This window comes from Neovison vison, chromosome 14, assembly GCF_020171115.1.
Source record: "Neovison vison isolate M4711 chromosome 14, ASM_NN_V1, whole genome shotgun sequence".
NCBI classification, from domain to species: Eukaryota; Metazoa; Chordata; class Mammalia; order Carnivora; family Mustelidae; genus Neogale; species Neogale vison.
The window spans coordinates 23,905,604-24,032,691 of record NC_058104.1 but is presented as its reverse complement, the minus strand read 5'-3'; the positions used below and the strand labels follow the sequence as shown (position 1 = coordinate 24,032,691).

The window sequence follows — 127,088 nt, the reverse complement described above, 5'->3', positions numbered from 1 at the left end:
CTTCCTTATCCTAGTCTGCCTCGTTACGGGCTGAATGTTTGTACCCCCATCCCGACCCCCAGTTCGGATGTTGAAGCCTGGACTTCCCCTGTGATGGCGTGGGAGGCGGGCCTTGGGAAGGCAATGAGAGTGGTTGTGAGGTCCCAGGGACCTCATGATGGGATTAGTGCCTGTAGAAGAAGAGATTCAGCAGAGCTCCCCTTTTCCTCACAAGGAAAGGCCATGTGGGGACACAGAGAGAAGGAGAAGGGGGCCGTCTCTCAGCCAGCAAGAGAGCCTCACCAGAGCCCACCACAGTGACCCCCTGATCTCAGACGTCCAGCCTCCAGAGCTGTGAGAAATACGTTCCTGGGGGGACGTGGGGGGCTCAGTCGGTCAAGCACCTGACTTCAGTTTAGGTCATAATCTCAGGATCCCGGGATTGAGCTCAGTGGACAGTCTGCTTGTCTCTCTCCCTCTCCCCGTGCTTGTGCGCACCCGCTCTCTCTCTCTCAAATAAATAAATAAATAAAATCTAAAAAAAAAAAAAAAAGTGTCTGTTGTTTACAAGCGCCCCAGTCTGTGGTACTTTCTGGCAGCCTGGGCTGAATGCAAACACCTATAATCCCGTCTTACGTATTTTTCATCTAGACTTTGTCGTTCCATCTCCCCACATTTGATTCAGGCGTGTGTGTGTGTGTGTGTGTGTGTGTGTGTGCGTGCGCGCGCGCACGCGCACGTACATCTTCCATGTCTCCACTCATTGTGTCCTAAATGTGGTCTAGCTTCTTGAACACATACAATGCGGTTATAATGTTTAAAGTGCCCTTCCCTACTAATGATGTCATCCGTGTCAGTGCCGGTTTGGTCTCGATTGATGTCTCCCCCTTCCCCCATCATGGTTCGTATTTCCCTGTGTCTTTGCCTGCCTGGTAATTTTTGTTCGATGCCAGGCATTGCGAATTTTCCCTTATTGAGCACTGGAAGTTTTGTTTGTTTTTTCTCTTTTTTACAAGTATTCTTGATCTTTTCTCTGGGGCAGGGCTAAGTGGCTAGAAACTTCCTTCCTCTTTTGAGATCTGGCTTTTCAGCTTCTCTAGACAGCACCAGCGAGGCCTTGAGTCCAGGACTAATTTTGCCCTAACACCAAGGCAAAAACCCTTCCGAGTATTTGACTCGATGCTGCCCAAAATTATGACATTGTCTACTGTGGTTGGTGGGAGGGAGAGCTATTCCCAACCCCGTGGGAGCTCTGGGGATTTTTCCCACTAACCCTTCGGGATGATTCCTTCCCCTGCCCAGGGCTGTGTCCTCACATGCCAGCACTGGGGATGCTCTGCTGAAGAGGGCCCCTCGCGTCTCTCCAGAGCTCGGCTGTGGCCACACTGGCGTCCTGCCTTCCCAGCTCTGTCTCCTCGACACAAGGGGCTCCCCATCCCTGTGCGTGGCCTGGAAGCTTTGTCCAGGCTGTGAGCTGGGGGTAAGGGTACGACTTGCTTTGTTTGTTTCTCGTCCCTCGGGAATGACTCTCCTTCGTGGCCTGACGTCCAGTGACTTCAAAATCCTTGCTTTATATATTTTAGTGTTTTTGAATTGTTTCAGTTTGAGGGTACAGCCAATCTCTATTATCCAATCTTGGCCAGAAGTGGAAGTCCTATTAGGGTATACGTATGGGAGGTGTATATAATACCCACGAGACTGTCTATGTTATATATATTAGTATATGTGAAATACATACTATGTATATACTAAAATAAAATCATGTGAATGTGTATACTTACAAATATGTTAGTATGGAAGGCTTAGCCAAAAAGTAAAAGCCTCCTTCTGTGCCCCTCACCCCTCAGTTCCACTCGGGTATCCCCTAAGGGTAATCACCCCAATGCTGGTTCCCTTGCATCCTTCTGGAAGTGTTTCTGTGTGTACAAGTTGCATACACATCCGTGTAAGTTACATGTATATCATATGGTGTAACCTGTCTTGTATTTTGCTTTTCTTCACTTATATCTTAGAAGTTGATTCTTATCAGCCAGCACAGGTCCATCTTCTTTTTATGCTGCAGCATACAAAGCCATGAAAAGATGGGTTTTTATTTTAGCCATCCTGTACCGAGGGACAGAAGTTCATTCTGCCTTTTTCGCTGCTGTGATCATTGTAGCAGTGAACACACTTAGCATTCATGGGGGCGCGTATCTGCAGGGAGCTGTCCAGAAAGATTTCTGGGTTATTAGACACCTGCTGGGGCTGGTGCTGTAAGCTCCCAAAAGATACCCTCTTTCAAGTGCAGGGATGGGGGGGATGTGCTTTATTTTAAAATGCAGGTTTTGGTTTTGAACGACACAATCCGACACAGATGCTGAATTGAAAGCAGCTTCTTTCCAGACTTTCTGGTCTCCCCCGCGTGTGTCCCTATTTTGCTGTTTTTCTGAGCACTGCTTGGAGCCACCTCCAGTCCCCTATTTCGGTGGCCAAGCAGGCACAAGTGCAAGACCCCTGCCTACCCGTAGGGGACGCCCAAGGAATGCTTGCTGATTTGATCTGCTCGCGGCAGAAAGTTCTGTGAGACAGTGGCTCCAGCCATCACCTAAAGACGATCTAGATGCTTTTCTTCCTTTTCTTCCGTAGGCTGTTGGGTTTCCCATTACGTTCCCAGATGCAAAGCTGTCCCCTTCACAGCCCGTGGGAGTCAGGCAGCGACCTCAAAACAGCAGGTTTCAGGCAGTGATTGTGGTAGAGTAGTCGGGGCTGAATGTGGTGTCTCCCGTTTGGGGGGCAGAGCTGGCGGACCACGGGGAGCCCCACTGGGGAGGGGGATGTCACTCACGTGACTGTCCCCAACCACTTCCTACAGAGATTCCAGAAAGAGAATGCATTTTCCATCAGCATGCTTTAAAGGAGATTGAAAACAAACCAGAACAAAACTTATGGTGAGAGGTCTCTAAGCAGTGGCTACCTAGGTAGATAATTGTTTTAACACCCTCCTCCCGTCTTCCCTATAACAGGATTTTGAGTAATAGTTTTGTTCCAGGTTAGTTTTGATACAATGGGCAAATACAGAGATTACTTTTCACTTAAAAAAAAAAAAAGATTTTATTTATTTATTTATTTGACAGACAGAGATCACAAGCAGGCAGAGAGGCAGGCAGAGAGAGAGGAGGAAGCAGGTTCCCTGCTGAGCAGAGCACCCGATGCGGGACTCAATCCCAGGACCCTGGGATCATGACCTGAGCTGAAGGCAGAGGCTTTAACCCCCTGAGCCACCCAGGTGCCCCTACTTTTCACTTTTAAGACATAGAAGTCAGCAAGCTTTTCATATGAACAAAAATGCCAACTTGCCAAATAAAAATAATCACACCACAAAGGTCACGCTCTCCACCATTGTCCATTCTGAGCATGAGCGGTCACGCAGAATGATGGAACGGAAGCAACCAGGTTCTGGTTTCTTCCCATCTCGGCTCTCCTCGTATATCTCCAGCCTATTGTCTGAAAACAGGGGTGCCAAGCACCCCAAAGGGTTGGAGATGAAAATCGCAACCAAAGAGAGCACCACTGATTCCCAGACATTAGGAACTTATTGTCAAAATGGAGTGCAGAGAGTCTGCATGTGTTGGGGCTGACCGAACCCCAGGCTAAGAGTACTCTATATGTACTTTACTTAATAGAGAGTAAGCAATAAAAATTGGCTAATTTGAAACTTACATTTTATTAAAACTCAACAGTATCTTATTTTGAAGAATACTTATTTATTTGAGAGAGAGAGAGAACACAAGCAGGGGGGAGGTGGAGAGGGAGAGGGAGAAGCAGGCTCCCCGCTGAGCAGGGAGCCGGTTGCAGGCCTCGATCCCAGGACCCTGGGATCATGACCTGAGCCGCAGGCAGATGCTGAACTGACTGAGACACCCAGGCGCACAAAACTCAACACTGTCTTAGCCAGGATTATCACAGGACCCAGCAGTTCCCATCCCTGCTCTATATTTGAGAGGACTAGAAATTTTGACATGAATGTTTATAGCAGCATGATTCGTAATGGCAAACGTCCATCCACAGACGGATGGACACACAAGCGGTCCATCCCACGATGAAGTATTATTACGCCCTGAAAAGGACTAAAGTACGGACATCAGCTATGATGTGACTGAACCTTGGAAATGCCACTACCCCACCCATGGCGAGGCACTGCTAAGAGTCAAAGTCATACTCCACTTGCTCTTAATACTTTTCACTTGCTGAATTTTTAGAAGTTGATTCCTTGGGTCTTTTGGATTGGGTGCGCTGCTTACCATTCCTTCTTCCGTTGAGCTATCGTCAACTGTTCTCATTGGATGGCTTCTGACGTTCTGTTGCCTCATTGTCTACCCAACCATCCACCCACCCACTCCTCCATTTTTTTAATTCATTCAACAACCCCCACTTGTGCACCTGCTACGTAGTAAGAATCTACCAAGTGCTGTGGGTGCAATGACAAGGAAAATCCAAACAAGGTCCTTTCCCTCCTAGAATTTATTTCAGAGTCGCATTACTTCAAGTATGGTTCCTACATTCATGCACCAGCTGAATGTAAACCTTCCTTTATACCCTTAGATATCGGTCACATTGTTATTTTTGGACATGAGCCTTTTGTTCTTCCAACATACCCCGAATCTTTTGGACCCCTTTCTTGATGTCCCCAGATGTGCTGCCACTTCCTGTGCGTCTCATCTTAAAAGATGTGGTGTCTCATCTTAAAAGAGCTTACAAAGGAAAGCATTGTAGAGGTGGAGGGTGGGCGTCAAGCCCTTCGTTCTAGGTTTGTGGTGGAGATTCAATGAGTACATAGAAAGGATCAGATATATACAAGGTGCTTAATAACATCTTCTCTGCCTTGGTCCTCGATAGCCCCTGTTTTCAGTCGTAGTTAGGGAGAGAATTTCCCTTGACCCTCACACTTCACCTAACAAGGACAACTTATTTGAGGGTTAGGTTCCTCTTTTCCCCAAATCGGAAGGGGGAAGTCTCTGCACATTAAGCACCCCTCTTGTTCTCTACCTTGGGATCACGTTGCTGATCCCACCAGCCAAAGAGGGGTCAAGTTTCTTGATGGTTTAAAACCAGTGGTAGAGAAGGGAGGGTTGAATATTCTTCCCAGCACAGTCAGGCTCTTGATTCAGGAGGCCCGTTCATTCCTTCATTAGTGTGGTGGGTGCTGGGACTTAGTGGTGAGGCGGACAGACATGGTGTCTTCTTCACGATCCCTCCCCTGCCTCCTATACTGAGTTAAGGTGTGTTGAAGCCTGACTTACATACAGCAAAATCCCCCCCCCCCCTTTTAGTGGACAGCTCTGTGGGTTTTGGCATCCATGTAGAGCTGTGTAACCCCGCCACAGTGAAGACAGAGGACCCTACTCTCACGCCCCCCTTGTTTTCCCATGCTCCTTTGCTCCTTTGTAGTCAGTCCACCTCCCTCTACCCCTAGCCCCTGGCAGCCCTTTGTCTGTCTTCTGCCCACATGGATCACAACGTGATCCCAAGGGTCTGTCTTTCCAGAATGCCATCTAAGTGGAATCATACAGGATTTGGTCTTTTGAGTCTAACGACTTCTACTTGGCTTCGTCCATTCAAGATTCCTTTTTTCCTGCTGAGTAGTATTCAGCCCTCGGATGTCTTGGGGACAGAGAGGGAAGGAAGACAACTAACCTTGGCTGGGGCTCCCTGAGCTGACTGAGTCTACCAGAGCGGACTGTGTTGCATTTTCCCCCAGGGGCGGAGTTAGGTGTGAAAGGCCGATTTGATTCTTTTTTTTTTTTTTTTAAAGATTTTATTTATTTATCTTATAGAGAGAGATCACAAGTAGACAGAGAGGCAGGCAGAGAGAGGGAGGGAAGCAGGCTCCCCACTGAGCAGAGAGCCTGATGCGGGACTCGATCCCAGGACCCTGGGATCATGACCTGAGCCGAAGGCAGCGGCCCAACCCACCGAGCCACCCAGGCACCCAGCCGATTTGATTCTTAGGGAAAAGTGGATCAATGCCATTTCTTTCTCCCCCAATTCTGTGGCTTGAGAAACTCACCTTCACTTTGTCTTTTGGCATGGGTTTTAATCGGGGCAATATGGCCCTATCTGGCCCAAAACAAGCCGGGGCCCCAAAAAAGCCCTGCTCCTCCAGGCTTTATGACAACAGTGCCGAGTCATAGAGGTCCGGCCCATCCCTAAGAGAAGATCCTTCCCCGTCCTGCCATGCCTCGGCCCCTCAGAGTTTTGCCCAAGGGCAGCTGATGGGGGAGGATGGAGTTTCTGGGAACCAGTCAGACGGCCAGTTACTGTGGCCCCAAGAAAGCCTGTGGCTTCAGTGCGCTGCCCCCGGCTGTGCCCGCCCCAGTGGTCCAGGAGTGTTACCAGCCGTATTACCTGCCTGGGTACCGCTACCTCAACTCATGGAGACCCAGCCTCTTTTACAAGATCTCCAACGCAGAGACCTGCATGGATGAGGGGGCCACGAGCCGCAGCCCCCTGAGGCCGCCCACCATCCTGCCGGCAGTCCGCTCCGCCCTCTTCTGCCGCTACACCCCTCGCGACTGGGACAGGTCCAACGAGCTGCAGATGCGCGGGGCCGAGGCCTCTCGGCTGTGGGCCAGCCGGCTGACCGGCGACTCCATGCGGCTCATGCAGGACAAGGACCAGCTGACGCGCCAGATGCAGGAGGGGACCAGCCGGAACCTGGGCCAGAGGCTGTCGGACATCGGCTTCTGGAAGTCCGAGCTGGGCTACGAGCTGGAGAGGCTTCTGAAAGAGAACCACAGCTTGGACACGGTCAAGAGGCGGCTGGAGTGTGCTGCCGAGGAGCTCGACTGTCCCCTGCAGGTGAACTGGGGAAGGAAGGGGCGTGGCAGCGGCCAGGAGGGCAGCCCTGGGCGCTCTGCTCCTCCCCAGTGAAGGTCAAGGCCCTGGGAACTTCGCACCATGGTCCGTTGTCAGTTCCTGCAGCCCAGGATTATCCCAGTCAGATCAGGTTTCCTCAGCCCTAATCGGTTTTCCTTTTCTCTTTGGGGTTGCATCCAAACTGCAGAGGTTTTGTCCAGACCTTCTGCACGTCCCTGTGTGCGTGTGTGGGCGCGTGCACGCGGGCTGCTGAGTAAAGGATAGACTTAAAAGAATTGCTCTATTTTTCTCCATGGCCCCTTAACACCTGCTAATGTGCTCTCTAACTTGCACATCTATTTAGTTATCATTTTGCTCCCTGAGCTAGAATCTAAGTGCCGCAAGGGTGGGGATTTTTGTCTACTGTCGCCAGCGTCTTCCAGACTGATCTGCAGCTGTGCTGGGCAGCCTGTCTGTGTCGGCCCTCCGGGAGCCGCGTCTATGCCGACCGCCTGCCGTCCGGCCCGGTGTCTTGAATGTCTTCCCAGCCTAGCACAGTGCGTGGCACGCAGGATGCTCTCAGTAAATGTTTGCTGAGTAGATGAGTCCGTATCTGAATGTGGACATTCTCAACGCTCCTTGGTCTCCCATTGTATCCCGGATCAGTTAGGTTTGACTTTGGTGGCACGTAAGGGACCCCTGTTACGTGCAGCTCAGCCAAGGCTCAGCCAAGTCATGAGGAAAATTCCAGAAGGAAACAGAGCGGACGACTGCAGCCTTCACCCGATGCCGGAGGGGGGACCCAGGCGCCCGTCTTTCTGCTCTGCCGTCCTCAGCTTGTGGCTTTTGTCCTACTGCTCGTGGGGAGATTTCCTATCTCCTGTTGCAGGCTCTTACTTGCAAGGAACATTTTGATCTTCTCATTTGAGGCAGGAAGATAGGGGCCGGGCAAAGGGCCCCGTGTCCCCACTGTGTCAGGGTATGTCAGTTTCCTGGAAGGGAACATCCTGTGTTTCCATTCTTAGCCCATTGCTAAAACTCTCTCAGGCTCTGTGGCAGCAGAGGAGTCTGGGCGAGTGAGTGGTTTTCCTGGGGTCCCGGAGGGGGCCTCGGGTATGGAACTGGCTTATCTGCCTTGCGCCGTGGGAGCTGATCTGGGTCACACGGACGAGGTTAGGCTGCCCCGCTGGAGCAGGTGGGGACTTGGGACCTCCTCCCTGGATGCCACCGGCAGCTGTCTCTGTGCCATGTCCCTGGTGTGGGGACATCTAGAGGAGAGGTCCCGCCTCCAGATCCCTCAGGAGACATGGCACGGGTTCCCCCCTACCACATTATGGGGACGTCTGCTGTGATCCTCGGCCCCCAGGTTTCTCCCCTGAGAGGAGAGTGGGCAGGGAGACCGGAGACAACACTCGAAACCTATTGCAGTCCTTTCCTGCTCGCCTCGCTCCGCCAGCCTACCTGGGAAACCCGGCTCTGCCTGCTCACTGGCGGCTTCTCTGGCCCCCCACATGGCTTGGGGGGACCAGAGGTCTCTCTGCCCCCCTTCTTCCTGTCTGCAGGGCTGCCCCCCTTCTCCCTGCCCTCCCCACTCCTACCCTCCTCCCACACATCTTCCAACCCTGGTGAGGGGGGGGAGTTGGTATTTTAAATATTAAACTGGATCTCCATGCTCCCTCACTAAAACCCCCCTCAGTGCACCCTGTTAACATCCAAATTTTCCTTGTCCCCAGCTCCAGCTCCTGCACAGCCCAGGCCCCTCTCAAGGCTCCAGCTTCCCCTTCTCCAGCTCCAGGGGTTTCCTGTCGGCTCCTCCTCCTTCTCTCTCTCAGGGCCTTTGCACCTGCTGTCCCTCTTCCTGGCACCTTGTTCCCATTCATCTCTGCTGCTTCCGATAATTCAGGTCTTGGTCTCTCGCCTCCTTAGGGAGGTTCTTCCTGGCCAAGCCCCCACCGGTTGCTTCCCCCCTTCCACCTGCCACACCCTTACTCTTTGCATCCCTTTGCACCCAAGTCCTGCTCACAGTCAGAAACGATTGCTTCTCTTTGTGTGTTTATTTGTGCGTGTTCTCGCCCGTCTCTTAGATCCCCGTTAGCTCGGGGACCCTCTGATCAGTTAACTGTGGTATCCCTAGCACCCCTCCCAGCACCAAGATGGGGGCGCTCCCCTGCTGCTTTCTCCCTTCTGCTGCTCTTTGTGCCGTCGCAGGCCCGTGGCCCAATCACGTGCCTTTCTCAGCTTCTCGTTTCAGGAGCTCCCCTGAGCGGACACTTCTCCCTGTCCTCTGTTCCACGCTGCTCACGGCCCCCTGACAAGGTGCATGGCTGTGTGACAGGGTCACCTGAGTCTCACTTGGCCCTGGGCACTTTCCGAAGCCCCCCCCACTCCATTTACAGATCTCCAAAAAGGCGTTTTCACATATATTCATAAGAAATATTCGTTGACCCTATCTGGAGTGTTTCACACGTGTCCGGCCGACTTAATCCACGCAGCAAACCTATGCAGTATGCCCCAGTATTCTACCCATCGGCAGTCTTGGCATTCCAGGGTCCCCAGGGAGGCAAAAGGGGAGGAGGAAGCCCACCCACGGGCACAGTGAGGAGGCCACACGGGCGCCATCCAGGTTGCCTGGGAGATAAAGCCGAGGTGGATGGGAGTCGCCTGCGGTCAGACTGTGCCTACAGGCGCAGGGAAAACATGCTATTTCCCACTGCTCCCTACAGGTGGCTCTGGAGTGTCTGTACCATAGAGAGAAAAGGATCGGGATCGACTTGGTCCATGACAATGTGGAGAAAAACCTTATCCGGGTAAGAGACCTCCTGGGTCTGCCGAGCCCCCTGGGGGTGGTGGTGGGGGGTGGCAGCTGGTCACAGAGGTTTCTGAGCTCCTCCAAGGAGCAGAAGCCACGTGTCACCCCATGCAGAGTCAGGGCTTGGAAAGCATTGTGGGGGGGGCTACACTACGTGGAGAACAGGGAGAAGGGAAGTCGTGGGACCCTCAGCATCTCACCGTAATATGCATAATAACAACAATAAAAGTCAGTGTTCATGGAGCGCCTAGTGTACGTCACGCACTGTACCATTTCACACCCGTTATTGAATATAGCGATAACACAGTCTACAGATGAGCTCTTGGCACATAGTAGGGGCTCAGTTTTCTTTTAATCGGGAAGTGTACAATTTAGGAAGAAAATAAGATGGGGAATGTGGAGCCCCCGCCGCTGACCCTTACCTGTCCGTCCTGGGGATGGGGGGTTGGGTGGAGATGAGGCAGGAGATGGACTCCCACCCTGACATTGCACAGGGCGGGGGCGGGGGGAGGAGGGGTTCAAGAATGGGCGGTGAGAGGTAGGGGTAGGGTCACTCACCTGGGAGGCCAGGTGTGGTGACTTTCTAAGGAGCATGGCTCTTTTTGACCTTTTTCATTACAGGAAGTAGATTTGCTAAAATGTTGCCAAGAACAGATGAGAAAACTAGCTCAAAGAATTGATATCCAGATGCGGTAAGAGCTGCTTTCTCTCCCCTTTCTCGGGGTCTGATTTGGGTCTCCCCAGTTTCCGGGGGGCAAGCAGATGGGCTGTCCGTCTCTTGGCGGTTCTTTCGGTCAGTGGTGTGCCAGCAAGTGCTAACAACCAGCTCTCAGGGGAAGAAAATGAAATCTTATTTGCAGCATCAGCCGAGGTCAATGGTGATCTTGTTTTCCCGGGGCACACCGGGGCACACCGTCGGTCTTTGTGACCCAGCCCTTCCCTGGCTACTCTCATTCGCACACAGGGCCTCAGCAAAAGCCATGGGCCTCACTGATTTTCCTCTGAGGCTGGGGCTTCCCTGTGGGAGTTCCGACCTTGGAGAGATGGCAGAGAACAGCTGACATCAGGCATCAAAGGGAGGGGCCAGCGCATCTCCAGAGAGGGGCTGGTGGATGCCTTGAGCCCAGTCTTCAAAAGCAATCAGCTTTTTGTTCTTGGAAGATGACCTAACCGGTATCAGGACAAGCCAAGAGGCTCCCTGCCTAATTAGAGGGAGGACCGAGTTTTATGGGGCTTGAGGCCCCTAGCTAAGCCCTTGGCCCTCACATCCCCTGGAGATAGCCTTCCCTCCAGAGGCTGGGGCTGGCCATGGCCTTTAGCTCTCACAGGGCACGCTGCTCTACGGGTTCTCCTCCTTTCCTCAGACCCAGAGAGCGAGAGGAGGGCTGGTCACCTAGCCCCAGCTGCCCCTTTTAGCTGCATAGGGCCTATGGGTAACCTGGAGGGGATGCTGTGGGGGGGTCAGGCAGCTCGCAGATAGGCTTTGGCGGCTGGCCGTTCCCCAGGAGGAGCCGTCAGTCTCCCGCCCTCCCAACACCCACAGAGCAGCTCCTCACTTCCCCTGAGGACTGGGCCCAGGGACGGGATCACCCAGGGCCATGCTGAAAAGCTCCCTGAAGGTCTAAGGGTAAGGTCAAGGCCGGCCGCAGGGGTGGAGGTGTTGGAAGGGGCGCACACAGCAGTGGCGTGGGGACAGGTGAAATACCGAACGCAGTGGTGACTTGTGTCATGGATGTGCCTCTGACCTGATTGCTGACAAGTCCACCTCCCACTTGGACTGTGTGCCTCCTGTTTGTCTATAAGTTAATTTGCTTAAAAGACAAAACAAAACAAAAAACCTTATATACTTGCATTTAAAAAGAACATTTTAACAAAGGAAGTGCTTTGGGCGGGCAAATGTCTTCACTGTGTTTTTCTTGCCCTTATTTTTATGATCACCTATTTTGGGCAAGAAAGAGAGGTTTTCCATTTGTGGTCGACACGGGGCTATGGCAGAATGTGGTGTGGGGGTGACGGAGGGCTGGGGTTTGGGAACTAGGACAGTTTGAGCCACCAGAGTGAACAGAGTCCCAGCCCAGAAACTGGGGAGCTGCACCCTGGAGGGGAAATCATCCCAAGACGGGACTGGGGACCGCTTGGGTAACCCCGGCCATGAAGCAAGATGTGGGAGAGTAAGGAAAACCAGAAGGATGGAGAGGCACAGACACGGAGCAAGAGGAAAAGCAAGGGACATGGGGTGGCCAGGGGTGGAGGCAGCCAAGGCAGGGAGGGTGGGGGGAGAGAACGAGAGCAGGTGGACAGGCGTCCCTCCCCTTTGCAGGACAGATGCCGAGCCATGCTCAGTAGACGCTGTTTGACCTTGGGCAGTGGCCCGCTTGTCTGACGGTGCCCATCGTCTTGCAGGAAGCAGCTCCTGTTGCCAGGGCTCCCTGATAAACTTGGAACCGGCCACAGCCTCAGTGGCAGAGCCTCAGTGTGCCCTTGCCCCCGGGGGGAGCTCCACTGCTGACCCAGTCTGGTGGCCTCCCTGGTGCTAGGCTGTTGACTCATGGTTTTCTGGGTGACGCCTCAGGCCTGCGTCTGGGCAGAGCTGTGTCCCTACCTCACCAGGAGCACCAGCAAAGCAGAAAATGCTGGGCAGAAGCCATAACAGGGCTTTTCCTCACAGGCCCACAGCGAGGCGAGCCTTGGCACTGGCTGGGCTTTATGTCATGGGCCAAGGAGGGGAGACAGGGGCTGCACCCTCTTTGTCCAGGCTCATTAACAAGGGCCAGGAAGCTGCACCAGCCAACCAGGGATGCTGAGGCCCTGGGTCCGCTCTAATGCTCTGACCTGTTTCTTTTCTACAGTCTGGTCTTCATGGTCCAGTTCATTAGGCAGGTCAGGACCCCATTTCTCCAGGGCTCTGCCAATTCAGAAGGCCCCAGGGGCCTCAGGATGTGTCCTCCTGTTCCAACATGACTTCCTGAGCATTCCCATAGGTGGGGGTCCACCACCAGGATCTACTTCTCTTGCTTCTGGCCTGTTTGAAATCCATCACCAACATCCAGTACTCATAGCAGAAAAAAAAAAAAGGCGGCAAAATGATGAACAGAGACAGAAAGGGGAGAGGGACAGAGAAAGAGACAGGAAGTCCCTAAGACAGAGAGAAACCAAGAAAGATGAGGCAGAAAGAGAGAAAGACACACACACACACACACATCCATGTGACATATGCACCCCTCACTTTAGTTGGTGCGTCTGGACATCAGCTGGCGTAGCGAAGGTCCTTCGAAGGTCCTTCCCTTCTTTATTCCCTGTCACCTCGAAGCACTTCAAGATCACATTCCCAGTCGATGCTCATATATCTTTAACACTGACTAATCTTGTTTCAATCAAGACAGAGACAGGAAAGTTCAGGCTTGGAACCTTCTGGAGACAACAGATTCTAGCTGGGATTCTGTTAGCGTTTAATTAGTATTTATGGGTGAGGTGACCTTTTAACGGAAGTTGCTACTGATGATCCTTTAGAGACCGCGATGTAGATTTTCCCTTTAAAATACACTTATTTATATTTTAAAGGTGATTTTCAAAAAATAGTAAGTAACTTACAGTGCCGGTACTTTGAGAATATGGCAGGAATCATGAAAGTGGTTCTCCAGGGTCTGGAGTTCGGCACATGGTGGCTTTTAAGTCTAAGCTTTCCAGCCAAGATTCCAGCCCTGCAGGCGCCAAGCACTGTCCCTGTCCACTGTCCTCTGCTCACCTCTGCTCTGCCCCGACTCCGCCCAGTCTCTGATTCCATCGATCCTGACTCTTCAATCCTTGGTTCCACCCAGACCCTGACTCCGCCCAGTCCCTGATTCCACCTATCCCTGACTGGCCATTCCTGACTCTTCAATCCCTGGCTCCGCCCAGTCCCTGGCTCCGCCCAGCCCCTGATTCTGTCCAGTTCTTGGCTCCACCTAGCTCCTGACTGCGTCCAATCCCCGACTCTGCCCAGGGCATGTTTCAGTACCAGGCTCTGTCCAAAGTAGAATTCACGTCTTCTAAAGCTGGTCAGCCAAGTACAGCTGGAGCACCAAATCTGGCCCCCCACCTGTTTCTATAAAGATTTATTGGGACATAGCCATGCCCATTCACTTACATATTATCCAAGACTGTTTTCCTGCATAGTCGAGTAGTTGCAACAGAGACCCTATGACCCACAAAGCCCAAAGTATTTAGTATTTGACCCTTTATGATAAATGTTTGCCTACTCCTGTTTTGAATGACAACAGATCTGCTTGGATTGGGGGGAAGGGGAAGTGTGGGGAGGTCGTGGGTATGTAGTGGGGGCATCAAATTGGGAAGAAGACAGAGAAGCTACTGGGGGGTAGACAGAGCACCCTCGGGGGAGTCCAGAGACTTGGCTTTGAGCATGGCTCTGCCCCTCCCTCCTGCATGACCTTGTGCGAGGGACTCCGGGTAGGTGCACCATCACCAGGCAAATCCTTGCACCACACAGGGATAACCGAGACGCTCAGCACGCTCTGGAGAGGGACCTCGAGGACAAAACCTCGGCCCAGTTTATCGACGAGAAGTGCTTTAACCTAAGGAACACGTCAGACTGCATCAGCTTCTTTCACGGCATGGAGAAAGTCGATGGCACGTGAGTACTGGGCTCTTGGTCCCCATCTCTGGCCAAGCCTGATGGGAGTGAGGGCTTGGGTCTGTTCCTGCCAAGGAGCCATGAAGCCATCATGCACCAGTCAAGTAAGAAACAAAGTGGCTGAGTGAGGGGTCCTCCGTTGCAAGCCACGGAATCCAATTCTAGCTAACTTAAGACAAGACGGAACTTACTGGAAGGCTGTGGGGGAGCCACAGACTTCAGGAGAAGGCTGGAGGGGAAGGTTCTGGCAGCCTGAATGAGCCAGGAAGTGGGAGCTAATCATCTATAGTGTCAGAGCACGGGTGTCTCTTCATTTTGCCCCATTTTGCCCAAGATGAAAATTCCAGCAAGAAGGTACAAGAGGTCGGCTTAGGGAGGGTCATGCAGCCACCGCTGTGGGGCCAAGGCAGGCGGGGCACCTGGATGGGCAATTCTGCTAAACAAATCCACAACAGAATGACTGTAACCAGAAGGAGGAGGGATCCAAGCTCAGCTGGGAGAGCCAACTGGTGGCCGTCAGAGCCGGTAGTGGTTTAAAAGTGGATGCTGGAGCCAGGCTGCCTGGCTTCCCGTTCAGCCTCTACACTCATGCTTGGGGCAAAGTACTTAATCTCTCTGTTACCCCCCACCCCCCACCGCCTCGTCTGTACTGGAATAAAAATAGTGCCCACCTCCCAGAGTTGCTATGATATAAGGAGGTAGGCGTGTGGGGCGCAGAGCACAGAGCCTAGTGTGGGGGCATGACAGCAGCTGAGATGTGTTGAGTGCTTGCTGTGTGACCTCATTTGCTTGTCACAGTGGCTCCGAGGTGGGTGCCTTCTGTGTGCCTGGCTCTGTCATGGACATGTCCCTGTTTCTGGAATTTCAGGCAGAAGGAAGGCATGCTTTCCCAATCCGCAGGCAGTGCAAGGTCCAGGATAATGAGGGCCGGACAGAGCGGTGCTCTGGGTACAGGGAGAGGGTGGTTTCTATCCTGGTCAGTTTTTAAAAAAAGTCGGGGGGTGGGGGTGCCTGGGTGGCTCAGTCAATTACGTGTCTGCCTTTGGTTCAGAGCATGATCTCAGGGTCCCAGGATCGAGTTCGGCATCAGGGTCCCTGCTCAGCCCGGAACCTGCTAGTCCTTCTGCCTGCTGCTTCCCCTGCTTGTGCTCTCTCTTTCTCTCTCTCTCTCTCTGACAAATAAATAAAATCTAAAAAAAACAAAAAACAAAAAACAAAAGAACAACAACAACAAAAAAACCCAGAAAACTTTTAGCACAATATAATTGTGCTTTGCACGTAGTAGGTGTGCAGGAAGTGTTTGTTGAATAAGCGAACACATGAAAAGAGGAAAGGAGGGAGGGAAGAGAGAGAAGAAAGGAATTTCATGGTGATCTCCTTGGCCCAAGCCCAGGGCTGCCTCCAACTTGTGGGGCCCCTCCTCTTTCCTGACAAGGCGACACCCCTGGCCCCTGGCTACATAACCAGGACTTCGGGGGCCGCAGCTGCTCATCTGGAGTGGAAGTCTGGAGGGTTCCCTTCCCAAACGGATGTCTCCCTGAAAACTTGCAGCCAGGGGCTGGAGAGAGTCAGGACAGGCTGTCAAATTCCCCCGTCCAGGCACTCGAGCTGGGGAGCAAGTGCTGGGGTGTGTGACTGATCGCTCACCAGACGTGCTAGCCCAGGGCTCTGGACTGGACATTTTCTTAAAGCAGGGCCATGTCTAGGCAGGTGAAAGGACCCTTGGGAGACTGAACTGCAGGAGTCTGCTCACCCAAGTTCTTGTTGCCGTGGGTCAGCTGATGGTGTGACCCCTGGCACAGCAGGTGCCCTTTACCTGATGCTGGCTGAGTGCTGTAGGCACCGCACTTTGCAAACAGCTTCCTAAACCCTTACTAAGTGCTCTCTGTTGCCAGATGCCAAGATAGGGTTTCACATTGAGTCCCTAAATAACCCTGGGGTGTCGACACCATTATTATCCCCATTTTACGATGGGGAGACTAAGGCTCAGAGAGTGGAAGCGCCTGAACCAAGCTCACACAGCTGATGGCAGAGCCACAGTCTGAGCCCATGCTGGACACAGAGCCTGTGTGTTTTATCTTGGCCCCTTCTTTAGAGGACACATGGCCCCCAAAGCACATCCCCCCTACGGAGGCACACCACTTTCCAGTGGACAAGCTGCCTCTTGCTCATTCCCCCAGCCCAGGGAGAGTGTGACAGAGCAGGTTCTTTTCTCTGGGGAGGACAGCTGTCTGCTCCAGGGGAGGTTGGAGCCTTAGAGGTTGCCGCTCCTGACCTTGACGGTGCCCTTTAAGCAGCAGGAGGCACACTCCTGAGTCAGGTGCAGTCTCTCTCTGCTGTCCTTGGTGCTTCCCCCTTCCTGGATGGATGGTGAGTAACTGTGTGACCTTGGCAAAGATGCTTCACCTCTCTGAGCCTCGAGTATTTGTTGGTTGAAAGATCTGATTCAGATCTTTCCTCTCCCATCTCCAGAAGCCCGAGACCCCCATTACTGCTTGATTTTTGAATTCCTGCCAAAGACAGACAAGCCAACCACATATGATGTGTTCTTTTTAAAAATTTCTAGTCATCATGCAATCTAAGTGTGCTTTAAAATGTCTGAAAAGAGACTTCTATTTCAGAAAACTGAATCCCCCTTTTTTTCCCCCACTGCCTGAGAAGAAAGATGTTTTATTTAAGAACTGGAGATTTCCCAGCTAGAAGAGACCTTAAAAAGTTACCCAGGAACTGAAGCCAGCTCAGGGAAATGCATGTCCCTCCTTCTCAGAGGCTCCCCAGAGGAGAAGACCCCCCCTACCCTACCCCAGGCCATACATCAATTGTGTGGTGCAAAGGGTTACACCCTTGGCCAGGAAGACCATCTTTCCATCTGGTTCCCACTGGGGTTCAACCAAGGCAAGGGGCGCCCATGGGAGGCGGACGGCAGGAGGAGAAGGAGGTTGGGGGTTTCTTCTTGGCCCTCCTCTGGCCCTCAGTGGTGACAGCTTTGCGTTTCTACTAATCCTGGAGCTCCTCAGCACCCTCTGATCCTTTTTCTTTCCTTTTAGGACCCTGATAAGCACATAAAGCCTGCACTCCATCAGCCCGTCCTTCCCGGGCTAAAGTTCCTCCTAGCGCATATACCGTGTGTAAATATCTTCTTTCTTTGACGTCCGTCTTCCTCTGCCGGAAGCTTAGCCCGGTGAGGACAGGGCTGTTGATGTTCTTGGGCCTGGCTCCATCCCGATGCCCGGAACAATGCTTGGCATGTGGTAGGTGTTCAGAGAACATTCGTTGAATGAGGAATTCGGGGCCATTAGCCTGACCACGTGCTCATTTCTGAACTGAAGGGGGCTCTGTGGCCAGCACAGAACCCCAGTGCCTGCTTTGCAGCCTGTCTGTGTGATTTTGGTGGTGGTAGTGAGAGAGCTTTTCAAAAGACCATTTTCTCCCCTACAACTCACCAAGCACCCTTTGGAAGATCAGCACTTGCCAGGATGCTGTTGCTTGCCCTATAAAATGGGGTGGGGGTTGGGTTAGCCCAGTGGTCCCCAGTGGGGGGCTGTTGTTCCCCGTCTCCCAGGGAACATTTGGCAATGTCTAGAGACATCTTTGGATTGTCATGACTGGAGGGACGGTACTGCTGGCATCTAGCAGGCAGAGGGGCGCTGCTCAACTTCCTTCAGGGTCCGGGGTGACCCCCCCCAACAGAGAATGGTCCCGACCCAGATGTCAAGAGTGCCCAGGGTGAGACTCTGGATTGGGGATCCTCCAAGGCCTTCCCTCCACCACCCGATTCCTGTCTTGTGTTAAGCTCATCCCTGTGCCTCCTGCAGGATCTCCGTGCCCGAGACCTGGGCCAAGTTCAGCAATGACAACATCAGGCACTCGCAGAACATGCGGGCCAACTCCATCCGGCTGCGCGAGGAGGCCGAGAACCTCTTCGAGATCTTGTCGGACCAGATGTGGAAGCAGTTTACCCAGACCAACCTGGCCTTCAGCGCCCGCATCTCCGAGGTGACGGACGCCAAGAATAAGCTGCAGACGCAGCTGGCGAAGGTAAGAGAGATGCGCGCGGGGGGACCACTGCCCGCTGGGCTGAGTCCTCACCCGCCTCCCGGTGGTCTCAGCTGGGCAAGCTGCCCGCGCGCCCCTGATGCTGACCCGGTCCTACCATCCCAGATCCAGGAGCCTGTCCTCCGGGAAAGGGGAAGGGGCCGTGGGTGTCACAGGGGAAGTACAGCATCTGGGGTAGATCCTTCCCCCTCCCCTGATGATGGAAGTTGGAGCTCAGCTTGGCTGTCAGCACGGGCCCCCAAGAGGCTGATGGCTCCCGGGGTCCTGCACTCCATACAAGGGCCTTGTGGTGGAATGTGACAAGTGAATTTGGGTGCCATTATCAGAGCGCCAGGAAATGGGCCTGAGCAACTCTCTGTCCATGTCAGCATCTTTGGAGATGGAGCCCTTTTGACCTTCGAAGGTTTCCACAGCATCAGGGGGGAAGGATTGCCTGATTTTGTCCCTATCTCCTGCTACTGCATATTCCCCGTCCTTTCTGCTGCTCCTATGCAAAGGCAACATACAGTCTCCCACCATTGGGGGTGGGGGGCTCTCTGCATGGAATTTATCCTCCCTGCTCTGCCTACGCTCACTGAGCCTGATGCTTGCGGGCCACCGGGAATGAAAGGAGGGGCCATGCAAACAATCCCCGGGTCCCTGTCCTCAGGGGACTTGCATTCTGGTGGAGGCTTTGACGTGTGCACACAGGAAGGACTTAGGGATGATAGTCTGATTGGGGAGTGGTGGCAGGGGATGAGCCTTGAACCTGCATTCAGAAAACAGAGTTCTAGACACAAAGATATGCTATGTATATGCCGGGGAGTTAGTGGGCTGCGAGCAAGGTTCAGTGGCAGTAAGACAGGGGCGGTGTAAGCCTCCCCCGACATATGCCACCCTATAGCCTCAGGTAAGGAGGGGGCCGAGGAAATGGAAGCTTCTAGGATGAGGGAAGAGCAAGGAGATGCATCAGGGCTTCTCACAGGGACCTCACACCTGGTGGCATCAAGGGCAGGTCACCAGGGAGGATGGTGGGAAGGGTATTCCTGAGGGTGGCCAGTACACAACAGACGTGTGTGGGATGGGGTGGGAGCAGGGGGCAGGCTCAGGTCATACAGGTCCTGGTAGGTCCTGGCAAAGAGTCCGGATTTTATGCTGAGAACCCAGAGAGACTTAGAAGGGTTTTAAGCGGAAGGCGTGCAGATCCACTCTTCATCCTTAGGTGGCTTTCTTTCCCTCCTGGGTGGAACAGGGTTGCAGAGCTCCAGAGTGGACACGGGGAGAGTGGGTAAGAGGCTCTAGAAGGCGTCGGGTGAGAAGGATGGCTGGCTGGGCCACGGTGGTGGCGTCAGATGCGAGGGGAAAGGGAGAGATGTGAAACATCTCGAGAAGGCAGAGCTGGCAGATGGCGCTTCCCTCCCTCTTCTACTGAACATTTTCCTATTAATCTTCCCAAAATGGAGTTAAGAAACTTGTTCTGCAAAGGGCCAGGTTCCATTTTCAGCTCTGCAGGCCATTCGGCTTCTGTCAAAACAACTCAGTTCTGCTCATGTAGACGGCCGTAGACAGTACGCACACAGATGAGCACGGCTGTGTGCCAATAAAACTTTATGTACAAAAATCATCAGTGGGCCGAACGTGGGCCGCAGGTTGCAGTTTGCTGACTACAAATGCAGGTTTACGTAGTTTATCATTGCTCCTTCCACACCATAGCGTGTGGTTGGGAGCACGGACAGAGTATGGCTGCCTGGGTGGGAATCCCTGGCTTTCCCTGGGTGGGAATCCCAGGGAATCCCAGGATTCCCTGGCTCACCATCTCTGCAACCCTGGACAGTTTTCCCTAACCTCTCGGTGCCTGAGTTTCCTCATCTGTAGAATGGGGATAATAATGGTTCTGCCCTCAAGGATGCCAGAAGGATTATCTGAACCACAGCCCTCTGTCTAGAGTGAGCACTTTGTCGACGGTTATGATTTAATGGATTCGGTGGGTTTACTCGTCCGTGTCCCTCCAGGACATCGATCCTGATTCAGCTGTATAACCCCCCTGCTTCGTAGAGCGCCTGGCACATAGTCAACACCCCTTAAATCTCTGTTCAGTGAATGAGAGGAATCTACAATGTTGAGTTTCCTGTTGATATATTTTTTTAAAGATTTTATTTATTTATTTGACAGACAGAGATCACAAGTAGGCAGAGAGGCAGGCAGAGAGAGAGAGGGGGAAGCAGGCTCCCTGCAGAGCAGAGAGCCCGATGCGGGACTCGATCCCAGGACTCTGGGATCATGACCTGAGCTGAAGGCAGAGGCTTAACCCACTCAGCCACCCAGGCGACCCTCCTGTTGATATTTTTTAAAGGAATTATCCGTGAATGAGTTAATGCTTTTAATTTCAAGCCTTTTCTCTCTTTCTTTTCTTTCCTTCCTTCCCTCCATCCCTTCCTTCCTTCCTTCTGGGGAAAAAGAAATGTGCTCTTATTGTGGCAAAATAAGCATAGCAAAAAAATGTACCATTGTCTTAGTCTGTTGTGGCTGCTCTAACAAAAATGCCATAAATTGGTGGCTTATAGACAATCGACATTTGCCTCTTGTAAGCTAAGTATCAGGATGAAGCCATGGGCACATTCGGTGTCTGGGGCAGGCCCGTTTCTTGGTCATCGAGAAGACGTTGTCTTCTCGCTGTGTCCTCACGTGGCACAGCGGGGAGGGAGCTCTCCGCAGTCTTTCTTATCCAGGCACTAATCCCATTCAAAGTGAGCCTGCTGGTGACCTCATCACAGCTCCAAGACCCTACCTCCTCTTACTGGTACAGCGCGGATTAGGTTTCAACATGAATTCTGGGAGACACACACACATTCAGTGCAAAGCAGCCACTGCAAAGTGTGTATAGGTCACTAGTGTAAGGTACTTAACACTGTTGTGCAGCCGTGACCACGATCTGTCTCCAGAACGTTTCCCCATCTTCCCAAGCTGAAAAGAACTCCTGTGTTTAATTAACCCCATGCCCACTAAACCACTTCCCAGTCCCCTGTCCCCCTGGGAGCCGCCACCGTCCTCACTGTCCCTTACGAACTGACCCCTGCGGGTCACACTTCCACAAGAGTGGAATCCTACACTAACTGTCCTTTTGTGACGGGCTGATTTCTCTGAGCGCAGCGTCTCCAAAGTTCCTCCACGTAGCAGGTCACGTCACAATGTCCTTCCTTTGCAAGGCCGGACAGTATCGTATCAGATATGGGCGCTGTGTGTTCCTTCCTCCCCAGGGGGAACGTGGGATGGCTTTTTGGTTATTGCGCAAGCATTTTCTCTCTCTCTTTTAAAGATTGTATTTATTTGAGAGAGGGAGAGGGAGAAGCAGGCTCCCCACTGAGCATAGAGCTGCTACAGGGCTCCATCCCAGGACCCTGAGATCATGACCTGAGCCGCACCGTCAGACGCTTAACTGACTGAGCCACCCAGGCGCCCCAGAGGAAGAGCGAGCATTTTCTTTTGAGGCATTTCATATTGTGGATCAAATGCAGTGCCTTGTTACGTTTCGTGGCACGAGATCGGAGGCCTGGAGATGACTCGGGAAGCTCCTTTGGTAGGTCTCGGCAGCTGGGTCTTTCATCCATGAAACAGGGATCGAGACCTAATGGACGGCGTTACTTAGAGTTGATCAACGCTTGTGTTTTTGCAGCATCCTTAGCGCCGTGCTTGGCGAATGGTAAACATTTAAGAAAGGGTCACTGAGCATTCATATTCTTATCAATAAGGAGAAAAAGGATCTTTTGGGTGGCGATGGGGAGCAAAGCCCTTTCCCTGAATTTCTCCAGGGAAGCTTGGAATTATTACTAACCGTCTCATCGCTGCTGATGAGAGAGTCTTTGCAACTGTGTGGGTTTTTATCAATATTCCTTATGTAATGACCAGCTGCCTTGCAAATAAGCCAGCTCCCATTTGAAACACCCCAAACCCCAGCCCGACACCAGCGACCACACTCCCTGAGCGAGGACTCGTCTTCTGGTTGGTGACGAGGCCACATCATGTTTTTCTGAGACAATAAAAGAAGTCGACGGAACGAAAATAAATACATAACAACCCTTTCACCTTTCCATGGGTTGTGTCAGCCTGAAGAATTGGAAATGCTCCCTTTAAAAATGTTAACTGTTAGTTGTTGAGCTCAGCCTCATTCCCCTTGGCAAGAAGCATTCCTGGAGAATTCTAGGCCTCTGTCCTCACTGTGCTGCAAAGGAAGTGTTGCCCAGATGGTCATATGAATCCACTTCGAAAGGCCGGGTCTACACAGTTCCCCATGCAGACTTCGAATCCAGCAGGGGTTTGGAGGTACACAGAAAGCTTTGGATGTTCACTATGATCCTCGGGCTCCATCTCCAAGGCCACACCCCAAACCCTGGAACTTGGCTTGACCTTGTCCATGCCCTTGATCCTTGTACTCTGGAGCCTGGGGTGTGTCCCGGTCACATCGACCTCTGCAAGAGGAGAGGCTGGTGACTTCTCTGGGCTCAAGCCGTTAATGACCTGAGAGCAGGCTGCTGTCTTTGAGAACCAGTGTCTCCTGAGAGCTCCCTGCCTCCCCCCACCCCCACAGGACTCCAGAACTGCAGAAGTCCCCACCTGTAACCAGTGACCCAGTTGAATGAGCCTTGTAGGGGGTGGACTCTTAAGGTGGGGGAAAGGCGTGAAGGGGGAGGTATGGGGACACCACTACAGAGTAGTGTTTCTCCTGAAGTGTGGGAGCCAGGCCCCGGCCAAGGCAAGTGACAGTGGGTGGTCTGCAAGGAAGAAAGTGTGTCTGCCTTCAGTCCTGTTTCAGTCCTTGAAATGATCTCCAGGGGAAGCCCTGTTCCCAGGCTAGAATACCTTCTTCTCCTCTTTTAAACGGAGAGTGCCAGCCTCAGGCTAAGAACTTGGGACAGATGGCAGCATCTAGCCAGAGTTTAAATAACACCAATTTACGTGCATCTCATTTCACATATTTTTACGGTTGTTTGCACTTAAGGCCAATGATGCGCATTTTCCACCAATCAGAGCGATCACAAAGTTCTGCTTGTAGGGCAAAATCGGCTTTGACAGACATCTGGGTGAGCAGCTGTCTTCTTCCCGTCTCCCTCCCTCCCTCTCTCCTCCCCTCTTCCAGACTCAGAGTATTGGGGGAACCAAATCCTTCCAGAAGGCAAACCTCAGGCATCCGATCTAATCCGAGCTGCCCACTGCATTTTGTTTCCAAGCTTCCAAGCCGAGCCGGGTCATCCCTCCTGCGATACATCGGGCCAGCTTACCCCATCACCTGGGTCGGCCCCGAATGTGGCAAAGCAGACGCCCCTCTGGGGTTTCTGCCACCCCTCGGTCATGTGAGCTCTTGAGTCAAAATCCCATTTTCCCAGTTTGGACGTGAATGTGGTTGGAGCAAACGAGGATACCAGGAGCTGGGGGTGGGCAGGGAGGAGATGCGGTCAGGATACGCCAGAAGTACAGCCTCAGTCAGGCTGTCTGAGAGACAAGCTGGATTCTCGACTTCCTCTCAGCTGCTCTCTCCTTGCACGTGGTGTGGACTTTCTTGCAGTTAGAGGCAGCAAACAGGAGCCAGGTTTCCCCTGAGGATTTCCACCCTGCCTCCTGCTGCACCATTTTCCTCTGTGACTCTGGGCTCCAGATGCTTCTAGATGCTTCCACTAGCTTCCAGGGGATCTGACTTCCAGGTGCTCAATCCCAGACATCAGGGCCCACTTGGACGCCTCTCCTCCTCTCCCACACCCTAAGTCTGCTCCATCAGTAAATCCGGTCGGTTCTACTTTCAGAATCTCATTGCTCCCCACTGCTTCCTCTGCCTCCACCCTGGCTGGGTGTCCACCATCTCTTGCCTGGATCACCGCTGTGGCCTCCCTGCTGCTCTGTTTGCTTTTGATAGTACCCATGAATTTGCTGGCAGCTAGATAAGAGGGCATTTGATTTACAGGGAACAAAAGCTCAACTGCTTTAGATCCTTCTGAAAGCCTTGAGAGCTTGGCCCAAAGGTGCAGGTGATGAGGTCTCTCTGGGTAGCACCAGCCCGTGTCCCTGGGTCCCCATCTTCACCTGGACTGGGCCTGTTTGCACCATTGCTGTCTGGAGAACTCAGCAAAGTTCCTCACCTTTGCAAACCCAACGCCTCACAAAATGCACGGTGCACCAGGCATCAGGTAAATGCTGGCTGCATGGTTTAAATCCAAAGAAAAACACCAGTAGCCAGTGGGATGAACTTGGCTTGCCTATTCTCTGGCCCCTCACATTTTCCTCTGAACAGCTTTATTTATCCTTGACATGTCATTAGGTGCCTGTTTTCCAAGTGTACTTTAAAAGTGACATGTCCACATGTTTGTATGCACTCTTATAGAAGGTTATTTCATTTTGTTTTAATATTTTGGCCAAAAAAAAATGGAGATTTTACAGAAAAGTTCAGATTTCCAGAATCTCTAGAGAAATGGGTGGCTCCAGCTGTTCTGAGCTCAGGTTTCTATGGGGGAGCGGCAGGCAGGAGCTGAATGGGCACCACGTTTCTTTGGACAGGGCCTGGGCCTTCCAGTTTGCCTGGGTCCCTAGGACCCCTGTCATGGACCACCACACTCATTTGCATTCTTTGCCTGGGTTCCAGTAGGCTCGTGCATTAGACACGTTTTTCTCCATGTGTCAGAGGAAATGCAGGAAAGCAGATGTAGAAAGCAGTCAGGCCTGGGAAGAGTTTAACAGAACACAGAGGGACTATGAGTTTTAGCCTTGAAAGCCTTCGCTTTGGGGTTTTGCTTTCCAAGTGGTCATTAACACCAGCAGAGCATCCTTTCCCTGGGAGGCGGCGCCAGGGCAGGAAGTCACAGTGTCTGCCGGGCAAGGGCCCAAAGCCCGCGATCTGAGCGCCCCAGCTCCTACTGCCAGCCCCTCTGTTTGTCCAGGGAGGTCTGGAACCTATTGTGGAGCGAGAAATACTTTCGTGCTTCACAAGCAGCCGGATCCCATCCAGCACCAGTACCCGCCGCCAAGCTACTGACGGCTCTTTCTAAAACTGGCCCAGCCCAGGGGAAGTGGAGGCCGCCCGCCTGCCCCTGTGGCCATGGGCAGTCTGGTGAGGGGGGTGGGCAGGGGCCAGGCCTTCTACATGGTTGCTGCTTGGCGAGAAAGTTCCCTTTCTAAGTGCTCACCATCAAGCTTTCGGAGAGCGTCAAGACTGGAAGTGATGTTACTTTGCCTTTAACATCTTTCTATCTGGCAGCAAAGCATCGAGTCTCAGGCAGGCTTCATACCTCTAAAGACAAAAGAAAAGAACTTAGTGAGACTTACCTTCCCCCCCCATTTTCTCTCTTGTTGTGGTTCCCTCTATTAATGGCGAGGGTGATTCGTTATCTACTTGCGGCAATAAAACAAAGATCCCCTTTTAAATACATGTGTCAAAGGCTGAAAAGAGAGTTGATTTGAAGAAAAATAGGAAATCATTGTCCAGCTGGTATGCGGGTATGGCATCTCAGGGTGGCATGCGGTGGGTCTCTGCCTGATACTCACCTTTGTGCCAAGAGGAATCAAAGGCTCACCCGTGTCACGTGGGCATAGGTCTCCTTGCTGTACCTGGGCCACATGTGCGGACAGCTCTGAGGGCAGGGTGTTGGGGAGATGGACAGCGTCACCAATTATCTGTCCGCAGTGACACCAAACAAATGGGAGAGAAACTGCAGGAATTTGGAAGAGCGAGCCGAGGTCCAGAGCTGGGAAGGTAGCCAGCAAACGCAGAAGTTGGAGGGAGCGAACAGGAGATGGGGTAGGGAAGGGGAGAGGGCCAGCAAGGCTCAGCTCGGGGCGGGCAATACAAGAGGGGCGGGCTCGGACTCACTTTGCGGCCCCACCACCCGGGCTCTGGGAAGCTCTTCCGTCGCTCCTCCCACCCACGAGCTTCAGCCCGGTGTCAGCCAATCATATGCTTTGACTGGAAGCCGAGGGTGGGGCAGTCGCTGGGACTGGTAGCAGCTGGGACAGGAAGACTGTAAGATGCCGCCTGGCAGAGGCAGAGGGTTGCCTTGGCCTCACCTGGGTCCCAGCAGTTTCCTAATTTCTTCCAGGTTGTGGCTCATCCACTTCTGGGTCCTTGGCTGTTTGCCCATTCGGGGCCCCCAGCTTCGTGTACACCCCCAGTCGTTGCATCTGCTGTCTTGTCTCGGTCCAGATTCCCCTTGCATCCCCGCGTTCTTTGTCCCCCCCACGAGTGAGACCCATGGTGCAGGGCAGATAGCTGTGTTCAATTCTGACTCTAGCACTTCTTGGCTGCGTGGCCGAGGCCAGCTTGCTTCACCTCTGTGTGCCTTGGTTTTCCCCCTCTGCAGAATGGGGGCAGTAACAGTGGGAGATATTTGTGAGGACAGCAACAGCTTCATGAATATCGGTTGTAAAGATGGTAAAAAGCCGAGGTCTCATCTCCGAGCTGGAGTGGGGAGCAAGCAAGGGGGCGAAAAGAAGAAGGGCGTCTGCAGTCGGAAGACCAGGGATGAATGTTGGCAGAACTGAGGGATCTCGGGAAAAAAACGAATTCCTCCGAATCTCCATGTCTTAATGCATAAGGCAGGAATAATCCTGCCGGCTGTGAGATCAGAGGGGAAGGTGCTGCTGAGCAGTTCTCGAACTGGGCTACACCCTGGGATCACCCAGATGCCTGGGTATCGCCTCTAGGAATTCTGATTTAAGTGCTTGAGGTGTGGCCTGGGCATCCAACCTTTTAAACTCCCTGATCCCAGAGGTTCTGAGTTCAGTGCTTCTCTGAGTGTGGTCCTTGGACCAACAGCACCAGCATCACCCAGTAGCATGTTTGAAATGTAAATTCTTGGGCTCCATTCCAGCCCTTCTGAATCAGAAACTGCAGGGCGCATCGGTCTGCGTTTTGACAAGTCCTCCAGGTGTGTCTCCCAGGTGTAGGCATGCAACAAATGTTTAATTCCCTCCCTCCCTGAAACAGATACTCAGTTAGATCATTTAGGTACTGGACTCTGACTGAGGATAAGACATGAAGGAGACAAGATCTCTGCCCTCAAGGAGGCTTATGTTCTAATGCGGGAGACTAGTTCGAAAAAAGAAACACAACGAAAAATTGCCATACGCGTTAAGGAGAAGCCCAAAGACCTGACCTAGTGGATTACCATGGATTTTCACACTCAGTCAAGTGTCCCCTCCGGCAGAGAGCCTCCACCAGTTTCCAAACCCCTCCAGGACTTGCAGGACCCCCGACCTCAGACAGCCTCTCAGCAGCTCGTGCTTGCATTGGCTGGCACTGTGTGAAGACAGCTGGCCACCTCTGGACAGCAATGACTGGGAGCCGGGCTTAGTCAACATCTAGCCTCCTCCTCACCTGGAGCGAATTTCCTCCTCGGTGGCATTTGCCAAAGTCTGGAGATGTTTTGATCGTCACAACTAGGGGGGCAGGGAGCTACTCTCAGATAGTGGGGAGAACCCAGGCCTGCTGCTTAACACCCCCCCAAGGTGCAGAACACCCCCGCATCAACAAAGCGTCTGTCTCCACATGTCAGGGTGCCGAGTTTGGGACACCCGTACTGGAGGTTTCCCGACCTGAGTTTCTGGTGAGGTCGCCCGGAGCACTCCTGTCCCCTGTCTCCTTGCTTCTGGGCTTGGCTGCACTTGAAAACCTTCCACCATTTGACCAGCGAAAGGATTCCAAGCTGCCTTCTCCCTTCCTGAGCTGGGAAGACTCAGACACCTCCTTGAGCCAGACACCTCCTTGGAAACCCCTTGGCTTCGCGCACTTTGGAAAACAATGAATTCGCAAGCTTGCACAAAGCATCCACAAGCCAAAGGCCGGCTGGAACGGCTAAATCCATTTTCCCCTCCACATCAAAAATTATTTCCTGGCCTCAGAAGCTTTCTCTGCTGTCACAAGACAAGACGCAGGCAGATAGTTTTACATGGCAAACAATCCCGCCAGACCCATTCCCCGCTCCCAAAGCCTCTGGGTGGATTTCTGCTCCAGCCAGGAACATCGGCGCACTTTTCCGCTGAGTGCGATGTTGGTTTCGGGGGAGGCCGGCCTGGCAGTTGCCTTTCACACCTCATACATGGCCAGAGCCCATTTCCAGCGGGGGCCTCACCCTTTCCCCACACAGGGGGCTGGGGTGGGTGGGTGGCCGGGTGGGGTTGGCCCTCCGCAGGTCCCCTGCAAGGCTGACGGTGGCTGGTGGCAGTCTGGGTCTCATCAGCCATGGGATTGCAAGCAGAAGGAGAAAGAAAAGGTTCACCCTAAAGACCAAGCTGAGCCAGTGTTCTCAGTACCCTTCTTGTGTTACATCCTCTTTCCCTCCTGCAGCCTTCTAGAAGGTGCCTCCTGATTTTAGGGGCTGGGCAGGCAGAGGTCTGTGAAATCCTGCCTCTTCCTCACTTGGCATGCTTCCATCTGTTACCAGTGGGACCTTGTGTTACCCGGTGACCTTGTCCCTTGTCCTTGTCCCTTCCATGTCTCTCCCTCCCACCTTGCCTCTCCATCGCTCCCTGCCCTCCTGCTTCCCACCTTTGTCCCTACTGTCCATCCGCCCCCCAAAAGGCAGCCAGAGAGATCTGCCTCAAACTACAAACCTTAGCCCATTCTCCCACCTTAAAACTGTAATGTGCGTGTGATCACCTGAGAGTTTTGTTAAACTGCAGATTCCCTTGGTAGGTCTGGGACGGGACCTGAGACCCTGCATTTCTAATAACACACTCGGAGTCCAGGGATGCTGGTCCACAGGCTGCATTCCGAGTAGGAAGGCAGCAGAGAAGTTCTCCGAATGCCGGAGAACTCAGAGGAGCAGCAGCCTTGCATGACATGGGCTGGTTAGGGTAATCAGGACTTGACTGTGATGGGTTACAGCAAGGGTCTCCAACTTGCTGCCCCAGGGCTCATTTTTGTACGTAAAGTTTTACTGAAACACAGGATCCCTCCCCTACCTCTATGCGTTTACATATTATCTGTGGCTCCTTTTGCACTGAAGTGCCTGCATGGTTGTGACGGTAACCCAGATGGCCCAGAAAGTCTGAAATATCCACCGCACAGACCCTTAGAGAAAAGTCTGTCCACTGTCCAGAGCATCTTTAAGATGGCCATGTCCCAGGACCACCCCTCCCCCACCCCAACCACCAACGTCTGGAGGGGGTTGACTGGAAGACTGAAACACAAAATCACGCACACCAGACCCATCCCTTTGCCTGACAGGTCTTGGGCTGGGTCCCAGGGACGTGGCCCTGGGCATGCAGGGAGACAGGCAATGGTTTGAGGGGTAGAGCGCATCGCCTGGTCCGGGAGACCATGCAGAACCCTAGCCAGTGAGGGGAGCATGGGCCCTGTTCCCCATGTAAGGAGATCGCCCAAGCGGCCCAGGACTCTGAATGGGGGTGTGGGTTCACAGCTGGTTTGTGTTAGGGTTTGGATGGGAACCTGGGTCTCCTGACTTCCCGCCCAGGGCTCCTACCTCCAAGACAACCCGCATGGAGGCCCAGTGGCTAGGCATCTGCCTGGAGGGGGGTTGTTTAACAAAACAAATCTTGGTCGTGGGGGGTGCTGGGAGGATGTGGGCTGCCATCTGTCTGGGGCTGGCTTCCTCTCCGAGTCACATTCCAGAGGCTGGGGAAGAGGACGTTCCTTCTCCCTCGCACAGGCCACCTTGACCCCTTACATCCAAATAAGTGGGTTGATGGAGGTGAAGTCTGAGCCCTGGAGTGGATGTCTGAGGGAATTTACATTGCCTGGGAAGACAAATTCTGTCAAACAATTCTGTTTCCTATTGTCTTACAGTAAAAGGGGGGAAAAAAAAGACCAATAATCCCAAAGGAAAAATCTAACAGCTTGAACATTACAGGATGGGGGTTGGGGATGGAGCGGGGGTGCAGGACAGTCCCGTGGCGTGTGCCAGGGACTGGACTAAGCACGTCACAGTCATGATCTCATTAATGCTCACAAGCACCTTATGGGTGGGTTATTGTTTTGCTGGGACTCCCCGCAGATGCCCCAGTCTCCCAGCCTTGACTGGCAGGCAGCCGGCAGCAGCTGCTCCCAGAGCCCAGAGCTGGGGCCTGGGGAGCGGTGAGCCCTCCGCAGTCACCACCTCCTTCCCATCCAGCTTCTGGGCCCAAGCTGCCGAGGCTCCTCCCATGGGGTGACCCCCTGGGCCAATCCCGCAGCGACCCGCCCAGCCTCGTGTGAGCCAGGCTGAGCCCTGCCCCGGGAGCCTGGGAGCCTCTTTCCCCCTACTTCTTGGGCTCTGTGGGAGCAGAAAGGCTAACACCCCAGGGCCTGCGGGAGAGGGCATGCTTCTGGAGCTCAGGGCAGAACTCAGAGCTCAGGGACCCGGGAGAGAGGAGAGAGGGAGAGAGAAAGTGAAAGAGAGACAGAGTGCTTTTCCTGGCCTGGGAAAGATGGGGAAGGGGCTTGATGACTTTTGTGTGGCTCTTTCCAGGGTGCATTTGTAGAAGAAATGCACACACACGTGTGCATATACTTGCTCTGGGAAGTGCGGGTTGTGGCACCCGTGCTCTTCACGTGGCTCCAGAGATGTGCGTGTCTCCCAGCTCCGCATGTGCGCCGGGCAGTGGAGGGGCTTGTCCCAGGCCGGCCACCAGTCACCCGGCCTCCGCTCTGTGCAGTGCCAGTGATTACCGTCCTCATTTCACTGGAAAGGCTCAGAGAGCCTAGGACACTTGCTAAAGGTCAACCAGCTTGGGCTAGGCTTTAGACAGACTCAGGCAGGCCAGTGCCAACCTCTGTCCTCTTTTTAACCTGACACCCCGTGGTGTGTGTTAGTCCATGGTGGGGGCTCAAAGTGTTCTTTGAGCACCAGCGAAAGCCCCCCACAAAGTGTCTGGCACCCAGTAAGTGCTATTCCAAGAGTTGGATGTTGTTTATTATTATTATTATTATTATTATTATTATTATTACTGTTATGTTCTGGTCGTTGATTAGTATAGGCACTGGAGATTCAGCAGTGAGCAAAACAAATCTCCTTCTTCTCTTGGAGCTTACTTTCTGGTTGGGGGAGATGAGGAAGTTAATGAATAAAACACATAGTATGTCCGCTGGTGTAAGGACTACAGAGAATATTAAGCAGGGGTTTGGGCAGTTGGGAGCACTGGCCAGTTCGTGGATTGCAGTTTTAAAGGAGATGGTCAGAGAAGGCCTTCTGGGCATTCTAGCCACATCCTGAAGGAGGGGAAAGAATGAGCCATGTGGATGTCTGGGGAAGGAGCATCCAAGCAGAGGGGACTGTGCAAAGGCCCTGTGGTAGGCATGTGTTGGGTTTGATGTGGGTGTGTGAATACACCATCTCCGGAAGCAGGTGGGTGGGTGAGTGGGTAGATGACTGCAAAATGAGGTGGGGGTATTTGGGACACTCATTTTGTGTGTGTGTGTGTGTATATGTGTGTGGCACACATGCACACGCACACATATGTATGCATATAACAGGTGCCTTGAGTCTGAGGGATCCTGAGCCTGAAGGGTATTCAGCTTGCCCAGACCTTCCCACCTTGGAAGCCTGCCTGTCCTCTCAGCTTCCTCCCTGCCTTCCTTCCTCCCTGGGGTCTGGATGTCCCCCCGGCCATGGTGGGAGGAGGGCACAGCTCTGGGCTGGGGCACTGCAATACCAGGTTTGCAAAGTTATTGGCATCAGATTCAACCCTTGATGAGGCAGCTACTCCTTCCCCAGACTCCTTTCTGGAAGCCCAAGCCTGCATGCACAGCTCAAACAAAAACAAAAACAAAAACAAAAACAAAAAACGAAAACATCTTCCACCTGTTTGGTCAGTGTTGGGGATGAACTGAGTCCCTTTACCTTACTTGGAGCTTCCTGCCAGGACAGCCAGCCTTGATTTACAACACCAAGTCCCTGACTGTGGTCATTAACCCATTTCCTTCCCTTGGAGACTCTGAATGTTGGTTTGTCTCTGAATCACGTGCCCCAGTGGTTCTTGACCGTGGCTGCACTTTTGAATTACTCAGGGGGCTCCTGAAACCTCTTGATACCCAGACCCAGAACCCAGATACCCAGAAACCAGAACCTCTGGGGGAGGGGCCCTGGCATCTGTATTTTTAAAAAACCCTCCTGGTAATTCTAACACGCAGCCAAATTCAGGGCAACCAGGTGGTTCAGTCAGTGGCTCAGCCAACCCTTGATCTTAGCTGAGGTCTTAATCTCAGGGTCGTGAGTTCAAGCCCGGCATTGGGCTCCATGCTGGCTGTGAAGATTACTTAAAAAAAGAAAAAATAATAATAATTAACATGCAATTGAAGAAACAATACCCTTTCCTATCAGATGGTATCTTTAATTGGCTTTCTCTCATTTTTTAAAAAAAAGAAGAAGAAACTAAAGATATTTTAAAAGGAAGCTTAAATCTGGTAGGGTTGTGGGAACGTTTTCCTTTTTTGACCCCAGTGAAGAGAGAGGATTTTATCATACTCCTCACTTCTTGGCACATCCTGTTTGCAAAAAGCCCTTTGCTTACTTCTCGTTTCCTTCCTTTTATCCCTGTACTTGACATGCGCTCCCTTTCTCCAGTAGATGAATTTCCAGCGGTGACCATTCTAATTGTTAAGCATGATCTCTCGGTTGAGATGTCTTCTTACTAAATGTATACGGCTGTTGTAGGTGTGGGGATTTTTAAAATTTTCTCTAAAAGGGATTGTGTAATACAGTTAAGACCTAGTGTTGGTCCTACCCACGCATAATCCTTTGCCCTAATGGGCCCCAAGGGTCCACTGCAGTGCCCATTTGCTTTCTACTACTCGTTCTTCTCCATGGTCAAGGGCATCCCTTGCCAGCTCACTGCCCATTACAAGTGACACTGCACTCAGCGTCCTTGACCCGTGGATACTCCTGGTAGTCTTGGAACGCGACAGTGTATACCCAGGAGCGGGTGTACTGGGATATGTGGGGCACCCTCTCAGACTCCGATCTCTTCTTCTAGGGGACATTATGGAATTTGGGGTCCAGGGACCCGGCTAGCCCTTAGAGCCTATGTTGGCACCAAACAAACCCTTAGCTTCCTCCTGAGCATGAAGGTCAAGGATGCTGGTCTCCAGCTCCTGTCCCTGGTCAGTCCACTGGGTCTCTGCCTCCTGCCCTTGGGTTGCAATCCTCAAACTTCTGGAGGCTGTGTCATTGCACACGGGGCTCCTGGGGCTGCACAGGCTGGCAGGACTGGGGTGGGTGGCAGGGACTGTCCCCAAGACAGAATGAATGTGTGTGTGTGTATGTGTGTAGCTTTTTTCTCCCTTCTAACGAAAAGGACCCTGGCTGCGAGTGACAGAGGCTAGACACGAGGCTATGCGGGACAGTTTTGACAGAGTGCACTCACCTGGGCAGATTTGCTTTGGGCGTGAGTCATCAGTCGGTTCTAGAATGCCAGAATGCTCTGGAAAACCCCTACTGTTCTGGAAAATCCGCATGCAGGCCTGCTCAAGAAATGCCAACGGGAGACAGGAGGTGGTGACTTGGAGAAACAAACCCCAGTCAGTCCCAGCACCCACAGCCCTTCCCCCATCACCACCAGATGCCAGGCCTGAGGGGCCAGGAGGCAGGGGACTTCACACGGGTGCCTTACCCTTTGCATCCTCATTTGGGCTGTGATGGCCCGCCCAGCTCCCCGGCTCCCTTCCATTCTCTCACCTGCTGTATCTGTACCCGGGAAACAGTGTGATACAGGGTTTCCCCAATCTGGTCACCCCCAGGGCCACCTTCCCAGTTTTACCATGCCGACGAGCCACCTGGGCTAGTATTGACTTTTTATTTCGGTGTAACGTGGGTCCCTGAAAAAATGCTTAAAATCCCATTCATTTAAGATGTGTTTATGTCCCCGGTATCAATGGAGAACCAACAGCTAGACTACTCTTAGTAGTCTAAGCTGTAGTCTAAGCTCCCCTTAACTGGGGAGTAGCTAGAAGGACACACAGAAGGAAAGCAGAGCAAAGCTGTTGAAACGTAGCTTCAGCCTGTTGGCCCACAGAAGCCTCTGGATTCTTTCACACCTGGCACCCCTTCCTGGACGTGGTTAGCAGGCTTGAAAAGTAACTGATGAATTTCCCTCCTCCTGGAACTGCTGTTCCTGGCGGGACTGTGTCCTGGTCCCTCCACCGCGCTCACGAGAGGTCTCCCCCAGAACGGAGAACCCACCCACGCATGGTCCCGCTCCCCCACCAATGTCTTCTACACGAAAGACATCCCATAAGTTTTTTGGTTTTGTTTTTGTTTTTAACCAAGAGGGAGGCAGGAACTTGAATGTGTGTGATGCCGAAGAAAGCACTTGTGGTTGTACGAAGCAACTTGTCGGTGCCTAGTGAGAAATGTGTGTTACGTGTAAGAAATGTGTGTTGCACAAGGAGCAGGTGAACGAGTGAACTCTCCGCCAGAACGTACACTCCACCGGGATGGGGTTTTTCCATCTATTGTGGTCACTTCTGCGTCCACCTCATAGGTGCTCCGTGAACATTTTGGAAGGGCAACGCGGGAATCCATGAAACCGTGAAACAGTGAGTGAACGAAGAAGTGATCGGGCACCTAAACAAGAGTCAGCACTATCCCTAGACCCAAGAGCCAGGCCTTTTGTCAAGTTGCAGGCCCCCACGTTGCAAGCCCTGAGCTGGGGACCAGCGGGTGAAGAGAGCAGACGGGAAAGCAAAAGCAGCACAGCCTCAGAGCGCTGGCCCCTGGCCGGTGATCTCTCAAGGCTCCTGTAGCGGCAGAGGGGAGCGTGCTGGGAGCTGCCTTCACGGCTGGGGCAGGGCTAGCAGGTCCCACCTGCAGCCGAACCCTCCGTGATGTGTGTCCTCCCTACCCCATCGCGCCAACAGGCTGCAGACACGTAGATGGTAGAGGGAGGGGCTGTTTTCTCACAGGGCCGTGTGATGCCAAGAAGCGTTTTTCCTCTCTAGAAAGCTGAATTTTTCTTCTATACAAGGCTGGGGTGGTACCTCCTGAGATTTGCATATCTGTGACAGCCCCCCGCCCCAACACACAAGGGCACATTTCTAAGGAAAAGGCCCACTTCTAAGAGAGCTATCCACGCTCCCTCGCCCCCCCTGCCCACCAGCACTGGAGTGTTTACATGGAAGTTCTGGTGCTGAGCACGGAACATTCTTCTGGGATAATGTTTAACCGACACATGGTTGGCGGCGTCACTCTGGTCCTGGGTGGCTCAGTGAGGACCACGAGAGAGGGCCAGCCTTCCACCTCATGGGCTTTGAAGGAGGCTGAGCAGTCCCCCTGCCCCCTCCCGTGGCCCTGCTGCCCGTCTCAACGCCAGTAGGGAAAAGGCCTCCTGTTGTTATTCTGAAATAGAAAAATGCTCTCTTTCTAGACTTTTTTTTTTTTTTTTTCCCCTAAGCTAATAGGGAAGCCAGGTTTTTAAAGCACTTTCTTGGTGCCCATAGTATAGGGGCTCAACGCAGCTAAAATAGTCATCCCGGTACCTGTTAGGATCTGTGAATATCTCCTAGCCCAAGAACATATGAAAAACATGAATCTAATGTCCTGGAAGGTGGGGCCTGGGTCTCATACTTGCAATCCCTGCCCTATTCAGGAGCCCTGGCATTTTTGTGTGCAAGCAGTTTTCCCTGATACCGAAATTTGGAGACGGACCCAACCATATAAAGTTTTGGGCACACTGTTTCCAAACTTCAGTGTGGATAAGGACCGTGGAAGGGCTAGCCAAACATCTAGACCTCCAGCTCCCACTGTGATTCACTCCCTCATTCGTTCATATGTTCATTCATTCATTCGATGACTCTTTATTGAGATCCATGAGTAGAGCTGATAGATTTAGCAAATAAAAATGCAGGATGCCCAGTTAAACCTGAATTTCAGAGCAAAAACAGATCATTTTGTTGGTGTTGGTGTGTCATTTGCAGTAGCCGACCCACATTCACGTAAAAGGCCTTGTTGTCGATCGGAAACTCACATTAAGATTCATTAAGAGAATCTTGTGTCTTATCCGGCAGCCCTCAGTCTGTGCCCAGCACTGGTCCTGCCGATGGGGATGCCGCGTGGACAAAGCAAGGCCCCCCCAGCTTCTCGGAGTGCACGTGCCTATGAGGGAGGTGGACCAACAGCGAGCAAAGGAGGGATGCTGGAAGTCCAAGTGGGCAGGGGTCCATGTCCAGGCTTGTCAGGAAGGGAGCACATAGGACCTCGTCATTGGGTCCTGCCAAGTCTGAAAGCGGTGTGAGCGACCCACAGAGAGTCCCCTGGAAGGAGAGGGTCGTGAAGACTAGAACTGCTCACGGTGCTGGTAGGGACGGGAGTGGACGTGTCAGTCACGGTGAGGGGGCGTGCGTGGAGTACTCTGGGTTCCGGCGTACTTGTGGTCAGCCGAGCGCAAGATCGGGTTCCTTCTGTTCCCGTACGGCGCCAGCGCGGCTGGTCTCCGTTCGTCCTCTCGTGCTTTCCTTTTTTTATTACGGAAAACTTCAAACACACAGAAGGAGAGAGAATCCTCTAAAAGGTCCTCATGGACCCAGCACGAATATCACCATTTTGCCAATCTTTTCTCGTAATGACCTTTTCCTGATTTTCGCTTTATTTTCTATTGAAGTATAAAACTCTTGCAGTGGAGTATACAGCTTGATGAATTTGGATAAATATTTTTCTGCCTGTGTTTCCACGTAGGGAGCCTCCATATCAATCAAGATACAGAGCATTCCCGGTCCCCGGCAGGCTCTCTCCTGTCCTTTCCTGGGATTTGCACTCCCATCAATTGTAGGGCATTATATTGGGGGAAATATTTCTACACAGAAGTAGAAAATTTTGAGTCTCTCTCTCCCGTGTTCTCCCTTTCTCCCACCCGCTTCCTTCCTTCTAGTTTATTTACTGACCTAGTTGCTAGAAAGGTAAATTTTGGATTACAAAGATCTAGAACAACCTAGATTAATTCAGATTCAAGTGGATTCAATTACAAGCTTTTTGGATTGTTTTGGACGATTGTGTTCATCTTTTTTTTTTTTTAAGATTTTATTTATTTTTTGACAGACAGAGATCACAAGTAGGCAGAGAGGCAGGCAGAGAAAGAGAGAGAAGCAGGCTCCCTACCGAGCAGAGAGCCCGATGTGGGGCTCCATCCCAGGACCCTGGGATCATGACCTGAGCCGAAGGCAGAGGCTTAATCCACTGAGCCACCCAGGCGCCCCGACTGTGTTAATCTTAAAGGCCTTTCTCCCTCTCCCTCCATCCCTCCCACTGAACACTCATTGGCGGACTCCAGTGGACTCTGGAGATTGGAAACGCAGCAACCCCACATTCACAGGGTCCTCAAGCTGCTTTCCCGGGTTGTCTGAGGAAGAACGCAGCCCCCTGCCATGGGCGTTCTAGGTTGGGGAAGGAGTCATTTAAGCACCCAGCCCAGAGCTGGCTGCTTCCATGACACACCCCTGCATGCTCCCCACAGACGCTTCAGGAGATCTTCCAGGCGGAGAATACCATCATGCTTCTGGAAAGGTCCATCATGGCCAAGGAGTGCCCACTGAAGGTGGCGCAGACACGGCTGGAGTGCCGAACCTGGCGGCCCAATGTGGAGCTCTGCAGGGACATCCCACAGTTCAAGTGAGTGGGGGAGACCAGGACGGGGATGGGTGGGTCTCCAGAGCGCCCCAGAAACCTAGGTCTGAAAAATAGACTGCTCCCTCACCACTGCCGATCAGGACAGGTAGCCCCACAACTCAGCAGGACACGGGGCAAGGTCTGGAGTTCCAGGGTCCCCTCCATATCCTCCCCCACCTTGAGTTCTGGGCGTCCTCCAGCTTTCCCCTGGAAAACTAAGGAGAGGAAGCCTCTCAGGCCAGAGACATGGTCTGCGTCCCAGGGTTGCTTCCCCGACCCCTGCGCACCCAGGAGAGAGGCGCCAGCTCCCACCCCGCCTTGGTCTCCATCTCCGTCTTGGAAAGTTCTCCGTGAACGCCGGAGGAGGAGGGCTGCTTCTGTGCACAAAGGGGCTCCTCACTGAAGAGGGGGTAAAAGGCTCATGTAGCCCCAGAGCTGGGGTTTGTGAGCTTGGGTTTGGGTTTTGGAATGCATTGAGGGCCAGGCAGAGAAGGAACGGGCTATCAGACATGGAAATCTGTGTGACCAGGGGCAGGCCCCTCGGTTGTGTGGGCCCTCCATGCTGGGGCTCCGTACCAGCTCCCCGTTGCAGCCCGATAAATGCTCACGAGTCAGTGGCTTGTCCTTGTCCTGAGCTGGATGTGTGGGGATGTGAGAAGAGCCGGAGAAGTAAAGAGAGGGAGGAAGAATATTCGGAGAGAAAATGGCTCCAGGTGACACACAGCCTCGTTACTACCAGATAATCACTCAGGAAACGGAAAAGCTGGCTGTGTGTGTTGGCAGGGAATGGGCAGGGAAAGTGACCCCAGGCTTTGATCTTGGAGGCCTGGCTACCTGCTCCTTGGCCTGCTGCTGGTCTGGAAGTTCTTCACCCCTAGAGGGGGGGCAGTGTCCAGGTCCCACCCCAGCTAGGCTGCAAGGGGTCCAGCTCCCTACGGAGGGTTGGGGGAAGCTCTCCCAGTCCTCCTGCACCCGTTCCTGCTTCTCAGATGCTCAGGTTGGATCCCAGCGCCCTCTGGGTCCGACGGCTTTCTGATAACCCATCCCAGGGAACTTACACGGAACAGGGCTTTCGGGGACCAGATTTGTCCTGGAGGTCCTACTGCTCTAGGACAAGCTCCCTGCCTCCTTGTGCACCAGCTGTGCTGCTGAAGAGGGTAAATGGGGAGCATGGATGGGTCATGTTTGGCTCAGGGGCCCAGGCAGTGTGCACGTGTGTCTCTGTGTGTGTCTGTGTGTATGTGCACGCGCATACGTGTGTGTGTGTGCATGAATGTGTTGGGAACTGAGCAGACAAGAGTCTGCCTTCTCCCAACAACTGAGCTGCCCCGTCTGTTCATTACTTCCTCACTCCTCCATCCTTCCTTTACCACCGTGGGGCCTTCTTTCCTGTTCCTTCTACAGGTAACCCCTCCCCCTCTCTCATGGGTCAGGTCCCATCCATGCCCATACCTGAAAATGAACACCCATTTAAATTCACATATAAATTAATTAACAGAGACAAATGTTAAAGCTCAGCTCCTTACATCCACAAACCACATTTCAAGCAGGCAGTCATAGGCTGCCTTACTGGACAGCATGGAACATTTCCGCAGCTGTGCAAAGTTCTGTTGGACAGCTCTGGGCTAGAGCCCCAAGGAGCTAAGAGGTTCCAAGCTGTTCTGTGACCTCTCTCTAGTTCAGACCTGCCATGGGGAAGCCCGCCCTGATATCTAAATCAAGACCTTCCAGTAGCCTGAGCCGAGAAGTGGGACCCCACACAGAGCCCTGCCAGCGAGCTGCCATCACAGCTCATGGAGCGGATTCATTCCCTAGGCCTGCTGTAACAGGAATCTGAGTATCTGTTTGAAGTTCTCATGGCTAGGTACCTGGGAGCGGAATTGCTGGGTCACATGGCTAAGTCTACATTTAACTTACTGAGGAACCACCAGATTGTTTCCTTACACACCCTGTTCCTTCCTTTGAGCTTCCTTTGTGCTCAGGGCCGCTCCCCTGTCTGCCCGTTCTACCTCTGTCTCCCCTGACAGCTGAGCCTTTTCTTGCTTGCTCACGGTGGTCCCCGGTGCCTGGCACCTCGTAGAAGTGTCATCATTGCTGACTCGCTCCGTGAACCACACCTTCCCCTCTGCTCTGGCCGCAGGCTCGTGAACGAGGTGTTCACCATTGACGACACCTTGCAGACCCTCAAGCTGAGGCTGCGGGAGACGCAGGACACGCTGCAGCTGCTGGTGATGACCAAGAGCCGGCTGGAGCACGAGCTGGCCATCAAGGCCAACACGCTGTGCATCGACAAGGACAAGTGCATGAGCATGCGCAAGAGCTTCCCGTGCGTGCCGCGCCTGGTGGGCTGCTCCTGAGCCGCGGTGGCCGGCCCCTGTGTCCAGCCCCACGCCTGTTCCGGGTGCCCAGCATAAAAATGAAAAAGGCAGGAATACAAAATAAAGTGTCATTTTCTCCCTTTCCTCCTATCATGGAAAAACAAAAACCAAATTATATAAATACGTATATTAAGAGCCAAAATAAACGTGCCCAAAGCAAAGATCCCGGAGCTCATTCCTTGCTGCAGAACCAGCCTGGCGGCAGATCCCGGACCAGATACCGATTTCTTGGGGACAGGGCATTGTGAGGTTCTCGGCATCCCCAGAAAATGGAAGGGGGCACATTTTTGTGAAACCTGCTCGTCCATTTAGGAGCACATTATAGACCATGGGATCCAAAGATGGGACGCCAGAACTGAGAGTCTGGAGCCCAGCTGTCCCCCAGGAGCTGTGTGGCCTTGGACAGACTCCCGACCTGAGCCCCCTCATCTGTGAAAGGAGGTCAGTCCCAGGGAGAGGCGACAGTCCGGCTGTGTGGGGCGGGGTAAAAAGCTAGGATTTGAAGCCAGGAGTCCTGGGTTTGAATCCCGGTGTGGCTTTGTGGGGTGTTTCTGAAATTGCCAAGGGAGGAAAAGGAGATGAAATTAGTTCTGTGGGTGGGGCAGGGGGAGGCAGGTGAGGGTGGAGGAAAAGCTCTATGAGGATGTGACATTGCTTGAAAACATTAAACATAGAATTCCTTCATGATGCAGCAATTGTATTCCTATGTGTATAACCAGGAGTGTTGAAAACAGATACTCAAAAAAAAAAAAAGAAAAAAGAAAAAAACAGTGGTACATGGACATTCACAGCAGTGTGCTAATAAACACAATAGCTAAAAAAGGGAAAACAACCCAAATGTCCATCAGTGAATGGAAAAACAAGACACAGCCTGTCCTTGCAATAGAATTTTATTCCGCGTAAAAGAAACACCTGCTTCAACATGGGTGGACCATGAAGACATCACACTAAGTGAAAGGATCTAGACCCAGAAGGCCTCATTCCCTGTGATTCCGTTTATATGCATTGTCCAGAATGGGCAAACCCCCGAGCTGGCAGATTGCTGGGCCTTTACATGGTCAATTTTTATGTCACGTGACATTCACCTCAATTAAACCAGAGAAGGAAAAGTCACGAAGGTTAAGGAGGTGAAGGCAGAAGAGGGTGGAAAAGCGGCCTGAATAAAGCCAGGGAGCTAGGGTCCCGGATGCAGAAGCCCTTGCAGAGGCGTGTGAATCATCTCGAAATAGTTTCAACTTTTTGTCTGGAAGGCCCGCGTTTCCCAGGCTTCACTATTCCCATCCGTGCTTCCTAGAGTTTACTGTGCATGCGCGGAGCTCCCCCAGCCCTTGTTAACTTGCGGATTCTGAGTCCGGAGGGCTGAGCGGGAGCCTGAGGGTCTGAAGTTCTGAAAAGCTCCCAGATGCAGCTCACAGTCCAGGGACCTCGCTGGGAGTAGTAGTAACACCCCGACAGTCTGCCCTAAGCTACTACCGCCTTTACTGTTACTCCATCTTTCAGACCTTTGCACTTAAAAACAATTACAGATTTATTTCAAAGGCAAATTTGTAGCATGACTGCAGACCTTATCTACGCCCAGGGCCGAACGAAGCAAAATGTTGCTAATGTCTGGTTAGGAAGAGCTGTCTGCCCAAGGTGATGTTGGCTGAAGGTTTCTGTCCTTTTGTTCAGAAGGGAGATCAGCAAATCCTGCAGAGGTGTTAGAGACCGTCTACCGTCCAGCATCCCCGCGGAGGCTGCCCTTGAGGTAAGCTTGCTTGAAAGAGGACAGAGGGTCCGTTTTTGTACAAATGAGTTTCAATCCTGTTTCAGTCCTTGAATGCAGGAATCTAGGCGTGTCTGCCGGCCGTGGTGGGGGGCGGGGATCTTTAAACGTGGGGATGCGAAATGACCACATTGGTGTTTTGAAAAATAATTCCTCCATGCAGAGGAGTCAGGAGGAGAGAGAAGCTGGAGGGAGGGAGTGGGGTGGAGAACCCATCTGTTAGAGTTTGAGGCAGAAGGACACGTGCCTCGTTTGTGGGGCCGAAGCTGCAGTCCGTAGAGTGTGGCTTATAGGAGGCCAACGGTCAGGATGGGACAGAGGAGGGCCCTCCCCGGCAGCATGAGGGGGTAGTAGAGGCAGGGAGAAGTCACAACTAGCCTTTTATACTAAGAGTCCAGATCAGCACCCGAGGGATGTCCTGGTATAAATATCAGAAAGGCACGTGGGAATGTGGCATTGGAGCTCAAGAAGGAGGCTAGCCGAGGGTGGGCTTGGAGGCCGGGAGGTCTCAGGAAGAGGTGGGCTGGCACAGGGAGATCCCAAAAGTGAGAGAGAGGGGGGCGCTGCTGGAGTGCCGGCAGGGGACCGAGGGGCCCAGAGAGCACAGCGTCGGGCAGGCAGGGTCCAGGGGAAGCAGTGTCCTGGAGATCACAGACAGATGCAAACGTGGGGATGTTCCAAAGAATAAAGCAAACGCTCTAGAAGCAGGTGTTCTCAATATCCGGCTGGCCAGGACACCCAAGAGCACGCTGTTTGGGAAAGCAAATTGGCCACGTGCGTCAAGACCCTTAGATGTATCCACGCCCTTCCAGTTAGGAATGTCTTCCTCCAGACTCTCTTTAGGAAACGATCCCAAATGCAGACCCAGCTGTGTGCGCTAGAGTTTATTTTTCGTAAGAGACCTCTGAGCGCCGGGTCCAGCAGCAGGAACAGAGCGGCTAAGCAAAGCACGGCACAGCCGAGTCCTGGGATACCGAGCAGCCGCGAGACTGGTGCCAAGTGCTTGAATGCCGGGGGAATGTGCTTGTAAGGCCGAAAGCCAGGAGACAAAACTGTGTTCTTAACTGGTCCACGATTGCGTCAAAAGCGCACAGGAAAAAAGATTGTATTGAAACACGCTGGCCTGCTCACAGTCGATGGTAAGCAAGCGCTGGTGACTTGTTTATAGGATGAATTATCTGCCGTGAACATGTGTTCCTTTATTAATCGGGAGGAAGTGCTTTTGTAAATAGACCGTAGTTTGCAGTAGTTTGGGATTTATAGAAAAGTCTCAAAGAGGACGCGCGCAGTTCCTGTGTGCCCGTCGCCTGCCTGGCCCTGATGTCTGCATCTTCCCGAAGTGGTCCTTACGGTGCGTTTGCCAAAACTAAGACATGAACGTCAGCGCGTTGATGTTAACAAACTCCGGGGTGTGTTTCCGTGGCTCAGCCTTCTTCCGTCCTAAGATCCGACCCAGGGTAGCACACGGTGTTTAGTGGTTAATTCTTGCTTTCTGACAGTTTCTCAGGCGGTCCCTGTTTTCTGTGACCTTGATGGTTTTGAAGAGTTCCTGTGTTTGTTGGGATTTGAAGGGGTTCGTCAAATGTCTCTGAGTTGGGGTTTGTGTGATGTTTTTCTCATGATTAGTCTGGGGTTACGGGTTTGGGCGGGGGGAGGCCCCTGAGGTGAAGTGCACTTCTCGTCCCCTCGTATCAGAGCATTGGTGACATCCCCGTGGTGGGTGTTGACCCTGGTGATGGTGACCGATCCCTTGGGGAAGGTCGTGTCTGCCAGGCATTCCCCACCCTATGTTCCTGCTTTTTCCTTTCCATGCTCTGGAAGTAAGTCACTAAGTCTAGCCCACACACGTTCAAGAGCAGAGGGAGTAAGGTCCCCATCTTGGAGGGAGAGTATTTCTATATATTTTTCGTAATTCTTCCCTAAGTATGTCCCTTGTCCCTTATTCATTCTATCATTTATTTGCACGGCTGCACTCATGGGCGTTTACTTTAGGCTTTGAGTTATCATCGAATACTGCAGTATTTACTCTGTCCCTCCAATTGTTTGGCCATTGGAGCTCTCTTCCAGGTTGGTTCCTTCGACCCTTTGACACAACCCCCCTCTTCTGTCTTCTGAGCACTTCCTCGCTTTCCAACCCTATAAGATGCTCCAGGCTCCTCTTGATTTTTTTTTTTTTTCCCCTTGCTCCATCTCTCAAATCAGCCATTTCTCCAAGGAGCCCTGGTTTGGTTTTTGTTTGTTTTAGTTGTTGGGTTGGTTTTGGTTGTTTTTGATTTGCTTTGTTTTGTTTTGAGACTAATAATTAGAAGCCAAGGTCTGGTAATGGGCATCAGCTATACTCAAAGAAAAAAAGTTGGGAGGGGGGGCCTGGTTGGCTCAGTTGGTTAGTGTCTGCCGTCTGCTCAGGTTGTGATCCTGAGGTCCTGGGATGGAGCCTCGGGGTGGGGCTCCTTACTTGGTGGGGAGGCTGCTTCTCCTTCTGCCTCTCTCCCTGTCTCTCATGAATAAATAAATAAAATCTTAAAAAAAAAAAGAGACAAATTAAAAAAAGAAAAAAGGAAACCAAGGTCTGGGTGCTGGGTGTGCTGATTGTTAAGAAATTTTTTTAAGTTTCTCTGGTGACAAAATCCGCTTAACATAAAATTGACCATCACAGCCACTTTGAAATGTACATCTACGGGGAATGGGTGCATTAGGGACGCTGTGCAACCTTTACCACCACGTCTCTGTGTAACTTTTCATTTTATAAAGCTGAACCTCTGCACCCATTACACACCCGCCGCTCCCCCGACCCCGACTGCCGCCTTTCTCCTTTCTGCCGGTATGATTGTGACCACTCTACATCATCCATGTGAAATCCTGAGACATTTGTCTTTTTTGACGGCTTATTTCTCTTAGCATCGTGTCCTCCAGGGTCAACCGTGTTGTAGCATCTGTCAGAGTTTCCTTCCTTTTCAAGGCTGAATGGTAATCTGCTGTATGGGTCTTACTACGATTCGTTTCCGCATTCCTCTGTCAGTGGACACTTGGGTGGCTTCCATGTTTTAGCTGCTGGGATGATGCCACAGTGAACATGGGTGTACAGCCATCTCTCTGAGACCCTGCTGTCAACGCTCTGGGGTGTATACCCAGAAGAGGAATTGCAGGTCTTTTGGTAATTCCATTGTTAACCGTTTGAGCAACTGCCTTGCTCTTCCCCCCCAAGCGTTCCCATTTCCTTACATCCTGGTTAACACTTGGTCTCTTCTTGGCTTTTGACAATAGCTGTCCTCATGGCCACAACGGGGCATCTCACTGTAGTTTTGATCTGCGTCTCCCTAATAATGAGTGATGCTGGGCGGGCTCATTGGAAAGAAAATTTTGTAGTAAGAGGTAAAGAAGGGCTACCAGGTTTGGTGCCCAGGAGGCTTTGGGCGAACTGCCAGAAGTGATTGGGGCAGGAGGTGAAGCGAAGGGAATGGGGATGCCCTGAGATTCTGGTCATCTTTGTACCCTCAGCCCCTGAACACAGAGGGTGTCCCATAGATATTCTATTGAGCAGATGATAAATGCTCAAATAAGCATATATGAATGCATCTATACCCATCATGGACTGGTGGGTTGTTTCTGAGTTTAAGGAGAAAAAGAGGAGGGTGGTTGTGTTTGGATGTGGGGAACGTAAGCCTTCCCATCCATCTGCTGTTTACAACCCAAGAGGCCAGTGATGTGGGATCCCAGAGTGGCCCTCAGAAGCTGGCACGCTGGCCAGCCGTACAGGGTGTCTCCCCACTGTAGCCCAGGCAGGAAATCCCAGAGACGAGTGCTGGCTCCCTGCCAGGCCTAAGAACAAATTGGGAGTACTTGGAGGCTCTCCCAGTTGACTTGCATTCCCTGTCCGCTCAGAAGAGATACTGCCCAGCTGGGCTCCAGGGGACGTACCACTCCCTAAACAGGGTTGTGTGTGTATGTGTGTGTGTGTGTGTGTGTGTGTGTGCAAGCATGTGCTCACACTTCTAGCCTTTTCCTGCCTCCATGGCCTGACCCAGCATTTTAGCATTTTTCAGAAGGCCAGGCAAGTGCCAGAAACCCAGCAGACTTTGGAGGCAAAGAGAGAAGCCACGAGAAAGGACATGGGACTGAAGACGTAGGAACTGACAGGGTTGATAGGCATAAGACCTAAGTCTCAATCTGTTGGAAGCCTTCAAAAATGTATTGAATTCATTACTAGCATTTCAATAACAAATTCTGCATTATGATTTTGTTTGTTTGTTTGTTTCTCTTAAAGCTGGGCTTATCTGACTACTCCACACCCACATTCCCCTGGTGTAGCTCATCCACTGAGCTCAGAGCATTGATTTTGCCACAGTCCCCACTATGCCCTATTGCCTCACACCAGTCTGGCTTCTCCCCCATATCTTGCCTGCTGACCACTTAGGCAACTGGTTTATCCCTCTACGTCAAATCTCCCTGAAAAAGCCTGTGACTCAACCTACAAAACTGAGGCTCAGGGTCTAGAGAAAGATAAGGGACTTCAAACATGGGTGACACGACCACAGAGGAAGCCAATTTAGGTTAGGGAGCAAGGTGCCTGACACCTGCCCGTTGACTTCCTGCGACACCCTGCTTCCCCACTGTGTGCATTTTTTATCAGTTATTATTGTACCAGACACCCACAGAGACTCTCCTTGAAGTCCACTTCCCAGTGGGGACGTGTTTCGAGGAGGAGCATGGGGTCTAAGATGTAGAGGCTGGAGCTGTAGAAGGCCAGGACCCTTCGACCTTGGACGCTATTGTGTGTATTCTCTTTCCCAGTCCCGCTTCAGTCATTCCGCAAAACTGAGCCCAGGAAAGTAGAGTAAACCCTCAGTAGTAATGCCCTAGGTATGCAGAAGTCCTGGGGGTTTTTCATGTTCTGGTTAACAAAGGTGATCCCAAAGGCCCCTTTTTGATTTTAAGCTTCAGAATCACAGGAAGTTGTTTGCATGAATGGATGGAGCTGCTGAGGGCCTCGGGAAGGATACTTTCAACCCCTCATTTTTGAGAAGAGAAAGCCCCATCCAGAGAGGCACAGTGACTTGCTTCCTGTCACACAGCCCGACCTCTCCGTTCTCTCCAGCGCCTTCTTTTACTCCCGTTCCCTGCAGCCAGCTCTGCCTCCCCCACTTCTCCACGGGGATTGCCCAGCCTTTGCTTGCACCCCCAAGTCATGCTCCAAGCCAGGCCCTTCCCACGATGTGTTTGACCATCCCACACCTCCGCCCTTCACCCCTGCATTTCCCTTATGGCTTCCCGCGTACCGTCTCCCCCAGCCCCAGTGAAGGCTGTGGCCAGTTACAGACCGCCTGTATTTAAGGAGGACAACAAGATTAGTTTTTCTTTTTTTAAGATTTTATTTATTTATTTGAGAGAGAGGGGGAGAGAGGGAGCGGGGTGGGGGAGGGAAAAGAGAGAGAGAGAGAGAAGTGGCCTCGTTGCTGAGCACAGAGCCAGGTCGGAGCAGGCAGGGGCTTCATCCCAGGACCCTGAGATCATGACCTGAGCCACCCAGGTGCCCCAACGTGATCAGTTTTAACATATGTTTTCACCCAAGAAACCAAAGCCATGGCCAAGATCGCGAATGAACCCATCACCCTGAGAGGTTTCCTGTGCCCCCACCTTGGTTATACCCCTGTCCCCGGACTGGCTGATTACTGATTTGTTTCTGTCACTGGAGATGAGCTGTGGGTTCTAGGATTTTGTGTAGATGGAATCATACACTGTGTTCTCTCTCTCTCTCTTTTTCCTCTTTTGCACTCCCCATAATTGTTTTCTGATTTGTCGGTGTTGTGAGCGTCTGTAGCTGGTTCCTCTTTACTACTGAGTCATCCACTGTCTCTCTCCTTGCGGTTCTGGTAAAACCCAGTGCTCCATAAGCCAGTGGGACCCGCCTTCCCTAAGCACAGGGGATCCCATCCTCGCCCGTCCTCATGCCCAGCATGCCCTCCATCAGGATCACTGGGGAGGCCAGGGCCGGGGCGGAGCAGCTCCTTGAGTCTACGTGAGCATCAGGACATGGGCAGAAGAGACACACAGTACATCTCCAACAGCATCTAAACAACCGTTTACGTGTCAGCAGACTCTGCTGTGTTCGACCGATACATTTATTGAACCGTCATCCGCTTCCGTTGTTACAGATTTTTCTCCACAAATCCTGCAAACAAGGACTATCTGTCATGGGTGGCAGGAAGGAGGCCTCTTAATTGTTTCAAAGGGGCGGTGCTGTGATGTCCTGGCTAAAAGCTGGGCTTTCCAGGTGGATCCGGATTCTAATGCGGACTCCACTCTCCATTAGCTGTGCTGCTCTTGGGAGAGCCGCTTGACCTTTCTGTTTTCTCATCCGTAAAATGGGTCCAATAAGACTCTTCCATTGTTGTTGCCTAAACACCCTTTTATGGCTGACCGTTAAGACGAAGCATAACTCTGCGCATGAAGGGTATTCAGTACTATTTTTAAAAAATATTTTATTTATTTATCTGACAGACAGAGATCACAAGTAGGCAGAAAGGCAGGCAGAGAGAGAGAGGAAGAGAAGAAGACTCCCCGCTGAGCAGAGAGTCTGATGTGGGACTCGATCCCAGGACCCTGAGATCATGACCAGAGCTGAAGGCAGAGGCTAAACCCACTGAGCCACCCAGGCGCCCCCGGTACTATTTTTCCAAAAGCAGCTCACATTTACAGAGCACTGCTCTGTGCTAGACAGTTTGTCAACGTGCTGTCCCATGTGACCCTTACGCAGCCCCGGAACACAGGTACTGTTGACACGTCATTTTGTGGTCGTGGAAACAGAGGCACAGAGAGGTTAAGAAACTTGCCCACAGTCACACAGAGAATAACTGGCTGAGACGGGCCTTAAGCCTTAAGATGTCAGGGTGTGAACTGCTGACCACAGCCTTCCAAATGAAGGAAAGCTATGCCGAGGGGGCCCACGAGTCTGGGACAGTTCTGGCAAGGCCACTGGCAAAGGCCAGCCCCACAGGAACAGAATGTCCCACCAGCCTTTCTGGCCCAGCAGTTGCCCTGGGGGAAGAGCCCTGCTGATGTATAGCAGAAATAATAAGACTTGGAAATCATTTTCTGCGTGCGGATGAGATGCGGGGTACTTGACCCTGTATCCCAAGGAATCCCACACTCATCCTTTGGAGTAGCTGCCGTTTCTGTCCCCATTTTACAGAAGAGGAAACTGAGGCAGAGAGCAGCTAGGTCGCTCACCCACAGGGACACAGGATGAACTGGCACTGGCACCCAGGTGGCTCCCCAGTGGTGCTCCCCACCCCTACCTACACACACACACACACACACACACACACACACACACACGTCAACCAGCATCAGGCAGCAAGACGCTGGGAGGGAGGCGGCTGCATTTTTGGCCTTGTCCAGAAATGTCAGTGCGTCACCATCATACAAAGTCCTGGCTGTTTGCTCCTGTCATTCCCGGGGCCCTCCTGACAAGTGTCCCCTCACGAAGACTGAGGGCGGAGGGGCAGGAATGGGAGGCAGGTTCAAAGCATGCAATTAAAATTCCTAAGGAACTATGTGGAGTCCTTCTATTCCTCCCCTAAAAACACATACAACATTCTTGATCTCTGTATGGGGCTGGGGGCTGGACTTGAAGCCTCTCTCTGCACCTCCTTGGGTCCCATGTGACTGCAGACAGGCTCCCTGGGAGGAAGGAATTTGGTGTCCCAGAGACAACTGGTCCCTCCCTCCTCCCTACCCAACTATGCTGCTTGGGATTCCTGGCGCTCCTCTGGGGGCAGGCATGGCTGTGGGCACCCATGAGGAGCAGAGCCCAGGGCCCTGGGGACATCCAGGGGGCTGCTGGCCGGGCTCCCCCTGTGCCACTACCACCTGTGCCTGGTGGGTTTGAACCTGGCAGTGGGGGAGGGGAGAGGGAGTGTCTGGCCCCCGGGGCTGTTGGCCGTCTGAGAAGATGAGGGAGACCCATCAGCCCAGGATATGAGTCAGAGAACTGGGCTTCCCAAGAAGTGTGTGGCCTCCTGTCCTGATAAGGGGTCATCCTGTGCTCGCTTCGGCAGCACATATACTGATAAGGGGTATCCTGATGGGGAACTGAGAAGCAGGCAGGGAAGCCTCGCGCCTTAGCAGGGCAGGGCTGCAAGCAGGTGCTCTTTCTTAGTTTTGCCTTGCCCTTCCCGACCTTGGGGGGAAGCAAGGGGAGTGTGACTGCTCCAGGACACAGGCATCCTTTGGAGCCGATGAAAAGGTTCTGGAACCAGCAGGGGTGGTGGGTGCATGACACGGCCAATGTGCAAAATGCCAGGGAATTGTGCACTTCCGGGGATTTCGGGTTTTGTGAGTTTCACCTCAGCTTTAAAGAGCGAGAGAAGGAGAATCAGTTATGGCCACTCCTTCCCTCCAACCTCATTTTCGTAAGAAAATGTCTGTGTGAACCCTGGAACATTTCCACTAGATACAAGAAAACATGTTGACGGAAACTTGGACAGTGTCTTGACATCTCATGGAATGAATTGCTGCGCATATGTAGATATAAGGAGGCCCTGGGTCTCGGCGGGCTGCCAGGACAGGGTCCCCTTGCACAGGAACCTTGGGCCTCCTGACACCTTGCTCCTGGCTTGCCTTACCTGGTCCCTGCCCCGCCTCCAGTCACCTGCCCAGGTGCCCTGGGCTTCTGTCTCCTGTCACTCCTTTTCCCCTTTCACCTTCTTTGTGAGTCAGCATGAGGGTTAAAAGTACTCACTTCAAGGGGCGTCTGAAGCCCCCTTCCCTGGATTTAAGTCTGGACTCTCCAGCTCACGCTCTGGGTGACCATGGGCAACTCTCTTCAGTAGGCTGGGACTTGATGTCCTCATCTGTAAAATGGGGACAGTGTTGCCATTGTTTCTACGCACAGGGGCTCAGCCAGGGTTATTGGATTTTAGGTCTGTGAATTGCGGGCCACAGAGACTGGCATACGGTAGGGGCTGGCTAACTGGTCCTGCTTACCCAGTATCAATTAGGGACCCCCTGTCACCACTTAGAGAGCAGCAAGTGTTGGGGGGATGGGCTGGGATGGAGCTTCACTTCAGAGGCCTTGCTAGCACAGGACTCTCTGATGTAGCAAATGGTGGAGTAAGTTTGGTGAGAGGCCCTGGGTGCTATCCCTGGGACAGGAGGATGGGGAGAGGGTTTGAAGTCCCCAGGAAGGGATTGGAGAGAAACCCCAGCCCACTTAGCTGTACCCAGAAATGGCTCCCAGAATGGAGGTCATTCCTCCCTTCCCTCCCCCTCTAACTGGCCTAGGATCCTTACATTTAATCAGAGGAGTAAAGATGCAGAGGAGGCTGTGGAGGCGCCCCTCCCCTCCGTTATGGGGTTGAGGGGGGAGGGCACCTGGTAAGAATGAAGGTAGAGGGGCTCCTGGGTGGCTCAATGGGTTGGGCGGCTGCCTTTGGCTCAGGTCATGATCCCAGGGGCCTGGGATTGAGTCCCACATCAGCGTCCCTGCTCAGCAGATAACCTGCTTCTCCCTTTCCCTCTGTCTCCCAGCTTGTGTTCTCAGTCTCTCTGTCAAATAAATGAAATAAGATCTTCAAAAAAAAAAAAAAAAGCAGCAGCAGCAGCAGAAAAATTAAGGCAGAGGTTTGGCCCCGCCCCATCATGGCCATATGTAAATAAGGCCCAGTCTGTGGCCCCGCCCCAGGAGTTGCGCCACGCCCCCCAGTCCCTTCATGAACAGGAGGTAACAGCCTGCTCCGTGCCAACCACCCTTGGCAGCCCATTTCCCGTGGGCACTGCCCACCTTCCCCGACTGCCTCCTCCTACCCACCAGCTTCTGCAGGACTGAGGAGGGGCTGCAGACCCCCCAGCTCCTGGCTGCCAGCCACACCGCAGGGCGGGATGGTGTGGGAGAAGGGGCTCAGTCAGGTAGGTACACAGATGAGAAGGAGCGTGCCCTGCAGGGCTGAGTGTCTGCTCTTCTCTGTTCCTTCCGCTTGCGGCCTGTTAGCATCTTGGCAGGTGACCCTAGGGGGCAGAGGAGGTGGGTGAAATGGGGACTGGCTCTGGCACTGGCTTCTGAGGGCAAGGGGAGCCAGAGGTGGGTCTTGGCAGTGGGACTGGAAAACAAATTCGTCCCTCCAGAGCTTCGGAGGTGGGCTCCGAAGGTGGGAGCAAAAACCAAGTCCAAAGCTTCCAGTCTGCCAAGGCTGGCCTGCAGGCTTCCTGGGCTCCCCCTCCTCCTTCTGCAAAGGCCCCACAGAAGGAGGAGAATTGTGAGGGAAGCCTGATTTCGCCAGTCTGGCTGTGGAGCTCAGCAAGCATATCCGCTGAAGTCATTCAAGCACCAAGCATGTCAGCCCCTCTTGCACAAAACATTTCCAGAGCTCCCCAGTGCCCACAGGGTGCCTGCTCCACCTCTCTGGCTCCTCCATCCTCTTGTGCTCCAGCCACACTGGCCTCCCACTCTTGCCCACAGGGCCTTTGCACATGCTGTTCCCTCTTTCGGCACCTACCTCTCAGTTGACTCACCAGGACAGCCTTACCTGCCCTGCATTGGGTGCTCTTCAGCTTCCTTCCCTTCCCTGTGTTTAGCTCTGTTTAGAGTTCTCATTCCTTGGGGGAACAATAATGAGAATCGTGGGAAGTACTTTTTTAAAAATGCAGATACCCTGGCCCTTCCCCAGCCTTGGCATCAGAACCTGGCAGGGTGCAGTCTCTGGTGCCCCTCAGGTGATTCTGTCCAACACCGTGGGTGGTCGTGGTCCGCACCCCTGCTCAGCTCCCAGGGCCAGGAGCCAGGCACCATCTTTCTCTTTATTCTTGCAAGCCTACCTCCAGCACAGCGTCTGGCCGGTGATAGGCCTCCAGTAATATCTGTGACGTGAGTGGATGGCTACAGAATGAATGAAATTAGTTCCAGTGATGAACTTCAATTCAATTTCAAGTGTACTTGTTACCGAGCCTACACAAGACTAGCTCACTAGAGGAATCCCAAATGGATTGATGGGCCCCCTGGGAATTTGAGCTGTGTGTGTGTGTGTGTGTGTGTGTGTGTGTGTGTATATGAGAGAGCGGGAATGAACAGGACATGAATAAATCCTAGCTAGGGTCTGAGATCAAGGCAGGTTTTCAAAGGGGATCCTGCCTGTGTTGTGAGCCCTAGCAGAGGTCAGAGACATCCTGGAGGCCATCCCAAGGTAGCTAAGTGAGGGGCTCATTTCCCCCAAACCCACCCCAACACAGGGTGGAGGCAGAGGAAATGTGGACACCTGTGGGGAAGTGAGGAAACAGGCCAGGGGAGCAACAACTCTAACAGTAACAACCATTTAGGTATGCATTTTTGGCATCCCTATAATGCCAGGCTCTGTTCCGAAATGATACAAGTTCACTCTTGCAACCCAGTAGCTGCTTGGGCAGAGACAGCACCTTCATTTCCTGCGCTGCACTCGCTTCCTCTCCCTTCCGTCCTCCTCACCTCTGCCAGGTGTTAAGCTCTGAAGTAGGGCAGCTCTTTCCCGATTCAGAGCTCAGACTGCCTCTTCCGCCTGCCAGTCTCTCGGGAAGGGCTTACACGGCCCACAGAGCCCTCGGTGCAGGGTTCTGGAAACATCACCACGGCCCCAGAATGGGGTACCCTCCTTTGGATGCAGAAATGTAGGGATGAGGGGGAGGAAGGGGTACAGCAGAGGGAGCCAGCCCTGCCCTGGCTTTCCTCTGTCTTGGCTTCCCACCCTGCAGCGGGCACCCACGGGACAGCTGCTTGCATTTCAGTATTTTGAGCTTGGCAGGATGCCTGTGAGGTTCATTTCTGAGGGGGCAGAGAATGGAAAGAGGCGGAGGAGCAAGAGGCTTTCCCAGTGCCCTGCCCAGGCTGGGAAGGATGGTATCTTCCAGATCAAAACCCAGCTGGCTGGTGCCCAGGCCTGCAGGGAGTCCCTCCCCACTGGGGCAGCAGGGGAGGGATGGGTATGCAAAGCAGGGGTAGTGTGGGGGAGGCAGGCTTTGGGGGGTGGTTGCCCTGCAGTCGCTGAGCCTGGAGGGGTTACTCTCAGACCCCACCCCCCCCCGCACCCAGACTGAAGGGCTGTGTTTCTGAGCTGGGTGGGCCCTGCTGACACTGAAGGCTTGTTTGCCTCCTGCCCACACTCGCTGGGAATCGCCTTAGGCTGGGCACCCAGGACTGCTGCTTACGCCAGTGCCTGGGCCAGGAGACACCCCCCCCCCTTCCAGATCTGCATCCCCCTGCCACTCTGAGAGTGCCCCAAAGGGCAAGGACCCCTGGGTGGTGACCTTTGGGACAGGGTAGAGATGGACTACAGCGAGCTGAGCCCCTGGACTTTGCCAGACCTGGTAAACAGAGCTCTCAGAGGTAAAACAAAACAAAACAAAACAAACAAAAAAACACCTCTGGTCTCTGCCAACCCCAAGCCCCTGGAGTGGGGAGGAGGGTCAGGAGTGTATGGACCAGGGGTTCCCAGCCCACCCCTGAGCAAGGCTCCCAGAAACAGTCTTAGCCCCTTCCTTTCCCTTAAAAAACCTGGCCTTCAGCTCTGGTGGATCCAGAAGGGAGGCCCCCTTCGAAATCCTGGGTCACTCTGGGATTTTGAAAGAAAGCTGGCAGCAAAGCATTGCTTTTGGAAGAGGCGCTGGGGTTTTGTCTGGGCTGGGATTGCATGGGTCTGGAGGGGTGAATTGTGTTCCCAGCCAGGAGGTCAGTGTATTCCTGCTGTGATGGGGAAGAGCAGCCTGGGCCAGCAGAGGGGAGAAGGGCACCGTGCTTGGCGTCCTAGACTCTGACTTTACCCTTTTGATTTGTGCAACCTCACTAGGCTCTGAGTTTCACAAGGGCCCTGTGCTCCATTTTATGTTCTGTCCATGCACATTCTCGAAATGCTTAGTTTGAACCAGGGGCACTACATTTTCAGCTCTCCCTGGACACTGAAATTTATGTGGCTGATCCTGGTCTTAAAACTCTAGGAAACAGCGGTGGGTGTAGAGTTTCCATTTAGGGGATGCTTTTCAGTGAAAGACTGATTGGAAGTGAGAGCTGGATAAGTCCTAAGACTGCTCTTGGATAATAATAGTGATGCTGCTGAAGACACTATAGTCCTATAGTGCTTACTCTAGGCCAGTCATTGTCCTAATGGCTTTTTATGAATTAACTCATTTCATCCTTGCAACACCTCTGTGTGACGAGAACCACTCCTATCCCCATTTCGCAGCAGAGAAAATGGAGTCTTGGCGAGGTCGAGGAAGCGGCTGGGTCAGTCCTGGGCAACTTGGCTTCCCAGCTCCTCACCTCCCATCCCCATTTATTGGTATTTAAAGGGGATTTCTTGTAGACAGCATACAATTGGGTCTTGTTTTTTATCCACTCTGACACTCCAACGATCTCTGTTTCCTCACTGATGTATTTAGACCATTTACATTTAATATAATGGTACAGTGGGATTAATCTTTATCATGTCTGCAAAGGTACTTAGAGCACTTGTTCTATCTTAAAAAACAAACAAACAAACAAACAAAAACTTCCCCTCCTTTTCTGCCTTTTCTGTTTTCAATTGTTTTATGTGATTCCATTTTTTCCCTCCTCTCCTGGTATATCAATTATACTCACTTAAAAATATTTTTAGGGATGCCTGGGTGGCTCACTCAGTTAACCATCTGACTCTTGATTTTGGCTTAGGCCATGACCTCGGGGTCGTGGGATCGAACCCCCCACCTAGAGCTCTGTGCTCAGCAAGGAGTCTGCTTGAGATTCTCTCTCTCCCTCTCCCTCTGTTCCTCCTCATGCTTGCTCTCTCTCTAAAATAAATGAGCCTTCTAAAAAAATTTCTTTTAGTGGCTGCCCTAGAGATTTTGCAATATACACTGACAGCTAATCTCCGTCCACTTTCTGTTGCTTCATGGAGGCTTCCCACGTTCTCCCTCCCTCCCTTACAACATGGCTGCCTCTCAGGTCCCTTCCCAGGTGCTCCAGTCACCCAACACGTTGCTCCTGTTCCCCGCCATTTATGGTGGTCATTTGACTTGCAGAGCCTCACAAGACCTGGGCAGTCCTCAGCCTCATTTTGAAGGGGCGTCAACAAAGGTGCGAAATATTTAACAAGCTGCCAGGCCCGCTGCCAGCAAGGGGCAATGCTGAGCTTTGACCCTGGGTGTCCTCCCTCTGTGTAGCAAGCAGCCTGATTTTGTTGAGTTGATAACGTTCCATGTTGCCCAACAGGGCAAAGTTCTCTAAAGAGACTTTTATTCTAATTTTATATGGTGTTTTTGGTTCCTATTCTCATTTTATATGGTGTTTTTGGTTCATGATAATCAGTGTATGATTATCATGAAGGACGGTTGCCTTGGAGAAGTCAATGGAGATGGGGAACCACCAAGAGAATTTGGATTCTGGCCTCCTGTGTTAAGGACTCCTGGACGTCCTGTTCCCCTGTAGGATTAGAGGGCGGGGCTCGCAGTGCCCGCCTCTGTGGCCTGATGCGCTTTGGGCTGGGACACCCTATGCAGAAACATGGGCTTCTGCTCCCCAAGGTCAACATGCTGGCCTGTGTTGCAGAACCTCTCTGCAGAAGAGTTTGATCTCTGGGTTTCCAGCCTAGGCTGTTCCCTAGTGGCCGAGGGGTTGCCCTTGGAGGGAAGCCAGAAGAGGCGTTCTGGGGACCCTGCCTGCAGGAGCTTGACTTCCTGAGCCAGCCCAGACAGCACCATTCTCAGGAGTGGGCAGGAAGGAGCCACCTTCTGTTTGTAAATGGTGACCATGCCCTGCTGTCACCCTTCCTTCTTCCTGCCCTCTGCAAGATTTACCCCCTTGAACAGGAAGATGGGACCTGGCCCAGGGTCCTGAGGCAGGAGTGGGCAAGAGAGTCTCCAACCCTCACCAATCCCACTGGGCTGATTTTTCCAGGCTGGTGGGGAATCCCCCTGCAGAGGCATCTGGAGTCAGATCTGAGAATTCCTGGGGCAGATACAACCCTACCTGATCTTGGAGGGGGAAACCTGGCTAGAACAGAGGGGACCTGAGGACCTCCCCTCAAAATAGTTATACTGCCGGGGCTCTGGGGCACCCAGTGACAGGCTAAGAGTTTCCACACTGTGCTAGGCATGTTTTTGATGACCCGCATCCATTCTTCCTTGTGTCTCCAGCATCCCAGTTTCCCTTTGAGGAACGACCCCCCTTCCCCCACTTTCTCAAGTGTCCTTTACCCAAGTGGGTCAGACTTGGCCTGTTAGCATAATCCGTTCCTGGCCACCGCATTGGGTCAATCGTCCATTGACTGAGAGTCAGCCCTGGGACTTTTGCTGGAACTACCTAGAGAAGACATCTGTTTGCTGAGCTTGTTGAGCTGATCAGATATAACTTTGGAGCTGCTGACAGCTGACTTGCCTGCCAACAGAGGGAAAACACAGCCCAAAGATGATTTTTTTTAAATGGCATTTCATAAAGAAAAAAAAAGATGAATTATTCACTAAATGGGACAATTGGCTACACATTTAGGGGAAAATTAAGTCAGATCCCTTCCTCATATCACAAACAGAAATAGTTCCAGTTGCATGAAAGAAAAAAGGATTGAGAAGTGGATGTAGTAGATGAAAATGCAGGCTACTTTCTGATAAATTTGGGAATGGGCAAAATCTTAGATTTCCCTGGATTTCTGTGACAATCCTAAAGCCTCCCTCCACCCCCGCACAGGAAACTATTCGCAGATGGGGTGCATAAGAACAGAAATCTATGTAGCCAAAGAGATCACAGAAAAAGTCAAAAGGCTGATCGCGATTGGAAGAAAATATTTGCAGTATTGCAAGGGACAGATAGACGTAGATGCCCCTAATGCCAAGTCTCAAAACCAAACTGGGCAAAGGACATGAACAGGCAAGTTATGGAAGAATGGTCAGACGGATCATTGTTCATGACAAGAAGCTCTGATTCAAAGGGGTTCCTCAGGGAAGGGATTGGAAATGATGTTGTGCGTGAACTCTTTTTTTTTTTTTTTAAGATTTTATTTATTTATTTGACAGAGAGAGATCACAAGTAGACGGAGAGGCAGGCAGAGAGAGAGAGATAGAGGGAAGCAGGCTCCCTGCTGAGCAGAGAACCCGATGCGGGACTTGATCCCAGGACCCTGAGATCATGACCTGAGCCGAAGGCAGTGGGTTAACCCACTGAGCCACCCAGGCGCCCAGACTCTTAAAGGAAGGGAAAATATTTAGACTGGAAGGAAGCAGGTTAGAGTAGCACTGTCCAATAAAATATAACTTAGCCAGATGCGTAGAGATTTTAAATTTTCTAATAGCCACTAACAACAACAACAACAACAAAGAGAAACAGGTGTGATCATTTTTTTTAAAAGATTTTATTTATTTATTTGACAGAGAGAGATCACGAGTAGGCAGAGAGGCAGGCAGAGAGAGAGAGGAGGAAGCAGGCTCCCTGCTGAGCAGAGAACCTGATGTGGGACTCGATCCCAGGACCCTGAGATCCCGACCTGAGCCGAAGGCAGCGGCTTAACCCACTGAGCCACCCAGGCGCCCCAGGTGTGATCATTTTTAATGACATAATTTACTTATTCCAAATGGTGTCATTTCAGCACGTTATCAACATAAAAACTACTTATTGGTTTTTGGTACTACATCTTGGAAATCTGGCGTGTATATTGGGTTTATGGCATGCTCGGGCCAGCCATGTTTCAGGTGCTCTACTGTGGTAGATGGTGGCAGCGTCCACACTGGGCAGCCCAGGGTTCCTGACAAAGTGAATGGATCACAGACCTGGACCATGTCCTGGCTTTCTCATTTGTGAACTATGCGACCTTTCTGATGTTCCATGTCTTCCTTTGGAAAATGGTGCTATTGGGCTGTGTGGGTTTTAAATGGAATTCACAGAAGGCATCTGGCTTACTGGCTGGCACGGAGTTAAGAGCATAACAGTTTATTTGTAGCTCCTCATTGTCACCAAATAGCCAATCAGCCTGTATGCACAGTGAACAGAAAAAAAACCAGGGGCAGCATGTTCGATTTCAAAGCAACCTAAGGAGTCCACGTCCAGTCCTATGAGTGCCTTCCCCGTGTGACCTTGGAGCACCGGAAGAGCTAGTGCGGTGGGGGGAAAGTGCTTCTGTGTAAAATAAAACATCAGATTTCCAAGACTCGGTGTGAAAAACAGAATGTAAAACATCACACTACTTTTTTTAAAGCGTCGATTGCAGCAACATGATTCTTCTCACATTGTAGTTCTGTTGTGTGGTGTTGATTTAGGACTCTGCAACAGTGGGATAGAATGCTTTGTTGGTAGTGAGTTCTCCATCCTGAGAGGGCTTCAAGCGGAGGATGCATGATGGGGAATTGGGGGTGGCGTAGGATGACACAGAGCTAGGGACTTGTGGGTTTCTTGAGCTCCTGGCCATAGAGGGGTTCCTGGGGCCACAGTCCAGTGCATGCTGACAGGCCATGACCGTGACTGTCCACCTGCAGGTGACCTAGAAGGCTGCCCTCCCTCCCGCCCAGCAGGACCCAGCTCTTCCACATAGGAGTCCAGTATGACATAATGTTGGCTCAGGGGGCAGCGGCTAGCCAGAGAAAGGATGGAGCCATACCTGCCTTCTGTGTCCTTGTGGCTTAGAGCAGCTCAGGGTCAGCTCTGTGAGGTCTCCCTTCTCCCCTGCCCCCCAGTGTCTTAAGGGAGCCCCCCCCCAACCATTGCTCTCTGCTCAGCCCTGGATCCTGGGCAGAGCTCCCAAATGGGGGAAGTTCTTGGCTGCCTGGAGACATGGAGAGGCCCTTGGAGGAAGTATCTCAGCAGATGCAAAGCTGGGACCATGTCCCCCGCCCCAGTGGCCAGACAGCTTCCTCCTTGAAGCCCGAGGCCCAGTGTTCACCAGTTGGCCCAGGGCAAGCAGGGCCACCCAGAACCAGAGTAAATTTTGTTTAATGTCAACACCCACCAAGCAGCAGGGTGGTATGGCCGGAGCTCAGCCCAGAGGCTCTGCTCTAGCCCCAGAGGCTCTCTTGTTACCAGGAGACCTTGGGCAGGTCCCTTACCCCCTCTTGGCCTCAGTCTCCTCATTCACCAGAGAAGGTAAGGGGACACCCAAGTGGCCTTTCCAGTTCTTTAACCCGGGGATCCTCCAATTGACCCACATCGGTTCCTCAGCTCCTCCCTGGGCATCCTCTGTGCCTGTGTCCGAATCTCCTCTTCTGTAAGGACTCCAGGCATCTTGGATGAGGACCCAATCCCATGACCTCATTCTAACTTACTCACTCCTTCAAAGACCCTGTCTCCAAATACGGTCCCAGGTTGAGGTGCTGGGGCCTGAGATTTCCGCAGATGAATTTGAGAGGGGAGCACAGTTAGGCTTAAAACACCCCTCAGAGGCAGGGAGAGCCCCTTTCCCCTGCAGAGATTCTCAGATAATCTTTGTTCACAGTCATGGTTGGAGTGCGGGCGGAGGGGGGTGGGTGGGAAGGAGGAGACTCAGGGGCAGGGAATGGAAAGTGTCCCTTCGGGGTTCTTCAGCCCCACCCTGACACTAACTCCCCCCTCCCCCGCCCTCTGTGATACTGACAGCTTAGTCAGGGGAAATGGCCAAGAGAACAAAAATTGCCTCCTCATCATAGAAGAGTGTTGGCCCTAGTGGGGAGGGTCAGGAAGGCTTCCTGGAGGAGGTGCTGTAAGGAACACAGGAATCCCAGCCAGGTGAGACCTGTTGGGGAAGAGCTTTTTGAGCAGACGAAGGGAACAGCAGGTACAAACTGGTGTGTGTGTGCCAGAGAGTGTCTTATGAAGGAGGCTCCAGCGTCAAGTTCAAAGCCAGGGGACACAAGTGGCACGAGAGAGGAGGGGGCACCCAGGAAAGTCCTGAATGCTGAGGAATGTGGACTTCACCTGAGAGCTCTAGGAGGTATTGAATGAGATCAGGCAAGGGAGCAGACTGACAAACTGACCAGTGGTCTCCTTGGGGTGGGGGTGTAGTTGGCTGGCCCGGAGCCTGAGCTCTCACTCCCCCTTCCTCCACCTCTGCCAGCCCTCCTGTCCCCACCACACCTCTCACTCGCTCACAGCCCTTTCTTCTTTTACCTCTGGGAAGCCAGGGACCCCTCTCCTCCACTGTTGAGCCGGGACCACCCGGAACCATTCAGCATCCCTACTGTTGGTCTTCAGCAGTACGTTTGCAAACACAGCTTTTGGGCAGAGTCTGGAAAGGATGTCTTCTCTCTCCTTACAAGACTGCATGCGCCTTGCTGAGGTTCCCACACACTGGTAGCGGAGGGGTCAGGAGGATCTCCACTGGCGGAGCCTCCAGAGGGAGGGGAAAATCCAAGGACTCCAAGTGGGCTAAACTGGGCAGGTCCTGTGTTTGACACAGAATGTCCCCACTCCAAGCTGCTTTGGCTACTAATAACAACAATAACAGAGCAAATATTTACCAAGGGCTTACTTTGTGAACACTTCATGAAATTAATTTCCTTCATCTTAATGGCAGCCCTGTGAGGCAGGGACCTTTATTATCTCTGTTTTACAGATGAGGGAAGAGAGGCATAGAAGGGCTGGGTCCCCGATGCAGGGTCAGCGGTTAAACCGCTCCCATAAGGAAGGGAGACTTTGGCTGAGTATAAACAAGGAAAGCTACCTATCTATGGCTTGGAAATTGGTTATACTATTAATTTCAGGCCAGATGCTTCATGAAAATGATAGGTCACAAACTGGCTTCTCCAGTTTTTTTGAGTTTTACATGCAAAGCGCTGACTTTTAGAAATTAGATGCAATCTTTGAATCAGGAGGTTTATAGAAAAGTCCGGCTCCTGGCTCCCTCTTGGAAAATCGGAAGTGCTGGTGCCCTGAGCCCACATTCCCACACGGCAGCAGCTGTCCGGGTGGGACGGCTGTAAGTTCCAAGACTCTATGTTCTAATGGGCACTCCCCTGTTCCCCACACAGGGGGATTCCCTCACTGGTAGTCCTGGGACAGATGCTCTGAAAAGCATTGCTTTAGTCCCCAGGTGCTCAGAATAACGGGGTGGTATGCTAGCAAGCAGCTCTGGACTGGGGAGTCTAAAGGCTCAGTTTTTCTCCTCGGTCCCAAGTGACCACAGGCAAACCCATCTCCAGCTCACCCAGCGTGACGTCTTCCAACACCAGGACGGTTGGTGCATGGGACTTTTCTTCCCAGAGCATGTAGTCCAGACTCCCATACCTGCATTTTGGGACCTAAAGGACACCTCAGCCCCTCCCCTTCCACACCCTCTCCACCTGCCCTCCCTCCCACAGGCAGCTGAATCTGCCAGGTGCATGTGGAACTTGTTTGCCTGTTTGTTGTACAGGTTTGGATGAAACAGACTTGGTGCAGGGGGATGGGTTTTAAGAGAAGGAACCCGTGCACAGCTTCTTACAACACAAAGGGCTGGTGTTTGATCACGTACCAAGGCGTGCTGATAAACAGTCAGACTTACCAGCCTGCCCCATGGGCCGCTGGGTGATCATGCACACAAGCGTGGAAAAGGAATGTCCCATCCACCACAGACAAAACACACTCCATTTGCAACAAGGAATCGGGGCTGCAAGGTCCACTATACGGGCCACAAGCTGGAGGTGGCCACTGAGTGCCTGAAGTACAGCTAGTGTGAATTTGAAGACTTAGTTAAAAAAAAGAGAGAGAGATGTAATATATCTTGATATGTTGCATGTCAGTTGCATGCTGCAATGATACTACTTGGGATCTAGGAGGTTACAGAAAATATATTATTAAATTTAATCTCACCATGTTTTTACCATGGCTACTAGAAAATAGAAAATTGTAGATATGATTGCTGTTTCCTTTTTTATTGGACAGCATCCCCATTGTTTCCTTCCCAGAGGGAATCCAAATCCAATCCAAATCCCTTAATGCAAACTTTCCTAACTGTATCCTAGCCATCTTCAAATTATGCACATCCTGAGAGGCAGGGGTGGGTGACTCGTCTTCAGGTACCTGCAGAGCCCCCATCAGAAGAATACCAAGAATACCATTGGCACGCTTCCTCTCCCCCAGTGCCCTCTGTGCTGTTCCTAACTATTAGTTTTTAAAAAGGAACTGTATGAGTCTCCCAGGGCTGCTGTAACAAATGACTACAACGTGGGCGTGGGGGCTGCTGAAAAGGGCAACAGTGTATTGTTCTCTCTCATTCTGGGGGCCCTAAGTCAGAAATGAAGTTGTGGGTAGAGCAGTTTCCTCCAGGCTCTGGAGAGAGTCTGTTCCCAATTTCTGCGGGCAGCCAGCAGTCCTCGGCGTCCCTTGGCCTGCACTGTGTCACCCCATCATCTGCTCTTGCTACCCCATGGTCTTCTCCGCGGTGTGTGTATCTATGATTCCTTTCCCAGTGTGAACTCTTTTTTTTTTTTTTTTTTTGAGAGAGAGACGAGAGCAAGTTGGAGGTTGGGGGCAGGGAGGAAAGAGAGAGAATCTTAAGCAGGCTCCATGCCCAGTGCAGAGCCCCAACTTGGGGCTCAATCCCCCGACCCTGAACTCATGACCTGAGCTGAGATCAAATGTCCAATGCTTAACACACTGAGCCATCCAGGTACCCCTAGGGTGAACCCTTCTGAATTATTAACTAATGACATTTACAAAGACCCTGTTTCCTTTTTGTTTCCAGTTTTTATTGAAATTCTAGTTAGCTAACATATAGTGTAGTATTGATTTCAGGAGTAGATGTAGTGATTCATCACTCCCGAGTAACACCCAGGGCTCATCACAAGTGCCCTCCCTTAATCCCCATCACCCATTAGCCCATCGCCCACCCACCTCCCTCCATCAACCCTCAGCATGTTCTCTATAGTCACAGTCTCTTACGGGTTGCTTCCCTCTCTTTGTTCCCCCATTCCCTTATGTTCGTTTTGTTTCTTAAGTTGTACATATGAATGAAATCATATGGTATTTGTCTTTCTCGGACTGGTTTCGCTTAGAATAACACCCTCTAACTCCATCCATCTTGCTGCATATGGCAAGATTGTATCTCTTTGATGGCTGAGTCATAGTCCAGGGGGTGTGTCTGCCACTTTGTCTTGATTCATTTATCTGTCAATGGATACTTGGATACTGTCAGTGGATACTGTTTCCAAAACTTGGCCCTTGTAGGTGATGCTGCAATAAACACAGGGGTGTATGTATCCCTTTGAATCACTATGTTTGTATCCTTTGGGTAAATACCCAGTAGTGCAATTGCTGGGTCTTAGGGTAGTTGTATTTTTAACTTCCCGAGAACCTCCATGCTGTTTTCCACAGTGCCTGCACCAGTTTGCGTTCCCACCAACAGTGCAGGAGGGTTCCCTTTTGTCCGCACCCTCGCCAACACCTGTTGTTTCTGGTTTGTTAATTTGAGCCATTCTGATGAGGTGGTGTCTCATGGTGGTTTTGATCTGTATTTTTGAGACCCTGTTTCCTAATGTAATATTGTGAGGCTCCAGGTAGACGTGAATTTAGGGGGGATGCTGGCCAGCTCGGGACAGGGACCTCCATGCGTAGGGCAAGGGAGGTCTTCAAGGTGACCTGTTGTGGTGAATAAAAGAAGCAGAAGGGGAAAGCAGCAGTGTGGGCATAGCCCCTGATGTGGGTTTCCGTCAGTTGTTTCAATGACTATTAGGTCATTTCAGGATGCCTGGGAGGCCAGCCCTGCCCCAGAGTGACTGTGTGGGAGCGACTGCCTGTGAGTAGAAGGTTGGGGACACAGATGCAGGACCACAAGACAAGAGGTTCTAAGCAATGCGCCCTGCAAGCCCCCCATGGCTTGCTTGCTGCCCCAGGGAAATGACCATGGGTGTGGGAACCCCGTGCAAGGACTGACTGAGCCCCTACCTTGCTAGGACCCTGAGATCCCAATCCTACTCCAGACGGTGGTTTCTGGGGCAGGGAACTGTGTCCCTGGGTCAGGAAACTCAGCACCTCTCCCTTGCCACTGAACTCCTCTCCATGGGGATGGGGGGCTATTCCCAGCTGTAGGACGCCCCCCCCCAACCTTGCAGAAAACAGGTCTTATTTCAATGCTGGATTCAGAGAATGGGGTCCTTCAGCTTATGGCCATATGTGTACCCCTGCCCTGGAGTTCTTGGCCTTCCGGGGGAGGGGGGTCAGGGAGAACCAACCTACCTGTGAGGACGGTGTGCCTCGGGACACAGGCATAGCACACTGTCTCCAAACCGTGAAGCTGGACACACCCCAGATACGAGGGACATACTCAGGTTGCTCAACTAGCTCCTTCTGGGGTACTTAATCCTGGTACCTGCCCTGGGAAGCGGGCACTGTTATTGGTTGCAAGTTATATGGGCGGGCATTGTTATATGGTTGCAAATAACAGAATGCACTCTGGCTAATTTAAGCAAAAAAGGTGTTTTGTTTTGTTTTTTAAAGATTTGTTTATTTAACAGAGGGAGAGAGCACGTGTGCATGGGGTAGGCGGCAGAGGGAGAGGGGGGTGAGAATCTCCAACAGACTCTGCACTAAGTGTGGAGCCCGACTTGGGGCTCGATCCCACGACCCTGAGATCACTGCCTGAGCCGAAACTGAGTCTGCCGCTTAACTGACTGAACCACCCAAGCGCCCCCAGAAAAGGTTCTCCTTAAAAAGTATTAGGTAGCTCCACGAACTCAGGGATGGGGAGACAAACTAGGTTTACATAGTACACGGCAAAACATAACATCGGGGAGGACCCTTTAACAAACACACAACCCCGGCACTCCACTTTACAGATGAGGAGATGGCAGCACAGGGAAGTTGAGTAACTTGCCCAAGGCCACACAGCTAAAATGGTGGAGGTCAGATTCCAATGCAGCTAGCAATTAGAGCTGAGCTCACACGCAGGTGGGCGGTTTGGGACAGGTGAGAGGTCGTGTCACGTGGAGACCTGTGAGATCCAAGACACAGAAGGAGAGGGCAGAGCTTGAAGGAAGAGCTGTTACTCTTTGTTTCCTACTGGAGAGAAGAGGAGCTGGGAGCCCAGGCAGGGAACTGTGAGGACCCACCGAACTCCCGCCGGCAGCTCCATCCGACCTGGCTGTTCCATTCCAAGGCCCAGAGTGGCCTGCGTCTGGGTGGGGGACTCTAACATTGCAGACCATGAGGGGTCTGGGGGCTGCGTGCGTGGCCTGCTCCTGTCGCCCGGCCCCATGTTCTCCCTGCAGACCCCAGCCGGCCTCTTGGAGCAGGACGTTCTGGAGTCAGGTTGACTTTGATGGTAAACAGAGACATTCCAAACCTGGAGGAATTGGAACAATGCAGCCGCCATGCACTGAGAGGCTCCGGAGGTGACTCCGGGCGGGGCCGGGTTCCATCCAGGCCTGGCTGCAGACCTCCCGCAGGCCTGGGCAAAGCCTCTGAGAGCGCCTACTGTGTGCGAGATGGGGGTAGGAGAGAGGCATTCCTGTGCTCCCTGCCCAGAAACCGTGGCAGCCAGCCCGCGGGGTGCAGGTTCAGCCCCCTCTGGAAGGAGTGGGGACAGTTTCGATCTCACCTCTCCTCTGAGAGCCCAGGGAGGGGTAGGGCGGGGTGATCTCAGGTGCCATCTCTGTGTGCACACCGGGCAGGGACACAGGGACCGTGTTTCACCCCACCCTTCCAGGGGGACCCGACACCAGGCAGGCTGAAGCCAGCTGTCCCCAGGCTGGGCCTAGAGACGCCACTGTGAGGCCCTCCGACCCTGCTTTCCAGTTGTTAGTATGCATTCCTCTCCGACTGGAATCTGAGCCAGAAGGTGCTTGACAAACAACTCTAGAGAAGTTTGGCCCGTAGTTGGGTAACTCTGCTGCTCCCTCCCCTGCGGAAGCTTCTCCCGAGACAAAGACCCATCTGGGTTGGGGGAGCCCCCTCTCCACCAGGCTGCCTCCCCAGTCCCGCCTTCTGGGGTTTTCTCCTGGCTCCTTCCTGTCTGGGTCACAGACTGTGTGAACCTTAGGGCCTTCCCTCCCCGGTTCCCGGTCCTCTGGTGTCCCCAGCTTCTGGGCAGGCATCTGGGGCCTTGGAGCAGGCAGCACCCACACACTTGTGCAGTCGTCTATCGTCTGTATGCCCAGACAGCGCGTGGCCCATCTGCACATTTCACGAAGCTGAGCACCAAAGGGGGAGTCAGCTTCCGAAATCTGGGGAGCTGTTCTCCATCGCTGTGACTTGCAGGCATGTGGCGAGTTTTGTTGTTTTTCTTGTATGTTATGGAATGGGTTTGTGGTGCCTGGACCTCCCCGCAACAAGCAGACTGGTCCTTCACCGAAAATGGCTCGTTAAGCCCCAAGCTCTGAGGATTGCTGAGCAGGAATGTTTGCCCTGGGAGCTGTCAGGGCCACAGGCTGCCTACCTTCCTTCCCTTAGTTTCTGAGCTTAGATCTCTGGGAGCATCAGGGACCTGCCAGAGCTTCCCTGAGGGGCGAGGAGTAGGTCTGGTCTGGTGGACATCTGGGGATGGCTTGGGGGTGCAGTATATGAAGGCGGGACAATATGCTACCCACAGAAGGTGGTGGGGTTTTAGACAGCTTAACAAGGCACAGGAGGGCATCCTGGGAATGCTCAGGGAAAGAAAGAAGGACAAAGAGGTGGAGAGAAAGAAGAAACTTCCCAAAGGGGCCTGGGCCCTGCCCAAGTTCAAGGTCAGCCTTGCTGTCTCTTTGCTCCCCTGCTGGAGGAGCCCAGCTGCTCTACCTCCCAAGTGCCAGAGGAGGCAGGAGGCGAGGTCCTGCCCTGTAGGGAGCTTACATTCCCAGGGGCCCCAGATCTCACCCCAGGCATGGGGTGGGGTCTCTGGAATGGGATTGGTCCCTGGCTGGCATCCAAACCCCTGCCCACACCATCCCCTCCTGCCCGCAGACCACAGCATTCATGCTCCGAGCCAGGCACCCACGTGAGCTCTGAGACGTGCTGACCCCGGGGGAGGGCCCCCCGCAGGAGTGGGGGCGCCATGGCATGTCTCTGCGCGGGGCCCTGGCTGGGCTCCATGTCCACCTGTTGGTGCCCGTCCCCTTGGCTGCTCCGTCTGCCTGGCCTCTGGCAACAGGCCTCCGGCTCCATCCTCCTTCTGACTGCTTGGAACGTCCCTCTTTCCCAGATGCATTGGGGAAAGCCTGGTTTCTGGGGGCTGGGGTTCAGCCAGGCCTCCACGGCTGCTCCTTCAGCCGTAGCCAGCGTCTTGGGTTTCTAGGGCGGCAGAGCAAATCCCCGCACACTTCGCGGCGGGAAGCAACACGCATTTATGGGCTGCACATTCTTCAGGTCAGAAAGCCAGGTTCTCTGCTTTGGCCCTTAGGGGTCTGGACTCAGGGTGCCGCCTCTCATATGGGGGCCCTGGAGGAGAATCTTTTTCCACTCCTGCTTGTTCGCCCACAGAATGTCATTCCTGGCAGTGGCTGTCCGGTCCCCATCTCCTTGCTGGCTGTCGGCAGGCACCCTCGGCTCCTCCTCACCCGGCGCCCGTTTCCCAAAGCAGCAGTGGCAAACCAGGTCCTCCACGGCCCGCCTGAGTCTGAGCTCCCCTTCTGCTGCCAGCGGGGGGAGACTTCTTGCCTTCCAAGGGCTCGTGGGACTTACTTAGGCTCATCTGGATAGTGGCCCCTTGAATGAACTCCAAGGAAATGGCCATGTGAGGTGACAGACCCCCCAGTGGTTCCCCCATATCTAAAGGAAGGGCTTCCCCCAGAGTGAGGGTTCCTGGGGTCCACTCTGTTAATTCTGCCAACCTGGGCAAGCCGCTGGTCCCAGGAGTGCCGCATAGATGTTCTCGGAGACCTCCCCCATCCGGGTGCAGGGCGCAAACTAGCCTGAGAAACTGGAGTCTTGGTTTGGAGCTCTGCCTTTGCCACTAGTGGGCTGTGTGACCTTGGCCCAGTCACCTTTCTTTGGGCCTCAGTCTTCCTGTCTGGACACCTGGGAGATGGGCCCATCAGAGGGGCTCTACTGTGGCTTCCTTTTGGAATTATCTGGGGTGGGGGGCTTTAAAAAATATGGTGTTTGCACCCTTGCTCAGGGACCCTGGCCTAAGGGGCCCGGGGAAGGGCCCAGACATGGGTTTCTTTAAAACAAAACAAAACAAAGCAAACCACCGAGGAGATTGGGCTGGTCCAAGTTTGAGAAGCACAGTATTGAAACTTTCTGACGCAGAGGTTCTCAACTTTGGTTACACATTAGGGTAGTTTGGGGAGTTTTTTCTGTGTGGGGGGTGTGTGTGTGTGGAGATTTTTCTTAAAAGACCCAAGCCCGGGCCCTACCCTGGAGCCGCACTGAGTTGGGTGGAGGTAGGGTCCTCTTTAAAATCTCTCTGGGGTTTGCCAACGTGCGTTCCATATCCGTAGACCGTAGTTGCCATATCCGGTCCTTTTCTCCATTCTGCCGGGTGGGATGCGGACAGGAAAATGACAGATTGCAGAAAGAGGCAGGGCAGGGAGGGTTCACCTGCCCTCTGGGTCAGCCCGAAGGATCCTTCCATGGGACTGGGATATTTCCCCAGAGCCCACTTCACAGAACTGGGGATTAAGAGCCATCATGTCCATCATCACTTAGCTCAGTGGCTCTGAGCCCCCTGGGGCCAACCGGAGCACGTGCCTCCTGCCTCTCGGAGTCCCACAGCCACAACCCCCGGAAGTCCTCCTGATTTCTCCCCTGGAATCTCAGCCTTCAAGCTCCCAGTTCAGTCCTAGAAACAGGTCCCAGCCCTATTTTCAACGTGGCCACTGCCTGCCTCCTTCTGCACCATTTCCTTCCAAACAATCGGCTTCCCCTTTGGGAAGGTTATCAGAGCACAGCCCAGGGTGGGCAGGGCCGGATTTCTGCCCCGGGCACTCCCCGGAGGTGGGAAGGAACAGAGGATGGGGCCACGGCTGGACTGACTGACCTGGATCCATCACGCCCCTGTTTAAACTTTCCCTGGGCTTCCTGCTGCCCAGAAGAGAAATCCAAACTCCTGCTACAGGCCATGAGAGCTGCTTCATGTGGCTCCAACCTCTCTGATTTCTCCCCTCACTCTTGCAAATTGCCTGTACAATAGCCTCCTTTTCCTCACTCAGCTCCTTCCTGCCCCAGGACCTTGGGACTTACCACTTATTTCTTCTACATGAAGTACTCTTCCTGTGGCTGGTCTTTCTTCTGTTCTAGCCTTCCCAGAGCAGATCACCCTTCCTGAAATACCACCCTGTCTGTCACCCTGTTTTATTTCTTCCCAACATTTATCGCTATTAAAAATGTCTTATTTATTAACTTAAGTTTTTTTCTTCATGGTCTTTCTCTACCCCTAGAAAGTAAACTCCTCAAGGGCAGGGACCTTGTCTGGCCTTTTTGTTTTGAGTTTCTGGGTCTGGCAAATGCTCAGTAGGTTTCAGCTGAATAAATGAACAAGAGAAATTGACAGAGTTTCAAAGCACGGAGTGTAGGCAAGGTACGGTAGGGGTTTGTAGAATGCACGTACTTCCCAAATGCAGTACGTGCCAGGGGGTGTTCTAAGGGGAGACTTACTCTTGCAACTACCTTGTGAAGTCATTGAATACTACGAAGTTGTAGTATTCACATTTTACAGATGAGAAAATGAAGACACAGAGAGGTTAGTGACCTGGCCAAGGCCACACAGCTGGTCAAACCCTGGTGCAGCAAGCTCCCCATGTTGTCTGTGGGGAGGCAGGAGGTAGGATGCAAACCGCTGAGCTGGCTTGGTTGCACAGGCAGAGGAAATCCAGTCCATTATACTGTGGCCACTCCCACACAGCCACAATAAGGCTGCAGAGGGCAGGGGGTAGGGGAACAAGGGGGGTTCTCTTGCAAACCCTGAAAGGAGGAGGAGCAGAATCCCACGATGGGGTAAATCAGCAGCCCCGACTGCTTTCTGCCACCCCAGACTCAGTTTCCCCATTACCAGAGTGCAAAGGAGATGGGCATTCCTCTCTCTTATGTGATTCTAGTGACAAATGAGTGTCCCCAATAAGTGTCACCCAGACTCCAGGGTGGGGGCTGGGGCGATGACGGGGAGTGGGTCTCAGATGGCAGGGAAAGGCATGAGGGTCTAGGTCAGAGAACTTGGAGGTGGGGTGGAGTGCACGCCTTTAATTTCTGCTTACATGGTGTTGGGCCCCTCCCTCTGCTCGCAGCACCCCATTCTCTTCTGGGAACTACCCCTAGGCCATCCCATGCAGAACTGGCTGAACCAGGGCAAGGGAAGGGAGGGGGCTGTCCAACAAGGTGCCACTCGTGGCCACATGACCCTATCGGAGCCAGTCAAATCTCCTCTCCAAATAGGAATTTCAGTTTGGGGAAACAGAGGAGGGAAGGAAGAAGGCAATGCCCACTTCCAGACTCCTTCCATGGTGCCCACTGGGGCAGCAGTGGAGCCCCCTGCTATGCTCACAAGCCTCGGAAATCCCTTCCCAACCCTCTGACCTCATTTTCCAGCCCTTTGCTCATCACTCAGCACAGTCAGGCTACCCTGGCTCTTTTTTACTCCTCAGGCAGGGCAAACTCCCCACCCTAGGACATTTGCACTTGCTGTTCTCTCCATTGGGAACATTCCATTCCAGATCTTCTTTCCAACTGCTGGCCTCTTTTTGTCACTTCAGCCTTCACGGAAGGGGTCTTCAGAGAGCCCTTCTGAGATGACCCAGCCAGGCCCCTGCCCCACCTGGCTGGCCGGTGTCCTACCATATCCTTTAGTTGTATTTGCTTTATGGTGCACAATGATGGCTTGGGTCCTTTGGCCGACTTATTTGTTGGGTTCTTTCTGTCTGCCTTCCCTCACTGGACATAAACCCCGTGAGAGCCCTTCTCTGTGTGTCTCACCTCCCCCAGCATGGTTGAGCCCCTGGCAGGTGGTTGGTGCTCAAGAAATCACGTTTGAATGAAGGAATGGGGCAATGGGGTTAAGCCTGACCCTGGGGAATCCTTGCAGGGAGTACTTCAGAAGAGCTCATGAGGGAATCCTTTGTCCTTTTTCCAGAGGGGAAAACTGACCCTTAGGGAGAGGAGAGGAGGCCATTATCAAGGACTCACCTGGCCTTCCTTCACCGTGCAAGCAGGACTGCCCCAACTTTGGGGTCACTTCCTATGGTCATGAGCCAAGTCCCCCAGGGGCAGAGAATCCCTGACCTTCAGCCTCCCTTTCCCCTCTCCCCAAGCTTCCAGGAAGGAGTCTTTGGGTCTCTTCTTTGTGAGAAACACCAAGCCCTCTGGTGTGGACAGAGGAGCCCTAGAACCCTGTGAGGGTGGGAGCAAGGCGGCAGGCGAGCTGGGTCCTGCTATACAGCCATCCAAACGGATCCGGCTGGCATGTGGGTGGTGTGGTCCGACCGGTTGGGTGAGTGCGAGGTGTGGGCTGGCGACGGTGCCCGCCAGGGAACTGTGACACCCCCATCCTGGAGACGGAGAGGCACGCTGGGAAGACAGCTGACCTCCCGGTGTATCTCCAGCTCCTCAGCACTGGCTCTGGTGTGGGATCATCGCCACAAGAGACCGGAGTCTCCCCGGCATCCTTTCAGGATGATCACCCAAACAGGGCTTCCCAAGAGCGTCTCATCTGGGTACAAGGCGAGGAGGAAGCATTCTGGGCTGGAATGGAGTGGCCCGGAGCATAGAGATTGGCTCTAGATAAGTCGATGAAGGAAGAGGCAGTCAGGAGAGAAGCCTCAGTGGGGGAAATAAGATAGTTGAGAGTTTGGAGCCCCAAAGACCTTTGAATCTTGGCTCTGCCACCTATTTAATGAACCTGTGTGAGCCTCGGGGTCCTCGTTTGTAGAATGGGGGTCACAGTGCCCACTTCTTCATGGTGGGGTGAGGACTACATGGCTAGGACAGGTAAGGTGCTTAGCACTCAGTACTCGCTCAATAAAATTAGCATGAAGAGGCGCTTAGGGGTGAACTACTGAGCACAGTCTTGCTCCCATAACTCTTGCTTTTTCTCCTGGCAAATTTTACTTTCCCTGCCTGGAATATGTAGGAAAGGGCCCCACCCTTCTGGACTCTTCCAAGTCCGTAATCTGTCCCGTCACTTTGGAATACTCATGGGTAATGGCTCTAGCTAAGGTGTTAATGGCGGATTGTAGCTAATGGGGTAATGGCATAATGAGGTTCCCTGTCTAGGAATATTTACATATTAATCAGTGACAACTGGAGAAGCCAAAGGAACGTTCTCCACAGAGTCCAGGGTGGGAGTGGGGTTAAGACTGGAGAAGTTTGGCCCAAAGGGACTTCCTAGGTTCTTCTACATCTCCTGGGAGCACTAGTATCCAGCCCTGGGGGTATTGGATGGGCGGGCGCTCATACATCTGGCCAGAGGAAAGTGGGGAGACAGTAAAGCTTCCTATAACATTTCTTTGGGGATCCCAGTGATATCCTGCGTGAGGGCTACACAGGGACAGGATCAAAAAGGCTATGCCAGGAAAAGGTCTGGGGTTGCATGTAGGAAGAGACCCTGAGAGTCCCTCTCTTTCTGAGTCCTTGTTCCTAATTACTTGGATTTATTCTAGAACAAGTTTCCCTGAATCCATTCCTCGGAGTATCACCTTCAACCTCACTGCCATTTCTGTACCTCTGACCTATGCAGTCATTTGAGAGCTTGTTAAACTTTGGGGGTCAAATGCAGTCCCATGGCTGCTTTGGTAACTGGTTTTATTGGGATGTCCACTCATCCAGGATTGGCCTCAGAGCTGTGAGCCTGAGACACAGATCCTGTGAGGTCTGGGATCCCAGGGCCGAAAATATTCAGCATCTGGTCCTTGCCAGAAAAAGTTTGCCAACTCTTGATTTTGCTTCATTAAAAAAAAAAAAAAAATCAACATGTGTTTTTGACTTAAATAGACTTAACTTTAAAATGAAACTTTTGGGGTGCCTGGGCAGCTCAGTCAGTTAAGTGTCTGATTCTTGATTTCAGCTCAGGTCATGATCTCGGGTCATAGGATTTGAGCCCCGTGTTGGGTTCCACACTGTGCGTGGAGCCTGCTTAAGATTCTCTCTCTCCCTCTCCCTCTGTGCCTACCCTTCTCCTGCTATTGCTCTTTCTAAAAAAAGAAAAAGAAAGAAAAACTTTTATCACTGCTATGAATTGAAAATCAGCCTCCCTACCTGTGAATGCAAGGACACTGGAGAAAATAAATATAATGAAAGCAAAAGAATATTTTTTATTTCTACCTAGTTGCTCTTTCCTAACTAAAATTTTTTTTTCGCTGTTTGTCATTGTTTCAATTTTTTTTATTGAAGTTTAATTGATGTAGGATATCCTGTTAGTTTCAGGTGGACATCATAGTGCTTCAGTATTGGTATACATTATGAAATAAGTCTAGTTACCATCTGTTGCCAAAGATACTACAAAGTTACTGTGTTCTGTATGTTACATCCACAAGACTTATTTATTTTATAAGTGGAAGTTTGTACCTCTTAATCCCCTTTGCCTGTTTTGTCCCCGCCGTTCTCCCCCTTCTAACCAAATTTTGAGTTGTGACCTGAGCACTCTTTCTTTAGAAGGATAAGATTCTTTCAGTCATTCAGCAGGTCATTATTGAGCACCAGCTGTATGCCAGGCATTAAAGGGCTCTTGCCCTTTTGGGACTTGCTCGGTGCCTAGTGCTGTCCTAGGCATTTCATCTGTGCGCATTTGTTAGACTCTATAGCCCTATGAGGTATGTACCATCATCCCCTTTATCAGATAGGTAAACTGAGACACAGAGAGGCTGAGAAATCTGTGAAAGTTACACAACTAAAGAGGGTGTTAGGGGCTGGATTGTGGTCCCCACAACTCATACAATGTAGTCCTAACCCCCAGTACCCCACAATGTGCCTCTATTTGAAGATAAGGTCTTTAGAAAGGTAGTTAACATTAAAACGAGGCTGTTAGGGTGGTTCCTATTCCAATCTGATGGGCATTCTCTTAAGAGGAGATGGAGGCACAGACACACACACAGGGACGATGATGTCAAGACTCAGGAAGAAGATGGCCATCAACAAGCCAAAGAGAGAGGCCTCAGGAAACACCAACCCTGCTGACACCTTGATCTTGGACCTCCAGCCTCCAGAACGGTGAGGTGGTCAATTTCTGTTGTTCAAGCGACACAGTCTGTAGTAGTTGGGGTGGCCCGAGCTGACTCACACGGAGGTGCAGAGCCCAGGTGTAACCAAGCTCCATCTGTAGGTGCTGAAGGCATCCTAGCACCCAACTGAGATTCTCTCCTTGTGGTTATCAGAGAGACTGAAGAGGACTTTGAAAGAGAATAGCATTCTTACTCCATAACTTAATGGTATTTATTCTATGCCTATGTATTGCCTGAAACCATCTCCCTGACTGCCAGAGTACGTGCTTCTTGCTTTGGGGACTATAAAGCTGATCAGTTAGGACCAGCTTGAGTCCATGACAGCCCATGGGCCCAGGATGCCCAGAGGTCAGCTCTCCTAGACTCTCAAGCATCTTGAGACTCCTCAGGTCAATGCTTGGCTCTACTGATTTGCTTGAACTTTTTTTTTTTTTTTAAGACTTCATTTACTTATTTGAGAGAGAGAGAGAGAGAGTGGGGTCGGGGGGTTACAAAGGAAGAAGGAGAGAGAAACTCTTAAGCAGACTCTGTGCTGAGCATGGAGCCAGAAGTGGGGCTTGATCCCACAACCCTGAGATCACAAACTGATTCCAGCTCACTGAGTGATCCTGGGCAAGCCTTGGGCATCCATTCTAGAATCTTCCAACTCCTTCTCCGAGGATCAGCTACCTTTCCAAGATTAAAAGACAGCTCTTCAGAGTGTCTGTCCTTTCTTTGGAAGAACACTGACCTTACCCTCTGACCACTGGTCTGTCTTTACTTCCTTAATACCAGCTGCCACAACTTATAATTATATGTTTGTTTCTTCACTTGTTTATCTCAGGGTTCCATCACCAAACTGTACCCTCCACTGGGTCAGGAACCATGTCATTTTCACTGACCTGTGTGTTTCATTCATCTCTCAGCACCCAGCACAGAGCCTGGCCCTCAGTAGGCCCTCAGTAAGCGGTTGTTGGATGAAGAAATGAGGATAGCAATGCTTCTGAAATTTAACACCCATGTGATTCCCCTGGAAAGTTTTTTTTAAATGCAGATTCTGATTCCCTGAGTGGGTAGGGCCTGAGCATTTTTCAAGGGTTCTCAAGGGATGCTGCTGGTCTGTAGATCATGCCTTGGGGAGTGATGTCATAGGTAAAGTCTCTCTCTCCTACCACCCCCTGTCCCCTTTCTCATTGCTCAACTTCTGAGGAGAGGCGTCTGGTGTTTCAGAAGCAAGGAAGGGGCTCCTGAAGCCCAAGAAAGCATTCATAAGGTAGGAGGAGAAATTTCAAGGAGCTCAGAACTAACAAAGCTTCATAGGCATACCTGAGAATGGCATAGCTCACTTTCAGAGGTATCCAGTGTACCTGATCTTGAAGTCTGAACAGAGATGGTCCCACTCTGGGTCTCTCCCTGCAAGGTGATAGGTTAAGCCCCGCCTCACCAGGTTGCCTCCCTTCTCAATGCAAAGCTCACTATATCCAGCCACCAGCGTAAAGCACCTGGCCTGGCTGTCCCAGGGATGGGTCCTCCACACTGCCATGGCAACAATATCTGGTCTCCACCCTACCCGTGGACCCAACCAGCGCCCTCTCTGGACACAGAAAGGTACAGCAGTAGGACAAGGTAGTTCCGTTGAACCAATGGGGTTCCCTAGGGGCTCACATTGGTGGGAAGGTAAGGTGGCCCTCCACCAGCCAAGAGGGTAACTCACCACACATCCCTAGTGTTAAATTGGATGCTCCGGGACTTTGACCATGTTTGTTTAAAGGACTAATACAGTGTTAAAACGTGGTCCACAGCACTGGTATCAGAGTCACTTTGTGGTTGGGGAGCTGGGAAGGATCTTGCAAAATATGCAGACACACTCCACCCCAGACCTCCTGTTCCAGTGCCTTTGGAAGCAGGGCCCAGGAATTTCCATGGTTCATAGGCTCCCCAGATGATTCATAGGTGCTTTCGCCTTTCAAAGTCTCTGGGCTCATATATTTGTCTCCTCCTCAGTCTGTATACATGATTTTTATTTCCTTTTGTGTCAGCTCTATTGTTGCGTCTTTGATCGTAAGCCCATAAGCCACCTAACCCCTTTGGAAGTCAGAGAGTAGAGTAAATACACCAGCCTTTATACGCGACTAGGTGTCCTAGGGAGTCACCCTGCCCCTTTGATGCTCCTCTTGCCAGCGAACCCGCCATCCCAGTGCAGCCCACATAGAAGCAACCCAGTGAACCCTTCCCTATTACACATCAAGCCAACTGGTCCCCTGAGACCAGCCCGTCTTTGCAGTCCATATTGGCACCAGCAAATACTCCAGTGAGCCAAACCATGTCCTACACGCTCAGCCATTTCTTCTGAGCCCTAGACTCTTCAGGCTTCTCTATGATGATATTTGCCTTACACATGTCCCCAAAGGGATATCCGAGTCCCCTCTGGCTCATTCTCCTAGACCCAGAGCTATTCTAAAGTGTGAGTGCAGTCTTTCATTCCACGTCCCTATCCTTTCTCACCTCATAATGTCTTTTCTTGAGCCCATGCTGGCTCCTTCCACACAGCAGTCAGGCCGACCATGTCATTGCTTTTTTTGTGTTAGTTTCAAGCAACTGTATTGAAGAAAAATACCTCATTTACTAGCAGAGTTATTGGCTGATCATTCCCCATTGGGAACTTGCCTCATTGATTCGATGCTGTATTAGACAGCGTATTGGAAGATAGATTAGCTAAGGGCACCAAGCCTCCTCTAACAATTTACATGAAAATTTCAGAATATCTTGAGACTTTATTTTAGAATACAAAGGGTGTTTGACTTCTAATTTCCGTTCTCTGTGGAGCAAGAACAGGCCTTCCATTTATGGACATGCATAAAATACTTCACTGTTCTGTGCATGCTATAAATTCAATACTAATTCTCGAGCCACATCAGATTATGACTACAAAGTATATCATGTAGCCCCAAATCTCCAATGCAGAAGGCTTAAACCAGAGTGGGTACCACTAGAATAACTCCTTCCTTCAATGTGACACACACGAACACCCATCTCCCCCCCCACACACAGAACAGGGAGGACGAGCCCCTTCACTTCTTTCCACCACAGCTGGAATGAAGCCCCCAGTCCTACCTTAGCCCCACTGCTTTCCACAACCTCAACCTTGCTTCCCCCTTTCTAGCCACGCTGGCTTCTTTCAGATCCTCCCACCCAACCACAGTGCCTTTGAACTTGTTGCTTCCTCTCCCTGGGGCCCTCTCCCTTCTCTTTTGCCAAGCCAACTCCTGGGTCTCTTCAGATCTCAGGTCAAAGCTCTGGCACTACTTCCTCAAGGAAGCCCTCCCTGATAACCCTGCCTAGGTCAAATCCCCTTCCTGCAGGCTCTCTGAGCACTGTCTACCCCTTCCTTCATCACATGCTTGTCACGCCAGCAGTTCACATTTAGTTGAGTGATTACTTAGTTCATCAACTCAGTATAGTTACGGTGACTGTGCACCCCAGGCTTCCTGGGACAGTTTTGATCAATTTATGATTATTGTCCCATTGAAATTATTAATAGCACCCTCTTTGCTCTCCAAAGTGTCTTATTTTGGATGGTAAGTCACATGGCCGTCCCCGTGGTAGCCACCCCACCAGACTGTGTGCTCCATGAGGACCAGACCTTTGCTTGTTTCTGCTCATCACTGTGCTCCCAGCACCTGGCTCCAGATAACCAGACAGATCCTGCATGGCTATTTGTGGCTTACCCTTGAGAATGATACAGCATCGCTTCCACCATATTCAGTTGGTAGACTGGATGCCCATCAGTGAGCCCACGCTCTCAATGGACCTGAGTATCAGAGAAATTGCAAAGACGTTTTAAAACTACCACCTATCTGCAAGGATTTGAATTTTGTTAATTTATTCATCAAATATTTCTTGGTTCCAGGGTTCCTGCCTCTTGTCACATAGTTTGGGCAAGGCACAAGGCTTCCTACTGAGAGGCAGGTCCTCCCAGCCACGTGCCTGGCTTGGGGTTGTGTCTGCTTAGAGAAAGGGGCGTGTTTTGGTTTGGTTTTTCCTTTGCACAAAGGTGACATCTTTGTGCCAAGCTGTCTGCACCAAAAGGATGCCTTTTTCTAAGTCATTGGTTCAGAAGAAGAGGCTTTTTCAAATTTTCATAAAGGCGCTGTAAAGACCAACAGAAACCCAGATTCATCCCCCACTATGTGTCAGACGATCACAAAAGCCCTGGGCAAAATAGAGATTTCCTAAGGAGCTTGAGTTCTGTTGGGGGAATGAAGACAATGAGTGCAAATTGTGCATAGACAAAAATTTAAAAAAAAAAAAATCACAGACTGTAAACAGGGTTATGGGGGAAAACCCATCTGCTGACCCCCTACTCTGGGCTGTTTGCTGGAGGCAGAGGCCAGAGTCTGGAGATGAAGCTGCTTTCCCAGGGCCACCAGCACTCAGGGTATGTCCTGCAGCTGAGGGACCAAAAAGAGCAAACAGAAATGGGCTGTGTCCAAAAAATTTGAATCCCACATAAGGAGGGAATTCCCAGGCTGTTCAGAGTGTAAGTTCAAGCTCCAGAGTTTCGGTACCTTCCTGTCCAGAGTACGGGAATGGACAAGATTTTCTACGTCTCCTCCCTCCTCAGTTGTCATTCTTTGAATCTGGGACTAGAGCACCATGAGTGGTGTGTGTGTGTGTGTGTGTGTGTGTGTGTGTGTGAGAGAGAGAGAGAGACTTCCACTGGAAAGAGAAGACATCCTTACTTCCCCATAACCAAAGCCCATACCTGAGTCATGAGACTGGGGTTGCCTGGTGGGGCAGAGGGGTACTTAGCTTGGGGGAATGTTTCCGTGGGCTTACAGCTTAAGTGACAACTGCCCCCCCCAACATACATACACACGCAGACACAGACACAAAGATATCCAGGAATCTTAGGAAGAAATACAACACAAAACCTGTATCCTGTCAAGCAGCGTAATGAAGAGAACAGATCAGTGTTGGTTAGAAAGTTCCATGAGACCACGTGTTCTTTGATTCGCTTATTCAACACAGTATTCCCAGGGCCTCAAGCGGTGTCTGGCGCATGGGACATTCACACCTTGTGTATACTTGAAATGAGTGATTGGGAAAATATTATTTCCACGAGCCATTGTTTGGTAGGAAGGAGGGAAGGAAAGGTTTTGTATTTTTTTTTTAATTAAAAATATTTAGAGGGGCACCTGGGTGGCTCAGTGGGTTAAAGTCTCTGCCTTCGGCTCAGGTCATGATCTCAGGGTCCTGGGATCGAGCCCCGCATCGGGCTCTCTGCTCGGCGGGGAGCCTGCTTCCCCCTCTCTCTATGCCTGACTCTCTGCCTGCTTGTGATCTCTCTCTCTCTCTCAATCTGTGTCAAATAAATAAATAAATAAAAATTAAAATTAAAAAAAATTTAGAAAAACACCAAGGATGCTCTCGTACCCTAAAGAATAACATTTATGACCGTGCTTAAGATCCCAGGAAAACTAGGGCGCCTGGGTGGCTCAGTGGGTTAAGCCGCTGCCTTCGGCTCAGGTCATGATCTCAGGGTCCTGGGATAGAGTCCCACATCGGGCTCTCTGCTCAGCAGGGAGCCTGCTTCCCTCTCTCTCTGCCAGCCTCTCTGCTTACCTGTGATCTCTCTCTGTCAAATAAATAAATAAAATATTTAAAAAAAAAAAAAAAAGATCCCAGGAAAACTAGAGCACACCCTGCGACGCTATTAACAACTGGTGCTCTTATCTCCTTTGCCTTTTCTGTTTTAAACTGGACTCCATTGTTGCAGAAGATGGTCCAGGAGAGCCAGCCTTGGCATGTGGCGAGACACTGAATGGCTTTCTTCTGTGACGTGCCAAGAACATCCCACGGGACTACCTGGGCTCCGGATGTTTGGGTGGTGATGATGCTAGCGGGGGGGAGAGCAATCCCCCCCCCCGCCACTTCCTGTTAAGCTTTCTGGTTGTACTTTGGGGATATTCAAATGTGGGGGGGCTCCCACACTCTGGCCCTCTGGTGCCAAACCTCCTGGGGGAAACTGGGGCCAACAGTGAAGCAGCCAGAGGCTTTGGGGCTGAGTGCCAGACACTGCCTTCGTGGGGAAAACCCAGACCCAACCCCTATAGGTGTGTTGTGCTCACTGAACATTTGCATTCATGAAACACGTGGTGTCTTGAAAAGACATGAAAGCCCATTATGATACGGTTATGGGCCGTATCTCCAGAGGTTTGGAAATGCCGCGATGCCCCCTCTGACTTTGACCATAGTCGAATCTCTCTGTCCGAAGGGAAAGGGGCAATATTTGTACCGCGACTCGCAGGAGGTTTTATGGCTGGGAAGAGCAATGAGATCCAGAGCTCGGAGCTGTCATTGGAGGCCTCAGGCATGGGGCGGGTGTGGGGAGCAGGCTCTTGTTTCTCTGCTGGAAACCATTCTCTCCACCCCGCCCTTGCCTGGTCTGTGGAGGTGGGCGACAAGGAGGAAATGGGCTCTCAAGAGAGTGTATTTCTCAGATCCCACTCCAGGAACTCAGGTCCCCTGGGTCTTTGTAGAGCAGCACTAGTGGCTTTCCCAGCTGTCTCTCTCATGGTAAGATGGGCAGCCGGCTGATCTCAGCCTAGAAGGGCTGATGGCAGGGTATTTGGTTAGCGAAGGTTGTGGGGAGGTCTTGGCCCAACAGTAGTGGCCTGCCGCCTTCATGCTTGGAATTTTCCCTGGGTCTGAGGTCCTGCTTCTGGAAGAGGGGCCAAGAGAAAATGTAGCTTGTGAGCTCTATGGTCGTGCTTGCTGCTTTCTGACCTCCAGAGGTGTATAGAGCTGTAAGCCAAGGTCAAAGATAAGAGTTGGACCCTGGGAGACGAAGTGATTTGCCAGGATAACATGGCCAGTGGGAGATTTTTTTTTTTTTTTTTTCCTGCTTGGCTCTGTGACTTGCTTTGCACATGAAATGTGAGCATGCAGATGGTTTTATTAGGCAGTGTGTGCTTTGTCCCCATATCTTCCCACCTCTCTGAGACCAGCAATGGTCCCCATAGTGGTTGCTCCATCAGCCTGCTGCTGGAAGTCAAGATGATACAGGCACATGGGCCCAATCAACCCGTAATGCACATAGAGGATACAGCACTACCTCTGTTGCAAGCCAGAGATCATGGGGTCATTTGTTACCATGGCATCTCCCAGCCTATCCTGACCGATACAAAGATCACAACCAGAACCCTGTCCCTCCACATCCGAGGTGGCGGATATTAAGTCTTTTCTTCGCGTGTTAGTTATCTATTCCAGCCTGACAAATTATCCCCAAGCATAGAAGCCTAAAGCCACACGTGTGTATTAACTCAGAGTCTCTCTGTGGGTTAGGGATCGGGCATGACTTAACCGGGTTCTTTGCCCCAGAGTTTCTCAGAAGGTTTCCGTCAGGGTGTTGGCCAGATTTGGGGTCTCACCTGGAGGGTCAGCTGGGGAAGGGTCTTCTTCCAGGTACCCGTGGTTGTTGGCAGCACTCTGGTCCTCAGGGGCTGGGGAGCTGAAGGCCTCAATTCCTAGCTGGCTGTTGGCCAGAGCCGTCCTCGGTTTTTTAGCCCATGGGCCTCTCTAACGTGCTCCTTGCTTCATGGAAGCACGCGAGCATAGAAGGCAAGAGACGGTCTGCTAGCAGGACAGAAGTCACAGTTCTTCTAACCTACTCACAGAAGTGACATCCATTGTGTTTGTCTTATGAAGCCACGTGTGTGTCCCGCCGGCTCTCCAGGGGAGGGGGTTACACAAGGGGTTTGAGCTCCCGGGGGAGGCCGGATCCTGTGGGGCTGCCCTAGCGGCCTATCCACCAGTTTGTTTTTGAAGGAAATATTGATTGATTGGGAGTTAGAGACCCCACCCCCACCCCGCGCCGGCCATCTGTCAAATTTAAACAGGCCCGCCAACCAAAAGCAGATTTCGATGGTCAGATCACATTCGTGTTTGATCCATTCCCATCCTAACTTTCTGGATTGAGGTCATTTTCTTTCAGGTCTCGATCCTTCTTGACAAAAGCCCACACGTTCTCCATGACCTACCCTGCTGCAGCCCCTAGTCCTTCCCTGTAAGAACAGAGTCAACAGAAGTGGTAGAACCTTAAAACCTTCCAGCCAGAAAGGACACACCAGAGATGACAGAGTTCACAGGAGACCTTGTCTCCTCTACCCCGACCCCCAACCTCCAGCCTTTTCTTATGCAGTTACTGCTATGAACCGACCAACCATGAGGCTTCGACGACGCACACAACAGCAGACAGGCGTTTCTCATTCATGTGTCTGCAGCTTGGCTGGAGGAGCTCTGTGTCCAGGATGGAAGTTCTGCAGGTCATTGAGGGGAGCTCTGCTCCCCAAATCTTTCATTTTTCTGGGAATAGCGGGCCTCCTGGATGTATATTCTGCTTATGGAAAGGGCAGGAACATAAGAAGGCAAGCCCTGGTGCCTAAGCACATTCCCAGCCTTTGCCTGCATGTCCTGTCTGCTGAGAATCCCTTTGGCCAAAGCCTGTCAATGGTGTAGCTCAAGGTCAAGTGGGGGGGATGTATGCTCTGCTGGTTGTGAGGCTGGGGAAGTCAATGCAGCAGACGCTTATTCCCCTCCCCATCCCTCCCTGTACCGCATTGAGGTTTCAAGGTTATGGAAGCACCTGGAATGGAAACGCAAGTGGGTAAAGGCAGGTCTCTGCCTCGAGTCTCACTGGAGAGAAAGGACTGTATTTAGAGAAACCGAACAATGTGGCACAGGCAACAGGTGATCACAGGCAGGCTAGGTGGGGCTCTGGAGTGGCTTTGGGAACAATAGAGAGGAGCAGTGGATCCACTCCTTTCTCTGGGTCCTGGAGAGGCTCTCTGGTGTCTGGCCAGGTTCTTCCCACCGCGAGGCACGCCCTAATGGGCGCGCGCAGGGGAGGTGGTTTGGATGATAACGATATGGGGTGGAGGCACCTCCTACCTTTGAATCAAAGTGAGAGCCAGTTTCCCTTTCCTGGTGATCTTACAACGATTCTGAGAACAAGGGGAGTCTCCTTCTGGGCTAGCGAGTCCCCGATACCTCCCAGGCTGGCTGATAGATCCCAGGTTCACGGACCCTTTCAGGCTACAAGATTTGGCTAGGATATACTAACATTGTTTTTTTGGGGGGGGGGAGGGGGGACGGTAATGTTTATGTCTGTTAAGCTTGTCCTCTCTGGTGAATGGCACGGGTGTCCTGTTTACTGGGATGTTATAGGGCTTCCTTTTGAAATAAATATAGCTAAATAAACAGAGTTGATTTAAAGAAAAAAAAATAAGTGAATGCTTGTTCACGCGCCATGTCTGATAGGGCAACAGGGCAGGAATGACGGCTTGGCCATGGTTAGTGTTTGGTAAATAGTGATGTGGTGGGAACAGAAGAGTGGGGCTTGCCCCTGTCCCTTTGGGTTCAAATCCACCCTCCACGTGTCCCATGGGGCTCTTGGCAAGTGCTTTAAGTAGCTTCTCTCCTTCAGTTTCTTCATGTGTTATATCGAAGGTAATGTTTGCAAAGTGATAGGACACAGTAAACACTCCCCAGAGGGTAGAAACACACCTGCCCCAGTCCTTACCTGGACTGTCCATTCTGGAAGAGGCTTCTGAGTTCCCTCTGTCCTCCAGGGGGCCATGGGACAGCAGGTTGCGCTGCCCCTGCTGGTGCATGGGCCCCTGACCTGAGCCTCTTCTGCAACAGCCAGACCCCATTCCCCTTCCCTTTTATTTTTTTTTATTTTTTTCTTAAGATTTTATTTATTTATTTGACAGACAGAGATCACAAGTAGGCAGAGAAGCAGGCAGATAGAGAGGAAGGGAAGCAGGCTCCCTGCTAAGCAGAGAGCCCCATGTGGGACTCGATCCCAGGATCCTGAGATCATGACCTGAGCCGAAGGCAGAGGCTTAACCCACTGAGCCACCCAGGCGCCCTCCCCTTCCCTTTTAAAGGCAGGGTCTCAGTTCAGATGACTGTCTTTCCGGCCCTGCTCCAGCCCTCCAGAAAGTCCCCTGCCTGGGGGATGGCGGCCTTGAGCAGCCAGTAAGTTCCAGAATTCACAGAGAGATAACAGATCAGCCACTGGAGCAGCTGGGGAACCTCAGAACCTTGGGGGATGGGGTGGCCCTTTAGAGGGGGACCCGGATATCCTAAGGATCTCTAATTTTCACCCAGGGAGACTTTTCCCATGCAGAGCTTCCCAACAGGATTGAAAAAAGAGAGGCATCAGACTATTTATTTTTAAAGATTTTAATTATTTGTCTGAGAGAGTAGAGAGCACAAGCAGGGACAGAGGCAGGGTGAGGGAGAAGCAGGCTCCCTCCAGAGCAAGGAGCCAAAAGCAGGGCTCGATCCCAGGAGTCAGGACCTGAGCGGAAGGCAGCTGCCCAGCCATCTGAGCCACCCCTGTGTCCTGCACCAGCCAGTTTAAACATGGCATTCCAGCCCCACCAGCTAGTGCACAATGAATTAGTTACTTCCTAAAGGTGTTTCTGATTCTCTCTTCTGTAGCACCATCTTCTGCCTTGTATTTTGGGGTGTATCCATATAGCATTAACCTGTTAAATTAAAAGCTTAAAATACACTGTCCCGTTGTGGCCCGGTTTTGGAATTTCTTCACTTTTTCCATATACTGACCGCTGCCTCCACGGATGGGGCTTCGGTCCCTCTGGCCTCCTTCCCCATCCTTCCCGCCCCCCGCCCCAAGAACCTCCAGAGCACATGAATCCTCTCGGTTTCCAAATGGAGAAACTGAGGCGGGACACGTGAAAGACAGGATCACGAAGAAGAGCGCCCGAGAAGGGGTCTGAAGCAGGGAGTCGGATTCCAGAACCCTACTTCTTCACCCTTACGGGAAGGAAGGGAAGAGAAGAAAGGGGGAGCCTTGGGACCAGGGAGGGGAGGGAGTGGAAACCCGTCAACGAGGGCGCGGGGGAGAGACTCCTGGCTCCAAGCAGCGGCGCTTTTCTCCCTCTTTCCCCAACCCCGCGACAGACTCCGCCCCAAACTTGGCGCGAGGAAAGCGGGGAGGCGGCAAGGGGGGACCGGGGGCGCTCCCGGGGCTGCGGCCTTTCCCGCCAGCGTCCCCCTCCCGCCTGCCGCCGTCCCTCCCCCTCGGCTCTCCCTGCCCCTGACATCACGCCCCGGGAGGCGGGATCCGGGAAGGAGGGGACTCGGGGAGGAGGCTCCGCGCCACGGCGAGGGAGGAGGGAGAGCGCGCAGTCCCAGCCCAGAGCTTCAAAACAGCCCGGTGGCCGCGCGTCGCGCCCCAGCCCGTCCGTCCGTCCAGCCACCAGCGCCCGGTGAGTGGGGTTCGCCCTCCTCGCGTGGCGCGCGCAGGGCGCGGGGCGCGGGGGCCACGTCGGGGGGCTGCGAGCAGCGTGCGCCCTGGGGAGCGGGCCGCGAACCCCCGCACCCACGGAGCGAGGTCTCTGCCTTTGGGGGGGAGGGGGTAGGGAGGAGCCGAGGCCCATCCGTACCGAAAACCCGCCGGTTCTCCGCCAGACGACCAGGGCGCGGACGTCCCCCCACCACTGCGCCGAGTTCGCCCCGGACCCCGAATTCCACCTCCCTACCCCCGGACTGCTTCCTGCGCCTTTTGCGCCGAGGCGGGCGGGAAAAAAGTTTCGGGAGGAGTCAGGGCGGCTCCCCTCGCCCCCGCCAGCCGCGCTCCGAGGGCTCTGGGAGTCCAGGGCAGTCCGGCGTCGCGGGAAGGTCCTGGGCACCTCGACGCAGGGTCCCCGGCCTCACGGAGCAGACGGGACCGGTGGGTCCCCTCCTCGGCCCCGTCGGCGGCTCCGTTGCGCCCCCCAGCGATGAGGAGCAACTTCCTTAGGTCTGGAGCGCTGGAGGAGCCTGTGGGCGCCGCTGGGATGACTGATTCTCGCCCCCCACTCTGGTTGGGGTTGGGGGGTGTTTGAAGACCCCACACGTGGATTCCAGAGAAAGGGGAGGCCAGAGCTCGTGTATAGAGGGACTATACACTCTCCAAATCCAGGGTCCTAAACTTCACCCCAGGGAGATCCTAATTTGGGGCTGGCAGGGGAACATAACCAGGGGCCAGTGGAGGGTACTTGGATAGGACAGACACCCCGCAGGGCAAAGAACCCAACACCTTATTTTGGAATGAGGCAGACAGCCCAGTTTCAGGTTTGGGAAAAGCTTCACTACATCCTCCCAAAGATGTGGGGGTGGGGGGCGGTGGATCTTTACCCTTGGCTGTGTCTGCTGTGGAGAGACCAGCCTGAAAAGGGATGGACAGAAGTGAAGGGTTTGAAAAACCTGCAGCCCAGATCCTGTGTGATCCCGCGGATGGCACTGAGGAGGGCACATTCGTAGGGACAGAAACAGAAACTACAGGTTACCAGGGCCTGGGGCAGGGGGTGGGGAGTTGCTTACTTGGTCTGGAGTTTTTGTTGGGTGAGAACATTTGGGATGTAGAGAGAGATGATGGTTACGTGACATTTTCGATGTATTTAATGTACATGAAATCTACAATTACAGGTGGTTAAATGATTGATAGGTTATGTATATTATACCACAATTAAAATAAAAAAAAGAAGTCTCCAGTGCCCTCCCTGCTTCCATCTGAATTAGTGAGGAGTCCCAGAGGTACTGACTGCTGCAGGTCACCTCTGCCCAGAATTTGGCCTCAGTATAAGGAAGTGGAAGGAGGCTGAGGAGGGGGCAGGAGCCCGGGTTCCCCCAGGAGCCGAGAAGGGACCAAGATGATAACCAAAGCGAATGGAGCATTTGCAGGGCCCCTGGCAGTGTGCAGGGCGCCCACACTCTCCCCTTCTGGAAGCCTCACCCAGCTGCCTCCATCCCCACTCCCAGGTGGCAGGTGGGGAGAGCCAGGCCAGAGACATGAAGTCAGTTTCTCAGGATCACTGAGCCAGTAAGTACCAAGAGCCAGACTTTGAACCCACCCCCATCAGCCTCTCCCCAAGCCTTCCCTTTATCCACCTGGCAGTGCCCTGGTGGGCTTCCTGGAATGCGGGGGAGAAACTTCTGGAGAAACCAGGGCCCAGATGCCCAGGGGGGGCCTTGGCAGATGCCAAGCCCACAGCGGAGGGAGGGGCATGGGGGTGGCAGGAAGGAGCCAAACCTGTTTTCCCACTGAGGGATTTGTGATCCTCGGCCTCCACCCCTGCCAGGAATTGGGGAGTGGGAGTGAGAGTCTGAGAGCCGGCCACATAGCCTGGAGCCCCCTCTGCCCCCAAAGCGGGGAAACTGAGATCCATGTAAGACCTGGAGACGGGTGTTGGTGGTGGAAGGCACAGAGGTGGCCAGCCTGGTGGGGACGCTCTGGGGCGGCTGCTGCAGCACCCCGCCCAGGCTGGGGGAGAGGTGGCACCATGTCTGGCTGGCGTGGTCCCGCGTCCGTGGCACAGCTCACGAGGGGCAAGCAGGGCCCCCGGCATGTGACTGTAAGCGCAGGACATATCCGCTTGGTCACCGCACCCCGCACACACGCGTGTTTTATAAGGCCCTTTCTTCCTGGAGTGGGAGCAAAAGTTTTGCCTAGGTTTCCTTTCTCTGCCTTGCCTGTGCTATTCCAGGCGGAAGCTCAACCCACGTGTGTGTGCGCCCAGACTCTCCATTTTACGGCAACAGGTGATTCAAAGGTTGACTCGACCGGCCGATTTTCATCCCTGGGGACTCTCCTGTCCGGCTCTGCCGCCTTCCGGGTGGATGGGGAGCCCAGCAGAGGCCAGCCCTATGCCACAGTAAACTCGGCCAGACACGACCAGGAGGGGAAGTCTGTCGAGACAAAAATACAGAAATGCCCTTCCAGGCCAGATGGGATGGCGTTGGATTGTGGCCACTGTCCAGCTCCGTGGACAGCTGGGACCTCTGACACAGGCCACGGAGAGCTGCAGAGCAGGGTGGTGGCAGCCATCCCTCAAAGGGGTGACAAAGGGAGGTTGGGGTCCCAGGCGCTGGGACTGGGGAGCAGAACCCTCCTGGAAGAGGCAGGTGAAAGACCGTGACGAGCCTCCTGGGAGGAAAAAGTGGCTCTGGACGCATGACAGGGCTTAGGAAACTAGGCAGTTGGCATCAGCAGCTGGAATTGGGGACAGGAGGCAGCTGGTGCTGTGGACAGACTAGAGGCCTGACTCTTGGAGGTTGGCTTCAGCTCGTCTGGGGAAAGGATGGGGGTGGGGTTCCCAGGGGTGGCGGGAAGATGAGGCTTCCCTCTTTGCCCCAGGAGGGATGGAGTCTGGCTTCCTGCAGGAGTTACCCAAAGAGGGCAAAGAGTGGAGTCGTGTTCAGACGCATCTGGCTTTCGTTAGGGACAGGCCAAGGGGGGAGTCTAAAAATATCAGAGCCCAAGCTGCCACCCAGGGAGAGAAAGTGCTGCGCTAGTAACCTGATACCCGGGGTGGGGGCTGAGGGGGTGTCTCTGACGCAGGAGAACCAGCGGAGCTCTGTTCCAGTCACTTGGGCTCTTCCAGGCAGCCAAGCCTTGGGCGGAGGCCTGGGGTGAGGCCTGGCGGTGAGAGCTCTCTGCATCCAGGCCAGCCATGGGCTAAGATCGGGGGGATTTCAAGGGCATGAGAACCTTAGGAAGTCCCAGTCTGACAATGAGAGACCCACAGTGGTGGGGGGGGTGTCACCGAAGATCACCCAGGAGGTTGGCAGTAGAACCGGGACTATATCTGGATCTAGGGACTCAGTGTCCAGGAGCCCATTGGCTTAGGACTGGTTCTTGGGGTTCCAGGCCAGGTCCCCAGGGTCAGGGTCCCACTTGGGATGCTGGGTTTCCACGCTTACGTACTAATGGGAGCAAGGGGGGCAGGAAGCCGTGCTTAGGCAGTGGGTCACTTCCCACTGGGCACTGGGTCACTCTCGGGCACAGCTGCAGACTCTGGAGATGTTGGCCCATCCTGGGGTAGGATGTAGCGAGGAGGGGGACTGGGGGCGAACCGGCTAAATGAGTCCCTCCCTCTTTCCCATTTGAAGACACTGTTGGTTTTGTTCACGCAGTATCTCATCTACCTAATGAGTCGTCATTAACTAGAATAACTGAATTGCTCTGGCCCTCACCATCCTTGGGAAGCAGGGCTTCTGTTGACCTAAAAGGGAACTGAGGGTGTAGAGGTGGCCCTGGCCCACACTTCCGCCCCCTGTGGACGGGTTGGATGACCTCAGCTTCTAGAAGCTTCCTTGCACTCCTAGGTGTAGAGCTGGGGGAAGGGTCACCAGCGTGACATTCAGCATCAAGGTGATCTGGAGAAATACACACGTGACTTCATCAGCTGTCGCTATGGAGGATGGAGGGATGGACAGTTCCGTCCTTCAGTGCAGACTCCCGTAGAGAAGGCACTTTGAGGACTTCCTGTTCTGACGCTTCTGATCACCAGCTTATGTGGCAAACGGTCTCCCCTTAAAAATAAAAATAATAATAATTAATTTTAAAAATTTGCAGTGGAGGGCGCCTGGGTGGCTCAGTGGGTTAAAGCCTCTGCCTTCGTCTCAGGTCATGATCCCAGAGTCCTGGGATCGAGCCCCGCATTGGGTTCTCTGCTCAGCAGGGATCCTGCTTTCCTCCTCTCTCTCTGCCTGCCTCTCTGCCTACTTGTGATCAATTAATGTCTTTTTCTCAGTTGGTATTTTGAAAAAAACATAAACCATGCCCAGACCCATAATATCCCAGATACTTTTGGGTAGAGTGAAACTAAAGTGGATGCTTTCAACTTTAAAAGTTTTTTTTTTAATCCTTTTTTTTTTTTTTAAGTAGGCTCCATGCCCAGTGCGGAGCCCAACACAGGGCTTGAACTCATGACCCTGAGATCAAGACCTGAGCTGAGATCAAGAGTCAGACTCTCAACCGACTGAACCGCCCAGGCGTCCCAACTTTAAAACCCTTTAAGTAATCGGGGGATTTCATGAATCAGCGCGGTGACCCGGGGCAAAAATCTCAGGTCTGGAGTGACAGACATTTCGGAGTCAGCATAAGGGAAGGAACAGTTCACACTTAAGACAATGCGTCCGATCCAGGAGCAGCTGTAAGCTCTTTGCCCAAGCTTCTTCTCTGCAGAGACACCCCTGTGCTCCGCTCCTAGCCCCTCAGCTTCCCAGAGAGTCTCTCCATCTTTAGTGAGGGTCATTTTGCTGCTGGGATGACCTTGGACGTTGTTCTAGGTATTGGAGAAGTTGGTGCATTGATGAAGACAGAAGCGGTTTGCTTGATCTCGGGGAAGGCTGAGGGAGAGGCTGGCTAGCCCGCTTTCATCTCGATGGGTGTTATTGAACAGCTCTGTGCAGGGAGCAAAGGGAGATCTCCCTCTCTTTAAAGGAGGCTGCCTTCTAGTGAGGGGACGATGAGGGCAAGGATACGCGTGCCGGGAGCCAGGTCGAGAGATGAGGTTACAGGGAAGCCCGTGGTCGCACGGCAGGCGAGGCTTTCCTGCAGCCCGTAGGACCGGAGATGCGCCAGTCGCGATGGCTGGCGGTGGGTGTGCAGCCGGGCACAGAGAAGAGAGGCAGAAGATGCTGGCAGGGGCGTCCACAGTGCAGGGCACGCGGAGGGAGGAACAGCAGTGGAAGGCAGGCACAGAGGGACTCCAGTCTCATCCACGCCACAGAGACTAGACTCAAGAGCTTCCTCCGTACCTGAAATTCAAGAATAGTAAAATGTTCTTCCCTGAATTCCGCAAGCGGCTTGCGTTCTGCAGCTTTGGGGGAGGAGAGCTTTAGGGGAGCTGGGGGGTGGCCTGCTGGAGGCTCTGCGGACAGAGCGCGGGGTTGGGGCTGGGCAGTCAGCTGGGGGCTGAGGTCATGGGGACTTAGCCCTCGAGGTGCCCTCCAGCCCCCAGGGAGCGTGCCCTTGGGACATCCGCTGTGAACGCCACGTGGGTGGGATGGGTTTCCTGTCCGGGAGCTGGGAGCAGCAGAGGGCCATTCTGAGAATGCCAGCGAGGTGTCCAGGACACCGTGGGGGCTGGGAGTCGGGAGCTGAGACGGGCATTCAGAGACACACAAGGACCCAGGTCTGGACCTGTGTTTTCGGCTGGAATTTGAGGGTAGGAGAAAATGACTTCGATGCTGCCAGTGTTGTCCGGAGCAAGAATAATAATTAGCAGCGCTGTTATTAAAGGATCTGCAGGGTGCAAAGCAGTCTCCTGGGCCGTGGGCTTTATAGCCTTTATCTTGTTTAAAATGAACAACAACCTATGAGGTAGGGACTGTCATTATTCCCGTTTATAGATAGAAGAGTGGAGCCTTAACATTTTTGCTTAAAACCACCAGTGGCCGTGTCTGGCTTTGAATCCAAGCCTCATGGACCCCACAGACCATGTTACAATTGATGTATCCCGTCTCTTCCCTCTCTGTACAGCATCTTGAAATAATCCCGGCCTTTGGGGCCAGGAAAGCTCCTTTGTTACGGATGTTCTGCTGGGTGTCTGGGAGGTAGGCGCTCCTCCTCCAAGATTAGCCATCTATGCCACCAGGGTCCCGGGCACGGGCTTGCTGCCCCCTCCCCCCCAACCTGTCTCATGGAGGACAGACCCCTCTGTCTTAAGGGAGGCGACAGCTGGTGGATGCAGGGACCGCCATCTGTTGCGTTCACCGGGTACCCCCGGCATCCAGCCCAGAGCTAAGTACGCAGTAGGGACCTGGTAAGCTCTGTCCCATGAGAGAGAGAGGCACCTGGCATCTTGGGCTCCCTGTATCTCAGACGGCCCCGGGGGAGGAGTCCCAGAAGGAGGGCCCCCTGGGTGGGCGGGGAGCCAGCTCGAGGCTGCAGGGAGTGAGAAGGGAGGGCAGAGATTTGGGTGGGTGTGAGGGGTAACTGGGGCCGGGCAGCTGTTCTCTCTCCCTCTTGCAGCTGGCTTTGCCTGGAGCCGGGTCAGGCCTGGGTGGCACGGTCAGCGTCCATTTATATCGATGTGACACGGGGTCACATTCTTCCAGGCTAGAGCCCGAAAGAGGCTTCATCACCGCCACGCCCAGAGTGTGGTCTGCACACCCACGGGCCTCTGGCAACGGTTTCTACAAGCACATGAGCAGGCGTTCAAAACTGGGGTGTGCTCACATTCATTTTAAAGTGGATTACTGGAATGTCAGTCCCTGGGCAAGGGGTACTGATTTCCCTTTTATGGAGTAATACCCATTTAAAGATTCAATCAATTTAAGCTAATGGTTGTAAAGACAGTGATGGGCCACGTGGAGTACAGGGGTTGACACACGGGGCAGGAACGAGAGCGGCGGTGTCCTTGCACCGTGGGTACCCATGCACGTGCCCTTTGCTCCGTGGTAGGCACCCCCCCCCACCCTGATGCCATGAGCTTTGGCTGCTGACGATACACAGCTTCCCTTGCTCCGGAGAATTTCAAGAACCCCCACCCCCACCCCTCTGGAGGCACCCAGAAGGTCATGCTCCTGGCCTCAGGGCTGGTGGACCGTACCCCAGGGCATCCCCCCAGCTGTGTCCCGGAGCTTGGTCTGAGCCCCGGCCCAGCCTGTCCCACGTGGGCTGCTCCCATCTCTTGGGCATTGCGAATAGCGTGGCTGTCAACATTCACGTCCCCGTCTGGGCATGGGTTTTCCCTTCTTTTGGGTGAATCCCTGGGAGTGGAATTGCGGGGTCCCATGGTAACCGTAGTTGCATGAAGAGCCACCAGACTGTCATGCACAGTGGCACCAAGTGGCTTCATCTTGTCTTGTCCCTGCCGGCTGGCCCCCCCTTGGGAGCCTGTGCTGGTGAGGCTCCTATCCATCTCCAGCAGGTTCCCCGGGGGCTGGGGCCCCTTAGACCCATCGAAGGCTCTGGAACCAGCTGGTCCAGCTGAGTGGGTGGGGGTGTGTGTGTATGGAAGGAAGCGGGGGGGCGCATGCTCTGCCGTCCCCTAGGTAGGGGCTACCCGAGCATTTCTGTGTGACTTCGGGTGGCTCTGGACACAACGTTCAATGGCATTGAAGCACTTTGTGAGAACGTGGTCCCCTTTTCAGTTCTCTTTCAACGGTTCTGATTCCACCGCAAGCACATCTTAGCTGGGGCTGACATGTTTCGTGCCCTTCCAACCTCATGTGCCTTCTTCAACCAGACAGAGGGGGTCTCCCGCTCAGCCCTTTGACAGACAGCAGCATCGAAGCCAGAACTTGTGGGCTTTTGTGGGGGGCGGGGGGAGAGGTATTAATTTCCACAGTCAATCTCTATCTGTGGCAAATGATGCTGATTTTCCGCTTCAGCTTTTAAAAACACACTTATTTCTGTTAGAGAGTGGGTTTATTTAAGGACCAATAGACGGTAGAATCCCACTGCCCACCTCGAGAAGGGGACGGGGAAATGAAGTCCCACCTCGAGAAGGGGACAGGCAAATGAAGTCTCGGAAAAGCTTGTTCTGAATTATAGGGCCCAGTAATCAGATGCGGGGTCGGGAAGCAGTGAGGTCCCCAGTCCCGGGACATGTGCGGATGGGAACTGGACGCTGGGAGAAGAACGCAGGAGGGGGCAGGCGGAGGCTGCGTGATGACCCAGCACCTTTGCACTAAGACTGCGTGAGTTCGCGATTCTCATCGCATGGGGTCAGTTTCCCAATTCCACGGCTCAACGGTGTCATAGCTGCAGACGCCACGTCATCAAAGGTGCCCCAGTCAGAAGGGCAAGGGATTTGGGGGATGGCTTTTCCTTCACAGCCCATCCTCCGCCCCCCGTCACCAGGCATCCTGGCTGGGAAATGGTACTCTGCCATTCCAAGTTCATGGCCATGGCTCACTCCCCAATTGGCTCAGCATCTACCCTGATCTTGAGTCTTTCATGGAGGGACTCTCTTCCTGTCCTTCTCCCTCTCCTGACCCCCCCAGTTAAGGGGCCTGGCCTGCCAGCTCTCAAGTTAGTGAATCTGTATGGGTGGGGAACCGAGATGGGGAGATGCAGTGCTGGTCAGGGTTTTCCAAGAAACAGAACGAATTCAGGACGTGTGTCTGGAGAGAGAGTTATTTTAAGGAATTGGCTTACATCGTTATAGAGGTTGGTGAGTGCAAAGTCTGCACAGTGGACTGGTGGGCTGGAGACCTGGGGAAGAGCTGATGCCGCAGCTCGAGTCTGAAGGCCATCTATGGACTGAATGCCTTCTTGCTTGGAGAAAGTCAGCCTTTCTGTTCTATTCACGCCTTCACCTGATGGGATGAGGCCCACCGTGGGAGGGAGGATAATCTGCTTTTCTCAAAGCCCACCAGTTTAGACGTCAATCCCTTGCAAAGAACACCGTCACACAAATACGGTGGCTCAACATGGTGGACACACCCAACTGACGATCACAGCTGCTTTAGGGAAAACAGACGCATAGCATGACATAAAATAGAACCCCTTTAAAATCATCCCCTTTTGAGTTGCCTCCCCGCCGTCCAAGGAGAAAGTCTCAGTGCTGTGCTGGCCTGTCTTTAACACTTTCCAAACACATGTGACATCTTATTTCAGCAAGAAGAGACAGCTGGCCTTGGTCATGAGTTTTCAGCGGCCACTGTTTCTAGCTGGGCATCTGATCACGTTGTTTTGTTTTCATGGTAGTTCTTTTTCCCGGCACCCTCGATGAATGGCAGGCAAGGCTGACTTTCCATGTGAGTCTTGATCCTGCGTCTCCTTTTATAAAGATGTGAGCTTAAAAGGTGAGGGATCCTGTTGGAGCAAGGGTGGTATGGGGATACTCCCTGGGATTCTGAAGGCGGGAAGAGGAGTGATGGATTTGGGGAAATGGACCTAAGCCTGGTGAGTTGGGATGGTGCCCGAAATATCCCCTATTGGTCTAAGGTTCCTCCAGCCTGGTGAAGTTGTAGGAAGTGATTTCTGGTCCCAGACTTGCCAGCAGAATGCACTTACGGAAAGGACAGCTCCTGGTCACTTCGGAGAGATGACAAGGCTGTGATCATGAACGCCACTGATCCCCCAGGGATTGCTTGAAAGGCACTGATACAGACTGTTCTGTGAAGGAGAACACAGCCCCAGCCTAATGGCTGTGAGGACGGGTGACGCCCTGTGTTTGACACCTGCTTCATCCCTGGCCACCGAATCCAAATCCGCCTCACCCCCAGGCTGACACGTGAGCCCGCAGGGACACCACCAACCCTCTCTGGGCTGGGGTGTGGGTTTGCTGGGTGGCGTAATTACAGGGAGCTCCTCAGATGACAGCAGCCAGCAGGGAGATCTTTAACTGAGGGCTCAGGCACGGTCATTGGCAGAATGGCGGCTATTAGCTCTTCTGCAAAAGCTGCCCGAACTAGCAGATATTCAACAAATATTTGCTGAGTAGCCTTGGGCTCTGGGCGTAGGAACACGGGTAAGGCCTGATCTCTGTCCTTGAGAATGGAATCTGTTAAAGCGCTGTACCGGTTAGCTGTTGCCGTGTGACAAGCCACTCTGAAACATACTAGCTTAAAACAGAAAATGCTGATTTAGTTCACAATTCTGCAGGCGGGCTATGCGGGCTGGGCCTAGCTGGGCTCCCTCACGTGTCTGGGGTCTGCTGACGGTCGGCCCGGGGCTGGCTGGTCCAGTGTGGTCTTTGCCAGAAAGGCTCCTCTGGGCTCTGTGCAGTCTCGTACCCTCTAGCAGGCCGGGCCAGGCTTGAACCTGCGGTCACTGAGCAGAGAGATTGGAAGCGTGTGACGCCTCTTGGCTTCAAGTCATTTCCACTGCCTTTTATTGATAGAAGAACTGATGAGGGCAGCCAGGGTTCAGTGGGTGGGGAAATAGATTCCACCCCCCCTTTTGGGGGGGATTAAGATTTATTTACTCATTTAAGAGAGAGAGAGCTTGAGCAGGAGGAGCAGAGGGAGAGGGAGAGAGAATGTGGGAGCACGACACAGGGCTCCATCCCATGACCCCGAGCTCGCCACTGGAGCCAAAACCCGAGAGTTGGATACTCCAACTGACTGTGCCCCCCAGGCACCCCTGGATTCTCCTTCTTAAAGGGAGGGTTCGGTTTGCAAAAATTTTTTAAAAATCTTTTGTGCTCGTGAACCTGAGGGATGTCGGTCGGCATTCTTCTTTTCTTGTGATGTCTTGCCTGCTTCTGGAATCAGGGTCGTGCCGGCCTCGTAGAATGAGAGCGTGTGTGGGGGTGTGGTGGGGGAGAACCCGCCCCTTCGATTTTATGGAGGTGTTTTTTGTATAGAGTTGGTATTATTCTTCCTTGAATGTTTGTCAGGATTCACCAGTGAAGCCATCTGGGCCTGGAGTTTTATCTTTGGGAAGGGGCTCCCGGCCCTCGATAAGTATCTCTTTCTCCTTCCAGTACTAAACTGGAGAGAAACGTCTAGCTCTGTTTCTGCTTCTGAGCTCTCCAGCTTCTTGAAATCTGGCCCAATGAGCTGTCCCTTGGACACATATTTATTGGGCACCGTTTACAAACTGGGGACTGTTCCGACTCCTGGGAGGACCGTCTGTGCACCATACACGGGGTCGGTGGCAAGGGAAGCGAGAACACGCAGGTAAACAATGACAGCGACAGCGTAGCATCAGGCCAGGACAGGTGCATGGGAGAAGAGTAGAGAAAGGCTTCAGTTCACGTCAGTAAGATTCTCACCAGCAAGTTTGCTCAATGCCTTCTTCTCTGATTTCTCCTTTCGGGGCTTCCGCTTCTGCGTCCCACTGTCTCCCCATCTGGTGCCCCCCCTCCCCAGTCTTCTTCCCGGTACAACTGCATACCCCACCTGCACGCCCGTGACGGGGGGCTCTGCTGGCCGCTCCTGTTCTCGCTGGAGGGAAGGTCCTGTCCATATTCCCATTGCCGGGGCACATTTCCACATTGTTACCAGACTCGGCTCTCCCAGTGGGCCGTCGCCCTCACCCTTGCCCGGAAAATGTGTTCCTCCTGCTCCAACCTACGCACGCAGGGGAACCAGCATCCACTGCGCTCATGCCGGGGTCCCCAATCCCCAAACCCAGTGCCAGGCTTTGTGACTCCTCTGGAGAGCTCCTGCTCTTGTATCTCACCAAGGACCTGCCCCTTTCCTGCCTGCTTCTCCTCCTCCTCCTTTTTTTTTTTTTTTTTAAGATTTTATTTATTTATTTGTCAGAGAGGGTGCACAAGGAGGGGAAGAGGCAGAGGGAGAAGTAGGCTCCCCGCTGAGCAAGAAGCCTGATGTGGGACTCGATCCCAGGACCCTGGGATCACAACCTGAGCTGAAGGCAGATGCTGAGCCGACTGAGCCACCCAGGCGCCCCCTTTGCCTCCTCCTAACCCATCTTCTGACCGTGGAATGCGTTTCTTCCCGAGGCAGGTCTCACTATGTTCCTCCTCAAGAGCCTTCTGCCCCTCCCTGCCGGCCCCAGGACAATGTGCAAGCTTCCAAGGCCTGTGACGCTTCTGGCCCAGCCCCAGGCCGTGCCCTGCACACACCCCGCTCACCCTTGTGCTGCGCAGCCTCTGAGCACACCCGTCCCCATGGCTCTCCTGCCAAACCGCCCGTGCTCCCGCCCTCCCCTTGGAGACCCAGCTCAGATGTCACTTCCTCCATGAAGACTCGGATGCTGTCCCCGCGGGGCTGCTCCCGCTTCCTCTGTGTTCTCACAGCACGCCTGGCATCATGTCATGTCGGCTTATGTACCCACCCGCCCTGGTGTTCTTCACTGACCCGGCCGCACCCAGGGGACATGGGCCTGCCTGACTCTTCTGTACATCACAGGGGCCCGGGACATGGTGGGTTCTCAATACGTGCTTGTTGTGGGAGTCATCGCTCCATTTTAAAAACAGTGAGTGGAAGGCTGGGGTTGGAGCCCGGTTCTGCCACCTGCTAATTTCACGATCTGGGCAAATCCTCCAAGTTCAACTTCTAGGCTGCAAAGGGGATCATACCCCTTGCCCACCCTTCTGACGGGGGGCTGTCACCTCACTGACACGTGTTGACCCTGCGTGCTGTGAAGAGAGGTGCTTTTAGCCTGGGGAACTCTGGGTGACCTGTGCCTCACTTTGTAGGGCCTAGAGTAAAGCTATGCAGTGCTGGCCAGCATCCAGAGCCACCTGTGGCCCCGGGATCTTGGACCCATCTGATCAGACCTTAAAGGACTGGGACCCCAGGACAGAAAAGAAATTCAGATTTCAGGTGGGCAACGTGGTAGTTTCTCTAGTGACAGATTGCCTGGGTTCAAGTCCCAGATTGAGCCTTTACTAGTGGTGTGACCTTGGGGATGTTGCATAACCTCTCTGAGCCTTTTCTTCACCTATTCAAGGAGGCTCATTGTAGCGCGGACATCACAGTGTTTTGGTGAGGAATGAGTAGGAGCTTTGGAGGCACTGAATGTTGGCTGCTGTGCTGCTGTGGTCATGATTATTCCAGTAGATGGAAAGACTCGGGCCTGCACAGGCAGGGTCAGCCTCAGTGGTTTCTGCCCCGGAGCGTTGCTAAATCCCAGCGTCCCGCCTGTTGCCCTTTCTGCCGCCAGCCCAGCGTTGGCGCTGTGCCCAGAAACCCCAGCCACAGTGAGCGCAAAGCTGGGCCGCCCAGGGCAAAGGGGCTTCCGCCAGCCTGAGGGCATCTGGGACGCCTGGATATCCCAGTATGGCTGGTGTCCAGATACCAGGCCAGGAGGCCGAGCTGACCTCTGCCTTCCTGAAAACCAAGGCCAAAGCTGCTGCCCCTCGGAGCACCGTGGGTGGTGGGAGGAGCCTGGCTCCCTGCCAGCCAGCCCAGGGGGAGCACCTCCAGCTCTGCAGCGGGCCTCCTGGCCTCCCCCCGGGGTTCAACCCGGAGCCTCCTCAGCCTTTCAAGCCAGAGCTGTGGGTGGAGTGCTTCTGGGTCGAGGGAACGACCCTGGACCTCCAGACGCCAGACTTCTCAGGTCTGTTTTGACAAGTTCCACCCCTCCGGATTGTCCCCCTGCTTACAATTCCGGGAACGGGCTCCAGCTCAGCCTGAGAATGGGCCGTGGTTTAAATTGTAGGAAGAACTCCCGAGGGTGGGAGTGGAAGCGGGTGGGCCGCGTGGTTGTCCCCGCCGGAGGCTGGCCGGTGGGCTCTGTGGTTCCCTAGCACGGAATCCAGCAAGGGCTAGAGCCCCTTCCTTTGAGCCTCAGAGGCCAGGGCTGCAGTGGGGAGCGGTGTTTTTACAGAGGGAAGGAGAGGAGGGTTCCTTCCTCTGCCCTGGGCAGGCCCCATAACCTCCTTGTCACCCGTGAGACCTCATGGTGATGTCCCACCATCAGCAGCACACCAGGTATCGCTCCTGGGCAGGGAGGGTCGGTGAGTCACCAGCAAGGGCTTGTCCCCACCTGGAACTAGACATGCATAGTGTGCACACACACGCACACACAGACACACACACACACACACACACACACACAACGTCAGGCAAACATCGAGCGAGGCAAAGCAGGACAGAATCTCTCCCTGGAGCCAACAAGGAGATGCCAATTTTTGGCGGGTCCTGTTTGGTCCCTGAGGTCTGGACATTTCGGGAAGTGCTGTCCCTCATCCCGTCCACCATCCAAACTTAAAACTCACCGAGCTGCAGATATTCTCTTCTGTGCACGGAATTCCCAGAGTCCCACCGTCACCTCCCGGTGCTTCCCCGCCCCCTGTCCCCCAGCTTCAGGTCCCCCAGAGGGGACTGGCCCACAGAGACCCATTCGCTGCTCTTCCTCTGCCCGTTCCTGATTCTTTTTCCTTTTGAAAAAAAAAAAAATTTCTTTTGCACCTTAAGTTCTCTCGTGTCCTGCGTTCGCTATTATTTTATGTGATTATTTTTGTGGGTATTTTCTAGAATGGAGAGCATGTAGGCCTTCAGTCTCAAGACACTGTCTCGTGGTTCTCCCAATGCATCTTTTATTTTTATTTTTTTTAAAGATTTTATTTATTTATTTGACAGACAGAGATCACAAGTAGGCAGAGAGGCAGGCAGAGAGGAGGAAGCAGGCTCCCCGCTGAGCAGAGAGCCCGATGCGGAGCTCGATCCCAGAACCCCGGGATCATGACCCGAGCCGAAGGCAGAGGCTTTAACCCACTGAGCCACCCAGGTGCCCCCCAGTGGATCTTTTAAATCGAGGCTGAGGGGTCTGCGAGCCCCACCTGAGTTTCCGGGTGGAAACGGGCTGTGTTGGGATAAATGTAGCAAACAGAGCTGAGTCCGTGTCCTTTCTGAATGAATCCTTTCAGTGATCAAGGAAAAGCTCTCTCCAGGATCCAGACCCATCTCTTAAGCAGATCAAGAAAGACAACACTGGCTTCAGTGGGCCCGTGAGCTACCAGGATCAAACATACAGGAAAAGCTATTTTTAAGGCAAATGGAGACCTATGTGCGGTTCTCCATCAGGCCCCCTCGAATAACGCCCTGGTCATATCCCAGCCTGGGCTTACGGGCAAGTGCAGAGAGACGCTGCCTCCCCAGATTCCTCTGGCCTGCTACAGAGCTTGGGGAAAGTCCCGCTGAAGGTCAAGGGTGCAGACACTGCCTGTGACGTCTCTCCTGATGCAGATCGGGCCCCCGTGTGATTTTCATTAGCCATAAACATGGGGAGCAGGAGGGAGGGTAGCAGAAAATGTCCCGGAGCCCGAGTTGGAAAATCCGGGGGTTGGAATCCATCTCTGCCAACCTTGACAAATCACCTGACGCCTTTGTGAGCCTCAGCCTTTCATCTGTAAAGTGGGGATAATGATACCTTGCCCCACCAGCTTCACAGGGTTGATGTGAAGGTCCGACACAAGACATGCCATGATTAATTGCCGCTCCGCCTTTAATCCTGGAGAGTCCTGTGGGGTGAGCCCTCGGAGCACTCCCCCCTTCCTGCCGCCGGGACCTGCTTTCCCTCCTCCATGTCTCAGGGTCATGCGGGCATTCCCTCGCCCTGCTCCCAGTCCAGGGCGACTTTGCTGGTCCTCAGTAGCAGCTGCTGAGGCTGGGAGCAGAGGGGACCAGGTTGGGAGAGAGGAGGGCCTGCCTGGATCCGGTGCCCCACGAGGGACGGGACGTCTGACCACGGGCTTTTGGTTCAGTGCCAAGACAGTGTGTTTGCTTAGCACCTGCTGTGCAGCGACTGAGGGCTCAGAGTGATACAGTTTTGCAGAGAGCTAAAGATGTGTGGACAGCCCACGGAGCCCCTGCGGGGTGGCAGAGGCAGCTAGCCACACCAAGGACAAGAAGGGTTCTTCGGGGAAGAGAACAAGCCCTCACAGCCCCCCAATGTGCTCTGTAGTTTGTAACAGTTGCATCGTCATATAATGTCAAGGGCGGTGATCCACGTGGGGATGGCCAGACTGTGCTGAGATTGAGGGAGTGGGCAGGTGTGGGGGTTGGGGCGAAGGTGACAAAGAAACCCCCCTGGGGGCAGGAAATCAGTGTTTACAGCAGAGGAATCAGGAAATAGAAGTACAGGAATGTTGTCTGGAAATGTGGAACTCTGGGGAAAAGCCCAGCTGAAGGGGTTAAAAGTGACTGTGTCTGGGGCGCCTGGGTGGCTCAGTGGGTTAAAAGTGACTGTGTCTGGAGGCCTGGACTGGGGTGTAGGCAGAGGCTGTGGTTTTTCACCACGTGCTTTTGGTTCTTTTATCTTTGGGGATCCCCCCCCCTTTGTCATCACATGTATTATGTAAATCGAAACGTATGTTTTTTAAAAACGATTTTATTCATTCATTTGAGAGAGAGACAGAGAGAGCACAAGCAGGGGGAGAGGCAGAGGGAGAAGCAGACTCCCTGCTGAGCCGGGAGCCTGATGCAGGGCTCCATCCCAGGACCTGGAGATCACAACCTGAGCTGAAGGCAGAAGCTTAACCATCTGAGCCACCCAGGTGCCCCTCAACATGTATGTTGAAGAGAGAAGTCCTGCAAGTCTTAAGACCTTGATTTCTAGGGGCCCCTGGGGGCCTCAGTCGTTAAGTGTCTGACTTTGGCTTGGTCATGATCCCAGGGTCTTGGGATGGAGGCCTACATTGGGCTTCCCCACTCAACGGGAAGCCTGCTTCTCCCTTTCCCACTCCCCTTGCTTGTGTTCCCTCTCTTGCTATGTCTCTCTCTGTCAAATAAATAAATAAAATCTGTAAAAAAAAAAAAAAAAAAAAAAGACTTTGATTTCTAGACAGGAGCTTGGAAAGCTCACTGAACGCAGCCAGGTCCATGCCCAAATCCAGGCCGCCTTTCTGAACCTGGGCTGGCTCGGTCCCTGAAGAAATGGCCCAAGGAATGGCACGGCGGCTGGTGCTCCCTGGTGAGGGTTGGGGGGCACAGGGCAGAGGCCGCTGGGAAATGCTCACTGACATTGGCAGACGGTCTCCCGTCCTCTGAGGGGTCCCTCAGTGAGGTCGAAAGAGCCATTGGAGGGAGAGGTCAGGGCATGATTCCATCCTGACCTTGCTCCTGCTTCGCTGTGGGATCGCAGCAAGCTGTGGCCCTCCCTGGTCTCAGTTCCTACCTCTGGTCTATCAGGGCTTTGAGCTTCTCAAGAGCAGGCACATTTATGTGTTTTTTAAAACCACTAATGATGAGAAATAGCTTTCTGTGCACCGAGCACGGCAGCAAACGGGGAGATAGAGAGGAATGTGGAAACAAAGGAGATACTTTGAGACCATGGAAGTCCCTGGAAGAAAATAAGCCAGGGGGACAGGAGAGACCACATGGGGGGGGGCACATGGGTGCTTCACAGCAGGTGATCTGGGCACCTCTCTGAGTAGGGGGTGCTGACCTGAGACCTAGACCGTGGAAGGGAGAGCCAGCTGAGGGTGGCAAGGAGGGAGTCCTCCAGGGAACTCTGCTCCGGGGAACTGAGACCGCGCAGTAAGCCCACAAGGACAAAGGGGACCAAGAGGGATGGGCATTCAGTGTGACTTTTTTTGGAGAAGGAAAATAAATCTTTGTGAATGGCAGGGTTCAGTTCCGTGCCACCTTGGGTTTGGTGGGCCGGTGTTCATGCCACCCCCCCAGCCCAGGGCCCGGCGTGTCTTCGGGGTCTGCAGAGACGGTGCACAGGGGTGGGGTGGTGTCGTGGGAAGGGGTGCTCCACTGGGAAGGGCCCAGCAGATGGCGGAGGCTGGTGTGTAGTAGACACGAGGATCGCGCTTCCTGCGGAACCCCGGGCGGGAATGGGTCAAAGAGGTGACGTGGGTGCCCTAGGTCACCTTTGCGAACGGAGATGGCACAGCGTCACTCCGTGAGGCCACGCCCAGTACAAAAAGGGTAAAAGCAAAGTCAGCTGCAGGTGCGTGTCCTAACGCCCGGCACCCCCGCTTCTAGGACTCTGCCGCTCAGATGCACGGACGCGAGTGTGCAGGGGCGTGAGTGGAAGCCGGGGAGCCCGGCGAGCTCAGTCGGTGCAGCTGCGACCTCTGCTCTCGGGGCCGTGAGTTCAAGCCCCACCTTGGGAGCAGAGAATAGTTTAAAGTAAAACGTGAAAGAAAGAAAAAGAAACGTAAGGATGTCCACTGGCAGTGCGGCTTGAAGGCGAAGAATGTTCGGAGCGGACCGCAGGGGCCATCCGTGGGAACCGGCGAGCCCTCGACCGCGGCTTCGGCCTCACAGGCAGGTGGCCATTCCGGCGAGGCGGTGCAGCGGCTGAAAGGGAGTCATGCTGGAGGGTACCGGTGCGGGGAGAAGCGGGGCTGGAGCACGGGCTCTCGGCTGCACCCCCTACCCCCCATCAGCCCAGGGGGACACCCCGCCCCAAGAAAGGGAGACGCGGGGCTCTGCGCGAGCAAACGCTCCGGCTACCCTCAGCGAGGGAGGAGGTGTGAGGGAGAGCACAGCCGGCTGCGCGCCCTTAACCCCCGAGCTCCACCAATCCAGAAAGGGACAGTGGGGCCCCCTCCAATCAGGAGCGAAGGGCGGGGCATGAGGCCAGAAGTGCTACTCTGGTGCTGTTCCCTCCACACGGAAACCGGAAGAGTGGGGAGTAAGTGTTCCCACCCAGCCCCTGTTCCTGGGGGGACGCACGGCAAACCTGCAGACTGGTTCCCTGGAGGAAGGGAAGTGGGACAGTGGCCTCCAGGGTAGTAGCTAAAGAGACACCTGGTGTAAAGACGCAGCAGCAAAGAGTCCCTCTTAAAGGTTTGGGGGATCTCTTCTACTTATGAACGATATCCTCCAAAGCCCCTGATGAGGTCACGAGCAATGTCCTAGGTGCAGAAGTTCTATCTTTTTACCCCCATTTTGTGTTTACAGGAGGTCCAGACGTCATCGTGGGGGAGCACTAAGTTGTTGACATTTGCTTCTCTATGTCCTCATTTTCCTGGACATCTACCAGGTCAAACCAATCTGTAGCCACCCTTGTATGCCCCCCTCGATCTTTCTCTTGCACTGGGCTCAAGACCTCTTGTAAAAACTTAACTCTTTTCTCGACAGGAGCTCCTTGCTAATGTCTGGAATTCCAGGTGTTAAAGCAGTGCCTCCCAGAATTAGGCGTTTGAGAACCAGCCTCAGGATTTTTGTTAACGTTAAAGGCCACCATTCATTTACGTAATATTTTTCTCAAATGACTCACTTTCAAAATTTCAAATTTGTCTATAAATAGCTTTACTTCTTATAAAAAGAACCTTAAAAATGAACGTATTAAAATCTAAACGACATTGTTAAATTCTAGCTACACTGACCTACCTAAAGTTCTGCTTTTTCTTTTCCTTCCTTCCTTCCTCTTTCCTTCTCTCTCCTTCTCTTTTTTTCTTCTTTTTTAAATGGCAGGTGTTTGAGATAGGTTAGCACCAAACTGGGTCTTTTTCTTCGGTGGACTCAGAAGGATTAGAAGAGGACTTTCTCACTCTTTGGTTCAGTGTTATTTAATGCCGTATTAACCAATGTTCCAACCAAAAATCATGCCCTATAGCATCTGAGTTCCACACTTTGGAGAAAACTGAGTTACAGCCTTTCCCCCCTCTTCTGGAAAGTTTTGGTTATGTGTCCATATGCTTTTATGTCATCTGAAGTGGATAACATATGAGATCTGTTATCACCCTGGCGTTTATAGCCCTTCCCGATGAGGCTGTCTTTTTGACAAAGGTCAGAAATCTGTTTGGGAGCAGCCTATGATGACATTTAAAAATGATGCAGGTGTGAGGTATCTGGGTGGCTCAGTTGGTTAAGCATCTGCTGTCAGCTCAGGTCATGATCTCAGGGTCCTGGGATTGAGTCCCCATGTTGGCTCCACACTCAGCAGGGAGTTTGCCTCTCCCTCTCTTTCTGCCCCTCCCCCACTCATTCTCTCTAATAAAAAAAAAATTTTTTTTTTAAAAGAATGATGCAGGCATCAATAAAAGAGTATTTGTCCTTTTAAGAAGAACTGGAAAAATCTCTCTGAGCTGGTTCGTTGGGGTCTTCTAATTGATGACGTGCAGAATCACAGCTGGGACCGCCCAGGCTGAGCTCTGCAGCCAAGGCTCCTGGTCGGGTGTTAGGGAGTCCTGGGTTTTATGGAGTCACTCTGTGTGAGCCCACAAGAGTCCATCCCCATGAAGGAATAATAATGAGTTCCACGAGTGAGAATAAGCATGGTCCTACATGGGACAAGCCCTCATGGATGAATGCCTTTGGCACCCTTTGAAGAGCTCTCCAGCATCACTTCTAAAAACCAGCTACAACCCCAGTTTTTTAGCCAGATTTCCAATCTCACTTTGCAGTCACTTCCTATTGCATATTATTGAGACTGTCTAGCCATAGTAAAAAAAAAAAAGAAAGAAAGAAAGAAAGAAAGAAATACCCCCAAATCTCAGTGGTTTAACATCCAGAGGAATTATTTGTCCATCACTCTATCTGTCCAAAGTGGGAGACTTCGAGGAATTGGGGCTGCACCATGCTAACGACGTTATAGGGGTGGGATGTGGGAGAACTCACACCTGCTCTTCAGCCTGGAAACGACATCTGCCTGCCTTGCTTGCAGCCCATTGGCCAGAGTTAGTCACAAGGCTCCACCCTCTCCGCAGGGGAAGCTGGGAAATGCAGTCCTTTTCGGAGGCACAGGGTCGCTCCTTCCTGCCCTGGCGCCTTTACGGAGCACGGAGCTATGAAAGTGGTGCGATGCTTTTCTGAATTCGAGATTCGAATTGGTCCTCACCTGTCCTCCACCGCGAGGACTATTTGGCATCTAGATGCAACCAGGAGCAGCTCCTCCTGCCAGATTTTGTGCAGTAAATCCTCTCCAGATGAGGAATGATGAGAAGAGTGGTTTTCGCCTTTTTCTTTTTTTTTAAGATTTTATTTATTGAGAGAGCGAGAGTGAGTTTGAGGGTGGGGAAAGGTATTGAGAGACTCCCAAGCTGACTCCCTCCTGAGTGAGGAGCCCTACATGGCGCTGGGTCTCATAACCTTGAGATAACCACCTGGGCCGAAATCAAGAGTGGGTCAGATGCTTAACAGACTGAGTCACCCAGATACCTCACACCTGCATCATTCTTAAATGTCATCATAGGCTGCTCCCAAACAGATTTCTCACTGTTTTTTGATTTTCTAAAACCCCACTAAAAATTGCCTGTTTTTCATTTAATGCTTTTCTGTCATTGACGAATATATTTCCCTTTTGCACCCCCTTTAGCGTCTCTCCCTCTCTGTCTCTCTGGGCTCGAAGCGTGACTCCTCGCCCCACCGCGCCCGGTGAAAATGTTGGTGCTTCTGGCTTTCATCATCATCTTCCACATCACCTCTGCTGCACTGCTGTTCGTCGCCACCATCGACAATGTGAGTTCCTTTTCCTTCCGGTCATCCCACAACCCCTGGATCCTGCAGTCCATAGAAGCAGGATGGAGAACTTCCCCTAGTTGATTAGGATATGGGGTTGTCCTCCCTACGGCGACATCTCTGCTCAGGAACAAAGAATCGGCCTCCGTGTGGAGGTTGGGAGCATCTCATGATCAAGTGTGGGTGTGCAGGGACCTGGCTTCTCTCATCCCTGATGCCCGCCCCGCCCCAGAGCCTGGCGTGGTGGCTGGGGTGTGGGGAGCTCTTTGAGGATGCTGCTTGGATTAAACCCTCCTCTAGATAAATTTTTCAACCTCAGCCATTTGGGGCTGGATCATTCTTTGCTCTGGGGCCATCCTGTGAACTGTAGGATGCTTAGCAGCATCTTTGGTCCCTGCTCACTGGATGGCAAGCACTCCCACCCCTATTTGTGACAGCCGAAAATGCCTTTGGACATGGCCAGATGTCCTGAGGGGGAACAAAACCACCCTCAGTGGAGGACTGCTGCCCTGGATCCCCTAGGTGACCCATGCCAGGTGATCTCTGCCCCTCCTGCCCTTGCAAATCAGGAACCCAATTGAGAGCCACCGAGCTATTCCCTCCCTAGCAAAGCTCATGCTTGGAACTTTCCTGATGACCCAGGCTCCCCTGAAAAATGGAACTTTTTACTTAAGTACTGAGCTTCCAGCCATATGGCAAGGATGCATTTGATAAATGATCTATTGGTATAGATTACTGTCTGTCCCAGCAGGAAATGAAGCTTTGTACCAAGGTCCTCAGTGGCCCACACTTGATCCAAAAGCCCGGCTTCAGTCCCGATCAGTTCAGCCTCAGGGGCATTTAGAGTCAGAAACACAGCTCCCAGAGCCCCCAGATGCACCTCACGAGTGGCCACCAGCTCTGCTTACGTCTGGGACCCCTGTTAATTTATCATCACATAACAAACAGACCATCACAACACCTGCCCTGTAGGGAGTGAGCCCTGTGGAGTGCAGGCGGCCGTAAGCGGCAGAGCTGGGATTCGAACCGCTCCCCACCCTCGATCTCATCAGGCAGGTAAACGCAGTGATCAGTTTCAGTTCCTGAAGGTTCTGGAAGTGAGTGTCCAGGGCAGAGCTCTCACACTGATACTGTGGCTTGAGGCACTGGGCCTGCCATTACCCAGAGGACCCCACGGTCTGCGACATAAATTCACTACCGTGAATGTTCTTCCCGAGCCTCCTTTCAGTGTCCCTTGCCTCTCTACCCCTGTGGGATCCTGAAAGGGTCCTAGACACGGCGAAAGGGACGGACAGACCTCAGGGGCCAAAAAGCATCAGCCCAGGCCCCCGTTAATCCTTCGGGTGCCCTTGGGTGTCTGTGCTGCTGTGCACTCCTGAGAAGATACAAGCCTTGTTTTTGCCTCTGAGGGAGTCAATGGGTGTCGTTAGGAGTTGGGAATTACACTTGACATGTAGCCGGCATACGGTGGGAGTTCAGCGACGGTCGGTGGACGGGAGGATGGGAGAGGGAGATTCCCGTGTTTGGGTGGGTGGACGGTGTACAGAGGGCCCACTGGGCAGGGAGCCGCAGAAGCACAAAGAAGAAGCAGACACTTGGACAGAAAGAGGAGGGTTTTGTTTGATCATTCCTTCTGTACTAGGCCTTGCTCCTAGATTTTAGCCTCTCTGACCACCTGCCCCCGAGACTTCACCCCTGTAATTCTTTGGATTAACCGCGGTGCATGCCTGTGACCCCTGAGCTTTGTCTGTGCCCCTGTGCCCTGGGAGGGCCCGGTCCCCGGCCCGTGTCTTACTTTTCAGCCACCCCACACACAGGGGAGCCTGTCGGAAATGCAAAATCCCAGGCCCCACCCCAGAGCTCTCAGTCAGAATCTGCATTTTAACCGTCTCCCGGTGACTTGCATGCACAGGGCAGACACAGAAGTGCGGGTCCCGAGTACTGACCGGCCACTGTGCCTCGAAGCCGAGTAGCAAGAGCGTCTTCTTGGTTAATGAACAGCCTGTACTGTGTTTCCGTGTTTACAGGCCTGGTGGGTAGGAGAAGAGTTTTTTGCAGACGTCTGGAGAGTGTGTGTCAACAACACGAATTGTACAGAAATCGATGCGACCTATCAGGGTGAGTGGTGAGCCGGTGCAGCGCACCTTAGCTGTTCCCTGTGAATAGTGAACCCCTGTTCGCTGCTTTCACACCCTTCCTTGCATTCTTGGGTCCCCCAGAGGGGTCTGGCCGAGGGCTCCGTGCAAGCTGGAGACAGGAGGGGTGTGCAGAACCCAGAGGCTGGGGGCGTGCTGGGCCCAGCGGAGTTGGGGGCACCCTTCCCTTCCCTGTTCCTGGACCCAGGAGAGCTTCTGTGTCTCTCGAGGTGCCGGTAGATCCCGCGTCCGGTGAGGCCTCTCTTATTGGTGCGCGGCCGCCCTCTCCTTGTGGCCTCACAGGGTAGAGGGTAGAGAGCCCAACCGGTCCTCCGCCCTCACAACCTGATTTTCCCCCTAGAGGCTCCATGTCCCGGGGCCACCCCGTCAGGGGGATAGGATTTCAATATCCGCATTTTAAGGAGATGGAAATGATCTGCGATCTGCAGCGGCTGTATTTGGACTGCCCGTGGGGGATTCCAAATACTGATTCCTGGTGGCCGCCCTGGAACCACTGTGCCCTCATCTCAGGGAGAGGGATCTAGGAGTCTGGTTTTTTTTTTTTTTTGAATCTGTATTTTTAACAAGCCTCCAGGTGATTTCTGAGATTGGGCCAATTTGGGAAACACCACTCTTAGCCAGAGGGTCACAGCCTTGGGCCCATGTTGGACTTGCCTGGGGGAACCTTACCCACCTCGCCCCTGTGCCTGGTTCCAACACCGGAGATTCTGACCTACATCCTCTCTGTGTAGTGTGCTGGATTTGTATTTTTTCATACAGCATTCTAATTTACAAATAAGAAATGTACTTCTTAAGGTCTCAGCTCATAGAGTTTGGACAATTACATATATGCCCACATAACAACCATCCAAAGCAAGATAGAGAATTTTCCTGCTACCTTAGAAAGTTCCCCTGGGCCCATTTCCACTGGTTTCCCACAGGCCCTGTCCTGAGGGCAACTACTTCTGACTTCTGTCACCCTAGTCTCCTTCTGTCTGTTCTTGGACTTTGTGTAGACAGAGTCATACGGGGTGTGTGTGTGTGTCGGCGGGAGGTGGTCAAGCTTCTTTCCTCAGCATAAGGAATGGGCCAAGGGCCTGGGGGTCCTGTGGGTGATCCCCACATGTGGCCAGGATGAACCAGCACCCGTTGCTCCAAGCATTTCTTGAAGGATTTAGGAATCACGCTTCCCTCCTGTCAATTTCAGACAAAAGTGGGAAAAAAGGAGAAGGCTCGTTCTTAGGTTTTCCTGGGCAACTTCAGCCACTGTCCCCTCACCTCTCTTAGCTGCGTCCTGGTGATAACCTTCAGCCCTGACCCGGGACTCCCCTCTTGGCAGCACCCCCTAAAATCCTTGCATGGATGAATTCCTTCCACTTCCCCTGCCTGAGGTGGGGGGAGCTGTTATCATCCCTGTCTTCTGGAGGAGGAAACTGAGAACCATGCAGGTGGTTCCAGTCTGTGTCCTTGACCCTTTCTCTACACCCGCAGTGTGGGGCTTCCACTGTGTCCTCCCCGAGTGCCATGGCCTCCATCCGACACCAGCTCCTTTCTCTGCTGAGACTTCCCTCTGCAGACCCCTGCTCTCTAAAAGGGAGCTCCTCCTTTTCTCTTTTTCCTAAGTAGTGGTCACAAGGGTAACTCTCTTCTTTTCAGGGTGTATTAGGTAGTTCCCAGAGCACTTCTGAAGGTCACTCAACCCTGTGAGCCCCAGATTCCCCAGAGTCCCTCTGGAGACCCCTAATCCTGACCCGTCCATCCTGACTTCCCAAACCAGAGTTTGCCAGGTTGGAACCCGAGGGTTTGTACTTTAAAAAAAATTTTAAAATCAAAAATCCCCAACCATGTGCTGAGAAGAATGACAGAGCAGGTGGTTCTCACTCCCTTTACCAAAAAAAGACGTTGGGGATCTCTGGTCCAGTGCACAGATGGACACTGGGGGAGGGGACATTGGGACGACCCCTTGGTTGTTCTGGTGCTCATACTGTGCAAACGTACTTCTGCCTCCCATCATCCCCGACTCTGGAGCTGTCCCATCACTCTGCCCACCGGAGGGGCCCAGGGGTCTGCGGTCCTCAGTCCCGCTGTCTTGCCCTCTCCCCACAGATTACCCCACGATGCAGGCGGTCCAGGCCACCATGATCCTGTCCACCATTCTCTGCTGCATCGCCTTCCTCATTTTTGTGCTCCAACTCTTCCGCCTCAAGCAGGGAGAGAGGTTCGTGCTGACCTCCATCATCCAGCTCATGTCATGTAAGTACAGCAACGGGCTTCCTGGAATAAGCATTCCCTTCCCGGCCACCGTGAGCAGGAGCCAGGAGCCGTGCAGCGGGTGAGGCTTTGGAAAGGAGAAGCCGGCCGCCATGCTGTGGCCTAACATTTTATACCTCAGAGTCGGGATTTAGACAGAGGGTCAGAGCAGCCATGCCGGAGACAGGAGGCCTCAGCCAAGATCTGCAGGGTAAGCAGGAGCTGCCATCAAGAATGGGCTATCTTGGTACGGAGGGAAGAGGCACAGGTTCCCCAGGGAAGATCAGGGTACTTGACCTCATCCTGCCACTAACGTCCGTTGGTGATTCACTCAGGATGCTTTTGACTTCAAGTAAGAGGAAAATCCAACTAACAATGACCTTAGCCCCAAAGACTGTTGCTTTTCTGAAACAACAAGAAGCATGAAGGTGGAAGGTGGGTCTGACAGCCCAGCAGCAGCAGCAAGAACCTCCACTTGATCCTTTGATGCTTTCATCCTCAGAGTGTCAGCGATGACCTCCTCATGGCCCCCAAAAGGCTGCTGTAGCTCCAAACATTCCTCCTGACCTAACAGTATCTGAAGCAGTTAACAAGAGAAAGCACGGCAACCAAAAAAAAAAAAAGTGCTTTATCCTCCCTCTCTCTTTCCAGGGAGTAGTATTTTTCACTGAAGTATGTCTCTGTGGCCAGAACTGGAACACATTAGAAATAAACAGGAACAGGATTGCCTGAGGGTGGGGGACAGTTGGCAGAGTATGGTGCGCAGGCCAAATCTGGTTCACTGCCTGGTCTTGTAACATTTTACTGGATCGTAGCCCCGCCCACTCATTTGCATACCGCCTGCAGCTATGTCCACGCAGCCACCGCAACCATGGCTGAGCTGAGTAGTTGGAACAGGGGTTGTACGTGGCGCACAGACCCTGAACTATTTTCTGTCTGGCTAACCCGTGGCCTTAGGCCAGTTATGGGCTGGGTTTCCAGCTGCCCAGGCAAAATCGGGCTCACGTAGCAGCAAGCGGGAAGTGAAGCCATACAGAGTGGGCAGCCATGCCCTGCGATGAAATAGCAGCGTGCTCTTTCCCCTGGACTAATATAAACACCCGCCAATAGTCAGAGCTCAAGTGTGCTTCCTCTCTGGCCATGGTCCCCTCGGGTCTATGGCCCATGCTGTGACGTGGTCAGTGTCTGATTTATTTGCTTGCTCTCGGCAGGCCTTTGTGTCATGATTGCGGCTTCCATATACACAGACCGGCGTGAAGACCTTCACAAGAGCAACTCCGATTTCTACCAACAAGTTCAGGAAGGCAGCTATGGCTACTCCTTCATCCTGGCGTGGGTGGCCTTCGCCTTCACCTTCATCAGTGGCCTCATGTACCTGATCCTGAGGAAACGCAAATAGAAGCCCAGGATCGAGGTCGCTTTTGCTGCAGTACAAAAATCTACGTTCAGATAACCGTTTTGTATATAATCAATTTTTTGTGTGCGGTTTTTCTAGCAAACATATTGTTTCCTTTAAAAGCCAAAAAGAAAAAAAAAAGAGAGAGAGAGAGAAGAATTTTGCATTCTTGAGATCAGAGAATAGACGATGAAGGCTGGGATGCGGAATTCCTGCCCATCTGAAAGTCTCAACGAGACCAAGCCCCCAATCCAGCAATGCTCAAGTCCAAAAACATTCAGCAGGAAGTTTCTTAACCCTGGGGATGTGATGTGATGTGACAAGAGACCAAGAACTCCAGGTCTCAGGGGGACATCCTTCCCTAGGTGTGAGCTGCGCTGGGCCCCTCCACCCCCAGCTCAGCCTCCCCTCCCCCTTCTGTCTGTGTTAGGATTGGAGGTGGGGTGAGGGGTGAAGCCTGCTCAGATCTTTAGCCAAGTTCCATGTGAGAAACAGGTGTCACCCCTGTGTTGTGTCTATATCCAGACCAAAGCCTCCTGTGCTGGGCTGGGTCAAGAAAGTACCACCCACCTTTGGTGACACTGTTACCGGCTTGCCTTAGGGGAGGCAATCATTAACTTGGGGTTGGATTTAGGCTCACCTTCCTAAGGCAAAGAATCTCAGCGTGATCCCCAGCAAACAGTAGTAACAGGGGCCCTCCCTAGAGGCTTCAGGGATGGGGCCTGGGCACCTGCATTTCTAACAAGCTCCTTGGGGACGCAAAGCTCCTTGAAGCTGAGGACCACGGCCCTGGGGCCAGGAGAGCAGAGCCGCCTCATAAATGTTAAAGATCTTGTTGTGTCCAGATGGTGAATGCCGGCCTCTGCTGGCCTCCATCACCCGGCCTTCCCCATCTGTCCCGCAGCTGCTCACAGGTGGGCCTTCCCAACAGCAGCCCCGCCCCACACCCCCACAGCCAGCCAGACAGCCTAGGGGTGCTGCTGCCTCCCTCCTCCTCTCAGTAGGAAGGCCCCGCCCTCCTCCTCCTGCCCTGCCTTCTAAGGCTTGCTGGCCTCAGTGGACCCACCCACCGTTCCTTCAACAGCGTAGATTGCGGAGGGCTTGGTGCCTGCCCAGCACCGGGGATGCCATGTGGGTAGGCTCTTCTGGGGCTCGCCGTCCCGTGGAGAGGGCAGCTGGAAACTTACGAAAAGTAATCGCACAGTGAGGAAGGCGGCAGAGAACACAACCAGGGGTTCAAAAGCGAAGCTCATGGGTAGGGGGCAGACTGCTCTGTCCCTGCCCATCCCAGAGGCACTCAGATGGGCTGAAATACCACTCCAGCCAGCCACGCGGAGTGCCTTCACTGGGCGGTGTGGTCTGGGTTACCTCCAGAGGACACGTCTCTGGATCTGGAGGGGCCCGGCGTCCCGACTGCAAACGAAGCCAGTGAGAAGCTTCCAGATGGCTGTGGCTTTCCACTTCGGTGCGCACACTGACCCCCAGGGAACGTGCTTCGGCAGGGTCTGGGTGAAGGGCGCTCCGGGCGATTCTGAGACCATCTTGTGGGGTGCCAGGGTGGTGGCGGCGGGGCGGGGCGGGGCGGGTAGTTTGTCCTTCAGTGTGGGAACAGTGTTTCTGTGTGCGGCCAGGCAGGTGACCCCAGGAAAGGCCCGTGGAGAAGCTCTCTGCACCTCGCTGTGTGTAGCCTCCCAGTTGTTGGGTGTGCTGCTGGGGCCGTGTGGGGGACCCACCCACCCCCTCTCGGTGCTGGTGCCACGTACGTGCTTTTGCTCCTGACCTTCATCAGCATCAGCCCGGGTCCCATGGAGCTGGGAAGATGTCTGGTTTGAGTGATTTAGGGCCACCACGGACACCAGAGCAGGATTGGGTTTTCTCTCCATCCACTCATTCACTCGCTCGTTTATTTTCAACAGACTAGTCAGTGCTTACTATGTGCCAGGCACTGGGTGAGGCACATAGCCTCACTGGGTGAGGCTCTCAAAACACAGGGCAAACGAATTCAGACAGACTCTCTGAGACAGGACCCCAACACTGTGCAGGGTGACATAGGGACAGAGACAGGACCAGTGCCTCCACGGAAAACCCGTTACCCCTGCTGTGGGTAGGGAGGGTCGGTCACACCCCTGGGGTTTGCACAATGCTACGTGAGCCTCAAGGAGGAAGGTGGGGCAACGTGCCCCAGGGCTTCTCACCCGGGTGGCTTTTCTAGATTTTTCTTGTAGCCACAGTGGAAACAAACAAAAAGTCTTAGAGCCAGGAGTCTGGAAAGCCTACTCCGCCAGGCAGTGTGTGAATATCATTCCCCCAAACTTGAGCATCTGTGACAACCCCATGGATTTTTCTAGCTGGTCGCCACATCCATCTGTGACACCAAGGTTTTGTGAAATATGAGAGCTGCTTTCCCCCGCGACCCCCGACCCCGCCGGTGGCGTGACCTGCACTAGGAAAGCGGGGAGGACAAAACTGTCCGAATTTCTGACCTGTAGGCAGAACCAGCCCTCCCTCGGTGCTTGTTATCAGTTACCCAACACAGCAAATTAGCTGAGACACCCAAGAAGCAAATATTAGGACCAAACATGTTACTCGTAACAACCGTATTTGAAGGAACTGTAGTTTGCGCCTTTTAGAACATTTTTATAAAGTACTGTAATTCTCGCGTGGAGGGGCTATGGATGGAGACAGACTAACTTGTTTTGTTATTTGCATTAAAATTACTTTGGGTCTCTGTTCAGATGAGTTTGGAGAACTGATTTGTTGCCCTGAGTGAATGTGTATATTCAGACCTGAATACAGGAGAATTGGGGATGTCCCCCAGCCCCCTACACTCCCCTCTCCCCCACCCCGCTCCCAATTCCACATCCGCTCAGCTGTAGGTTGTGTGCCTGTGCATATGGGAGTCCTGGGATGCTCTGTATTTACTGGTGGTGGAAAAACCCCGATCCTGAGGCCATAGGCACACACACTAAACATAGCTGGAAAAGCCATAGGAGCTGTGGCTTCGTTTAAAATCTGTCTGACGTAGCTGGAAAAGCCATAGGAGCTGTGGCTTCGTTTAAAATCTGTCTGGATTGGGGCGCCTGGGTGGCTCAGTCCTTAAGCATCTGCCTTTGGCTCAGGTCATGATCCCCAGGGTCCTGGAACGGAGCCCTGCATGGGGCTCCCTTCTCCATAGGAGGCCTGCTTCTCCCTCTCCCACTCCCCCTGCTTGTGTTCCCTCTCACTGTGTCTCTGTCAAATGATTAAGTAAAATCTTTATTAAAAAAATTCTGCCTGGATGGGGAAATAACTTGCTAATAATTGAGAGGTTACTTCACAATACGACAGGTGACAGTTTTGTGTACTGCGGGGGCAGTGGTTTTGGGGGGAAATGTGAGGGAAAGGCCTCAGCTAAATTTGAATCTTGGTTTGGGGACAAATTGTGATTTTAGGATAGTTGGGTATGTTCTGTTTCATGTGCCTTTAAAGTAGTCTATTTTCTATATTTTATATAATGTGAAACTGTATGTGACAAAGTTCGGAACCAGATCACCCAGGCCATCAGCCTCTAGTATTCCAACCATCCCAACAGTCAGGGGACAACGCTGCTGTTTCGAGCAACAGGCACCATGTGATTTCTCATCAAGACAATCGTGTGAGGTCTTTGCAGGGAGCAACTGATGTCTGACAACTCATCACAGGACAGCCTCCAGTGCCCTCTACCTCTCATGGAACCGGATTCCGGGAAGAAGGACCCGCAGGGGCTCGGGACCCCATGCTTGGTTAGTGATCTGGTAGTACCATCTGAAAGTTCTCCACAATAGCAGAGCCAACAACCCCCACATTTTGTATTTGCAGTGGTCTCCAAGGATTGCAGAGACAGCCCTGTTCTCCAGTTTGCTTGATAAAGACTGTTGCTTTAAAGAGGTTGAGTGATGATGAAAATCAGACTATCTTCACGGAACACTCTGCTACAAAAATGAAAAGTGCAGCCAGAAAGTAGAAGATGCTGGATATATAGGTAGATAAGTAGGTTGGTAGGAAGGTAGGTCGGTAGGTAGGTACATAGATAAATGAGGAGAGAGAGAGAGATCTTGAATTTTTACCTAAGGAATGCCAAAGGTAGTAAAAGCAATCTATCTGGGGAACCTACGTTCCCTTGTCTCTACATGGGAGTTGCAAACTAAAACCTTCAGTAGTTACTGTCTGTATTCTTGGTGTTTCTAGGGTTTCCTGTTGGTTGGCTTGGCTTGGGGTTTGGTCCACGAGGCAGGTAGATAGTGGTCTCCCCAGAGAACTCAATTTTATCTGTTTCTTCCATTTGGAAGAAAACTTGTCATTCATTCATTCACTAAATCTTGGTGACCTAGCCTGATTCATTCTGGAGAACGTTCCACACGTGCTTGAGTAGACTGTGTATTCTGCTACTCTCAGAAGGGAATGTTCTGAGATGTCTGTCTGGTCCACTTGGTCTAAAGTCTGGTTCCAATCCAATGTGTCCTTAGGGATTTTCTGCCTGGATGATGTATCCCTTGCTGACGGTGGGGTTCGGAAGTCTACTACTATTACTGTATCCCTCCCTTGGGATCTGTTAATACTGCTTTGTTAATACTGCTAGGTGCTCTGGTGTTGCATTAATGATGGTGCGTAAAGGGATCACTTCATCATGAGGATGTCATAAATATTTATTCACCAACTATGTGTATATTACAGCCCAAGCATTGTACTCGATGTTAGGTACTGTCTCAGCCCTGCTCTAGACGTCGCTTAGTCCCATCAGAAAAAAAAAAAAAAGTGAAAAGAGGCATACTTGGTGACACCTGAGAATTACATGAAATTCGAATTCCAGTGTCCATAAATAAGGTTTTATTGGAACATGGCCAAGCCCTCTTGTCTCGCTACCACACACTGGCTGCCTTCTTGCTTTGCTAGCAGAGTCACCGTAGGACACGCACAGCCTGCAAAGCCCTAATACGATGTGGCCTGTTCCAGAAAATGTTTGCCATTCCCTGGTCTAATACAAGAAGGGAACTGTCTCTTTGTGTGTCTGCCTCTTTTTAGGAACAAGAAGAGTTTTCCTAGAACGCTTTGGCAAACTCTTCCCAATGCCCTTGGCCTGAGGATTCCAGATTTCATGCTTAACCCAGACACTGGCAGAGGTCATTAAAATGACCACGCTGAGCACTGACATCTTAGCTGGGGATCAGATTCCTTCAGCGAGGGATATACTCAGGAAGCATGCTCTTAGAAAAGGGAAGAGAAGAGGTGACGGACACTATGCGCCCCAGTCCATCCCTGGGCTGCCCCATATGCACACATAACTCTGTAAGAATTTTTAAGATTCCATATATTCATGAAATGAACTAACCCCTTCCCAAGAGGTAAACAGCCTGAAGCCCAAACCAGTTAGTACTTCCAACTCGGGGGGTCATTTGGTGACACGGATTATACTCTTTATCAGATGTGGCACCTCATGGCCTGGCAACCTGTGACAGGAAGCTAAGTCCTAGACGCCCGATGTCCCCAACATGTAACGGGGGAAAGGAACAGGATGTCTATCATAAACGATCCTCTTGAAAATGCATGAGCAGAAGCAGAATCAATGCCCAGTGGCTGAAGGTTCCGGTAGCAGCAGAGCTGGGTGGTTCTGCCTTATGGGCTTTTATGAGGCGGGGTAGACTTTGAGCTGGAGAACGTCTGTCTCCTGGACCCGTGGCTGTGTCTCCTGAGGTCATAACGTCAAGCTGTGATCGTCGTAGCTACATCCCTGGGCTTGGCCCTTTGGTGAAAAGGCTAGGACCTGGCCTATGTTTTCTAGTTATCTCCCCCATTCTGTTCCGCTTTCAGCCTCCACGCCCCTGACCTGTGGTTTAGCACAGGGCTTGGCACACGACCGGCTCGCCGGCCAAAGGCCTGCTTTTTTAAGGCGCCAGAGCGAAGAACGCATTTTGGTTCTTAAAGAGTGCTAAAAAAACGTGGAGAAGAATGCAGCAACGACCTTAGGCGGCCCGGGACACCGAAACTCTTTACCGTCTGGCCCTTTACAGGCCAAGGCGCCGACTCCTGGCTTAGAACTTGAGTCGCCCATCCCTGCCCATCTCTGAATCCTTGGACTTTAGACTGTGGGCTTCAGGCAGAAACAATCTCAGCAAAGCCGTCTTTTCTTCCACTTCTGCTATCAGATGAACCACCTTTCGGCTCAAGTAGACGTTTTCTCGCAGGAGCTTAGTGGAAACTCTAGGAATCTGCACAGGGCACCAGCCCCGATGTGTTTCTAAAACCTTCCCTGATATGACGACATCCGTCAGGACCCCGGAGTCCCGGCATCGAGCCCCGTGTCGGGCTCCCCGCTCAGCGAGGAGTCCGCTTCTCCCTCTCCCGCTGCCCCTCTCCCTGCTCGCGCTGTCACTCACTCTCTCCCCCAAAAATAAAAATCTTAAAAAACCCAAACAAAAGAACAGCGGCAGAGATGATCTGGTTGTCAAAGAGACCAGACCAGACTGGAAGCGCGGATCCTCACCGCCCTCGGCTCTGCCGCCTGTGCCCGGCCAGCGGCTCCGTAGAGCGTCTGTGGCTCGGAGCGCCCACGTTTAGTCCCATCACTTAGTCGCGAGCCACAGTGACTCCGGCTGATGCACCCCGAACAGGAGTTCCGTAAAAGGAAATCAGGCAGCGCAAGGGCTTCGGAAGAAGAGGCAGCCAAGCCCCCGGGCATTGTCTCAGATCCTTCCAGAGAACCGTTTGCTAGGGAGACCACTGCGAGCTCCACAAGACGGTGCACTGCGCGGAGCACTTACCTTACACAGCCCGTTGCTCCGCCGGAAGACATCCGTCTATCAGCGCGAGCCTCACTCCTTCGGGTGCAGAGCGCAGCACGCTGCGTCCACCTGATTGGTGAAGACTGTGTCATGTGACCACGCCCTCGCGGCAAGGGAGGCGTGTGACCACGCCCTCGCTGCATTGGAGTCATGTGACCACGCCCTCGCTGCAAGGGAGGCTGGGAAATAGGCAGCGGGCATTGTCAGTGTCTGCAGGGGGAGGTCAGGGCGGCCACCCACCAAGACTCGGAAGGAAGGGACTTCCCCAGCAGAGGAAGGAAGTTCCAAGGCCGGGCGGTCGAACCCCGTGCGAAGCGCCTGCTGCATCCTACCGGAATCCCGTTCCCCATTTACCCGCTTGCGCTTCCCACGCTTTATGGACGCGTCTCTCCGCCACGGCTCCTTGCTCGTAGACACGTACAGTCTGCACTATTGTTTGCCGAACTTTGTTCTTCCAAGCAACTATCTTTTAACATAAATGCATTGATTCCGAAAGAAATTATCGGGTAAGTTGAAAACCAGCATCGGTTGTCCCAATTGACCTGGATATGATTTAGAATGAGATGCTATGAAGTGCACTGTGGGTGTTTGCCTCGTAATGGCAATGTAGAAAACCCACAAACCGATGCTCTTGCTGGTGTGAGGGAATTCACAGGTGCGCCTGGTTCCTCCCGGTCACGATTTCCTGAGTCTCCTCTTCCAAGCTGGCCTAGTGATACGGCCCAATCCCACACGGATGTCAGTGAGGCCATACCTGGATGTGCACGATCAGAGGTTTCCAGCCTCCGAGGAAGCCCGGCACGCCCCATATCTCACCCCCGCTTCTGACCACACGCCCCACTCAAGCTTCTGGGACCGCAGTGACCCAGGAGGGCGATGTGTAATCCCGCGCAGATGGCTAATTACAGAGCGTGTCTGACTTGTTAAGGGGCTGAGGTTTCTGACTCCTTGCCTCTGGGGCCGGAGCTTTGATTTGTCTTCTCTGATGGCTGCATTTCTCCCTCCCACCCAAGGCCATGGCTCCCGACTTCTGCGAACAACCAAACCCTCCCCGGAAGGCAAGGCAAGGCCACCTAAGACACTTGGGCCTCAGAACCAGACAGGCCCAGGTTCCAATCTGACTCAGCAACTAGTTGCATGGAGGCTTTGCCAAGTGACTAAGATGCTCGTGTCCTAATCTGCAAATGGGGTAATGCTCCGGCCATCTGGTCTCCTGTTCTGCCCTTGTGTGTTGAGCACCTACTATGCACCGTATAGTGGGGTAGGCACAGAGACACAAGGATGGATCAGACAGGTCCTACACATTCATGGAGACTTCACTGTAGCAAGGACAAACAGACAGCAAACAAAAAAATAAAATTACAAATTGCAACTTGGGAGATGAGGACTCATTGCTGGCGTGATGCTGACACTAAGACCTGCGTCAGGAGGGTCTGAGGACGGAAAGGACAGGGCTACGGGCCCCAATGTTACGCAGGGTTGTGGGGATTCAGTGAGGAAGCCCACGTGTGGGACATGGCGCGGAGGACACTGAGTGCTCGCGGAGCCGCCCAGAACCGCGGCTGACAGAGCATCTTCCCATGAATTGTATCATTACATTTGATTTTCATGGCAACCCGTCAAACAGAGCAGACACCGTGCACTCCTGTTACTGGTGGGAAAGCGAGAAGAGCAGGTAAGTACAGGAAGGAGGCAAAGCGGTTTCCTTTGGTCTCTCTTCTCCCCCAAACCACCTCCTTTGATTGATGGTGGCCCCTTGCAAGACGGGAGTGGATGAGCTAGTGTTTGGTGTTCGTGGGTCTGGGCTCAGCTGGGGGTGGGCTGGGCAGCTCTGCTCATCCTGGGTGGACTTGGCCCCACGTCTGGGTTTGGCGGATGAAGACTGGCTTTGTCTGAGATGTCTGGGGGCACTCAGCTTTGTGTTTTGTAGCTCTCGTGTCCTGGATCAGGCTGGCTCAGGTACAGACTCACGGTGATGGCAGAGATGCAGGAGAGCGAAGGGAAACATAGACATTCTCTCTGCCTTGCAGTTGGGATGCCCCTCCTGCTGCCTCCTATTGGCCAAACAGGCTACAGATCTTACCTGGGTGCAAGGAGGGGAAACCAGCTCCCTCCTTGCGGAGGATTGGGGTGAGAAGGTGAGGGCGGGAGGGAGCAAAGGATGGAGGCCATTAATATAATCTGTTAGCACAGACTTCTCTTTGGGGCCATAAAATAGAGAACGTGTGTGTGTGTGTGTGTGTGTGTGTGTGAATGGAACCACCCAGAGCACACACCATTTAAGGCATACTTGTGCAAATGCAGATTCCGGATCTGTTAAATCTCAAAGGGACTGGCCCAGTATCTGAATGTTGGGACTTGAGGTTTTTCGGGTGATTCCAAAGTTTGCAGATCGTCATTTTCAGGGAGCAGATCTAGGTATAAAGCAGATGAGTTTCAATTTTACATTTGGAGGTAAACGCTAGAACATGTATATGAGTATCTTCTCCACCCCTCCAAAAAAATGTGTATCCCAAATGTATCCTGTTTCCAGTGCGTTTGCTTTACAGACTTAGGGAGGTGCAGTGGCCAGAAAATGAAAACGCAGGTACTACTACCACCCCCTAGTGGTGAGTGGTCGCATAACCACATAACAATAACACCCCCCCCCCCCGCCCCCAGCAATGATAGATTCTTTCAACATTCAGTTTAGTCAAAACCTACACAGCTGATCAAAGGTAGTGTGCGTATTCCTCCTTACTGAGCAGTTAAATCTATCCTACCAGAACATTGTTATGTGCTGATTTTCATTAGTTCAGTTCATTAATTTTTAGCCATGTGATTTTTTTAAATTTAATTAATTAACATATAAGGTATTATTAGTTTCAGAGGTAGAGGTCAGTGATTCATCAGTCTTATGTAACACCCAGTGCGCATTACATCACGTGCCCTTCTTAATACCCATCACCCCGTTACCCCCACCCCCGCACCCCCCTCCCCTCCTGCCTCCCTCAGTTTGTTTCCTATGATTAAGAGTCTCTGATGGTATGTCTCATTCTCTCATTTCATTTCGTTTCATTTTTCCCTTCCTTCCCCAATGCTCCTCTGTTTTCGTTTCTAAAATTCCACATATGAGTGAGATCGTATAACAATTGTCTTTCTCTGATTGATTGATCTCGGTGAGCAGATTACCCTCTGGTGCCAACCATATCGTTGCAAATGGCAAGATTTTGTTTTTTTCGGTGGCTGCATAGTATTCCATTGTGTATATAGACCACCTCTTCTCGATGTGTTCATCTGTCGATGCACATTTGGGCTCTTTGCGTATTCTCAGCCATGTGATTTTTGTACCTTCATTTTTAGTTGGCAGAATATTACCACATTAAGAGAGATTTGCTGCTTACCTCTTTTTTTTTTTTTGAGGTTTAAATTCTTTATTTTTTTTATTTTTAAGTTTTTTAAAATTTATTTTCAGCGTAACAGTATTCATTGTTTTTGCACCACACGAAGTTACCTCTTCTTACATGAGACCAGAATATCTTTCCAGTGCAAAACCACTTTGAAGTCATTTTAAATAATTGTTATGAAAAGTACCTGTGAATGTTTTCTTTCGAAATCTGTCCTTGTAAGAGCTCCCTAGTATGGACCAAAGTTTCTCAGCGTTGGCTCAGTGGGGATTGGGGACCAGATAATTCTCCATTGCAGGGGCTGTCTTACACCTTTCTGGCATTTACCAGCATGCCTGGCTTCCACCCATTAGATGCCAGGAGACTCTCCCCCCATACACACATCAAATTGTGGCAGCAAAAAAGGTCCCCAGATCTTGCCAAATGTCCCCTGGGGAGGCAGAGTTGCCCTCAGATGGGAACTCCCTACTGCTGTAGGGTTTTATATACCAAGAAATACGGTGACGGGCGATCCTCTGGGAGGTTGCAAGGGCACTGCTGGAAATTCTGAGGGTGGCCGGCCCTGCTGCTGGGACAACAAGGCAAAGCCAATGACAGCCTGCCCCACTGTGGCCCTTGGCATGTCTGAACCCGCAGGAGAACAGCACAAGATGTTCCTGGTGCCCAGGCTGCCGCTGCACATTTGCTCAGTATTTGTCATCAGCTGAAACAAACAGAGACAGGAGGAACCAGGAAGAAGTTGCTGCTCCGTGTTTGTAGAAGGATAATAGCGTAATTTCACCGGAGGCTTGGACACAGGCGAGGAAAGGGAGGTGTGACCTGACCTTGGCACAAGGTTACCTTGAAAAACAGATTTTTCGATTTTTTCCAGAAGGAGAAGTTAAATTGCCAGGACAGGCTGCTGCCTCGTCCAGGAGGGGGTGACGGCTGAGGGAGCTGCTGGAGACCAGAGCTCTGCCAGAAGACCAGCCGCCTCCCTCCTTCCCCATCTTCTGTCCTCCTGCAGCTGCCTGGGATGGGTGGACTTGGGTCCAGGAGAAAGGATCCTGAAAGTCCCCCAGCCATTTTTCGGATAAGGTGTGACAACCGGATCATGAGAAAGTAGCTCTCTGGGACCAAGGGTTGGGGTGACCCCACGGAGCTGGCTCCCTTTGTCCCAATCCTGTCACAGCCACTCCGTGTTGTGTGCCCTGCAGCCAGCTGCTGGATTTCTCTGGGCCTCTGCTTCCTCTAAAATGGGCCTGGTGGTGGCAGCAACTGCAGGGTGCATACAGTTGGTGCTCACTGATGGCTGTTAATCTCTTACTATTATCAAGGCCACCTGCCCAGTGCGTGGTCGATTCAAGGCTTGAAGCTAGATTGTCTGACCACAGATCCCGGGTTCTTGCCCTTGCCACGTGCCGGAGCCCCCCTGGGATGCTTCTGAGCCCGGATCCCACAGAAGGGGTCATTCACTGGTCTGGGGGAGCAGTCTGGGAGTGGAAGTTGTTCAAGTTCTCCAGGTGATTCTAACGGGTAGCCTGGGGTGGGAAACTTTCTGGTCCACGTTGTAACCCAGGTGTGACATAGTAAGTCAGGATGCTAGAGTATTTGACCTTCTGCGCCTGGCTCGTGTGACTTAGCATAACGTCCCCCAGGTTCATGCACAATGCGGCCTGTGACCACGTCTCCTCCTCCTTGGCGCCCACATTATACTCCATTGCATGTACACTCCGTCTTTGCTTTATCCACCGGGCTCTGTTGATGGGCCTTTACTTTGTTACCGCCTCTTGATGTCACTTGACCTCTAGGAGTCAGACTCAGGAACAGACAGTGGAATGTGCATTGCCAGCAGCTGGGGGAAGAGGGTACAGACTTGGCGCTCATGCAGCTTGGAAAACGTTCTAGAGATGTCCTGAACGCCGGCGTGCTTATGGTGAATGATAGCGGACGCTCAAAACCGTACGGAGGTAGATCTCCTCTGTTTCATTTTTCACCACGATTAAACAGTTGGGTGATTCAAAGAAGTGTGAAGTCTCCCGAGTGGGCAGAATCCCCAGGGAGCAGGACTGAATGAATCGGAAGGGGCTTCCTGGAGGAGGTGGTGGCTGAGCTGACCATGGAGATGGACCTTCAGGGAGGAGAGGTGCCCCCGGGGAGAGCAGGAACCCGTAGAGCCAACATGCGGAGCAGCCGCTGGAGTGGAAGCTTTCCCAGGGAATTAATGGGAGCAGCGGGCTGCTGGGAGCTCCAAGCAGGGATCTGGAGTCTTCGGTGTGAACCCAGACATGGGAGCTCCGAAGAGTTGCGGGTCCGACCTCCCCATCTCTGGGTGAGTTGACACAGTAACCAGAGTAGCTAATGAAGGGTGATGCTTCAGGCTCGCCCTGCAGCCTCCATTTTCCTCCGCTGGTTTTCAGCAAGAGAGGCAGAGGCCCAGGAGGAAAGATGGGGCCAAATGGGGCAAAATGTGTGACTAGCCCGATGGTGCCTGCAGCTCCCCTGATTTCAAGTTTGGGCTCACATCTGCCTCGTGCATGGGAAAAAGTCTTTATACTGGCCCAGGGAGGGGCTGGGGGAGTTGGGGGTGGGAGGTCCGCAGACTTGCTAGCTTGGAACTCCCTGCTGGCAGTGGAGCTTGCCGGGGCTGCACCCCAGGCTTTGAGTCTGTCCCTGCAGGAGTGGGGCCCCAGAATCCGCTGTCTTGAAAAGCTCAAAGGGGTCGTGATGGAAGGGGGGCAGTGGTGGGGCTCAACTGGGAGTGTTTCACAGGCTCTTGAGCCGGGTCTGCTAAGGCAGCCAGTGCTGTGGCGTGAGATGGCCCAGCCCGCGGGAATTTCCTTCTTCTCTGCGGGGTCTCTGCTCTCACTGAGCAGGAGAAATGCAGAACGGGCCTAAAGGTGGTTTGGAAGTGCCATGACCTGACTTCAGCGTGGTCCGACCAAAACTGAGAAATTAAAAAAAAAAAAAGAAAAAGAAAAAAGGGAAATGTCCCCTCCTATGCAGGGTCTGCTGATGGTCGAAAAACCTACTGTGTGGCTATTTATTGCCCCCCCCTTTTTTGGTGGCTAGTTTGCAGTCCCCCTCCCTTTGGTAATAACACCCCAAATTCCTTTTGGAGAATCATCTCTCCTTCCCTGTGGGCAAATCTGATGGGCAAGTCAATGAGTTGTCTTGTGCTATGGGACCCACACCAGACCAATCAACCTTTCTTTCTTAGACCCTCCTGGGCTCGGGGAGGGTGGAAAACCCTGTCAGTGTTTGTTCCCTGGAGCAGGTGGGTCTTTATCTTCGCCCCCTTCTGAGCCTTCCCTAATTTGACACCACAACTGAGCCAGTTGGAAACCCCCCTCCTCAAGTTCTGATCTGCTTGACAGCTCTGAAGGTCTCCCTCGTTATCTCTATCTGGGTGCCGCTGTAAAGTTCTGGAAAGCTTCGTTTTGTTTTTATCTTGTCGTGGGAAAGGGGAGGAGCTGGGGTGGGAATGATAATGGGGATCATTGCTGTGCGATTCCTCTGCCCTATTCAACATAGTCCACCCGAAGAGGGTCCCATTTTCATGGCAGACAACATAGAGAAAGT

The 127,088-nt window shown here is 52.7% G+C and overlaps 2 protein-coding genes across 3 annotated transcripts; both read left to right on the top strand.

Annotated features, from left to right (window-relative positions):
• Positions 1-5,931: 5,931 nt before the first annotated feature.
• On the top strand, positions 5,932-40,682 carry TEKT5 (tektin 5). The gene is made up of 7 exons (XM_044233933.1): positions 5,932-6,816; positions 9,537-9,620; positions 10,244-10,314; positions 14,109-14,252; positions 18,068-18,290; positions 37,707-37,861; positions 39,999-40,682. Exons 1-7 carry the CDS (start codon positions 6,241-6,243, stop codon positions 40,213-40,215), a joined length of 1,470 nt encoding a protein of 489 aa, XP_044089868.1. The 5' UTR covers positions 5,932-6,240; the 3' UTR covers positions 40,216-40,682.
• Positions 40,683-43,083: 2,401 nt separating this feature from the next.
• EMP2 (epithelial membrane protein 2) lies at positions 43,084-116,078 on the top strand. 2 transcript variants are annotated; one of them, XM_044233106.1, is made up of 5 exons: positions 43,084-43,140; positions 107,421-107,563; positions 109,591-109,681; positions 111,805-111,951; positions 113,160-116,078. In XM_044233106.1, exons 2-5 carry the CDS (start codon positions 107,486-107,488, stop codon positions 113,345-113,347), a joined length of 504 nt encoding a protein of 167 aa, XP_044089041.1. In that variant the 5' UTR covers positions 43,084-43,140; positions 107,421-107,485; the 3' UTR covers positions 113,348-116,078. The 2 variants fall into 2 exon arrangements, with proteins under 2 accessions (XP_044089041.1, XP_044089040.1); XM_044233105.1 differs by lacking the exon at positions 43,084-43,140 and adding an exon at positions 86,167-86,271.
• The last annotated feature ends 11,010 nt before the right edge of the window (positions 116,079-127,088 follow it).

Coding starts and splice junctions, on each gene's coding strand:
- TEKT5 (XM_044233933.1), top strand. CDS start 6,241: ATGGAGTTTCTGGGAACCAGTCAGACGGCCAGTTACTGTGGCCCCAAG. Junction 6,817..9,536: donor AGCTCGACTGTCCCCTGCAG/GTGAACTGGGGA, acceptor TGCTCCCTACAG/GTGGCTCTGGAGTGTCTGTA. Junction 9,621..10,243: donor TGGAGAAAAACCTTATCCGG/GTAAGAGACCTC, acceptor TTTTCATTACAG/GAAGTAGATTTGCTAAAATG.
- EMP2 (XM_044233106.1), top strand. CDS start 107,486: ATGTTGGTGCTTCTGGCTTTCATCATCATCTTCCACATCACCTCTGCT. Junction 107,564..109,590: donor TCGTCGCCACCATCGACAAT/GTGAGTTCCTTT, acceptor CCGTGTTTACAG/GCCTGGTGGGTAGGAGAAGA. Junction 111,952..113,159: donor CATCATCCAGCTCATGTCAT/GTAAGTACAGCA, acceptor TGCTCTCGGCAG/GCCTTTGTGTCATGATTGCG.